The sequence below is a fragment of the Ceratotherium simum genome, chromosome 12 (assembly GCF_057802395.1).
Source record: "Ceratotherium simum simum isolate JZ-2026a chromosome 12, ASM5780239v1, whole genome shotgun sequence".
Lineage (NCBI taxonomy): Eukaryota > Metazoa > Chordata > Mammalia > Perissodactyla > Rhinocerotidae > Ceratotherium > Ceratotherium simum.
In genome coordinates, this window is record NC_141911.1 from 38132153 (window position 1) to 38254048 (window position 121896).

General features: G+C 37.9%; 1 long non-coding RNA gene across 1 annotated transcript; it reads left to right on the forward strand.

Moving 5' to 3' along the window:
* The first annotated feature begins 60827 nt into the window (after window positions 1-60827).
* Window positions 60828-104381, forward strand: LOC147915830 (uncharacterized). The gene is made up of 4 exons (XR_015553811.1): window positions 60828-60906; window positions 89636-89726; window positions 93996-94110; window positions 104276-104381. It is a non-coding gene; the product is annotated as an uncharacterized LOC147915830 (long non-coding RNA).
* Window positions 104382-121896: the final 17515 nt, after the last annotated feature.

Sequence of the window (121896 nt, forward strand, 5' to 3'; positions counted from 1 at the left end):
TTTTGAAGGATAGTTTTGCTGGGTATTGAATTCTTGGTTGACAGTCTTTCAGCACTTTTTTTTTCTTTTTTAATTTTTATTTATTTGTTTGTCCCCCCAAAGCCCCAGTAGATAGTTCTATGTCATAGCTGCACATCCTTCTAGTTGCTGTATGTGGGACGTGGCCTCAGCATAGCCGGAGAAGTGGTGTGTCGGTGCGCGCCCGGGATCCGAACCCGGGCTGCCAGCAGCAGAGCGTGTGCACTTAACCGCCAAGCCATGGGGCCGGCCCTCAGCACTTTTAATATGTCATTCCCACTGCCTTCTGGTCCCCAAGGTTTCTGATGAGAAATTGGCTGTTAATATTACTGGGCTCACTTGTACATGATGAATCACCATTCTCTTGCTGTTTTCAAGATTCTCTCTTTGTCTTTGTCTTTCAACAATTTGTCTAGGTATGGAATCATTTGAGTTTATCTTACTTGGATTTCATTGAGCTTCCTGTGTGTTCCTAATAATAGATTATTATTTTTTTCATCAAATTTGGGAGGATTTTTTGCCATTATTTTTTCAAACAATTTTTCTTCCCAATTCTGTTTCTTCTCTCCTTGGACGTCTACTAGGCATATGTTGGTACACTTGATATTGTCTCATAGGTCTCTGAGGCTCTGTTCATTTTTGCTTGTTCTTTTTCCTTCCTGTTCCTCATACTGAAAAATCTAGACCAACATATCTTCAAGTTTGCTGATTCTTTATTCCTCCTGGTCAAATTTGCTGCTGAGTCCTGTTGGTAAAATTTTTATTTCAGTTATTGTATTCTCAACTCCACACTTTTTCTTTGTGTGTGTTTAAAATAATTTCTACCTCTTTATGGATATTCTGTATTTGGTGAGTTATCATTCTTATACGTTCTTTTCATTCTTTGGGCATGGTTTCCTGTAGTTGTTTGAACATGTTTAATATAGCTTCTTTAAAGTCTTTGTCTAGTAAGTTCAATGTCTGGTCTTCCTTAGGGATACTTTTTGTTGATTGCTTCTTTTCCTGTATATGGGCCATACTTTCTTGTTTCCCTTCATGTCTAGTAATATTTTGTTGAAAACTGGATGTTTTAACTAATATAATGTGGCAACTCTAGAAATCAGATTCTCCTCCCTCCCCAGTGTTGTTGTTTGTTTGCTTAGTGTCTTCTTTGAACTAATTCTATAAAGTCTGTATTCTTTGTTATGTGTGTTCACTAAAGTTTCTGTTTGGTTAGCTTAGTAGTCAGCTAATGATTGGACAAAAATTTTCTTAAACAACTGCAATCAATGTCTCCCTGTCTTGCTGAAGGGCCCTGTGTGTGTGTTGGGGAAAACTCTCAACACTCAGTTAGGCAGTTAATAACTTTGCCTTCTTAATTGCTAAGAACCTCAAGGTCAGTCTACAGTGAGAACTTAGAACCTTCTCAGATCTTTCCTGAGCATGTGCACAGCCCTGAAAATGTACATAGCCCTATGCATCATGTGGGCATCTAGATTCCCAGAAATATGTTGGAACTTTTCAGTGCCCCTGTGGGCATCTCATTCCCAAGCCTTTCCTTTTAAGCATTTTGGTTAGCTTATTGTTTGCCCCAGCTGGTATCCACTGCCCCATACAGTCATGAAGTTAACTGATTGCCTCTAATTGTTTTTGACAAATGTTCCTGGGGAAATAGCTTTTGCACTAAGTGAGCTCTGAGTCAGATAAACACACCTTTGAGTGTGGGGTTTTCCTGGAACCATAAGACAGGACAAATAATGACAATGCTTTGGGAATGAGGCTTTGAAGGAGCTCCACTCCCTTTCTTCCCCCTCTGATGGCTATCAGGCTATTGGTTTACACTGTGATTGCAGGCTGTTGGTTTACGTCATGATTGTAGGCCATTGGTTTACAATGTTACAAGGCTATTGGTTTACACCTTGATTACAAGCTTTTGGTTTACACTGTGATTGAAGGCTATTGGTTTTCACCATGATTGCAGGCTTCGGTTTTTAAAACTATCTCAGAGCTATAGAGTGGAGGATCAGAATAGGACAAGTGAAAATGCCACAAAGATTGCTTTTTTAAATAAAAATTCAGCCTTTTTTCTTAAATAAGTGCTCCCTGGATTGCTACAAACCTTTGGTTAATTTCCAGAGTTATGAAAAAGTTTATTATGACAATTTTTGCTATTTTTATTATTGCTTTTATGGGAGAGAGAATTTTCTGAAGTCCAAACTCTGCCATTTTTGCTGACATTGTCTCTCCACAGATCTTATCATATAGACTATATAACACGCTCCACTTGGTGTTCATTTGAAAACATGTTTGTAATATGTTACATTCCATAAGATTAGATTTTTTTCAGCTGATTCTTTAAGTTAAAAAGTCAGAAAAACTTAGTTCTTGGGAAGTGCGTGCTATGTCTATAATAATCGATAAGATGTAGAAGACGACTGAGAGAAAATGGAACATTTTTATTTCGTTTTCAGAAATAAAGTGAATGAATGTCTGGACTATTTCATGCAGTTCTGGTTTCTATTGTTAAGAAATCATAATGACAGACAGATATGCATTAATGTAAACTTAGAGCTTTTCAGTTTTGAAAGATAAAGGCTACAGAACAGAAAATTTATCTTTGATTAATGAATTTATAGAAATCGTTTTCTCAAGGGTAATAGAGGCTAAAAACATGAAGAGAGGTGAAAAATGATGATATTAAAATTAGGTTTTTAAAATTATCACATTAAAATTTTGCTGCCTTTTGCTCTCATTGTTTTAGAAAAAACTGGGCAGAGTAGTAGAAATGAATTAAAATTTAGAAAATTCTTCTTACATGAATGTAAAACATGGCAAACTTTAGGTTTAGCAGGATTTGACCCCATTTAAACCCTTGTCCCTGATGCTGTAACAGATTTAGAGATTATACTTGGATACATCGTCTCATTCAAAGGAATCAAGATTTGACCAAGAGTATGATGAAATATCTGTTTAAAAACATATTTTTCCATTAGCAGGCCAAGATTTTATGGGCTATAAATTGAATAAAAATCTAGAAAGTACTTCATTGCTAATTGAAAAAAGATATCAAGTCCTAGGTCCAATATTTTAGCAATGATTCTAAGGCCCCTGCCACGATTTGAATTTCACTGTGTATTGTGGGAAATTGTGGTGTGCTAAGTCTGACTCTAAATAATCTAAATTGATTTTAGTGGTTGGAAATGAATTTTGGCCTTTTATTTAATTTTGGCCAGTTGACTCATGTTTTCTATTACTGCATGTATGTATGTATATATGCGTTTTGAGAGAAAAAATTGGAGAGATTTTTAAGTTTTTATTTTTTTGTCAAAAACGATTAGAACCTTCAACTTAGAGTTCTAAAATAAATTGATGTCAGCATAAAGGGTAAAAATGTAGTAGGGCAAATGCACTTAGTTAATTATATTATGCTCAGGATGTATACGGTTGAAATTCTCCATTAAAAAGGAAAACGTAAAGCAGACTACACTGTGCATGGTGCTTCCCACTTGGAGGGCTAGGGCACTATTCCAGGGAGATATACTGGTAGCATGAACAAGGCTGGTGCAGTGTGGACACAAAGAAGTGGATGGATGAGAGATGTTTAAGAAGGTGAAAACCCAACATTTATAATCTCTTTTTTCCCCACCTAATATAATTCACTTCACTTAGATTGTAAAATTTTATAGCTTTAAACACTCCTTTACATTCCAATAAAATGAACTTACTTTCATGTTGGTCTTCTTCAGAATAAATGTTGTGCTTTCTTCCTATATATTCTAAAATACTTCTAAAATGTCTGAGGAACAGACAACATGAAGACCTTCAGACTAAAACTAACACAAAATTATTTTCATTTGGCCTATACAGTGTTTAAAAAAATTGAATTAGTTGGCAACCTTTAAATATAGGGAGTTATTTCACATAAAAATACAGATTTTTAGGGGTTGGCCTGGTGTCATAGTGGTTAGGTTCACGGTCTCTGCTTTGGTGGCCCAGGGTTTGCAGGTTCGGATCCTGGGCGTGGACCTATGCACCACTTGTCAAGCCATGCTGTGGCAGGCATCCCACATATAAAGTAGAGGAAGATGGCATGGATATTAGCCCAGGGCCAATCTTCCTCAGCAAAAAGAGGAGGATTGGCAATGGATGTTAGCTCAGGACTAATCTTCTTCACCAAAAAAACCCCAAAAAACAAAAAAAAAAGAAAACAGATTTTTAGCTTTCCTTGAAAATGTGGGTGATCTGACCATATGGGCTCTCTTGGCATGAAGCAGCCAGTTGGGTCTGACTAGCTTCTGAGACCATGTGCTCTCCAGACTCCTCCAGTCTCCACCTGACTGTTTTCAGTCATTTATAGGATACCTTTCTGCTCCTCTGGAGGCACTTAAGTTTGCAACTTCTGCCCAAAGTTAAAAAAAAAAAAAAAATCCCCTCTTTAAGTTATAGGTGGTTTTGAGAATACTACTTGCCAGTTTGGGTCAAGAATGGATGAACAGAGCTTTATATGGGCTAATGTTTGTTCTATGAAGATGGTGAGGCTATAAAATGTTAACTTGACCTCTCTGGGCCACTTGAAGTACAGAAGCCCTGATATGTGACTCAGGAGAAGAGGAGAGAAGGAAAGAAGGAAGAGAAGTCATAATCAAAGAATATGTGCAAGCTTTTGGAGGCATAGGGAATTTGGAACTGACCTTAAGGGGCTCAGAGAGTGGCATTTAAAAGACATCTTGAAGATTAGAGATTAGAGGAGGAGGAGGTTTGGCAGAAGTTGTTGACTAGAAGCTTTGGGTCCATAAAAAAAAAAGAGAGACTGATAAAGGGAAATTTCTGTGACTGGGTGAGTGTTTCCTGATTGGAGATTTTCACAACTAGGGATAAAGCCATTTTACCTTTATTTGAGGGTAGACTTGGGGCCCAACAAGAAAGAAAGGTACCAGGAGAGAAATAATTCTAATTGGTATTTCTGAGATAGAAAAGATTCTTCCTTTCTTCTTTCCCTATCCCGCTCCCTCCCTCCCTCCCTTCCTTCCCTCCCTCCCTTCCCTCCCTCCTCCTTCCTTCCTTCTTTCCTTTCTAACTTCCTTCTTTCCTTCCTCTCTCTCTCTCTCTCTTCCTCTCTCCCCACCATCCCTCCCTCCCTCGTGTTTGTTCTCCCTGAGAGACTGACAGAGCATATGAAGTGCTGCAGTGAGATTAGCAGAGGAGATAGGAGAGGTTCATAAAAGGAAGACTGGTCATAGTCATTATGACCTGGCTTTGTAGAGACAACGCCTTCTCTCTTGTAAGGAATTTCCAGAATCACTAGTTACAGTAAAGACTCATGACTTTGAGAGCTGCTTTGGACACAGTTTATCAAAATTCCTTGAAGTGAAGGGAAGTTTCTGGCCCTAATTGCTTTCTCTGAGGTCACCTCAGGCCTAGTGTGTATAGATTTAATCTCAAAAGGGAAGATGAGCAATGGAGCAGGGAAGGTGGTGCCATGTTGATTGTGCCCTGCAACCGCACTGTGGTTCCTTTTAGGGCCCTCACTCTTTCTTTTGTCACAACAGCTGCACAGTCCAGGTGCGTTGTCAGAGTATCTGCCACTTAGCCAGATGGTGGAAGTTTTGCAGGATGCAGGAATTGAGGAGTGGGGCTCCGCTCTCAATTGCAACTTTGAGACAAAATTGCTAATACTTTTCTAAATTCAGGAAAGATCACCCTATAGTTAGTTTATAGAGAAAAATAGTTCTGGGAGAAACTGTTTTTCATTTGCTCAACAAATTAATTGCCTCTTTACACATGTAGTTCTGAATTGTTTACCAATATATGACATTCCTGAAATTTCACAAGCTCTCTTTAAATACTATACTTGATTTTCAGGCACAGTTAAAGAACTCAATGAAAATCAATTTTTGCTTATGCAAATAGATTCTATGTTATTTATCTGCTATAACTCAATGATTTGCTATATGTGAGGTTAGCTTAAATACAAGTTTAGTTGAATAAGACTTTATTGTCAACATGAACCCTAGTAAATAGTGACTTTTTCTAGTTTTATTTCAAGGAATAGTAAGTTAATACCATGTTTATGTGGAAATGAGTATAAATTATTTTTTAGAATACAAACTACTTAGTTTCTTTTTTTCTTTTTGTGAGAAAGATCAGCCCTGAGCTAACATCCATGCGAATCCTCCTTTTTTTTTGCTGACAAAGACTGGCCCTGGGCTAACATCTGTGCCCATCTTCCTCCACTTTATATGGGACGCTGGGACAGCATGGCCTGACAAGCAGTGCGTTGGTGCGTGCCCGGGATCCGAACCTGGGCCGCCAGCATTGGAGCGCACTCACTTAACCGCTACGCCACGGGGCCAGCCCCAAACTACTTAGTTTCTTTAAAGATATCTTTCACTAGAAAATTTGGAATCTTTAGAATGAAAGCTGCAGGAAAATGAATATATTTCCCCTTAATAGGGTGAAAGATGGCTTTTAGAATGGAAGTAGTGGGCTTCCTCTAAGTGAATTCTGGCCAAAAGATGAAGAAAATTTGCCAAAATGATGGTGGTTAAATACAAATATCACAGTCAACACAGCACACTCTTAAAATGGAATGAAGTTCTCAGATTAGCAGAAACATTTGAACGATGGAGCCGAGGATTGACAACCATTGTGGTGTGAGTTATTCTTTATTCTCTGAGGTTTAAACATCTGATTTCAATCAATAGACACTATTATTTAAAACAAACACTATTTCGCTAAGATCACTCCCTTAGCATTTAATCAAAAAGAGCTGGAAGGAGATTTGTTTTTGTGAAATATTCTGATGCAAGAGTCGCTTTAAAAGTGACTCTAATAAGCATCCTGTCTCATAGATAATTCATTTGGTGGGTTATAGGATTTGTAAACTGAAAAAAAAAAAATTCAATTGCTGGACTAAAGAGTGACCACTCGCTGTAAAATGTATTTGAATGGTAGTCCCCTTCAAGAATATACTTGGAGTGTAGCTGAATTTTGTGTTGAGAAACTTCTGTTAGGAAATTGCGCTCTTTGGAAAGATTGTAATTAAGGGCCAATCCTACATCCACAGACTGCTTCAAACATTTCCTTCAATTTTAAGCCCAATTTGAGTCTTGTGTAAGATTTGAGTTGTTGGGTTGAGTTTGAGTAAGGGCTTCCCTGCATGTATGTTTTTGCTGGTGGTTTAGTGTCTCCGGAAAATGGATGGATTTATATCCGGAAAGAAAGCATCAGCCTTGAGTTAGAGGATCAGGCACACTGAAAAGAGAGAGGGAAAAAGAAAGAGATTCAGACAGACAGATGCTGGTGCAAAGAGGTACCTGCTTCTCATTACTCATTGCCTGAATCCCAGGATGGGGCTATTCTATTGTTTTCTGTTTTAGACCACGATGATCTTTATAAATTTAAGACATGTGTAGTAACTCTTTGTAGTCTCTCAGAAATACCCAACTAAAAGGCTTTAATCAACTCCCAGAAGTTTTAGAAAAGTTCTTGTGTAGTTTTTACATTATTTGAGTCGTAAACAAGGCATTTCAATTTGGAGCATTTCTGTTGATGGCGAGGGGCCCGAAAACCAATTCGAATGTTCTGTTTAGCATTTGAATGCCTTTGATTCAGTCAGGACAATGTGTATCTATGCTCTGGATAAGAAAATCCTGAATTAGAAATACCCTCAAGTATTTGATCTTCAGAGGAACTGCAGGGTCCTTGTGCATTGCAGTTACACGTCTGTGATGCATCCGTTTAGCTTTGTAACTTAGAGAATGACCGAGATGTCACCTAGGGGCAGCACTGACCACCCAGATAGTGAGAGATAATACAAATGTGGTGAATCTAGAGGTCAATATTTAACCTTCTGGAGAGACTGAGTGGGGACAACAGCAGCATTTGCCACTCTTTCTCAGTAACCACAGCTCAACTGCACCCTAACACCTTCCTGATGGGTCCCAGGAACAAGAGCATCATTTGGAAGATATTTTGGATTAGGAACCTCACCCATGGAAAGCTCACCAATTCTTCCCAGCTCAGCAAAGCTGGGAAGTTGCCCTAATGAGACCTTGACTCTCTGCCTTTCCCTTCTTTTCATTGCTTCTTCCTTTGTTATTCTCTCCAAATTTCCTCTCCTATAAAATAAAATCTTACTGTCTTGGCACCCACTAATTCTCTGATGCTTTTTGACACACAGAAGCCTTGCTCTGAGGGACACAAGTGTCTGATAGCACCTGACTGGTGAGTCTGTCCTTTCACCCCTTTAAATCTTGCCTTTTCTAGGTTGGTTAAGTATATTCTATGTGTAGGATGCAACAAACAGAATTTGTTAATACCTCTACCTTGTTAGATCTCTTAAGTCATTCAGAATAGTGCAAATGATAGGGTTTTAAAACTCAAAAGGCCAGTGATGCAATAAGTTCAAAGTGTATTTCCTTGTGCTTCATTCAGATAGAAATAAGTGGATGTGTGCAGCCAGTGATATTTTTCTGCCTTGTATTATGCAGTCATGTGGGGTGAATATTGTCCTCACTATAAACATACGCGCTCTCTTTGAGTGTATGAGAAGGCATAAATAATTTCTAGACAGATGGAATGCTGTTTCAGCTTTTATTATAGCTTTCACCATAACTAACCTATTGTTTTAAGACAAAGAGAAGACTAGCAGGACTATCTTGAAAGACTGTTTTCACAAACATTCCTCTTGGGAGTGTAAATTGGGACAAAATTTATGGAGGGCCATTAGCAATATATTTTAAAAGCCTTAAAAAGCTTGTACTCTTTGAACTCGATAATTTCACTGTTTTGAATTTACTCTAAAGATAAGAAAAATCACAAATATGGGGAAAGATTTATGTTCCTAGACTTTTCACGTCAGAGTTAATAACAGTGAAACATTAGATACCCTCTGTGTCCAACAATTGAGAGGGATTAGATGAATTATGGCACATATATATGACGAAATACATTTATGCATTTTAAGTCCTATTTATACAGAAAAGGCTAAAAGGAAGAACTCACTCCTAATAATAGTTATTTCTTGGTAATATGTGAGAAAAATTTATCTCCTTCATTATATTTTTCTTTATTTTACAACGTTTTCTGCTTTGAGTATTTATTGATTTTTAAATGAGAAAAATAATATAAAAATTAAAATAAGGAAAAAATCTTTGTTCTAATTATTCTTAACGAGAACCATTAAGCATGTTAAGTTGAATTTTTCAGAGATTGATTTGTTAATCTTTTTTATTATATAAGAATTTTATTTATTTTCCTTTTTTTAACTCCTGAAGCTCAGCTTCTGTTGATTTCACTATTAATCCTATGATTCAAAGTGAATGAATAGGGAGAGAAAAAGCAGATTCATAGGACCTTCTTATGGGTTGGATTTGAATATAGCTTTTATTAAAAAGAAGTAAGGCACAGTCTTTATGTTAATAACAAATTATTTTTTAAATAAGTGGTTTTTGTAGACATTGCTTAAGTGTTGAGACTGCATGAGAACCAGAAGCAAAATTTCTGAATGGCTTCTGCTTCTTTGTCTTTTCTAAAAGATAATGTAGAAGCAGAATACACGAGGGCAGAATATCAAAATGGCTTCCTTGTGGGTAACCGTAGCTACCAGAGGGTTTCTTCCCTAGGACAGCCCAGAAGAGAAGGGCTGTTGACTTGACACAAAGGGCTCAGATCTTTTTTTACTGTTAGCCTCTTTTCCTCTAACCTAGTCTCTTCAAAAAATTTCTCAGCCGCATGCTTGATGTGCTTTATTTAAAACATTTCAACTAGAGAGTACTGAGCAAGAAATTACAACTGTCTGCTCCACACAATGATGACAATGACAGACTTGAAAATTTAAATCCATATGTTTGTTAAAAAGAATTCTGTTCTTATGCGTGCATGTTCTACTTGGTAGGCACATAGGCATTTCTGTTCTTATCATATTAACATAGTCAATAGCATGGGCCTTTTTATGTTTTGTTGTTGGCCCAGAACAATGGAAAATGCAATATAAGAGATTACACAAGGGCACATGCATCCCAGTCTTGGCTTTTTATTTTTTAAATGTCTGATGGTTAAAAACTTTTCTTTTAATGACCTTCATGAAGGCTGAAATGAGTTGATTTGTGTCTAGTTGATTAGCCCAAGAGTAGTTCTTAATTGCTGCAGTGCTCAAAGCTCAAAATTGTTTCATTAAAGTTGGAGAGTTTGAAATGAAAGTCTTGCAATTGCTATTGTTTTCCTCACCACTCTATTTAACTATGGTTGCATGCAATTTATGCTGGATGAACAAACTTCTAGGCACTTATAGTGAAATGAAATTATTCTAGGAAAGGCATTCTGGCCCATCAATATCCATTCAGTTACCATGTCTGAAAAATGCATTGGCCACTGTGTCAGATCCATAATGAGACAAAGTTCATACACCCAGGACAGGCACTGAGTGACTACGTTGCTGTGATACATTTTAGAAAGCATTTAGATTGCTTAATATTGAATAGTCTATGTTGAGATGATTTGCAAGAGACCTACAGAATGTTGGTACTTTTTCTTATGCATCCACTTAGGAACTTTAATGTTTTATTTTCTTTTTCTAGCTATAAAATTAAGTAATCCTCATTGTAGAACATTTGGAAAATTCATATAAATTTTCAAAAAGAAAATGAGAATTTCCCGCAAATCCCTAAACATAAAAAAACAGGTAAATATCATTAGCATTCTGTTGTATTTTTCCGAGTCCTTTTTTCTCTGCACATTTATATATTTAGCATGGTTGAGATCCTTAAGCATTGTTTTTCTTTGTTCATAAACATTATATCATGATTATTTCTCTCAGCATTAAAAAATTCTTCAGAAATATAATTTGGATTGATAATATTTAATCAAAGAATCTTAAGAATCCCCTATTTTTTGACATTTAAGTTGTTTGCAGTTGTTAATTATTATAAATAATGATGTATTGAACATCTTGTGCATAGATTTCTGCCCATACACTTAATTAATTCTTTGGGACAGATTCTTAGAAGTGGAATTTCCGAGTCAAATTACCTTTAAAAAATTTTAAATTCATCTTGTCTAAGGTCCTTTTAAAATCAGATTTATAGAAAATCAGATTTATTTACTGAGAAATGATAAAGCCGAAAGTGGGAAGATTGTAGAGGCCTATAACATAAAAATTTAGACTTTATTCTCAGCTCCTGATTAGCCATAATGGTCCAGACTCTTGGCAATGTCACTTCAACTCTTTGTGCCTTGATTTCCTCATTTTGTGAAATGGTTGAATACTACCACTCTCTTTCTTGCTGCCTTTTTAGAAAATTTTAAAGTAGCCCGATTAATGAGAGTTTTTAAAGTACTTTGAAGATTTAAAAAGTGCTGGGGAGGAATAAGTAATGACAATCTGGTTGTTTATTTTGTGTTGGTGAACCAAAATCAGATGTTTGGTCCTCCAGTTGTTAGAGGTTTGGCTGGGAAAGCAGGAGACAATGAGACTGGCCAAAGCAGCATTTACTGTTCAGTGTAATTTCAAAGGTATGCTAAGAGAAAGAAAGCTCAGCCAAGAATTTATGACTCGGGCAGAGGCAAAGTTGAGAGCTATCACCTGCTTCAAGGAGGACAGCTTTGGATGGGTTCGTATATATGCGCAGCACACTGCTGCAGTCTAACTTTATGACTTTTAATGACTCCGACCACCTAATCACTTGTGAAAGGATGTGCTCGGGTTTGCCTTCACTCAGCTTGACAAGGTGATGGGAGGCATATATCTTCCTTACATGAAAACACTTGTCAGTTGCATCATATTTGGTAAGACAAGCACCAATGTCACCTTGGGGGGAAAGAAAAGTAACTCAGCTGACACCCAATGCATATGAGTTTCCAATATGCTGCTACATAGCCTAATTTCAAGTGAAATATGCAAATACACCCTATTTTGTCTATAGTTTTTATTTTCCTGATGCTTTCTCTAAGTGCCACATCCGCTGCAGATGGAAACCTTGTGTAACTTTTTCTGAGCTGATGCATATTTAAATACGCAAGGCAAAGAATTTTCAGCCTTTGAGTAGAAGCAACATGGCAAACCAAATGCAAATCTCCTTAGTCACCTGTTCTTGTTTTTATTTTATTTTTGGGCTTGTGCTGCGCTTTTGTAACCAGTTCGCTTTAGTTCAAACTGCTGAATTTTAGACTTTTTATGGGTAGTAGGTCAGTGGAGTGAACTCTGGCTTATTAGGGTTCAGGACTAAGCTACGTGGGCAGCACAGGGATGCTGAATGTGTTGTGATAATGAAGAACAGATAAAGGAGTTAAATCACAAATTCATGTCTCTTTCCTGTTCCTTTCACTAAACTTTAAAGAAGAATATTAAAGCAAGTGTGTTTTGTAATCCCCATGGTGGATTTGTATATTTATTTGGTTTTGATTTCTATATGACTTCCGCATTTGGGCAGCATACCCAAAGAAGTCTAGGTATAAGTGCATTCAAGAGACAAATATTATGGATCAGGTGAATGTCCTAAATCAGAACAGTGGATCTGATGGCTTTCAGAGTGGTAGAGTCCTGTTTCCTAGGGAAAGGAAAAGGTTAAGTTGAAAATGGGGCTGCTATTGAAAAGGCTTCAGTGCAAGCTTTGTCCATAACAAAAGGAGAAAGCCATCAAGGTATTTTAGGGTGACTGCGTTGTTGATTGCTAGAATAGTGTCCCACGGAAAACTAAAAAGCCCTTTGTAGACCAGCAGGCTCTCCCTAATAAAACATCCTTGTTTTATAAGGAGATGGGTGGTCTCTGTGTACATTGGAGGACCTGATCTACAACAGAATTTGTTTTCCATGTTATTGATAAACATGCTAAGTCCAAGACCCTCTAGGGTGCTTTTTCTGTTTGTTTTGACCACAAATTACAGCTGGCATTCTCTTAGAACAAGCCAGTCAGCTGTTGCAAATACAGTGGTCAAAGGTTCCATTTTATTTCATATATATGGGTTTCCTTTAATTGCTGCTAGCCACATATCTTTGACCATTTCTGAGTGGCTAGAGCAGACCCTTTCTCCAACAGAATTGTGCAGTAGAATTCTGCCTATTTTGGAAGCAAAAATTGCTGAGGGTTTGCTCATGTGTATAGAGCAAACAAAGGTTTTGTTTTCAATTTTATATAACTGTATTTATATTTCACTGTTTCCCATCATGGAGGAATGAGGCCAGGGGATGTGCTGAGCCAAATTATTTCCCTACCCAAGAAACAAAGGAACCCTATCATCTGAGTCTGATCCTTCACTTGCTAAGTCTACCCTCTGCTAAAGAAAACAGTTGCTGGCTACTTTATATAGTTTTTAGGAGGTCAAGGAATAAAGAGCCAACTACCTATAATTGTCTCCATAGCAGCCTAAGGTAAGCACACAGACAGTGATGGGATGTAGTTCCATCTACAATGCTACACACTCAGACAAAGTGATTTTGCGTACACTCAGAAAAAAACACATTTAGAATTGGAAGGCCCATTGTGGAACACTGTCCTAGAAAATAGTAGGTAAAAATTACATTCCATTTTTCACTATAATTCACTAAAGGACAAAATATCAAGTTTGTAATTGTGGCCATCCACAGAAATACATTTTTCTTAAAATCACTAGTGAGAACATATAAGAGAAAGCCATAGAGTTGACCATGTTAATGAACACAGAACTCTTTGGGTCTAGTAGGCCGTGTTGAAAATTTTCATTTTAAGTTTCAAGCTCTGGTTTCTTCCCCAAACTCAACATTCGTGACTGTGTGATGTCATTTTTCCTTTAGTTAATATTTCTTTTTCAAACGTTGGTGAAAGTTGTATCTAGTGATCATCCAATTTTGTTTGATTTTTTTAAAAATTAGAAGTCATTTTTGAGTATGAAATAAGCAAATATCACTATTAATCTGAAATGAAATACATGTTAAGAAACAAACTTTCTGTCATCTTACAATTTTCTCTTACAAGATCGCTAGGAAAAATGATCTATAGTGTTTATTATTGTGCAGCTCCTTCCACATTTGGTCCGTTGGTTACAGGTTTCTTGCTTTTTCTGTTGTTCGGTGGTGAAGAGGCAAACAAAGGAACCGCACTGAATTGTCACATGACTGTTTGGGGTAGACATGAGCAACATTTCCTTCTTGTATGAAACAATAACATTTAGATTTTGTGGTTATGTATCATGAGTGTCTGACAGCAGAAACTATTGTGATTGGCAGGCAGTAGATTAAATTTATGGGTTTTAGGCTTTTTTTTTTTTCTTAATAAGGATACCTTGAGAAAGTCCAAGGGAAACGAAAGTCAGTTTTGTCATCTCACGCAGATTTCAAAGGCAGGGGGCTACACCAGGGCTTGAAAGGTCTATATTACAGTGCTGCTGTCTAGCCATACTTGACAATGAGACATACTGTATTTGCTCACAGTGCTGGAGTTTATCATGCAAGAAGAGTAATTATATTTGAATTGTGTCAGCCAGCCACCCTAAAATGAAGGAACGTCAACGAATGTTGCTCCAAGGAGAAGGAGATGATTAGCTATAATTATACTCAGTGTCCAAGAAAAATGTTTCATTCCCTCATTCTGTTGCAAAGGGAAGAGGGAAAAAAAAACCCAGTAAAATTTTTTCAGTACTTCTCAGTATTTTTTAAAACTTTTAAGGTGGCCATTTATTGTAGAAATTTCAGATAAGCTCTCTGGCGTGACCATTTAACTATCTGAGGACATGCTTGGTCTGTGCACAATTTTACAGTCTTAAAAAATAGGTAATGTGTAAGACATCTAGATTTTTCTTCCTCACCATTTGTGGACAATCTCCTAACAGGGAAGTGTTAGACAATAAGAAGCAAATTTCTTAATTCACTTAATTGTAGTTTTATCTACATAGTGCCGAGGCAAAAAATATGGCTTTCCAGCCACTTATGAATATGCTGATTTGATTTATAATTCTTGTCAAACAAACTGTTTGTTTGAGATGATGGGATGAATACCTTTGAGTGTTGCTACTTTTTTGTGTGTGTATGGTCAGTGGACGGTAAACTTAGCTTCCATTTCCTAAAAATACACAGTTTGAAGTTTATGTGTCTTGGAGACTTTTTAGTTGGTGCGTTTTGCTGTATATTCTTTTTTTTTTTTTAAAGATTTTATTTATTTATTTTCCCCCCAAAGCCCCAATAGATAGTTGTATATCATAGCTGCACATCCTTCTAGTTGCTGTATGTGGGACGCGGCCTCAGCATGGCCAGAGAAGCAGTGCATTGGTGCGTGCCCGGGATCCGAACCCCGGCCACCAGCAGCGGAGCGCGTGCACTTAACCGCTAAGCCATGGGGCTGGCCCTGTATACTCTTTTTTGTTTTGTAGCTTCCTATAACTACCTTAGAGTGAGAGTTTCAGGGGTATTAATTTGTTGGTCAACTCTCATAGTGGTTATTTCTATAAATTTTTATGTATAACTCTCTTTGGGTAAAATTCTCAGTTCAGCAATCTTTTATAATGTTGAGATGATGATGTGGTTGATAGCCTTGGATTATCCCTCAAATAATTTATTATTATCCTTATGTTATAAGGATTAGCTTCATTTTTAATTATTGACATTTGCATGGTTTGGAGTAACTTCCCAAGACTTTCTTGTGAAACCAAGGTTATTAGTAATGGTAAGGTGAGTAGAGATGATGGATTTAAAAAGGGGCAATGTTTCCAAGATGTATTTGCTGAAAAATCAAATTAGGACTAACCATTTTTATGTATTTAACTTCCTTAGCAATGAAGACATAGGTCAATACATTTTAAATATTACTTCTATTATCTAAGTAATATAGTGTATCAGTTTTGTAACTATAATTATATAATTAATATCTACATATTTTCATTGGAAATTGAAATAGTAGTAAAGTATTTTCAAAGATATTAGAGTGAAAAGAGTCATAGAGACGCTCTAGTTTCCATATTAGCCTCTGGTTGGATAATTATTATGGATCACTCAGAATGGCTTTGATTAGTTGTCTTTAACAAGATAGTTCACCTTTCACAGAATTTTGCAAACTCTTATTAGACAATGTGCAATGTAACTGTCTGGTCCATATAAAGTGAATTGGGGACATGACAGAGTCTTCATTTGGACAAACCCCACTGTTTCACCTCAAGCAGCTAGATCGAGGCAAAATTTCATATATATGTATCATTGCTTTTCTTCTCAGCTGCTCAATCCATACACACATGTCGCAAAGCACGAAATTGCTGCCTGATCTAACTGCCTGTTCCGGGTGGTGGTGGCTATCTCAGTGACAGCCCTGATACCATCAGTTAGATATACATGTACTGTGTGAGCACTGTTGCTGCAGGAACTGTTCAGCTGGTCTTTCCTTGCTGTGATTTCCTTTTTTTCATGTGTTTAAATGTAATAAGACCCATAAATAGATTTTATAAATGAAAAATTTCAGTGTATGATTTTTAAGATTTCCAAATTGTACTTAACTGTGAATGTTACAGCTCAAGGCTATCACCAATCTATAATTTTGTGCTATGTCTTTTACAATATCATTTTCTTTCCTTTCAAATGAATTTTATTTTTAGATATGGCTGGTTGTTTAGGTATGTTGATTTATCTTATTGTCAATAACTATGGCTCCCAAGTCCTTTATACTTTTTTTTCTTTGGTCAAGTATGCAGAATGGAGTCAATCATGGTCCTCATTCATAGCCCACTATGTCATAGATGGGTCTGCATGAGCTTTTCTTTCGTTTCATTTCGTTTTCTCACATGGTCCCCAATCTCCACTCCCATTCTCTTGCCCCACAGACATCTGCTTTAATGTATTTGATGTATGTTCTTGCAATTGTTGTCATATATACATATGTGTGTGTAGATACATACATAAAAATTATATAAATATAAAAAATTATATGTATGTAGAAAAATTTAAGTATACTCTTGAAAATATATAGTATTGTTTTGAGTATGTTTTAAAATTTATGTAAATGATATTATGCTATAAATTTCATTCAATTTCTTACTTTAAAAAATAGGCATTATGTTTTTGAGCTGTTTTTATGTTGCTAAATGTAAGTCTGGCTCATGAGTTGTGTCTCTGACTTTGTGCTCCATTGTGTGCACATTTGATATTTTCCCATTCCCTAGAGATGAATGCTTTGTTTCCTACTCTGTGCAACCATAAACAATGCTTCTGTGAACATCCCTATACACATTTCTTTGTGGATCTGTGAGAGTATATAATCAGAAGAAGGATTGCTGGGTTGGGGGGATGCATGTACATTTCCTTTCAATAAAGCCTTTTCCATCTAAATTTTGACTGATGAATGAATGAATGCTGGTTTATATTTTGAGATCACTTAGAATCTCCCCCCCCACCCCCCCACTTCCTTCGGCTTCAAAATCAGGTTAACAAATGTCTTGGAAGGAAAAATTTGCCCCTATTTTTCTCTTTTACATCAGCTAATCAGCTAGCAGTATAAATACACTTCGATGTGTCACTTTTTTAAAACTTAAGAATAAAATTGATGGGCTTTATATTAAATTGTGTAAAGAATTTATCCTAGCGTTGTAATCAGTGAGTCTATTTTTACAAGTAGACCGTTTATTTTTTCATGATTCTACATTTACTTAGCTGACTAATAAAATAACTTCAATTATATGTTGACCACTTGAACATATTTCTTTACTATATTGCCCACTTATATAGGAAACAATGAACAAAAGAATGTCCAGAGTGCACAGCTGTGCCTTGTGTGTGTATGCATGCATGCACATGTGTGTTTGTGTGTATGTGTATGTGTGTGAATACCTGCCTGAGCTCTTCATTTTCTGGTTAGCTTGTCTTTATCAGAATTTCTTCCCTATTTTACATATACTTTCTGTCACCCAAATTCAATAAGCAATCAAAAATAAGAGCTTTGGAAAGAAACTGAAAGTGATGTTTAATGAAGAATGTTATTTGCTGAATACTTTTGTCAACCAGCATTGCCTGAAGAGTCCTCATTTCAGCGAGTCCTAGGCTGTGAGGCAGAGCATCTTTTGTTTACTGGAAACACAGACCTCGCACAGGTTACCTTTCCATCCAGATGGAGGGGTCTGTTTACGTAGGCTAAGCAGTGATAAGAAAGCTAAACTCAAAATCTCTGATCAGTTTCTTATGGGGAATTGTATAAATTTGTGAAATTACTTAAGTGCTGTTTTATTTCCTGTCTTTCCTAGTATATTTGTATTCTGAATATCAAGAACTGCAATAAACATGATTATAAAGGAAAATATGTTATTTAAGTTGGTCATGAGAAAGCTATTACATGATTATTTAAATAAAACCTAAATGACCGTTTCTTAATTTAGGAGATTTGGTTATAATTTCAAACAACATAATTTGTTTTTTTCTCTAAGTAAGAGAAAAAAAAACACAAAGAACTCAGGCATTCTGCTGTACCAAATCTGTGTTGATAGTCCTCCACTCTACCGTTACGTATTGGAGAGAAACATGGATTTTTTTTCCCTTTTCCATTGTAAAATTTTATTAGTGTATTTTAAAAAATTAGCTGGCATTAACACTGATTTATGTAACAATGATTGAACTCCCTCTTTTTAAAAATTAAATATTTTAACAGATTTCACAGCACAAATAAAAACCAAAATCTTTAACTTTTAAAGTATATCTTTTAATGATTCCTAACACTCTGTTTGGAATCGAAAAGTCCTTTCCGGCTTGCGTTGGGGCTGGGCCTGGTTATTAATTCATTAGGGAATGGTGGATCCACTCTTAGGCTCTTCTGCCTTTCTTTGGTCCTGGGAGCCAAGGAGAGAAAGGAGGAGGGGTGGTGGGGGAAAGACAGTGAAGGGAAGAGGGAGACAGGGAGACAAAGCCTGAGAGGGAGACGATGACATTAGAGGTGACACATAGCTATCGTGAGCTTCCTCAGTCTGAGGGGAAGAATAATGAAGGGTGTTCCCTGCCTTCTACAGCCCGAGGACAACCCTATGGCCACAGCACCTTTTCTAATCTCATTTTCTGTGTGCTGCGTGTCATAATCTGTAAGGCACTGGTTCCAACTGAAAACACTGAATCCAAACAGGGACGGGGTCTTGTATTTATTTGCACTTTAAAACTATAGTGTATGGGAAAACTTACTCTTAAAAAATAAAAGAGGGGCAGCAGCAAAACAGTATGTTGACATTAAAGTGGAGTCCCTGGACCCCGCCAGCCTTCATATTTCAGTCCTCTGATTTATAGCAGCATTTTCCCAATGAGAGAAAAGCCTGTGGTCTCTTTAAAACTTTTTATAAAAATCTCCCCTCTTTGGACTATCCTTGTTTTGCAGTTTAGGCCCCTGTGTAACGGTAAGCAGTTGTCCAAAGTCTGGCTGACCCTAAGCACTCCAATGTCCACCGCACCATGGAAGGCTACAGCAACAAGATTCTGAGCGGGAATGAGACAGGACAATTTTCCTAGAGGCAGGGAGCTAGGAGGCAGCATGTGAAAAGCAGCAGGGTTACGTACTGCATGTTGTTTTGTACACAAAGATAAATAGTAATAACCAGTAAGGAGAACCTGTGCACAGCGCACCTTGAAATAGCCACTACCAGCTTTCCTCGACCAGCCTGGTGAGTAGAACAGTCAATGGATTAAATGATTTTATCATTCTGTGAGGAGAGAGCTGGTGGTTTAAAAGTGTGGAAAGTCTGCATGTGTATTTTGAAGGTATGAATAGTATTTGTAAACTTCTTGGGAGTTAGAGGCAAAGAGGGCCAGACAGGAACCAGAGTGAGGAGATGGTTCATTAGCGTGACAGTAGGGAGGGAGGTGGCAAAGCATGGATATTGGAACACAGGCAGATTTCTGTGGCTAGCATTCGTGTCTGCCTGTCTGCTAGGAGTATTCTAGCCGGATCTTAAGAAACAGAAACTATTGTAAAGAGCCTAATCTAGCCATGTTACAAATGCTGATTAATCATTATAGCAGCAAATATCTCACTGATATAGAAAAATGGTGTGATTGTGGTTGGAAAAAAATCATTATTTATTCCTTTAGTCATTATAATTCTATGGGTAATACGTTCACTATTTTATTCCTTCTTCAAAGTCTTGCTATTTGAGATGTGATTAAAATTTATTATAACATTTTATTATGAAATTGCATTTAATTTTTGCAAATATAAAGCAAAAATAATAACTCATTTTGAGCTTGTTTACCCTACTAGAAATAGATTGTGACAAAATATTAATCAACAATAACTGTTTTTTAAATAAAATAGTTAAAAATAATTTAAAAATAAAAAAATTGCTGGAGAAGAGGCTTTTAAATGAATATTAATTTAGCTTTTAAAATTCTTCCTATCCCATTGACCGTCTTTCATTTGCTTGTGGACAGTTTGGGTGTACCTCATTTCCTTGTTGGTTTGCTTTCTAGGGCTACAAGTTTATTCTGTGTAACTATGTAACAATTCCAAAAGAAAATACTTAGTTCGCTTTCGGTTTAACAGGATTTCTTAGCTGAAGATTAGAGTTGGTTTAAAAATCCACAAATGCATGTTAAATTTTTTATAGTAATTATGTCTATTGAAGCAGTAACAAGAGTCCTCCACTTTTAAAAACTATGGAATAAGGATATGGAGAAAAAATCTGCTGATCCAACCGGTGGATATCTAATAACTTGGTCAAAAAGGCTGTTTGATTGTTAGAATTCTATAAGTGTATTGTCTGGTTCTTGGAACTTAGTTATTATTAGATATGGTCTATCAACTCAGAGGAAGGGTGATGAGCTATCCTTATCCAAAAGAAAACCATTCTTTTAATCAGCACTTTTTCACTCAGAGTATATTTCAGCTTTCATATCTAATAGAATTTATCAGTTCCCATTAGAATATCATTATTTTTACCCTTTTCTGGTAGTTATTTATAAAGAAAACACAAAAGCATTACAAAGAGATCATTTCAGGTCATTTATCATTGTGTGTGTTTAATGGAATTTTGGCTCATTTAGTACATCCTCATTTCAGAAGAATTAATGGATAAACAAGCAGAATTACTTGTGTGCTTTTTAAGCAAATTTCCTATTTTTAAAATGATAATATTCTAGTAAGGTCTCCAGTCACTTCATTTCAGAATAAAGTGAATACTGTAATAGGTATAATTTTATAATATCTGGTAAATTATGGATGCAAACCTTGTTTTCATTCCAACATTGTCACTAACTAGCTGTATGATTTTAGACAATTCACTTAATATAGTCAGACTTTAGGTTCCTTATCTCTAAAATGAGGACACAGGAAGAGGCACTGTAAGGTCCTTTTTTTGTTCTAAAGTTTCATGATATGGAAAGAATTTACATGAATTTAATGAGTGTCTATGTAGAAAACCATGCATAGCTTGATAGTGTGATTGAATTAAATTGAGCGTTGGTTTTCTTTTCAGGCTCTTAGAAGTATTGTTGAAAAGAAAATTGAGTTATCCTTAATGATTCTGACCATTTCATTTGGTCTTGCTTCATATTATCTGATAGTTGCCTAAAAGTAAGAAGAGAAACTGCACAATAGCTTGCAGTGACTTAGAAAATAACAACACACTTTTATTAGTTAGGAATCTATTGATTGCAGGTGACAGAACTCCAACTCAAATTACCTTCAGCAAAGTAAGGGGAATTTTTTGGAATCTGTAGTCATCCATCCAAGGATGGATTGACTTCAGGGACAGGTTGATTCAGGATTTCAAGTAATGTCCTTAGGGCTTAGTTTCTCTGTCCCTTTGCCCTATTTTCCTGTGGGTTTATTTCTCAGTCAGGCACATTCTCAATATTGTGGGAAAGGAAGCCCAAGAATATATTCTTTTGAATTTTGATTAAAAGGAAGAAAGACTCTCTCACAACAAGATTATATCAAATCTGATCACATATTCTGACTGGCTTTCCTTAGGTCATATTCTCATCCAATCATTGTGGTTGGGATAGGGATGGAGTATTCTGATTGGCCAGCTGTGAGTCACGGGATCACCATGTGGCCATAGGCAGATTCATCCCATCTGAATCACAAGAAATGGGCTCTCCAAAGGACAGTAGGATTCTATTATTAAAAGTGCAGTGGACATGCTGAAAAGACACAATAAAATAACAAATCTAACCCAAGGTCTTAGAGTGAATACTTTTTTGACAGTTGAAAATTTTAGCCAAATGGATAACTTGTCAACACACTTGGAAAAAAGCAACCACCACCACCAGTGGTTGAAGGGCTTCAACTTTTTCTTTAAACCGTTCAATCAGGCAGATGTGAAGACCCTTCTTGAACTAATTTAAAATTGATCTGCCAAAGGATTCGGAAACTTTGCTTTATTCATGCATTTCTTTCATTCTTTTAATAATTTATAGTGGTGAAGTTTTTTGTTTCTCCAGGGTATTCAAGATGGGCAGCTCGATTTTCTTGCTTGTTAATGCTTACATTTCTATTATTGCTGTTCCGTTCCTATTTTACACAATAGAAAGTAGAATTGAAATTATTTTCAGCATGTTTAGGGTATTTTTCAAAAGCAAAGGACAAGATGTCATCTTTTCAGATTTCTGTCTACTGGTTTCTTGTGTGACAAAATGTGATCTAAACTTTCCATTTGGTACCCATTCAGTATTGATTGAACTTTACTCTGAATCACAGGAATATTTTAGTCATATGTTGCATGGAAGTCCAGGCAACATTTACTTTCATCATTTATCATAAAAACACAGAGACTTGGGGGCAAATGTCACACAATTATTATTAGTTGCTAATAATTAGAACTAAAGATCTTTTAATTGGCAAAAAGTTCTACTTAACAATCCATACAATTGGACTTAAAAAAAATTCACTCGTGCTATCGCATTAGGTAATGTTCAAGCCAGCACAACATACATAGTCCGGGTCCCAAACCCAGCTCTTCTAATTACTGGTTCTGTGGTTCTAGGCAAGTGACTTAATCTCTGTTCCTCATCCTTATTTGCAAAATAGGGACAGTCATAATCCTCCTTCACAGAATTCATATCAATATAAAAATGAGAGGTCTATGTGCCAATTCCTAGCATAATGCTCAAAATTTAATAAATATTATTTATTTTTCCTTCTTTTATTTCCTTCTCTTCTTCCCTTTCTTCCCCTCTTTTCTCCTCCCTTGCTTTTTCTTAAATCTAGCCAAACAGTCATGGATCCATTCTTTGCCACTATTTTAATTAAAGAAGTATACTTAGTCGAAGTAACGATTGATTAAATATCAATTTACTTAAGAGGAAAAAAAATACCCGATAACAAAAAATATGTAGATGTTTTCTTACGATGGATTAGGAATGATTTGGTTTAAACAATATGCTCGTAAGTGACTTCTGCCTATTTTTCCCTGGAAAGGAAAGTAGTCAAACAAAATGATTTCATTGCTAAACTTTTTCAAATTTATGATTAATTATATGTTTACAATCTAATCTAGCTAGAAGGAAAGTAAAAAAGAGTCTAGTCAAATGCTGGAACTGTTAAATAAATACATTCTAGCCTTGCTTTTTTTGAATTCTTTCTGTACAATTTGACCCTTGAAAAAGCCACAAAGAATGAGAGAGCAGAATGAACATGTGTATCTTGGCGTTGGAAGTGGAAATAATCTTTACATAGTGAGTGTCCTACTAACAGAATCAACCCTGGTATATAGCAAATACCAAGAGTATATTTAGTCCATACTATATAGCTTTGAGTTGAAAAGAATCCTTTTTGTTAATAATGTTTTTATTATTAAAGAAGGTAATGATTTTGTCCTGAACCTTTTTGGATACGAAAAAAAGATAAAAGCGATAGTTTTTTGGTCTTTCCTGAAAGACATTTTAAAGAATGAGATTTCAAATTATGCCACTGTATTTTTACAGATTATAAGAAGTTATTGAATTTTAAGCAATTAAACAGAGCAAAGGCAAATTCAAGGGAGTTGTCTCCTCTGCAACAATGGCAATAGCTTCCTAAATGGCATCAAAAGTCAGGCTTCCATTAAGGGGACTGAAACTCAACAATGGCTCGCTGCTGGGCAATGGGTAGGAGCTGTACACTGGGGTTTTAATTGCTATTTTGCTCTAGGTCATGCCTTACTGTTTCAATTAAATCTCTGCTGTAAAGAATCCCTTGTCCCCCTCTTCTTGCATTTGATCACCTAACGGAAAGAAGCCTATGTTCCTCAGGGAAATAACTTTGGGCAGCATGAATCAATCTCTCTCTCTCTCCCCACTCTAAAATCTAATTTTAGTGTTATTATAGAAAATCAAATGTAAAACAGGAGTAGAATTGGTGTGCATTTTTCTGCTCCTTATTATTACTTTTAATGCAAAATTTTTAACCAGCAAAGGGAAAAGAATTGTTAAAATCATAATAGTTTTAAATTTCTGTATCGGGAGAAAAAGTCAAGTGGAACTCTGAGTCTGAAAGGCACCAGGATATATTTGGCTCCAGCCTCTAATATTAAGTATAAACTATAATTTTGAAAAAATTCTAAATTTTCAAATTAGTAACCTATCTTATTTTAACCATATTATTTTAATTATGTAGACTCCCAGTGAGCAGGGGTACAAGATAGTTGTAGTCTGGCCCAGCAGGTGAGTGTATACATAAATAAATCTCATGTTAGGTAGAAGGTGATAAATTACTATAAAAGAGTTATATTGGCAAGTTTTGGGAGTTCAGAGAAAGGAGAGATTATTTTTATTGGAATGTGAAGCAGGGGCCAGTGAAGGATTAGAGAGGCAAAAAGAAGGACGTTCAAGAAGCTGATGATCTTTGAGCAAAACCTTGAAGGTTAACTAAGATTTAAAAAATACAGTAAAATTTCAAATGCAATGTATTATGTCAAAGATATTTAGATGTGAGAAAAGGCAATCCATCTTACTATAAGTATTATGAATTTAGTTAAACTAATGAAAATTATTTCCAAACATTTTCATAGAGGCTATATATGTTTTTACTGAGTAAAGTTAAAACTTTCTATGTGTAGGTAGATATGGGTTTTAGAAGCCAGTACATGAGTCTAATTATCAGAGTCTATTCCAGTTTTTATCTTCATGAGGAATTTTAATCTCTGCCTGTTCCAATCCTTTGCTAATTAAAACTGCAGCCATCATGGTCTCCTACTCTTTGAGGTTAAGTGAGCCCTGTTATGTAATGAGATGTGCCTAGGAAGGTGTAGACAGGGAGATATTTTCACCATGTGGCACATGAGCACTAATTTATTTAAGCTGGCATCATTGAAATAGCATTTGTAAGTGATTCATATCCAGAAAAAATTAGGGTCATCATAAAAACTTTAAACAGGATACAATTCTTCTCTCCATTTTGACCCCAAGAAATCACATTTTGCCCGAATAATATTTTGTGAGTCCTAAAAGGTTGGAATTTGGTTTAAAACTTGGAACGTATGGATTTTACAAAAATTTCAAATGAACTAAGAAAATAGGTTAATCACTTCTTAAGTGATGCCAGAAACAAACAAAGAAGGAATCCATCATAGTCCTGGAATAGTATCAAGGGAACTTAATTTGCTGGCTGCTTTTGAAAGAACAGGTAAGGTTTAGATTTGTGGTTAGAGAAAAAATGGTGTAGTTGAGTTTAATTAACTAGAGTTTAATTCATTATTTATGCCATTGAGATTTCATTTGAACAATGTGATAGTGAGCAGGTAATTCTGAAAAGGAATAATGAATAAAAAACGCACTGGTTTATAGCCTTATAGCTTTGAGCTAGCATGGCATAGATAGCTTGAGGTAGCTAAGATCGGGGAGACGTGGGTTTCAATCACGCCCACACTTCCCATTGAGGCTACACATACGGACAAGTTACTCTTTCGGATCCTCACTTTCCTTACAGGTGGAATGGGAAGAATAATACTTATGGTTTGCAGTTGTTTAAGGATAAATGAAATAGTGCATGTGAAGTGCCTGGCATATAATTCACACTCCATAATGCATAGGTTTTATTATTGCTGCTGTATATTATTTTCAGAAGGAATTTTGAGGCCATCTTAGATCCTTAATCATATTTATTGAGGTTAAACTAAAATAAGGAAAAATTCAGAGAAGCCATTGTTACCAAGAGTGTTATGAGACAAAATCTCATGCATTTCTGGTGACAGCGCAAATTGGAACATCTCTTTTGGAAATCATTTTAGCCAGTTGGTATCTATGGTAACCCTACTGTGGTAGAAGAATGCACTATTTAAAAAGTGTAGGTTAGGAGAACTGAGTGGGCAGAAAGAGCTTTCGATGATTCAGTGGGAAAAAGGGAGCCCAGTGGAATCAGGAAATATCTTTCTGGTAAACACTGGAAAAAGCTAGAGAAAAGAGTGCGGGGGAAAAAATGCCAACCTCCATTGAATTAAAACCTTACCTCCCACTTTCGGCCTGTGTTGACAGCATGATCTAACTACTTGCAGAAGCAGCAACCATAGCAGATGGTGGTTCAAGCACCTGGGATATCGGCAGGCGGAAACTGGGAGGGACTAATTCTGTGGTAAAGATTTTTCAGCGCAACTCTGGAATTTAGGGTCCTGTGAGCCAAGGGAAGGAGTGAAAACAAAACCCGAGGAAAGCCCTTCCAGAGGCAGCACAATCAAGGAGTTCCACTGAGGCCAGGACCAGTAAATAGCATTGACTTCAAGGAGTCACATGGGGGGATGTGACTGGGTTTTGTAGGCTGATGCTATCTTGTCTTCGAGTTTGTGTGCAATCCACACATCTATATGTGGCATACTCCATTTAGCCTTTTCTGTTACTTACATTTCTTATCATCACTTTTTGGTGTGAGGGCTTGTCCTTTATTTTAAACATTCCCAGGATATTAGGCAGAGCTAGTGTGAGGTGTATACCATCTACCAACACTCCACAAAACTAATTATCTGAGAGAATACAGAAAAACTTACATAGATAGAGGTATCAGAGGAATAGATCCAGAAGATGTTTACACATTTTTACTGCAAGTTGTCCTGGGATCACACTACTAGATCTGAAAAGTATCCAGAAAATATGTAAAGAGGTTTAAAGTTAAACATTTTAAGGTAATATACGTGCCCAAAATGCTTAAGTAAATTAGTAGACTGTTATGCTTCCAATAAAAATTATACATGTGAAAAATATCAATATCATGTAATGTTATGTGGGAAAAAGAATGTACAATATTTTATGTATTTGATAATTATAATATTAAACACATGCACTTATAAAAACAATGAGGGGAATATACAAAATGATAATACATTGTCTGTATGCTTATGGTGTGTTATTTTTATGTTAATTTAAAAATAAAACAAAAACTGATTTATGTAGAATTTCTTTTCTTTGTGGATAAACTCTTTAATATGGCTGTGTCTTTGAGAACTGGAAAGAGGAAGAGAAAAATTCAGTATTTTACTGTGAACATGCTAAACGCTTCAGCTCAAGTTGCCAAGTATGGGATTTATTTGCAAGTGAATTATAATTAAATAGGAAACTAAATATATTCCCATGATTTTAAGATTAAAAGTAGAGAAAAAAACCTCAGAATACATGAAAGTCAAAGATCTCACCATCACACCAACCAGATGTATTTATTTATGTCACAGAATAAACGCAAGTTGCAGATACGGGAAATGCACACTATGCCTCATCTAATGTCTCTTTGGGAATTTTGCATCTTTGCTTTCTTCTTGTGTTTCCCAAAATATAAAGTCTACCTAGGCATTGTTTTACTGTATTGGGCTTCTCCCCTCATTTATTAAAACAGAAAATGGTGGAAAAAAGTGTCAAAAGCTGATGTTTCCTAAGGAATATCTACCAGCTCTTAAGGAAAATATATTGTCTAAGTCAAAAGGTAGCAGATAATCAAAGAGAAAATCTGGAAGTTGATACCTGCTGGCACCAATCGCCAAGGAGGTGGAAGGGAACCATTTTATCCTTCTGACCAGATTTATTATACTCATTTTTCATTTGGAATAAACACACATGGAAAGTCCTCCTTTTTTCAAACTGCTCCTTCTCTGATACCTCTCCAACCAAATAACTATGAGAGCATTTTTCTCTTTTTTGTAAAGAGAGTGGAACAGGGACCTTTCCCTCTAATCCCATTGAAGGCACATTTCCAAGAAGCCTAAATAATTCGGCACAAGACCTGAGAATTTTCCTAATTAAGCTTTGCAAAGAATGAAAAGATCCCTCCACTTCCTTGACTCTACTTTCCTCTGTATATTGACCTATTTCCTAACAGGCTATAAACGCTGATATAGTTCATAAGGTACTTAGTACTGGAAGTTTCCTTTAATTGGAAGCGATGATCTGAAACCAAAAGACTCTTGAAATACAGTGAAGAATTAGAAATCTACTGTACAGCATAGAACCTATAGTTAACAATGCTGCATTATACACTTAGAAATTTGCTAAGAGGGTAGATCTTATGTTAAGTGTTCTTATCACACAAAATCATAATGAAGAGGGTGGGAAGAAACTTTTGGGGATGATGGATAAGTTTATGGCATAGATTGTGGTGATGGTGCATTGGTGTATACTTATCTCCAAACTCATCAAATTGTATAAGTTAAATATATACAGCTTTTTATAAGTCAATCATACCTCAACAAAATGGTTAAAAACACACAAGAATTAGGATATTGGGTTTATTCTTTTTTTTTTTTAAATTTGAGATTTGAATACGTCCACTGTATTGAGAATACACTGTATTGTGTTCTTCATTCCTGACTATCTCCTGACTTAATGGGGAAGTACACTCATAAATATTTAGAGATAGATGCATTCCATGCACACAAACTTTCAAAATGTTAACTTATAAATAAATGTATTCAAACTTGTAAAAGCATGCATACTTCATGGAAGACTATGTTAAGGCCATTTTCAATAATTCAGCTACTTCAAGGCAGCTGTCTAACAGAAATCAGGTCAAAATTTTTTATTTTAAAATGGAAAACATGTTGGTGGATTTCAATCCTAGTTTCAACTATGAAATTAAGCAGTATCCAAAAACAAATCATATGGTTCTTATGAAAAAATGTAATACACCCTTTTACACATTTTAGCATCAATATTTATTTTCTCTTTTAGAATCTGTGCTGTAGGGGTGAATGTTTGGATTATGTCTACTGCAACTAAGACTTTCATTGTCTTTATCATACGAAAAGCAATAGGCAGAGGCAGTGGCAATGCTGATGTGAGCTGAGTCAGTATATTCTATTAATCAGTTAGGTTAATTAACATTTATGTACATCAAACAATTTTGAAAACCATTTACTGGCTAAACTAGTAAGAAAGAATAAATAGGTTTTATTTCAATGGAAACAAACTACAACCCCAACCTTAGACTATTTCTTGGACTGTCTTCAAAGCATGTGAGGTTTGGCTGAAAGAAAGAGAAAAACAATTAGTTGACTCAATCAAAACTTAACTAGGATTGAGGAAATAGAATGGCTGCTATTGAGGACAAAGTTTCAGCAGACTAACTAATGTCTTAAATTCTGTGGTAAATATAGACCATACAGTCATAAATTTAGGGGTATCTATTCTATTGGATGGAAAAAATCAGTGTCCTATTTCCAAACTCCACAGCGTTTAAAACTTTCTTTTGGCTCAGACCTATCCCAGAGAAAAGAAGTTTTCAGCTTATTTTGAGTTTGGGGACAGATCCCAATAATCCAAATTTGTTTTTCATATTCATAGTATGTAAAAATTTGAGACCAGGTAAGTTAAGCCTCTAAGATCTCTGACTTAGAGTAGACTCTTTGTGCAGGACACAATTTCTCCTTCACCTGGTTGATAATGTTACCTCTTTATGCAAAGTATGAAACTCATAAACAATAAGAATTTTCTTCAAAGTTGTCTGAACTTATCTTCTTAGAATCAAGAAGGAGACAGTAGAAGTTTTCTCACTCACTCTATTGCTCTCTGTGGACATGAGACACACAGTCTGTCTTAATTTGAAGATTCAGCTCAGTTCAACCAAATTTGTCAAGAGGCTGTCCTTCTGTACTGTATGTGATGCTCTACCAGACACTCTTGATGGCTGCAAAGTCACAGGCAGGAACTCTTGGCAAAGACCTAAGAGCTCCACCGCAACCTTCCGAATTGACTTGAAATTCTTTGTTGTTGAATTTTGGCTGATGTGCAAAATATTTACTCAGGAGGTCTCTCTTGTGTAATTTTGTTTTCTCCTAGTTACCATATCATATGATCTTGTTGTTGCAGAACAACATGCCTTCAGTTCACGAGCTGAAGTTTTCTTCTGCACATCCAATATTCTTCTCCCTCAATGGTACAAGATGCTTCAAGAAATTTTTCCTAAGAATTTCTTGAGTTGCATTTCTAGTTGCTATAATTAGGTTATTTTTAATTGTTACAATAGAATCAGAGGAAAATCCACATGCTGAGTGAGCCAAAAGCAAAACTGGGGTATTTTATTTTATTTTTTAAAACTGAAGGCTCCCATCTCTATGGTTCTTTGGTGCTGGATTGCTGATTATCATGACTGAGTTGTAGGCCCAGCCTGATACTGCTACAGGGCTAAATTCTATGTTTAAACATTCTGCGAAGTGCATCAGAATTGTAATTGAATTTACCCATCAATGATACATATAAAGCTCTAAGAAGAAGAGGACTCAGTGCATAGTAAGTACCTAATACTTGTTACCTATTATTATTATTGAACCCCTTTCACTTTGTGATTATGGCCCTTGTGGGCATTTTCCTTATCATAAAATTTAGGGGCCATCAAATGTAGGCATCTTGGTTTTGTTCACTGATGTAGCCCAAACGTCTAGCAGAGTGTCTGGCAGAGAGTAAGTGCTCAATAATTTGTTAAATGAAAGAGTATTAGTCTGGTTTCAATCAGGCTGCTGGCCTACCACCCAGCCTTAGACTTCAACTTGACCATAGTTTGCAAGTTGCAAATACGATGGTGTAACCAAACACACTCCAGGAAGATGCTGTTGACTCTATTCTACATGTCCAGAGGAGCCATATGATAGAAGATGCTAATTTGTTTGACTGAAAGTCGTGGTCAGGAGAGTTCCTGGACCCTTGCTTTTTGTGCGAAGGGAGCATGAAAACTCTACAGCTGATAGGAATTTTAGTGAAGCCTTCCATTTTGACTTCTATTGGCTACATTTTAATAAAGCTGTTTGCTTCTGGGAACTTTGCATTATAGATTATCTTGGAGGGGAAATTATAAACAAAAGGAAACACATATTTTAAATTCATTGTTAAAATTTAAAATTTTTATAACAGATGGCTGAAATTTAGAGATGATGACAACACATTACAAGATTTAATATATTTGGAATCTATTCCAAAGCAATGCTAGGAGCTTTTGTCATTCTAATCATGGCAAATGAAGAGAAATTAAAAGTCATTACAGGGCCGGCCCTGTGGCTTAGCAGTTAAGTGCGCGCGCTCCACTGCTGGCGGCCCGGGTTCGGATCCCGGGTGCGCACCGTTTCTCCGGCCATGCTGAGGCTGCGTCCCACATACAACAACTAGAAGGATGTGCAGCTATGACATACAACTACCTACTGGGGCTTTGGGGGGAAAAAATAAATAAAATCTTTAAAAGTCATTACAGGGCAGGGGCTGGCCCGGTGGCGCAAGCGGTTAAGTGCGCGCGCTCCGCTGCGGCGGCCCGGGGTTCCCTGGTTCGGATCCCGGGCGCGCACCGACGCACTGCTTGGCAAGCCATGCTGTGGCAGCGTCCCATATAAAGTGGAGGAAGATGGGCACAGATGTTAGCCCAGGGCTGTCTTCCTCAGCAAAAAAAGAGGAGGATTGGCGGATGTTAGCACAGGGCTGATCTCCTCACAAAAAAAAAAAAAAAAAAAGTCATTACAGGACAGATTTGTTTTACAATTTAAGGTGAAAACACTTTTCTTGTTCATATAGTGTAGCTTTCACGTAGCCCCTCAGGAATTAACTTGAATATTGAGAGGATAGCACAATTTGGCTTGGCTTGTAAAAGTACAACTCTCCTATTTCCTTTTTGGTGCTTTTCTGCAGAACATGCTTCAGTTATATGATTTTTTTTAATTCCAGTTTTTTCAAAGGTTTCCAAATTCTAGTCACTTTTGAGATTTATGCTGCCTTTAAAGTCTAAGGATTTTTGGATTTGTTTAGCAATCTAAATAAATCCTGGATTTATTTCATTTGACTTCTTATAATCCCCTATGATTATTTCTACTGTTACACATTTACCAATTATTGTCTCTGTTTTAAAGTGTAGTTTTCATTTGTAACTCAATGGAATAATATTATTAGTTTGATACATTTATAATGTATTTTGTGCCTTGGCATCTATTTCCCGCTCCTTAAATAGTTTGTGTTAATCACTAATTTTGATGTGCTTTAACCAGAGTCACTAGGATTGGTAGATTTACCGTTTTAATCCTTATTCTTTCCTATCTCTTATTACTCCATGTTTCTATTGCTCTATTGTTCATATTGACTATGCCTCCTTATTAGCAATGATCACACTGTTATCTTAATGTATGTCTCACAAACAGAGATTGTAAATTTCTTGAAGATACGGACCATACCTTCTCAACATTTTATCTCCAGCATATGGCTTATAGTAGGCACTCAGTATATTTTTGTTGGATAAATAAATAAAAGTAAAATGTGGCAAGGCGGTATTTGTTATTTAAGCCACAGAATCTACAGAGAAGTATGGAGAAGAGTAGCTATTAGAAATACATATGAATAGTACTATGTTTTTATTTTTTTTATTTTAAAGTTTTCATTTTATTTTATTATTGTTATTTTTTTTTTTTGTGAGGAAGATCAGCCCTGAGCTAACATCCATGCTAATCCTCCTCTTTTTGCTGAGGAAGACCAGCTCTGAGCTAACATCTATTGCCAATCCTCCTCCCTTTTTTTTTTCCCCAAAGCCCCAGTAGATAGTTGTATGTCATAGTTGCACATCCTTCTAGTTGCTGTATGTGGGATGCGGCCTCAGCATGGCCAGAGTAGCAGTGCGACGGTGCGCGCCCGGGATCCGAACCCGGGCCACCAGTAGAAGAGCGCGTGCACTTAACCGCTAAGCCACAGGCCAGCCCAGTACTATGTTTTTAAATATAAGAAGTATACAAGTATGAAACTCACACCTTTGGTACCCTTGGAAATAGACTAGTCTTGTCCTGTGTTTGAGAAAAACAAACTTAACAAATCTGATTTGAAATCATATTATTGTGAACCCTCAGATTCTATATTATGGGACTATCTTATTGATGATACTAACTTAAACCAAGGTCCTTGTAAAATTATATTAAATATAATATTATATTAAATATGCCCTCTTTGTTTAACCTAAGCCACATTTTACTGAATATTGTATCTCTTATATATTAGCTAGTATTAAGATAAGGTAGAGTTCCATTCAACGGAAATGCATTCTATGCTCTTTCTTGATAAACGTTCTGAGGGTTAAGAAATATTCTTGGGGCTGACCTGGTGGCATTGTGGTTAAATGTGCTCACTCCACTCCAGCAGCCCAGGGTTCGCAGGTTCGGATCCTGGGCATGCACCACTGCACCGCTTGTCAAGCCATGCTATGGCGGCGTCCCATATAAAGTAGAGGAAGATGGGGCAGATGTTAGGCCTGAGCCAATCTTCCTCGGAGGAAAAAAAAAAAAGAGGAGGATTGGCATCAGATGTTAGCTCAGGGCTAATCTTCCTCACAAAAAAAAAAGAAAAGAAAAAAGAAACATTGTGACTATTTTTTGAAGGGTCATTAGGAAAGTGAGTTACTGGATTATGAACATCTGAACTTAAATGCTGTGATAAGAATTACTTTTTTCTGTGTAATGATGTAGGACACCTAAGATACTTAAATGCGTTTACAAAGTTATCTATAGTTTTTCATGGCCTAAAGAACTCAACAAGTGCCAAGTATTAAAAATAAAAGTAAATTAAGTTTCCGCTTTCACCAAGGATATAAAAAGCTGGAAAGAATGCCACTCCCACCTACCCTAACATGGAGAAAAAGTCATAAACACTCTAAAAGCACAACTTTTCTTGAGCCCATTAGAGAACTGAGGTCACACAGTAACCTAAATTCCAAAGAGTGACAAGTCCATGGAATATGAACTGTCTCAACCACTAGAGAAGAAATAAGTCCCATACAAGGAAGAGACATCAGAGTAAATCAGCTAAAATTTTAACCAATTGTTCAAGGCCAAATGTGGGCTGGCATGCCAGCCTGAAATAAATGGGTTCTCATTCACTAGCAAGATTGTTTCTACTCTCCTTTCCTGGGTGCTCATGAGGGCAGGACAGGAGACGGCAAAGACCACCCCTCCTTGGGGCACAGGCATGCAGCAGGTGATATGGAGCTTCTGGGGAAAAACTCAAAGCCTGTCCTCTCCTGGTCTTTTCTCTTCTATGAATAAAAAGCCTTAAGCCACTGAAGACAGGCAACAAACTGTTACTAACAGGGGACAAGAACGATTTTGGTTATGAAAAGAGTAGAAGGAAAAAACTTCTATCCCTAGGGGAGAACAGGAAAGCAACCTGGGTTCTGGATCCCACAGTGATACCAAGCACTGATCAGCTACCATAGGGGAGGGCAGGAAACTCCGGCCAACGATAAACCACAGATGCAATGCAGAGTTTGGCTGCCATGGGAAGGAAGGCAGAAATGCTGAAGAAGGTCCACTTCAAGTTCCAGGAACACAGGGCCTGCGTGAGACTGAGGCTGAACCTGGAAAAGAGAGAACCACCTTCACCACACCTAGCACTGAGTACCAAGCAATAGCCATCTACAGCTGGGGGGTGTGGGAAGAGTGTGGAGAGAGCCCTCCTCTGTGGGGTAGGCATGTAGCAATGGCTGGAAGCTGCGGGTAAAGCACAGACACTGAGAAAAACTGCCTGGCACTCCAGTCCCAAACTAAGCACAAGACAATTGCAGCTCCCTACTAGAGGAATTTGAAGCCTGTGGTGCACTGAAGTGAACCCAGACACAGCTCATCTTTTGACTACATTAACTCAACCTCTCATGCAAATGGCCTGACACAGGAGGGGCATAAATATTCGTTACCTCAGCCCCTATTGTCCTACCTAAAATGACAGACATTCATTAAAAAAAAATTACAAGACAATCAAAAAAGCAAGAAAATACAACCCATTGTTAGGAGTTAAGGGAATCAGAAGCTCAAGATGCAGAGATGACCAAGAGACCAAGATGTTAGAACAATCGGGCAAGGACTTGAAATAATTATGACAACTATGTTAAAGGATCTACTGGGAAAGGTGCACAACCTGCATGCACAGATGGGAAACTTAAAGAGAAAGATGAAACTATAAGAATGGGCCATTTATAAACAATTAAAAAAAATGGCTATTATGATTGAAGAATGCCTTTGAAAAATTTATCAATAGGCTTGAATATGGCTGAGGAAAGAATGAATGAACTTGAAGATAAGTCAAGAAAAATTATAGATATTATCAAAACTGAATAATAGAAATTATCCAAACTGAAACACAAAGTGGAAAAAAAAGTGTTTAAAATAAACAAAAACAAAAAGAATATCCAAAAGTTGTGAGACAATATTAAATTGTCTAAAATATGTATAATTAGAGTCCTAGCAGGGAATAAAGGCAAAAGAAATATTTGGAGAGATAAACGTTGAAAACTCTCCAAAAACAGTGAAAGATATCAAACCACAAATCCAAGAAGCTCAGAGAACTGCAAGCAGGATAAGTACCCACTCTATAAAATGAGTTAAAAAATCAAATAAGCAAATGTTGAAACATCATAGTAATCAAAGATAAAGAGAGAATCATGAAGACAGCCATAGAAAATGACATTTTACAACTTCAAATAAACAAAAAAAATTATAGTAAGTTTCTTGTTAGAAACTATGAAAGTCAGAAGGCAATGTAGTGACATCTTTAAAGTAGTGAAATAAAAAAACCATCAACTCGGAATTTGATGCCAGTGAGAATATCTTTCAAAAAATGAAGGTTAAATAGAGATTTTTTTCATGAAAGTTTCAAACAAAAAAATGAGCGAATTCATTGCCAGTAGAGCTGCCCTATAAGAAAGTTCTTTATGTAGAAGGAGTATGATAGCAGGTAGAAAGTTAGATTTACCAAAAAATAAAAAATAAAATAAAGTGCCAATAATGTTAAAAATAAAGGTAAATATAAGATACATTTTTACTTATTTTAAATCACTCCAAAAGGTAATTGACAGTTTAAATCAAAAATAGTGAAAATATACTGTAGGGTTTATAATATATGTAGAAGTAAAATGTAAGACAACAAAAATACAAATTATAGGATGGAGGAATTGGAAATATATTGTTGTAAGGTTCTTAAGCAATATGTGAAGTAACAATATTATTTTAAAACAGACTGTGGTAAGTTAAAGACAGATAGTGTCAACTTTAGGGCAACCACTAAAATTTTTAAGATGCGGGTATACCTAATAAGCCAACTGTGGACCAAAAAAATCAAATAATAATAAATGCATAATTAATCTAAATGATCACAGAAAAGGGAAAAAGAACATCTGGGAGAGAGAACACAACTAGGAAAGCAGCAGATTTAAACCCACTATGTCAATAATTACCTTAAAAATTATCTAAATATGCTGATGAAAAGGCAGAGATTGTCAGATAAGACAAATTGCATTAGATAATACTACAAGACCCAACTATATACTGTCTAAAATAAACTCCTTTACTATAAAGACATGGATCTGTTAAAAGTAAAAAGATGGGGAAAGATATACTATAAAAACCAAATCAAAAGAAAGTGGAGTAGTTACACTAAAAGCAGACAAAATAATCTTCACCCAAGAAATACCCAGAATTAGGGGGGACATTACATATTGATAAAGATGTCAGTTCACGAAGAAGACATAGTAGCTTTAAATGTGTATTCAAAGCACAGCAGGACTTCAAAATACATGAAGTAAAACTGATAGAAATAGAAAAATCCATAATTACAGTGGAGATGTCAACACTTCTCTCTTAGCAACCAATGAAACAAGTAGAGAGAAAATAACTAAGAATATAGAAGATATAAACAACACCGTTAACCAATTTGGCTTAATTGGCATTTAACATTCATTAAAGTAGACCACATTCTGGGCTGTAAAACAAATCTCAAGTTTTAAAGAATTGAAATCTTACAAAGTATGTTCTCTGACCACTCAAGAATTAAACTAGAAATCAATAATAGAAAGATATCTAGAAAATTACAAAATACGTGATTAAACAACATACTTCTAAATAACCCAAGAGTCAAAGAGGAAATCACAAGTGAAATTAGAAAATATCTGGAATAGAATGCATAAGAAAATATAACATTAAAAATTGGGGATGCACCTAAGTACGTAAACTAATAAAAGGAAATGAATAAAAGGAAATTTATAGTGTTAAGTTCTTAAATTTAAAACAAGGAGTTTTGTATCAACACTCAAAATTTTTGTCTTCAGAAACTAGAAAAAATAGCAAATTAAACTTAAAGCCTGCAGAATAAAGCCTAGTGTGAGAAAAAAATCAAAAATAGAGTAAGAGATAAGTTGATCTAAAATTCAGAGATAATCAAAATCCCAACTGAGTTGTGGTTTTTTTGGAAAGAGGTAGAGAGATGGGTACTTGAAAAGTTGACACAAAAATCTATATGGAAATTTATATGAAGTGCCTAGAATAGGATGATCTCTGAATAGCAAGCCTTATTATAAAAGCTATGTTAACCGAGCCTGTGTGAAATTGGTGCAAGAATTGATAAATAATCCAAAAAAAAAGAATTGCCAGCCTAAAAACCAACTCTGACATATATGATACCTTAATTTATGACAAAATGGGTGCTATATAACAATAGGGAAAGGACAGACATCAGTAGTGCCAGGAAAAATTATGTATCCATGCAAGAAAAGAATACATTGGGCTTCTACTTCATAGCACACACCTAACTAATTTTAGACCTACATGTGAAAGGCAAGACAATAAAGCTTTTAGTGGCTAACCTCTGAGATTCCTTCTTGACCTGTTGATAAGGAAGCAGTGTTGAAAAACATTTCCTTGAATTTGGATAAGGAAGAGATCACTTCAGCCTAGGTAATTTAAAAAGCTTTTTGAAGAAGATGTAAATTGAGCTGGACCTTGAAGAACAGGTAGGATTTGGACAGGTAGAAATTACACTCCAAGCACAAACAAAAGTTAGTCTTTGGGGAACAATGATTAGACTGGGTTGCTGGAACAGACTGTCTTCTGTATTGAGAGGGTGGGGAAGATGGTTAAGTGGAAAACAGTGAACGATGAATGCCAGATGCGGGAATTTGGTATTTATCCCACTGGGCAATGGAAGTGAGGATATAACGTGATGCAGGTGTTAACGTGGTGGCAGTGTTTAACGTGGATTGGAGTGAGGAAGCAGAAGAATGCAAGTGGGGTATTTAACCTTGAGAGGTGAGTGTAGGAGCCTTCCTTAAAAAGGTAGAGATGAATGTTCCCAATATGGTGAATAGATGATTCAATGTGGAGGTGGGTGAGGTGAGTCAAAGATAACTAAGATTTTAACTTGAAGTAACTGGAGGAATGGTGGGAGATCTTTAGTAGCAAGAGGAACATAAAGGAGAAGTTTTGGAGAAAATAATAAATTTGAAACATGTTAAACTTAAGGAATGAGTGGTATAGTCCAAGTAGAAATGTTCAAACAGCCATTGGAAATGGAGAGTTGGAACTCCTCCGGAGAAGAGATGTTTTTGTGTATATGAATGAATCTAGTGATGTTTGAAGCTGAAGTTACAGATGAGATCTTAGGCTAAGAACTTGAAGAAAATTATAGAGGGCTGGGGACTGAGTCTCCGGGAACACCCATATTTAGGAAGTGGAAGGAAAAGAGGAGTTAGCAAAAGAATCTGGGACAAAGTGATTAGAAACATGTGAAAAACCAGAGAAGGCTGGCTTTCAAGAAGAGGTGTTAATAGCTTGAGTTGCTACAAATTGGTAAAGAATGAATGTGAAGCAATTGCCTTTAGAGTTTGCGGTCAAGAGATCAGGGATAACACTGGGGACACAGCTTCAGTGGAGTTGGGGAGGAAGCCGAATCTTCAGGGCCCAATCAGAGTGTATGGATGTTCATTCCCAAACATTTTGAAAATAAGAAAGAATGGGTTATAGGTAGAGGAAATAAAATGTCATTTACTGAGTGATTAGGTTAAGTGATTAGGTTAAATTTATCTTCAAAGATAGAAGGGGACTTAGAAATTATTTAGTTCAAAGATAGTTATCTGATTATCTGGGGGACAAATGTGGTCTCCAGGCTGTACCATGCCAGGAGATATTTTTTGTCTAGGCAATAGATTGCTTAAAAAATTGAATTAGGTGTGAACACTTAAAAATGGAAAATTTTCCATAAAAATCCCTGATTTCTAGTTTCTCTAAAAAATTGGAAATTTGGCAGCACTGGGCCTGTATTCCTGCATACTATTAATCAGCTGGAGTAGAATAGCAGCTGTCCTTTGGAAGGGCATGCATTCTTCACTTAGCGCTGGCCCCCACCTGGCCTGGGTCAATCCATTAGACTACCTGCTGGATTCTTACAGGTATTTGAGTTGGCCATCCATAATTAAGCCCCACTCCCTCATTTGTAGAAGAGGAGACTAAAGTCCAAAATGAAAGTGTGACTTGTCCCCATCTGGTCAGTGGAAAAATCCATTCTAGAGCCCATATATCCTTATTCTTATTTCAGTAAGCCTCCTACTCTGTTAACTCATTAAGTTTTTCTCTGGCTTGGTAGTCTCTTGAGGACTAGCTCATGGCAATTTCCACCCCCTTCCCAGCTTCTAGCATTGCTAAATGGCACCTATATGATTTGTTTGGCTCCGCCGCTGACTAAGTTCTCCTTGCTTTTCATGTGGTCTAGATGATGACCAAGTATATTCCTCTTTGGACAAGAAGGAAACTCTACTGGTCACAGAGTCCAAGCTCACTCTTTTCAGAACTTTGGCATAATGTGAGGCACATAAATTCCCCATAAGGTTCCTTTTATGGAGATTTTTGAGGCCTAAGTGGAATGATGTTAAAAAATGACTATCATGTGTTGCCTCCCAAAGTAGAAAAATTAAGTTCAGCTCGCTGAAATGGATACCAGATCATTCTCTCTGAGTCCCTCCACCCCAGATCTATAGTTAGTCTTTCAAGGGAATTTGAATATTACGTTTGAATTTATATTCTTTCTGCTTTAAGAAGAAAGTTGTAAGATAATGGTCTTTTCTATTTTTCCTTCTAGATATGAAAATTCACTAACCTGTCAAAAGTATTCCTTTGCAATTTAGGAGAAGCCATAAAGCTATTAAAGAAAAGAGACTGTATTGTTATCTAGAGCATAAACAGTCCCTAACTCATTCACTCAGAAAGGATTTCTGAAAGCTTGGGAAAACGGCTGTATTGATTCTTTTCTTTCTCTCCACCTCCAGCTTTTGCCCCTCTACCACCCAAAATGAATGGGCCTCGCTTAAAAATGATATTTGGCTATTGGGGTTAAGGAAGACAGTGTTAATCCTTAATGTTAAAGATATAATGGCCCTTGGAAATTTGGAAATACTGTGATTTCACTGAAGTGTGACTTCTGAGATAAATAGTATTTTAGAGTGTTCCCAACTAGCCAATTCTTTCCTGGGCTTTTCTCTTTCATGAAATGCCTTGCCAAATGCAACCTGTATTAGCCAGATACACTAATGATATGATTGTTTTCCACCTTCTTTCTCTACAGCTTCTAACTTAGTAGGCTGCAGTCTGTCTATCAAGTCATCATTGATAACCATTTTACAACCTGTTTTCCCACTGCACAACTTAGATCACCACATTTCCAGCCTGTGATATCAGCTGCTTTGCTGCCTGCTGCGCTGCCGCATCTTACAAGTTTTACGGCAGTAGTCCCCACTGCCAGTACCACTTTCTCAACTGGTCAGTTGGATTAAGTTATGGAACAGTGGTAAACAAGCTTTGGAATCTCAGTGGCTTAGTAAATAAGGTTTTTTCTTTCTTAAATCACTGTCCAGTGCAGTTGAGGTTGTTTGCCTTCATCTTGTGATGCTGCCATCTTCAACGCATGGTCTCTGTGGTTGCCTTCATGGATGGTCATGCACTGGGTTTTATGAAACAAGCATGAAAATGGTGGTATATTGCTTCCCTCTCCATGTCATTGGCCAAAACCTGGTCACTTGTACCTAACCCAACTATAGGGAACATTGGGAGTTTTATTCTTCCTTTTTTTCTGAGAAAAAGAAAGTAGAATTTGTGAATATCCACCCAATCTTGCCGTAATATGGATCTGAATATATCATCATTTTAAACTGTGAATAGCTCTTTTGTTCTTTTAAACAAGTATCTTCTGACCTTCTGATATAGAGCTTTGGAGCTCTATAATTCAACTTTATGATTATACCAAGCACATTAGATCACCAAAGGAAAAATTTGTGTGCAGAGGGATCAGGATCTCAAATATCATTTGTGCTAGGAGCCTTCTAAACAGGAAAACAAAAGTATTTAAATGTGTATATAGACTTGTTCAAAATCTAAGTGTCTGTTCCAGCAAGGGAGTATCAACGTGTATGAATGTGTCTATCAATGTGGTTACTAACAAGTTATAATCTTTCTCAATCCCAGCCACATGTCTACTTTTCCAGTAGGTTTTTACACAAAATGAGGAATTTCTTTGAGTCATTCAAAAGTAAATAATTTGGCTACAGCATTAGATGGATATATTCAAATGATGGCCTACTAAAATCAACTGCTATATAGTCCTAATATTCACCTAGAAGTTTTATTGTTATTGAGGATACTAATGAAGTTTTATTAAAATTAAATATTTACGGTTGGCAGGTTAATTGTCTGGATCACTGACGTGGAGTGGTGTTGCAATATAATAATTATAGAATAATGGTCAATGAAACATAAGAAAATGCATCATCTTGAGCCAGACCTGATGGCCTGGTGGTTAAAGTTCGGCATTCACCCTTCCAGCAGCCCAGGTTTGCTTCCAGATTGTGGAACCACACCACCTGTCTGTCAGTTGCCATGCTGTGGCGGTGGCTCATATAGAAGAACTAGAAGGACTTACAAGTAGGATATACAACCTGGGGCTTTGTAGGGGAAGAAAAAAAAAAAGGGGGGGAAGATTGGCAACAGATGTTAGCTCAGGGTGAATCTTTCCCTGCAAAAAAAAAAAAGAAAATGCATCATCTTGCAAAAGCTTGCATGCTAGAATTTCTATGCATTTGGGGAGTGTAGATTCCATCAACTTGAATCAGGCAGGATGGAGGTTAATTTTAATCTTTAAGAATTTGAGTGTGTGGGTGCAGAATTTTATCAATTCTGAACAGTCAATGAAGAGTTGTAAATATTATCTCCAACTTTCTGAGACTTGATTTTTTCATGTGTAAAAATGGGAAAAATAACAGGATGTTGTTATACCCTTATGAAGGTGCTTGAAGAAGGAAGTCAAATCATCTACACAGTGTTTTAGTACAGTACAGGAACACAGAGAGAGTAAGTATCCTGCTGCTGCTGCTGCTGATGGTAATGATGACTACCAATGGTAGCAACAAGTCAGGCAGGTCAAGCAAATGCTTTTCTTTGGCTACGGAAAGGCATGATATGATGTGTTATGTGCAGAATGGACTCCCTTCCTCTGCTTCCCTCAGAAAACTTGTCTACTTTTGTCTTCCTCCATCCTTCTTCCAAGTCTCTTACTATTTCTACTTTGTTTATTTTTATTTTTATTTATTTTTTGTGAGGAAGATCAGCCCTGAGCTAACATCCGATGCCAATCCTCCTCTTTTTTTGCCAAGGAAGATTGGCCCTGGGCTAACATCCATGCCCATCTTCCTCTACTTTATATGGGACGCTGCCACAGCATGGCTTGACAAGCAGTGCGTCGGTGCGTGCCCAGGATCCGAACCTGCAAACCCCGGGCAGCCACAGCAGAGTGCATGCACTTAACTGCTGCGCCACCGGGCTGGCCCATATTTCTACTTTTTACAACATAAAACTAGCCAATATATTTTGTTTCAATACATTCCTCCTTCTCTAACCAATACTCTTTCCTTCAGTTCCTGCCCATTTTGCTGATAATTCTGGTGGGTGTTATTTAGTTAGGGCTTTGTCTTCTGTTGGCTCTTTGGTGAAGAGTATTAGGGATGATAGGAGCTTTTATTATTCTAATTGATCGAGGAAGCTAGAGGGACTAGGAAGTTCTAATGTCTGTCCTCTATTTCTATTTTGCATTCGCTCTCTCTCTTTCTCTCTCTCATTGTGGACTTTTGCTTTTCAAATTTATGGGTCAATAATTTTCATTTTAAACATATTTACTTTGTTTCCTAACACCTCCCAATGATCACACATTTTATAAGTGAAAATTTGCCTAGAAGGATATTTCTTCAATAATTCCTACTACCTCTCTTTCTCCTCTCTCCTTTCTACCTCTTTTCTTTTCATCTAGGGCCACCTTGCTGCCTCACTCCAGGGGGCACTTTTCGCATTGAATTCTATGTGAATGGAATCCCCTGTTGTGGTGCAACTAAGCAATCCTACCCCCATCCACACCTAGTCTTATTAAAACAATACTCTTCAGAATCATATTTAATCTTATTACTATAAAAAATATAAATGGATCAGAAATTTCTAATGTAGAGGTATTGAGAGATAATAATATAGATACTAACATAGAGATGTTAATATAACTTTATGAAGTGCACATATATGATTACTTTTTGCTTCCAAAATGACAATAAATCCACCTGATCTCATTTTTCTCAGCAAGAAAATAAAATTGGAGTCTTCGACAATATTATGCTTTTTGACTTGTGGGTCTTGTTACCACTATGTCTTCACAGAGTACCTCACATCTTATAGGCAAATTCATTGAAAGTTCATCAATACGGGTGGGGACCTCCCCCCAGCTCCTTCAGAAACCCCTTCCCCCATGGGACTTACCGCGTCTAGGATACTGTGAGTGATGGCATCACGGAGAATAACAACAGTAATTATCATTTTAAGAGCTACAAGTAGTGCCTTTGGACAAAGCTATTATTGAGATGACTATGAAATGACTCATGTTCTCCAACTTCTACACTGCTTTATGTCAGTGGCAGTTTCAGATGGTTAGTGTTATTGCCTTTCCAAACCATTTTGACATTTTTGTTTACAAGCTTGCTAAGATGGTATGCTGCCTGCTCTGTTCAACTAAGGTCATAGTATCTGAACTGCGAGAGTAAGCATTTCAGAAAGTGGTCGTAGATGTATCCCAGCCTGCAAATTCTTTGTAGAAGTCATCCAATTTTGGGAGTTTTATTAGTATGCCAATTCTTGCTGTCTCCACCACACTTTTATAGTCAACTTTTTCTTTTTACTTTTTTTGGTGATTAGGCTAGGAGAACTCAAAGAACATTTGCCCATTTTAAATACATTCTGTATTTTCCCTGTATCACAGATGATAATGAAACAAAAATATAAAAGAAAGGAGTTGTAAATATTTAATGTTTTTCTTTTAAGTTTATTTTAGGTTGACCTTGATTGTTTTTTTTTCAGGTCTGGAGCAATTGGTTTGTATCTGATTCGTGAATCCACAGCATAGCTCAATTTTGCATCCTCAGGCACTTGTATTGGTGGGTATTTAAAACGTTAATACAATAAGCAAATATTACTTGAGCACCTACCATCTGGTCCTCTTTCTCTTAATGAGACCCTATACTTCCATGAACTGTTCCTACTCATGGGTCTGTGTTGACTTTTTCTGGCATGGTGAAGTGGTGTGAAGGTTGAGAGCCACTGATCCAAAGGGTGGCTGTTGATGGGCCTGAGAGATTAAACAGCACAGAACTGGAACACAGAAATTTTCCCCATAAAAGATGATTTTTTTCTTTTTTATTATTACTTGAAATGATTTGGGCAGTAACTTACAAGAGCTGGGAGCTGAAATGAATTAAAAGACCACATTACCTGTTCCTTCCTACCCATGTCCCCTTTTCTCCCTCCTTGCCTCAGTTTTAAGAGAGGAGAAAGTAAAAGCATGATAAGGAGGAGGCAGCAGACAATATAGAAAGAGAAAACAAGGCAAGGAGGGAGAGGCCAGTGACAGAGGATAGCAGCATGCAGGAAAAACAAAAAAAAAAAAAAAGAAAAAAGGAGTAAAGTAAGATAACAGGTATGGGAATTTGCTGGTAATAGTAATTCTCTTCTATGGAGAGAAAGTGAGCTAATATTTAACAAGCGTCTATTTGTGCTAACGGCTTTTCAAATTTTTTTTAAATGCATAACTGTCTTTTGAAAGATAGATATCATTGTTCCCATTTAATGCGGGAGAACTGAGGCTCAGAAAGGGGCTGGGATCTGTCTGAGGCCATATGTGTGTGCAATCAGTATCTGCAAGGAGGTCTATTCCACTCTAAAGCCTGTGTGCTTACCCCTACATTCATGCCAAGTCCTTAGATAATTAAAAGATGAAAGTAAGGCTACAAGTGAATGGTTTGTTTATAAGATGTTTTCATAGCAGTCAAAATTATTTAAATAGTGGATAAAATATAATTAGCAATACAAGAGTATTACCTTTTAATAAATAATATTGACTCATGGTTCCTTATTTCATCACATAAATGCTAATGACACCATGAGGACCTTAGAATCTTACTTACGTTTCCAAGGAAATGATACCAAATCTCTTAGTCTCAAATTTGTGTGCCCAGTGCCCAGCAAGCCAAACACTGAAACATTGGTGCTTGGAGATGCAGAAAGATTTATTTGAATTGGCCAAAACAAGCAGGTGGGAACTTGGGTTCGCTCAAATCCATCTCCCCAAGAACAGAAAGTAGGGGGATTTTATGGAGCTAAGGGGCTTGGCAGGAGGAGCTTCGGGAAAACAAAGGGGTCACTCCTGATGAGCCCCTGGGCAATCTGACTTCCGGGCTTCAACAGCTGCTGAGGGCCGGCCATTGTCCAAGGTGATCGCAGCATCCCTGAAGGCATTCTCTTTCTTCTGCAAAACAAGCTCGCAAATCCTCTGGAAAACAAAACAAGCTCACAAGTCCTTGAGACCCCTGAGTCACCCTTCAAGTTGCACGGGAAAATAGCAAATTGGTTTAATATCTACAGTACCCCTCAGGTAGCCGGCTTCAGAAACACATGAGCCATCCACACCCTTGAAGGCAGCATCTCCATGACAGATGCTGTGCTGGGTTCTGGGCGTGTGTAGATACTGATGCGTGTAGTCCAGGCTTGTGGGGCATGACCTAGGATGTCTGAACGCCTTGTCCCTGCTTCCCTCTCCTGCCCTAGCTAGTTATTTCTGGGCACACACTGCCTTATCTGTTTACTGCAATGTATAAATACTATTATTTTCTCTAAGTGCCATGACTTTGGAAAAGTTGGGAAACACTGCATTAAATATTAATACCATCAGACCTAACTTTCTCTGGTAAGATAAATATGAAATTCTGCAGACTGTTGGTATATCCCAAATCTGACAGAGACACTGGGACAGGCAGAGAGGATGAAGGCAGGCTGCCAGTTGCCCTGGCTATCTGCAAACTAAGGCAAATATACTGCACTTCATTCAAGCATGACTGGTGGAGTGTAGCCCTGAGCAAGGTGGATGTGGAAATAATAGAAACCCTCACAGTTCCCTCAATAAAACATTTTCTGGGGACTTCTTTCTTAGCATTGAGGTGGGAGGAAATGTAAAGGTGTGTGGCTGGATGGACCCTAATGACAACTATTATCTACTACATTTTCTCTGAGTCCCCTGTTAAATATAATTTTTCTTCTAAAACTCATGCTACCTTAAGTAAAAGTTTAATCTAATGTCACCATATAATAATCCTCTGAAGGGCCACAAAAATGACAACTTGTGTAGTATTTTCCCTAAAGATGTTCTAGGATCATTTGCTCTCAGATGGCCGGGTGAAATCATTCAGTTTGGTAATAAGAAGCCATTAACTCCATCAGTGCATATTGTCTTCAGAAGTCGTAGCTATATGTGTAAGATGGCTGCAGAGCTGCTCAATGCCTTACCTGTCATCTCATGACTGTTGGTTGTTATTTTAGTCTCACATAATGAGATCTGTAAAGGTGCCTCATTCCAGTGAAACAATACAATCTTTATCTCATGTAAATCCTCCTTCAAGAAGTGATTTGTCCCTTCTCCTTTCATGACCCATTGTTTGTCTTGTAAGAAATTATTGGATGAGATCGTTATAATCTTCTGGCACAACACTTTCAGTAAAATTAGTGCTTAGGAAAAAGCCATGAGATGAATAAGTTCAGAGGTGTCCCATGTTTATACATTCTGATATGTTGGCCAGCAATGTGTCAGGTCTGATTGATAACACTTTTTTTTTGTTTTTTGGCTAAGCAAGATCCACCCCAAGCTAACATCTGTCGCCAATCTTCCTCTTTTTGCTTGATGAAGATTCACCCTGAGCTAACACCTGGGTCAATCCTCCTCTATTTTATATAGGGGTTGCTGCCACAGCATGGCCACCAGCGAGTGGTGTAGGTCTGCGCCCAGGAACTGAACCCAGGCCGCTGAAGCAGAGCGTGCTGAACTTAACCACTGGGCCACGGGGCTGGCTCCTGATAATAGTTTTTTTTGTTTGTTTTTTGTGAAGAAGATCAGACCTGAGCTAACATACATGCCAATCCTCCTCTTTTTTTTTTTTTTGGCCAAGGAAGACTGGCCCTGAGATAACATCCATGCCCATCTTCCTCCACTTTGTGTGGGATGCCGCCACAGCATGGCCTGATCAGCGGTGCATTGGTGCGTGCCTGGGATCCGAACTGGGGCCGCCAGCAGCAGAGCACACACACTTAACTGCTAAGCCATGGGGCCGGCCCCCCCAATAATACTTTTGATAGCATGTGTCTTTGTTCTCTTGTGCTCAGGAGAAATTGTTACATACCTAAGAAATTGCTATATATTTCAGATTCTAGATTATGAACCTATTATATTACTACAGTCCTACAACAAACAAAACAAAACCAACCAATTATTCACAGGTCGTTGTTATGATAGCCGCATTTGTTGGGAGGATCAACTTGCAAATATCGACAGTTTCAGAATCCCTAGTCGCAAAAACCCAGAGGTTGGTTTACTGTGAGAAAATAAATGTATCATCTGCCCCTTCCCAGTATCTTTATGACTGAGTATTTAGCTTTTAATTCTAAAGTGACAAGTTTAATGGGCTACTGGGCTAAAATATAACACAGTTCACTGCTCTATAATTTTCTCTGATTAAATCCAGGAGGCTGGTGTTCCTCTTTAAAAATGCACACACTTCACCATTAAACAAGCAGTCAATTCTATTATGGCTGGAAAGGATTAAGTTATTGCTCCAGATGCAATTGACTAAAAAAGGGCTCTCTCCAAGGAGTGCCAGATAGCACAGCCTGGAGACATGCCCGCTGAGCCTAGAAGGGATGGGACCTGAACTTCAGCAGCAAAATATTCTGAAGCACGTTGTGTAATATATGGCTTATAGAATAAGTGCTTATTTCCTCACAAGAGGGCTATTTTTCATTGGGATTTGTTTTTTGGCCTTTGTCCCCTGTGTGTACATTTCTGATGTGGAGTGTTTTGGCTATTTGTTTAAATTAGTCTGTGCTTAAAGGGATGTGATAGAGAATGTGAAAGCATTTCTGGAATTCTTTGGAATGCTCTGGCTATTTGCAAGAACTTTCCTGCTTCCAGCTTGATTGTTTTGGCTGACAGGTGCTGACTTTCCCCAAGTTAATTATCAGTGTAATAAAGAGATGTGCAATTGCCATCTATCTTTAATGTTAGGAAAACCTGGGTATGTTAGCCTCACTGAATGATAACAGATGACATTTGCTCAGCATTACTTTCTGCCACACACAATGGGTCTAATCCTTGTGACAAATGTTTGATGTAAGTACTATATGATCATTTCACAGATGAGAAGACTGAGGCTCTGAGAAACGATGCAGTGTCCCAGGTGACACAGCTAATCAATGTTGGAGGATTCAGTGCCCAGGCCTCTGAGACCAGAACTTAAGCCTACACATTTTCAAGCGTTATAAACATGTGGTATATTAGAGGATGCCATGTATAAGCTTATCATTTATTAGTCCTTCGGAGAGGCTGGTGATTCTTCTCTTTCTAGCAGTGGCTTGTTTTCGTTAGTTTCTTTGTTCTTTGTACACCAGCACAGCATATGTGACTCTGTTCTTTAGAGTGACTTTATTGCTCTACTTACATAAATTAACCTGAAATTTTCCCCATGGGGATGCTGTTTCCTTCCTCTGCCCAGCATCCTTCCTCTCATTCTTTCACGCCCAGTTTAGCTATTACTTTATTATGACATAGTTTCTGAATTCTCCAGGTGGAATCAATCTCTCTCCCTACTGTGTTCTGAGGAGCCTTTGCTCTAACTCCTTTAGAGCAGTTATCAAGTTATTGCATAATTATTAGTGTTCATATCTTCTTCCCCTCATAAGGCTCAAATCTACTTGAGACAGAGGTATTATCTATCTATCATATTTTCTCAGCATGTAGCACAGTTGTGAGTATACTCATAGACAGAGCAGTGGTAGGGGGCCCAGGAAGATAGGAGAAATGGGAGGAATTACTGTCATTTAACAAGATATTAATAATGATACCATTTTCATTATCCAGAAAATCACTTGAGTTAATAGTCTGTATTCCTATGATAGAAGAGCTAGTGTATAATTAGAAGGATACAGGTTTGGGTGGACCTGAAGCTTATACAATGTGAGATACTCTCCTTAAAATTCTTTTTACAAAATCACAAATACAAAAGTATATAAAAAGTAAATATTTATTACAAACAAGAAATCACACAAAGTCATAAATTAATGAAGTCTGAGCAATACCACACATATCATAAATTCAGAAAAATAGCATATTGTTTTTATTAATACACTGCTCTGCACACTTCCTTTTTCCCGTACATTTTTTGGCTACATGGTTTTTTTATCACCTCTGCATAAGACAGTAATTTTGTAATATTTTCCATAGAGAGAATGAAAAGGTCAATCTTTTCTCTAATGTGTTTGATTGAAATTTATTTTTTATTAATAATGTAGAAAAATTTGTTTCAGCTTTATAACTTGTTCCCGGCAATGTCATGTAAGTTGTTAGGATTGTTGTCAAATTTGGGACAACCTCTATCAAGTTTCTTTTATATATGAGCTGTATGATTTGGATGAAATTTCCAAAGTCTAGCTGTACCTTCACATTACAATGCCATGTGAGTTGGCAAAGCAGGTGGTTAAAATATATTCCTTTTATAACTTAAAAAGAGGCCACTGGACAAATTGATTCATATCATCTGCCTTTGAGTAGGAGTCATCTTACTGGAAACTCTTGCCTAGGTTACCCTGAAAATGTCAAATGCAGTCAGGAGAGCCAGGAGAGTGAGAAAGGTGACATGGCCACTGCATTTCTCAACAGAGAGGTTTTGGTGGATTTATAAGCAGCCACTTCACTGTAGCGTTGGAGAGAGTCCAGATTTCAAGGTGAGAAGGAGGAACTAGGTGTTGAGGAAAAAATGGAGAGTGTGGGTATAGAATATACATTTGAGACTTTTGTAAAGTAAGAAAGTCAGATGGTAAGAGAAAGACCAGTAGGACTGAATAATAAACTGGGAGGGAGGGGGCTGTTTGCATTTTCAAGAGAGAGTTGCTTGAAGTCAGACTTGGAAATTTGTCCAACCAGCTCTACATTGGCTCAGACGTAATTGCCAAGGCATGGTTTGTGGGAGAGTCTACAGTCACCATTGTGTAGAAATGCTCCCTCTAATTACTCATCGTACATGTGTCAACCGTAAGTTTAGATAAGTCAGAGTTTTGAGTTATGCAGCTTGTACCATCTTTCAAGTGAATATTAATGATACCTTCTATTAACGAATCACTTCATTTTTATGAGGTGCTTTCACATTGATCATCTCACTGGAACATCATAGTTGTTAAATTATTTATTTTACACTTAAGAAAGAAGTGAGATCTTAAAGATCTTATCTTAAAGATGCCCAGGTGAAAATTCAGAAAGAAGATAGTTATCAATGCTGGGAACTGAAAGAAGGAAATGGCATGGAAAGTGGCTTCCCCCACTTGGCAGTGTGGAGCTACGGGATCAGTAGGGGTATTTACAGGGAATTTTTAAGTAGTTTTCTCTGCAGTATGCAATGTATTTCCCCTCCTTCCTCTATGTCCCCTACAAAATGTCCAGAAAAACCAAATTTATTGTTCCAATGTTTTTATACCAAAGGATTCTCTAGGGGAATAATTATCACACTTTGTGAATAAAAATCACTTGGGTAGTGAGTGAAAATGCAGATTCAAACTCAGTAGAAACAGGGTGGGCTGGGGAACTCTAAGGAGTGCTGAGCTCTGCATCCAGGTGGGTGTGGGTCACAGGTTGGAGAGGGAGGATAAGGACAGAGCTCATATCTGGAGTTCACCTATTTTAGGAACCCGAGGCTTAGGGAAATCAAACACTCTTTGGGGCTGCTAACAGGAGGTGGCCCTGGGATTTGAACTTGACTCCTTAGGCCTTCAGTCCTATTCTGTCTCTGTGACTGTGCCCTAAGAGATGGCAAACCGATGTGGCCAAGAGCATGGATTTGTAGAGCCAGGCTCCCTGGATTTGAATCTTAGTTCTTCCACTTATTAGCTATATTATCTTGGGCAAAATATTTAATCTTTGAAAGCCTCAGTTTCCCCATTGGAGAGCGGGGATAATTTGTCATAAGATTAAATGAGTTACTATTGGGAAAGCTGTAGTAAGCACCAGGCAACTGTTTGTAAGATAATTAAGAGACTCCTCTCTCATGGCCTCCGATGTAGAAGACAGTACTTTATTCATCAGTTTGCTCCAACTGTGAACTGCACTTCCGCCTCCTCCCAACCTGCATCCTCACCCACGGTGTACACACGTCCAGGGTCTCCGCAGCTCTGACTTCCCTGGATCTTGTCTTTCTGCTTCGTGGGCTCCAGGAGAGGCTAAAGCAGCCAGTTAGATGCAGGCAGTAGCTCCCTTCGGTGCAAAGCCAGCAGCCTGAGGAAGAGGTGTTGAATCTCGTTCTGTTGCTTTGCCTCTGCTTACAGCCACTGAGACATTCAAGTTTTAGTTTTTAAATCTTCAAGTAGGAAGTGATTGAAAATATTACCAAGGCACAAGAGAAAGATTTTTTTTTTAACTTTTGCCCTTTGGGCATTCTAGTATTCTACTCTAACTGGCCCGGAAATTTGTAGCAGATTTTGCAAATCTGTAAGGTTCTCTTTCCTCTCTTTTTTTCTATTTTTCTCAGAGGAAAAAGCATTCTTACTTGCCAAATGTGGCCAGGCCTTTTTTTCTGTCCCATATGTTAAGGCAAAACAGATATGCATTTAACAATTAGAACTTTTCTCTCTGATAGTGCCTAGCAATTCTCAGTTGTTTGCTATTTTGGGATGATGTTTTCCTTTGATAGCTTATAATGTCACACTACACATGGGCGTTGTCAGCAGCTGTTAGCCAGCCAGTGGGGCAGGAAGTCCTCACAGCAGCTGTGTGTTGTCTCTCGTCCTTTCCTTGTGTGACAAAGGTAGCACCCATGAGAGGATCTTCATAGACTTTTTCTGTTGGAAGCCATGACCACCCAGGCAAGTTGCTGGCTCACTAAGCTGTAAATGGCAGTGAGGCAGGATCGATTATATCTGCTGCTGGGAGTGCAAACCAGTGCACTGGTTCTGTAGATAAATGTGGCAATATTTATGCATACATATTAGAAATACATGCATAGTACTAATTACAAAGTATGTATTAAGAAGCCTTAAAAATATGCAGTCTCTGATTTGGCAATCCTATTTCTAGGAACTTTATTATGTCTGAGGAAATACTTAGGCAAGTATGCTAAGGTGTACAAACAAGGATGTTTATAAAAATGAGTTGTTCGTAACAGCAAGAAAATTTTAAACAACCCAACTATCCATGAACAGTGGAATGACTAGTAACTTATGGTGCATTGACAAAATGGAGTGTCAGGCAACTACTTAAAACCATGATATGGAATATAATTATTATATGTAATATATATGGGAAACATTTATGATATTTTGCTATACAAAAAGGGATTATAGTTTAATACGTTAAACATTTTTGTGCATATTTACATATGTATGAATTTATATTTGCTTAGAAAAAGTCAGAAAGTATAGACAACAAAGTATGACCAACAGTTATCTCAGATTGTGGATTATGGATGATTTTCATTTTCTTATTTTAATTTATTTATTTTTCTAATTTTTCACACTAATAGTGTATGTTACTTGTGTAATAAAAAATGACCGTGTGGAATGGTTTGTGTATGACAAAGAGAGTGTTGCAAACTGTTCTTCCACGTACTCCCATTTAGAAACGTTTACACATATGAACATATGTTAATAACATTTCACTATGTCAAATGGAGGAGAAGAGAGAGGCAAGGTGGCCTCTTGCAATGCTGTGTCAGTAATCACAGAGCTGAAGTTGCATCATGTTTGTCATTTTGTTGACTTTTACAGAAACATGTCACCATAAAATTAGACCTTTTTAGCTTACCTTGTGGATGTCTGTTATTACACTCTCAAATCTATGCTACAAAATCCAGAAGGATTGATTGTTTTCCATGTGTTCGCAGTGCACATACAGGAGCCAAAAGAAATAAAGAATGAAACAAAAACCAATGTATGTATTTGTTCTATATTTTACTTGGAAAATGTTCTAAAGAAACATTAGTGCCCAAGATTCCATGGCATTGAATTCGCTTTTTTGTGCTCTATGCCGTTTACATTTTTGTACACTCTTATCTGCAACTTTGTGGCCACATTATAAATCACCTGTGGGATGCCAAAGGTCTTTATTAAATGCTTTCTCAGGTTGGATTTTAATGTTGTTTCTATAATAAGGAAGAAAATATGTCACGATGGTAAGTTAGACAACTAGATTTTAAGCCTGCTTCTGCAATTGACCGCTGTATGATCTGGCATGATGATGATGATGATGTAATAGTAGTAGTAGGCAGTAGTAGTAGTAACTACTAGTTAGCTATACCACTACTAGTAGTAATAGTAGTAGTAGTAACTACTAGTTACTACTAGTAACAGTAGTAGTAACAGCCATGGTAGTAACTACTAGTTAGAGTAGTACTATATACTTGTATACTGTATACTAGTATACTACTAGTAGTAGGCTGCCATAGTAGTATAACTAGTTACTACCACTACTACTATTGCTACTAAATCTAATAACATGCCTTACTATATGCAAGGAGCTCTACTAAATGCTTTACATGCATTGTCTTGTTTAATCCTAAAATCTCCCCAATAAGTAGATATTATTATCCTCCTTTTCGAGAGGGAATTGAGCTTTAGAGAGATTAAGTAATCTGCACAAATGACTCAGGTAATAGGTGGCAGAGGTAGGGATCAAACCCAGCTGTTTGTCTCTAAATCCTATGTTCTTTCTGATATATAAACTATCTTCCCAAATCTCTTATAATCTCTAGGTTTTTGATTGACTATTAATAAAATGAGGAGATTAGGCTAACTAAACAGTCTTTATGGTTTCCTGTAACTTTAACATTCTTGCAGTCTGTATGCATTACAGTAGAGAACTGAGATAGTTAAATGGATAAAGCCAAATCGCCTAGGTTTACATCTTGGCTTTATAACTTGCTACTCTTAGGATCTTTTTTTTTTTTTTTTTTTTTAAATTTTTTGTTTATTGCAGTAACATTGGTTTATAACATTGTAAAAATTTCAGGTGTACATCATTGTACTTCTATTTCTGCATAGATTACATCATGTTCACCACCAAAATACTAATTACAACCCATCACCACACACATGTACCGAATTATCCCTTTCACCCTCCTCCCTCCCCCCTTCCCCTCTGGTAACCACCAATCCAATCTCTGTCCCTATGTGTTTGTTTATTGTTGTTATTATCTACTACTTAATGAAGGAAATCATACGGTATTTGACCTTCTCCCTCTGACTTATTTCACTTTGCATTATACCCTCAATGTCCATCCATGATGTCACAAATGGCTGGATTTCATCATTTCTTATGGCTGAGTAGTATTCCATTGTGTATATATACCACAGCTTCTTTATCCATTCATCCCTTGATGGGCACTTAGGTTGCTTCCAAGTCTTGGCTATTGTGAATAACGCTGCAATGAACACAGGGGTGCATGTACCTTTACAAATTGGTGTTTTCAAGTTCTTTGGGTAAATACCCAGCAGTGGGATGGCTGGATCATATGGTAGTTCTATCCTTGATTTTTTGAGGAATCTCCATACTGTTTTCCATAGTGGCTGCACCAGTTTGCACTCCCACCAGCAGTGTATGAGAGTTCCCTTCTCTCCACATCCTCTCCAACACATGTTGTTTCCTGTCTTGTTAATTATAGCCATTCTGACGGGCGTGAGGTGATATCTCATTGTAGTTTTGATTTGTATTTCCCTGATAGTTAATGATTTTGAACATCTTTTCATGTGTCTGTTGGCCATCTGTATATCTTCTTTGGAGAAATGTCTGTTCAGGTCCTTTGCCGATTTTTTAATTGGGTTGGTAGTTTTTTTGTTGGTAAGATGCATGAGTTCTTTATATATTTTGGAGATTAAGCCCTTATCAGAGGTATGGTTTGCAAATTTCTTCTCCCAATTGTTAGGTTGTCTTTTCGTTTTGTTGATGGTGTCCTTTGCTGTGCAGAAGCTTTTTAGTTTGATGTAGTCCCATTTGTTTATTTTTTCTATTGTTTCTCTTGCCCGGTCAGACGTGGTGTTTGAGAAGATGTTGCTAAGACTGATGTCGAAGAGCGTACTGCCTATGTTTTCTTCTAGAAGTTTCACACTTTCAGGTCTTACATTCAAGTCTTTAATCCATTTGGAGTTAATTTTTGTGTATGGTGTAAGGTAAGGGTCTACTTTCATTTTTTTGCATATGGCTATCCAGTTTTCCCAACACCATTTGTTGAAGAGACTTTCTTTTCCCCATTGTATGTGCTTGACTCCTTTGTCAAAGATTAGCTGTCCATAGATGTGTGGGTTTATTTCTGGGCTTTCGATTCTATTCCATTGATCTGTGTGTCTGTTTTTGTGCCGGTACCATGCTGTTTTGGTTACTACAGCTTTGTAGTATATTTTGAAATCAGGGAGTGTGATATCTCCAGCTTTGTTCTTTTTTCTTAGGATTCCTTTAGCTATTCGAGGTCTTTTGTTGTTCCATATAAATTTTAGGATTCTTTGTTCTATTTCTGTGAAAATGTTGTTGGAACTTTGATAGGGATTGCATTGAATCTATAGATGGCTTTAGGAAGTATGGACATCTTAACTATGTTAATTCTTCCAATCCAAGAGCACGGAATATCTTTCCATTTCTTTGTGTCTTCTTCAATTTCTTTCAGCAATGTTTTATAGTTTTCGGTGTACAGATCTTTCACCTCTTTGGTTAAGTTTATTCCTAGGTATTTTATTCTTTTTGTTGCAATTGTAAATGCGATGGTATTCTTAATTTCTCTTTCTGCTACTTCGTTGTTAGTGTACAGAAATGCAACTGATTTTTGTATGTTGATTTTGTATCCTGCAACTTTACCATATTCGTTTATTACTTCTAAAAGTTTTCTGGTGGATTCTTTGGGGTTTTCTATATATAAAATCATGTCATCTGCAAATAGTGACAGTTTCACTTCTTCTTTTCCAATTTGGATCCCTTTTATTTCTTTCTCTTGCCTGATTGCTCTGGCTAGGACTTCTAGTACTATGTTAAATAGGAGTGGTGAGAGTGGGCATCCTTGTCTGGTTCCTGTTCTTAGAGGGATGGCTTTCAGTTTTTCACCATTGAGGATGATATTAGCTGTGGGTTTCTCATATATGGTTTTATTAAGTTGAGGTACTTTCCTTCTATACCCGTTTTATTCAGAGTTTTTATCATAAATGGATGCTGTATCTTGTCAAATGCTTTCTCTGCATCTATTGAGATGATCATGTGATTTTTATTCTTCATTTTATTAATGTGGTGTATTACGTTGATTGATTTGCGAATGTTAAACCATCCCTGCATCCCTGGAATAAATCCCACTTGATCATGGTGTATAATCTTTTTAACGTATTGTTGTATGCGATTTGCTAGTATTTTATTGAGGATTTTTGCATCGATGTTCATCAGTGATATTTGCCTGTAATTTTCTTTTTTTGTGTTGTCCTTGTCTGGTTTTGGTATCAGGGTAATGTCAGCTTCGTAGAATGAGTTAGGGAGCTTCCCCCCCTCCTCAATCTTTTGGAAGAGTTTGAGAAGGATACATATTAAGTCTTCTTTGAATGTTTGGTAGAATTCACCAGGGAAGCCATCTGGTCCCGTACTTTTATTTTTGGGGAGGTTTGTGATTACTGTTTCGATCTCCTTACTGGTGATTGGTCTATTCAAATTCTCTACTTCTTCTTGATCCAGTTTTGGAAGGTTGTATGATTCTAAGAATTTATCCATTTCTTTCAGATTGTCGAATTGGTTGGCATATAGCTTTTCATAGTATTCTCTTATAATCTTTTGTATTTCTGAGGTGTCTGTTGTAACCTCTCCTCTTTCATTTCTGATTTTACTTATTTATGCCTTCTCTCTTTTTTTCTTGGTGAGTCTAGCTAAAGGTTTGTCAATTTTGTTGATCTTTTCAAAGAACCAGCTCTTGGTTTTATTAATTTTTTCTATTGTTTTTTTGGTCTCGATTTCATTTATTTCTGCTCTGATTTTTATTATTTCCCTTCTTCTACTGATTTTGGGCTTTGTTTGTTCTTCTTTTTCCGGTTCCTTCAGGTGCATTGTTAGATTGTTTATTTGAGATTTTTCTTGTTTGTTGAGATAGGCCTGTATTGCTATAAACTTCCCTCTTAGAACTGCTTTTGCTGTATCCCATAAATTCTGGCATGTTGTATCTTCATTTTCATTTGTCTCCAGGTATTTTTTGATTTCTTCATTAACCCAGTCGTTGTTCAGTAGCATTTTGTTTAATCTCCACGTATTTGTGGCTTTTCTGATTTTCTTCCTATAGTTGATTTCTAGTTTCATACTGTTGTGGTCAGAAAAGATGCTTGGTATTATTTCAATCTTCTTAAATTTATGGAGACTTGTTTTGTGGCCTAATATGTGATCAATCCTGGAGAATGTTCCATGTGCCTTTGAAAAGAACGTGTATTCTTCGGTTTTTGGATGGAATGCTCTGTATATATCTACTAGGTCCATCTGTCGTAGTGTGTTGTTTAAGGCCAATGTTTCCTTATTGATCTTCTGTTTGGATGATCTATCCGTTGGTGTAAGTGGAGTGTTAAAGTCCCCTACTATTATTGTGTTACTGTCTATTTCTGTTTTTATGTCTGTTAATAATTGCTTTATATATTTAGGTGCACCTACATTGGGTGCGTAGATATTTACAAGTGTTATATCCTCTTGTTGGATTGTTCCCTTGATCATTTTGTAATGCCCTTCTTTGTCTCTTTTTACAGTTTTTGTTTTAAAGTCTGTTTTGTCTGATATGAGTACTGCTACCCCAGCTTTCTTTTCATTGCCATTTGCATGGAGTATCTTTTTCCATCCCTTCACTTTCAGTTTGTGAGTGTCTTTAGGTCTGAAGTGTGTCTCTTGTATGCAGCATATATATGGGTCTTGTTTTTTTATCCAGTCAGCCACCCTATGCCTTTTAATTGGAGCATTTAGTCCATTGATGTTTAAAGTAGCTATTGATAAGTATGTACTTACTGCCATTTTTTAACTTTTTTTTTTTACTCAGTGTTTTAGTAGTCCTTCTCTGTTCCTTTCTTCTTCTATACAGAATTGATGGTCACTTTAGTTTGACCTCTGTCTGAAAGCTGTACTCTTTAACTCCCCTCCTCCCTCATGTTTTTGATATCATATCTAACCTCTTTGTTGTGCATTTGTATCCATTACGTTCTAATCATGGAAATAGATAATTTTTCCTATTTGTGGTCTTTTCTTTTCCCCTTAAATCAGTCCCTTTAACATTTCTTGTAGCACTGGTTTCTTGGTGACAAACTCCTTTAATTTTTGCTTATCTGGGAAAATTTTGATCTCTCCTTCCATTTTGAATGATAACCTTGCTGGGTAGAATATTCTTGGCTGTAAGTTTTTTCCTTTTAGCACTTTAAATATATCATGCCATTCTCTTCTAGCCTGTAAGGTTTATGCAGAGAAGTCAGCTGATAGCCTTATGGGGTTTCCTTTGTATGTAACTTGACATTCTCTTGCGGCTTTTAGGATCCTCTCTTTATCTTTAATTCTGGACATTTTGATTATGATGTGTCTTGGTGTGGGCCTCTTTGGGTTTATCTTGTTTGGGGCTCTCTGTGCTTCCTGTACCTGGATGTCTGTTTCCTTCCTTAGGTTAGGGAAGTTTTCATCTATTATTTCTTGAAATAGATTCTCTGCCCCCTTGTCTCGCTCTTCTCCTTCCGGGACACCTGTAACACGGATGTTAGTGCGCTTGATGTTGTCCCAGAGGTCCCTTAGACTGTCCTCAGTCTTTTTAATTCTTTTCTCTTTTACCTGTTCACCTCGGGTAATTTCTTCTAGTCTTTCGTCCAGCTCACAGATCCGTTCTTCTGTATCCTCTACTCTGCTTTTGAGTCCCTCTAATGAATTTTTCATTTCCAGTATTGTATTCTTCATTTCTGATTGGTTCTTTTTTATATCTTCCATTTCTTTGTTGACATTCTCACTGAGTTCATCTATTGTTCTCCCCAGATCAGTGAGCATCCTTAACACTCTTAGTTTGAACTCTCTGTTGGGTAGGTTGCTCATTTCTGTTTCACTTAGTTCCTTTTCTGGGCTTTTGTCCTGTTCCCTTACTTGGAATGTATTCTTTTGCCTCTTCATTTTGCCTCTTTCCCTGTGCTTGTGTCTACGTATTAGGTAGGTCAGCTAAGTCTCCTGCTCTTGGATAGGTGACTTTATGTAACTGATGGCTTAGGAGGCTTCCAGTGTGCTTCCCTCACTTCTCAAAGTTCCAGGGGTGACCCCTATGTGGGCTACGTGTATCCTTCTGTTGTGGCCTGTTTGCTCTCCCTGTAGGCGCCCAGGGAGGCTGAGTTATGCTCCTGGCCAGCTGTTGTAATGCTCAGCTGCTTGTAGTTGTTGTGGGCCCTTCAGTCTCTTTATCAGGTGTGGGGATCCCCAGCACAGTTGGCTGCAAGTTCTAATACTACATTTGTGTTGCAGTATTTCTTTTAAGTGAGTAGGCCCCCAGCGTGGCAGGTTGTTAGGCTCAGGGCCTTACAATTGCTGTAAGCCTCTAGCCTATTAGGTCTCTTGTCAGCTCTCTGAGGATTGCAGCTGGGTGGGGCTGGCCTCAGGTACAGGAGCACCCAATTGTTTCAGGTTTTGGAAGGTGGAGCAAACCTCCTATGTGGGTCTTTGAGAAGTACAAGTCTTCTGCGGCTGAGAAGCCCTGCCGCCCACAGGTCCACACACACAGTCAACACAGTCCTGCCCCGTGTGAGTGCCCCGACCTCCCCAAGCGGACCCAGTCTCTCCCCGGCGGGAGCCCCACACACTCTGCCACGACCCCACACTCTCCACCTGCTCCTTGTGCACACCCTGCCCTGCTCAAGTCGGCTCAGTTGCCAGGCTGCAGAGAATCCAGTCACCAATCTATGCAGGCCCACAAGTTGCCTGAGGGCTTGTTGTTGGGTGGGGCCAGTCTCTAGGGTGGGCTGCCTGCCCTGGCTGAGCTGGATTAAATCGGTGCTCTAGCGGGTGGGGCAGACCCTGGGCTAGCAGGCCTCAGGGAGAACTCCAATGGTGTCTGTGTCAGCACGCCCACACCAGGCCACAACAATGGCCGCCGCCAATGTCCCAGTCCCTGGAGAGGTCTCACCCCTCACCGAGATGCACTCAGGGCCTATTAGGTGAGTTCTTGTCACCAAAGCACTGTACCCCTTTCTTTCTGGTGATTTTAGGGTGCTTCCTGAAACGGGTGAGTTTGCGCACGGGCCCTTTAAGAGCCAGTTTTAGTTTCTTTGTGAACCGGGTTTTCTGGGGGTGCTCCCCAGTGTTTTAGTAGCAGGCAAAGTCAGATATTCTGCCGCTGGTCTCGATTGTGCTGGCTCCACAATATGCCCACAGCGGGGGCGCTCCCCGGCTCAGGGCCCCGTGTCTCCAGGGAGGCTGCATACCTGTGAGCTGCTCCCGGCGGCCGTGAAGCTGGCGGCTTGTGAAGGCGGCGTTTTTCCTCTCCAGAAGGGAGTCTCTGCCTCTTCCACCTCAGTTAGGATTGTCCGTTGTTGCAGGAGTTCCTCTCATCCAGTTTTCAGTTCTGTCTCAGGGGTAATTTTTCCACGAGTAGTTGTAAATTGGCTGTGTCCACGGGAGGAGGTGAGTTCCGAGTCTGCTTACGCCGCCATCTTGACTCCTCTCTACTCTTAGGATCTTGCCTAGTCACTTACCTCTCTGTGCTTCTGTTTCCAAGACTCAGAGGCTCATTCCTGAAGATTCTGATCCAGTAGATTTGTGGTTGGTCCCAGGAACCTGCATTGTTAGCATGCCCCCACCCCATCAAATATTCCCCTAGTGTTGGTGCATTTGAGAGTCAATGCACTAGAGGATCCAGGGGTGCCAACTGCAGAGGCAGGAATTGAGGCAAAGCTTGGTAGCCCCACATATGTCCATGAGAACCTGAGGCCTAGAGCCGGGACCAGATCCCCAGTCTCCTGGTTTTGATTTGGCTGCTCTTTTGAGATTCCATGTCATGCTTAAACAATATCTTTTGTTTCCCACGTGTCTTAAATATCTGCTAAGGCAATATGCCTCTATGTAGGGCACTTTCTCTGTCTCTGTGGATCTTCAGATTTTGATTTATTCCTAATAAGGAAGTTTCCTATAACTCTGACTTTGGGCCGCCATAAATGACGCGAACACTATCTTTCAACAAATTTTGCTTTACATCCAGCTGGAAATCTCCCAATCATTCTGTTCTGATAGCCTAAACTGAAGCCAGATCTCCCCTGGAAATATAGGTTGGAGTCTTCATAAGATTGGTTTGCTGACAGAGTGTTGCTAATCCAGCTGAACCAAAGTCAGGATGACTTGGCAAATATGTGTATTGCTCATTTTTTCTTTTAATATTCCTAAATGTGTGCTCTGAATTCATAGGTTCTCTATTTGAAACTTGGAGATTAAGGAATAAAGAGAGCCAAGTATAGTTTTAATGAATGGCTTGAAGAAATCCAGGGTGTTCTGCAGATTACAGTTAAGAACAGTTCCAGTTTCTGAGAGATAAGTCAGACACACATGTTCTTAATTTGGTTATAAAAATGAGCAATGACTGGGGTTCGAAAGCTAGGGAGGAATGCGGCGATATAGATGAAGATGTCAGATTCACATCTTAAATAATTTAATCTTAATGAAAAGGCAACATGATTAGATTGAGTGGGCAATTAGCTTGTCCCTTGTGAGGGAAACAGAAGGAAACATAGTTCTTGAGACCTCCCAGCCTTTCTAGAATGTAAAGAATTTTGGAGCAATACGGTAAAGATTCCTAAGCTAAGTATTTCCAGTAAGAGTAAATATCATTCAAGATGTACAGCTTTGAAAACAAGCTATAGGCTCTAAAATTGTTGTATGGTTTCTGCATAGGTTGAAAGACAAGATAAGCAATTCTATTAAAAGCTACTCTACTATTAATAACTTCCAAAACCTACATCTACAAATTTCCCAAGCACGTAATGGGGATGAAGTATGTTAATCCTTTAATGTGCCGAGGACACTTTTTTCCGCTTTCCTATTATTCTCTCCTTTTTATTTAGCAGGTAATTTTCAGAGAAGATGAGCATTGCTTTTGGAACAAGCTGCTAAGTCGACTGAGACTGAGGCCTTGAGAAAGCCATAGTCAGTAGCTCAGCTCCCTTTAATGACACAGAAAGCTACAAACAGCACTATCTCTTAAATACATAGTGAGATACACACATACACACACACACTTTATAGCCTAGGAAATCAAAGGTTTCTTACTGATCAAAAAGGATCTCTAGTTCTTTTCCAGAAGGATACAATTGTATATACATATATAAATAAGCAATTATGCTTTAATGGCTATTCAATCTGATCAGAGGGGTTTATAAGTATTTCCTATAGAAGAGCCTCTTTATTAGAGAGCAATCAGAAAATCTTGTATTTAAATTCTACTCCTTAATTTGCTCCATGCTGTTCAAATGAAAAGCATATTTTTTGTTTTGTTTTTTATTTATTTATTTTTTCCCCCAAAGCCCCAGTAGATAGTTGTATGTTATAGCTGCACATCCTTCTAGTTGCAGTATGTGGGACGCGGCCTCAGCACGGCCAGAGAAGTGGTGCGTCGGTGCGCACCCGGGATCCGAACCCGGGCCGCCAGCAGCGGAGCGCGCGCACTTAACCGCTAAGCCACGGGGCCGGCCCTGAAAAGCATATTTATTGAACGTGTCCTAAGCAAAGCATGGAGTAGCTGCTAAAGATACAAGAGGCTTTTGCTCTTAATGGGTACAGAAACTAATAGGAGAAATAGACATATAAAGAGTTAAAAGTAAGTTCTCTACTTGGAATATTAATAAAATGTTCATGGCTACTAGGGACTCATTTTGCTGGGAATTCATTAAAGAATGAGTAAAGTTTCACTAGTTAGGATTTATTGATCCAGCAGATAAATGCACGGTGTCCAGGCAAATTTAGGTGGCTACAGGTATGACACACAGGTTGGAGGTGATAAAGAATCAACTTGGTTCTTCGGGGGGGTGGTTGGAGGAGAGCTGGGCGGGTCTGGGTGTCCTGAGTGTGGAGTTGGGACAGCTGTGGCAGTTAAAGGAAAGGCAAATCTTGGGCACTGTAGACCCCGGGTGGGAGATAGAGTCTTGTGGAGTTGTCCTGCAGCTCTGGCTCTACCAGAATCCTTTAGTATCTTTACAGAGTTTAATTCAACAAAATTTAATTAAATGCCTACTCTGCTGGGCCTGGGACTCAGAGTACAAGTAATCCACAAATGAGTAAGGGAGGCAAACACATAAAGAAATAAATGTCATTCTATAAAGAAGGTATTAAATGGAGTAGAGGGAAAAGTTCTGGTTTTAGGATATGGGGAACCACTGTAAAAAAGAACTCTAAATCCTGCTGATTTAATACAAAGAAAATTTATTTCTTGTGCATGAAAATCCAATCCTAATGACCTCGAATGAGCAGCTCTCCCGGCTGCTTTCCTCTAAGCAATGACTCAGAGACTGGGACTGCTTCTACCTTGTAACTCCACTATCTTGTACTTTTAAGGTTACGCTGGGGTCACCCAGCAGGTACGTAGGGGGAGGAATTCATGGAGGATCCTACCCCTGATACTCAGATTTCTTCCTGGAAATGAGACACGTCACTTATATCCACATTCCCTTGGCTAGAACCAGTTACGTGCCTCTACCTTGATGAAAGGTAGCTGGAAAATTGGCAGCTTCTTCTAAGAAAATCAATGCAATCTTCACAAGGAAGTGGAGCAGCAATCTCTGGTGGCCTCTGGCAGTCTCTGCAACAGTGCAGGGAGGGCCAAAAGGGAGATCTCTTCGCAGAGACAGTGATGTGTATCATGAGTCTTGACGGAAAAATACTTCAGCTGTCAGATTAGGGGGTGTAGGCAGAGTCAAGCATTCAAAGCAGCTACATGACTATAAGGATGGAAATATGAAAACTTCCAGTAGTAGCAGGGAAGTGGCCTACTTTGTTAAGTCTGGGAAATACAGAGCAAGGATAAAAGTGAGGGGAGAGGAAGCAGGAGAGTTTTGTAGTCATCATTCTGTGAGGATACTTTGCAATCTCTGAAGAGGAGCTTGGAGCTATTAAGACTATTTAGCTAAACCCGGTGATTTTAAAATTTGCCTTCACATTAAAATGGTAAGGGAAGTTTTTTTCTTGATGCTCAGTCCCAGGCACCCCTCAAACCACTTAGATCAGAATCTGAAGATAAGTCTTGAGAATCTGTAATTTTTTTTTTTGGTGAGGAAGATTAGCTCTGAGCTAACGCCTGTACCAATCTTCCTCTATTTTGTATGTGGGTTGCTGCCATAACATGGCTTGATGAGTGGTGTAGATCTGCGCCCAGGATCCGAACCTGCGAACCCAGGCCGCCGAAGCAGAGTGCACCACGCTTAACCACTACGCCACAGGGCCAGCCCCAAGAATCTGTAATTTTAGAAGCTCCGTAGAGGAAAAGAATGTGTAACCTAGGTTGAGAAAAACTGATCTAAAGTTATTGTTAAAATGCAAACAAATATTTGATAGACTTTATTCTAGAAGCTATTGAGAGAAGAAACATATAAATACTGAAAATGAGTTTCTTAAAATCCTATTTTAGCACAGGAAGCCATTGTCTAAAAATAAAATTTTAATCATCATTAAGAACATTTATGAGATAACTATTTGGGGCTAGGCAGTTTGAGAGAACAAAATTTCTGCTCAAAATTATTCAAAGGCTTGTAATTTTCTATTCAAAGAGGGAGGTTGCCTGATATAAAAGGGAAAGATAAGGGGACGTGGAGTCAGACCTGGATTTGAATTCTAGTTTAGCATTTTCCAGCTAAGCTACTTTCTAGGGAAGTTACTGAACTTTCTAGGAAAGTCACCTAACTTCTCTGAGACTTTGTTTCATTACTTGTAGAACAAGATAATCATGTGTGCATGACGCTGCTGGTTGCCTCCCTAATATTCATTCCTCTCCTCCCTACTTTGTTGGGGTGGCAATGTGCCCAGTTAAAAAGCTTGATTTCCCAGGCTCCCTTAGAGTGAGCAGTAGGCAAGTGACACATTTCTGATGAATGAGTGAGCAAAGGAGAGAGCAGCAGGCCATGAGGTCGGAGGAGCAGTGGACATAGGAAGATCCTGAGGCGCCTCCAGGCTGTTTAAGGCTTTGGATTTTGTTCTGAAAGAAATGGAAGCCATGAAGACTCCTGAGAGACAGATAATTGCCCTGGATGCTGTCTTGAGAGTAGGCTGCAGAAGGGCAGGGATAGAGAAAGGGAGACCTGGGAGGAAAGTGTTGCAGCAATTTAGGTGAAAGATGATGGCGGCTTAGACTAGGATGGTGAGCTGTGGAGATAAGCTATCAGATTCTGGATACATGTTGGAAGGAGAGCCAACAGGATTCGAAGATGGAAAGGATGTGAGCTGTGTGATTAAGATAATTAAGAAAGAATCCGAGATTTTTCGGCTTGAATAACTGTAAGGATGAAATTGCCCTTAACTGAGACAAAGAAAGCTACAGACGAAGTGTTTGACGGGAAAGATCAGAAGTTGAGTCCTGTACATGTTGAATTTGATATGTCTATTAGAAATCCAAGTGGAGATGTGTATGAGTTTTGTGTATGAATCTGCAGTTAAAGAGGGAAATCTGTGCTGAAGATATAAATGTAGGGATTCCAGCATGTGTTTACAACCATAAGGTTTGATTAAATCACCAGAGTAAGTGTAAATAAAGGAGAGATGTGTGTGCCATGGATCAATCCACCATAAGAAGTCAAAATGAAGAGAAGAAACCAGAAAGGAGACTGAGAAGGAAGATCCAGCGAGTCAGAAGGAAAAGCAAGAGAGTCTATTGTCCTGGAAGCCAAGAGAAAAAGAGGAACAACTGTGTCAAATGCTGCTGATCCATCACTCAGTAAGACGGGGACTGAGAATTTACCATTGGATTTAGAACTATGGAGGTCATGGGTGTTCTCAGGGAAAGCATTTTGCTGGTGGGGTAGGAGATAGTGCCTGCTAGATGTGCCTTGGATGAAATGGGAGGAGAGCAATTGGAAACAGGAGTAGAGATGACTCTTTCAAGAAGTTTTAAAACAAAGATACAAGGTAGTTCCTAGGGGGAAAGTGTAAAAAGGGGTAAGAGAAGGTATATGTGCATGTGTCTAAAGATTTGAGAAATAATGTCATGATAGTATGCTGATGGAAATAATCCAGGGAGAGCGTGAAGATTTGATGATGTTGGAAAGAGGAGAAATTGCTGGAGTGATAGCTTTAAATAGGATAGAGGGGATATAATCTAAGGCACATTTAGAGGAGCCTGGCATTCTTTACCTATGCCCTCTACAGTGTAGGGCACCAAGGAGGATATGAGAGAAATAAAATGTCTATGACCTCAAAGTACTTATAGTCTTGCTAGGGAAACAAAGACATTTTGGACCCTGATGGCCCCTTAGAGAGTGTCCCACCCAATCTTCTCTGCGTCATGCTTTGTAAAGATTCTTTAAGACTCTAAGATTTAAAGATTTTTTTAAGTCACATCCAGATGGACACACTATTGCACTTCTTGATTATCTCAACTAGAGAATTGCACATGAGGTATGCATTCTCCAATTCAATTCACCAAACCAGAAGACTACCAGAATCAACCTATATTTTATGGTTGGTTCAAGATAGCCTCATCATGGTCTTTCAAACTTCCAAAATTTTCTGACTCCCTCTCTTGTTCCGGGTCCTTTGCTAAGTGCCAGGATTGGAGAAATGAGAACTGAACTCTCTGGGCTGAAGCAGGTGATGAGAGCCTGATATAAAGCAGTGCTCTCGACAGCAGGTGGGAGGGAGAGTCATATGAGACAGAGATTTAGAAAGTTGGAAATGGAAGATTAGTGAGATTGAAGAGTTTACATTAATTCTAGAATGTTCAAAATACTAATCTCAATTTCTATAATGGCTAGATTGATAGCCATATATTACTACTCATTTTATTTGAATTTTTCTTGTTAGTTTTATTTGTATTTTCTTAGAAATTAATCAAATTCATTTAAATTTCTCATCTTTTTACAATAAAATTTTATATAATATTCTATTTACATTTTAAATCTTTTGTGAATTTGTGTATTTGCATGCCTAGGATTTTATATCTGTGCTTTCTTAGCTTTTCTAAAAATTTGCACATATTTAAAAATAACTTGCTTCATATTATTTATCAATTATATTGTTTCAATTGAAGAAAAATCTGCATAATTCCTAATGTAATTCTCTCCTGAGTTAGAGCTCCCATTTCCGGGCTCTTTGGTGTTCTCAAAATAAGAATGCTTAAACAACAGCATCAATAACTGTATAACTAATTATAACCACGAGTGCTAAGGCTTTTTGTCGTTGTGCTCAACTGTAGCATTTATGAGTATTATTACATTTCCTTTAGTGCAATATGTCACTGACAATACACAACTCTTACTTTCTTCCCAGCGTTTTCTGAGAGCAGTAGCTCCTGCTACGATATGAACGAGGAGGTGATTACAGTATAAGGCAGGGGGAAGGCCTGCTGTATAAAGCCTTTCCAAAGTGACAGAAAAACAGCGTTCTGTTTGGCATGGACCTTGAATTCTTAAACAGGAGGTGGGCAGAGAGAAAGAGAAAGATTGAGAAAGGGTATTCTTATTGACTTTCAGGTGGGCAACACATAGGTAGGCCATTGATTGTACTATTTAATATGGTTTTATTGGCCTTCTAGTTAATAGAAAATCATCTCAGATTCTGACTCTTAGGTTTCAATGTTACTGTGAGTTTTTCTTTCCTTTTCTGTTTCATAAAGAGTAAGTGAGAGGTTAGTAGGTCTGCCTTGTAGTCTCCCTTGTAGCTGGGTGCTTTAAAGAAATCACTTACGAAATTAACACATGATTGATCTTGAAAATTTTTAAAAGACAAAGAGTAAAGAAAATTTAAATCTATAACTTTATCACCCAGAGATAATTATCAGCATTTGTTTATACATCATAAAGATGCTTGGTTGTGTAGAGAACAATAATAATGAAGGTACCTTTTTAAAAATGTGATCATTCAGTAAAGATCGTGTGTAATTTCAAAAGTTCACCCAACGATATATTGTGTATGTTTTCCCATATTACTAAATATTCTTCTATTACATGTTTTTAATGGATGCCATCCTATGATACCAGTATTTATATATAGACTCATTTGATGACATATGTATAAATAACCTTTAATATATTATTAAATCCTTAATATGTATATAAAACCTTTAATATAGTATATATATTATATGCATAAACTTTTTGTTACTATGACCTTCTTTATGCATAGATTTTCTGTATATCCCTATGGTTTTCTTAGGATGAATGTCCTCAGTGGCATTTCTGGAGAAAAGAATATCAGCCCTAGGAAGATTTGCTGTATGTTGTGGACTGCCCTTCAGAACAGAAGTACCAACTTATATGCTCACCAGCAGTGCACTTAGGCTCTGTGGAAATGACCATTTGTAGTTTCCTTTTGTATTAGTTTGCTAGGGCTGCCATAATAAAATACCACAGATTGGGTGGTTTAAACAAAAGAAATTAATTTTCTCACAATTCTGGAGGATAGAAGTCTGAGATCAAGGCATCAGCAGGTTAGTTCCCTTGCATCAGCTAAACTGTATGTGTTAAATAAGAGAGAGAAGGGAGAGAGACTGCTATTTCTAAGAGCTTCAAGGAAGCCAGGATGATTGGAGTGGGCTGGAGGAGGAGTGCATGAGGTCAGAGCACTTCCACGAGTGAGGCTAATTTAGTTGTATGCATCTTTCAATGCCTTTGTACATGGATGACTGATCATACAAATTGGCTGATTATAAAATCATAACACCCAAACTTTTTCCTAAAATCTCTGTAGAGTAGACATTGCCCCATTGTCATTTGGTTTTTAAGGTTGAGGAAAAGAAATTTGAGGTTAACTCTTTCCCTCTGCTTGGATTCTGATTGTATCCTCTCTTTATTCTTGTTATTTAGTTTTATTCCTCTGGAATATATCTAAAGGCTTGTCTTTCTTCAGTAACATCACCTCATCTATGGTAAATCCATTTGTTTTGCACATTAATATCTTTTTTAGTTCAGGAATATAACTGATTACATCTTAAGTACTTTTTTTCTATCTGTTTTAGACTCTTAAAATAATACTCATTCTTATGTTGGCTCTCTGTTTTCTGTCCTCTGTCTCATTCATTTGGTTAACTTTCTGTTTCATTTTCCTCTAATGAATATTTTGATGTCTCCAACAACTTTTGTTTCCTTGGAGGAATATTTTATCTACTGCTATTTAATAGTTCATTTTTCATTTTACTCTGTTGTTTCTTCATCTCATATTTTATTTTACATTCTGCATTTTGAAAGCATAGGGTATCTTTCTGACCATTATTTCTCTTTTTCTGTAATGTCTTTATCAATATTATTCTCTTCTTCTGTATCTTGTGTGGTAGCTACTTCCTTTTTTATGCAGGAAAATCTTTTTCTCTCTATTCCTGAATGAAGAATAGGCTATCCAAACCCATAAACAGTATGGGAGCCGTGCCTTGCCATCTCTTGCCATCTCCTTTCATATATCCAGTGTCTGGTTGATATAAGTCTACATTACTTGTTCAGTAGTTGGGCTGCCAGAGAAGGGGTGTGGGAAGGGAGCATCACTTTTGGGTGATTCCAGTAGGGGAACATTTTGTTTCTGTTTTGGAGGAGCAGTTTCCCGTATCCATTTTTCTGTTGGGTCATTCCACACCAGCTACATGGTATGTCTGTGCCTAGTCTCCTTTGTAATGTGACCAACCATATTCAGGTATTAATTTCCACCCCCAACCCCCCACCCCCCCTACTGCCAAAGCTTAGAGAATCCTTACCACACTCTTGGCTTTCTTTGACGTATTCATTTTATGAGCCCTTGAGCCTTTTGTCACAATTGTTTTGAACGCTGCTGATTCTAGTGGCAAAGGGTCTTTCCAAGTGGTATGCTTCTTCTTCTCCAAGACCCTGTCTGGTTATCAGGTCTCGCTCCTCTAAGTTAGGAGCTATTGAAAGGATCTCTATCTCTTCTATTGTTTTCAGGCTTTTTTCTATCCATTTCTACACTACTTTCTTAAGAGGCCTCTGTCTTAGTTTTCCATTGCTGACAAAAACAAGTTACCACAAACTTAGTGACTTAAACAACACAATTGTATTATCTTACAGTTCTGGAGGTCAGAAGTCTAACATACGGCTCACCAGGCTAAAATCAGGCATTGGCAGGGCCGCGTTTCTTCCTGTAGGCTCTCGATAGGGGACGTTTCCTGGCCTTTTCCAGCTTCTTCAGGCCTCCCGCATTACTTAGCTTGTGGCCCCCTTCCTTCATCTTCAAAGCCAGCAAGGACGAGTCAAGCACTTCTTACTCTTTGTCGCTCTGACCTCCTCTTCTGTTTCTCTCTGCCATTTGAAGGACTCTTGTGATTACATTGGGCCAACCTGGATAATTTCACTGCTTAAAGATCAGCTGATTAGCAACCTTAATTTCACCTGCAAATTTAATTCTCCTTTTTTATGTAATGTAACATATTCACAGGTTCCAGGGAATAGAACATAGACTTTGGGAGGACCATTACCCTGCCTGCCACAGCATATCTTTAACTGTGTTCTATTTATGTGACATCTAGTAATACTTCATTAACATTTCCAGTGTGGTCTTGATATTCTTCCCTGCTTTCTATCACTGATGCCACTTTTTCTCTATTTTACGTTCAATGAGAGAGTTACCTACATATATTTAGGTCACCATTTTTCCTGGAAGTGCAGAAAGTATTTCTAATATGACTTTCCTAGAGAGATTCTCCGATGATTATATTTACATATTGATTATTAAATTCATAGTTATTCAAGTTATATTGTCATTATTTCCCTCGTTTCATGGCTTTCTCTTGCTCTTTCAGGAATTTCTCCTAAAGTTTCATTTTCCAGGAAATCCCTTTCTGATTGGATTTCCGGCACATGATGGACAAGAATAAGTAAAGGAACTAAGTTTAGTCAGCTTTGAGTCTCGTATTTAAAAATAATGGATTGGGGAATAGGTCCAAAGCTTCTTTTCTCACAGTCAAGCATAGTCAAGGCAAATTTGTTATATTTCTCTTTTATTGAGTACTAAAATCTATTTATCAAATGCTTTTCACACATGTTTTCCATTACCCTTGAACTCTGATGAATATTTGGAAGATATCATGGCTTTTGATGGTCCCTAAAGAAAACTATTAAATTTTTTTCCAGTTCATTTTACATCCATTTTATTGTGTGAAAACCATGTTTTATTCTACTTTACACTGTGTTTGATAAATGTCAAGGGTTTAAATTTCTATGAACAACTTCTTTGAATTTTTTCTCAAGAATTAGGATTTCCCTGGCCATCTTATTTTCTTTCACAGTTTTACATTTTCAAGATTGTAAAGCATTGTAATGTTTAGTTATTCTCTAGGGATGGACTCTCCAGAGAAATCAGAGAGGTTTTTTTTGTTTTTATATTAAAAAATCCCTAGTTGGTTCCTGGTAATACTCCAGATCCCTCCCAATATGCTTTAGTTCAAATAGCCTGAAGAATAAGCTGCCCCAAACGGCACTAAAATAATGTATATAAAACAGTATATGAGTCACTATTTCTTTATTACCAATAGACTGCAAGATTAATTTCTTTGGTTCCCTCAAAACAGCATTTTATTTAGATTGGAGTCATTGTAACCTTTTCTTTTATGCCCTTAATGACCTAGATTTTTGTTTGGCTCCACAATCTAGACTCGATTTAGATCTACTAATGGTGTAAGCCTTCTGTGCTGACAGAACACCCCATGTGCTAACTTTCAGCTTGGGTCCCCTGATATAAAGTCTGCTGATAAAAGTTGCTCAGCACTGTCAGGCTTATCAAGGACTTTAGTGAGGAGTGTGGCATTTCAGTGACACCAAGCCAGGGACCAAGCTGTTCAGACATACCATTCATCACCTCCATTCACAGGGCCTGAGCAGGCATTCCTGCTTTTATTCAGTACATATATGGTCTTGGGAACAAAATAAAAGGTGTCTGCTGCACGAAAGGAGGGCAGTCATTATATCCAGTGGTTGTTGGATTGGTCATGTTTTAACTGCTTTCATCGAGATATATTGCTCAAGAAAAATCAGGAATGAATAGTGGCCAAGACAGTCATGCATGGGTAAGGCCTCACATACCCGTAGGTTTGAGGTTTCAGAGGAACCAACTGTTGGAGGGGATGGCAGCCCAGCAGTAAAGAATTTGAAAATAGGCTCTGTAAGTATCTGCCTTAATATGCTAAATAAACATGTCAACTACGGCATTCTATGCAGAATATTAGACTACTGAACTAGAGGGGCCACCTCCATCAAAATATGACCTGATCAGACCTTATCATGTTCTAAACCTGCTGGGGATGAGGGAGGATGCAGGGCTGTGACTCTGTCCCTGACTGGCACAAGGTGGGTGGGTGGTGTCATGCATGGCAGAGGCCTTATTCCTATTAGAGGTTGTTATAGCTCTCTGAAAAAGAGAGTCCCTTAAACATTCAACATTAGGAATTGATGAAATAAAATGTTTTCTAATTAAGGATATTATGAAACAGTCATTAAATATCATATTCTCTAAGAATATCTAACAACATGGTAAAATATTCATTAATACTAAAAAAGGAGAGGCAATAGGGTACAAAAATTATTAAAATGTAGTACCAAAATATTTTCAGTGTTTATCTCTAGATGTTAGTATTATAGTAAATTTAAAATGTTGTCTTTTATGCTTTTTTTCTATTTCCTGAATATTCTACAATAACCATACACTCTTATTATAATGGGGGAAATGTTATTTTTAACAAAGAAAAAAGAAAAATGCTTAAAGCAAATATTTTATGTCCAAATCTACCAATTCTAAATTCTGTTGAATAAGATTTAGAGTTATATAGAGAATATTTAATACAGAGATTTGCACTACATTGGGCAGATAAAATGTTGGTTGAATATATATACATTTTTTTCCTGAGGAAGATTCGCCCTGAGCAAACATCTTTGCCAATCTTCCTCTATTTTGTATTGTAGGTCACTGTGACACATTGGCCGCTGACCAGTGGCATAGGTCCGTGCCCAGGAACTGAACTTGAGCCACCAAAGAGGAGCATGCTGAACTTAACCACTAGGCCTCAGGGCCGGCCCCTGTTGAATATATTTTTAGTAGAATTTAATTCTCATTTTATCATTTCAAAGGGCCATCTTAAAGATGAATATGAAAATAACATTTCCAATATGCAAAATCATATAAAAAGTGTTAAATTTTATATTTTTTAGTGGGAAAATGTAAAAGTTAAGCTAGTGCAATAATATTATAGACTAGCCACTTTTTATTTGCATAATTTGAGCTATACTTGTAGAGGTTTTGTGACTCATGGTTAAGTTTTATTTGGAATAAGTGATTATGGAAATCTGGTTATTTCACATACATGTCACCTTTTAAGTACTCAATAGGTGTTTTTTTGATGAATGGTGAATGTGTTTTCAGTCAATTCACGGTAGCACCACTATTGTAAGTGGTACAAAGAAACTCATTGTTCATTTCCCCTTGGATTAAGATAAACAAATGGACAGAAAGCTGAACTCACCAGTATGGGATTTTGAGCTGTGAGTATGTGCATTCCACGCACTATGATAGCCGTGAAAATATCTTTTAGTGTTGTTTCCAGGACCTACAAATATTCAGGAGGTAAGCTTTTTGAAATTCAGCTCTTTATTTATTTATTTATTGCATAGAAGAGGGGGACAGGAGAAGTTGGGGAGAATATATCATAATTTAATGACAATAATCTCCTAAGCTAGTAAAGGCAAGATGAGGCAATGCTATAAAACACTGAATTAGGAATCAGATCATTTGTTTTCTCTCTCTGTTTTGTAATTAACTTGTGTCTGTGGGTCATTCTGTGGGCCTCAGGTTTTTCCTGCATCAACTCAAAGGATTGGTCTAAAATTAGTGGTTGTCAAGTTGCAGACCCAGGAGAGCTACAGAATTTGCAATGGCAATAGAAGGTAGGCTGAGGGGAGAATGTGGGGGTGCCTCTGAACCATTCTCATCTTTCTGATCAGATTGTCACCTTATCTGTTTTTGCAAGCTGTTTAGTTTTTTGATAGCTTCCAAAGCAAAACAAACACTGACGTCGACTCATTTAGGAGGGAGAGGCATGGAACCACTTGTTAAAATGGGTAGGGCTAATCCAAACTTTTTTAATACATATGATGATGTTTGAGAATGATTTTTAAAGGCTTGCTTACTCTACAGGATTGCAATTAGTGTTTGCAATATGCTTTGTTCTGGAGGTATGGTGTTACACTCACATGTTATTACTTTATGTGGTTACTTCAGTGTTGAGACGAAATCAGTCATCAAGTTGTGAGTGTTGAGTATCCCTATAGTTGAATGGGATCTGGTGGCTGAAAAAATGGTCCCTGATGGAGAACCAAAAAACATGCCTTCTGTTCTCATCACTCATTGGGTAGAGGAAGGGGACAATATAATAGGATTTTGTGCATTTTGCTTTCCCATCAGCAAAATGGAGTAAACACATGTCAACCGTCAATCTCCACTGGGGTTATCTTGGGAATTAACCAAAATGTCCTCTCAGATGTTCTGTGAGGATGACATCTCTATCAGTTTGTATTTAAAGGACTGATGGTCATCTTGAGGAACAGCTTCACTTGCATTCTAGTGAATGAGACCAGAAAATTTTAGGATCACCTTTCCTTATTCATAACTTAACTACTAATAACAGTTAATTTTCTCCAAAGGATTATTACCTTTGTGAGCTTGAGTGGGGGAGAAAAAAAGAAAGTATGGCCACGTTTACATGACAGGCCTACCTGAGTGTTTAAATACAGTAAAATATGATGATTTTGCTTCTAACTTCAGGTGACTAGTTGTTATGAGATCTCGAAAGCCTATCAAGACCTGCATCCACGATAGTGAGAATTATTGACCATATTCCCATGTGTCCTTGGCCTCATGGGTCACCTGAGGTTTCCTTGTGACCACAGGAAGATAACTACAGTCTTCCCCTGGTATCTGAGGGGGATTGGTTCCAGCCTCCCTCCCCCGTACCAAAATCTCTGGATACTCAGGTCCCTTATATAAAATAGCGTAGTATTTGCATATAACATACACACATCCTCCCGTATACTTTAAATCATCTATAGATTACTTATAATACCTAATATAATGTAAATGCCACATAAGTAGTTGTTATACTGTACTGTTTGGGGAATAATGACAAGAAAAATGTCTGTACATGTTCAGTACAGATGCAACCATCGTAAGCCTTTCCATCTGCAGTTGGTTGAATCCATGAATGTGGAACCCACAGATATGGAGGGCTGACTGTATTACCTTTTCTATGCAGAAACGTTTATGTTCTCTTAAATTTCAGGAGGTTCCAGAACTTGTAAAATGTAAGGCCAATATTTTATAAATATTCAACAGCTTTTTTAGGAGAGTTAAATTTGCAGTGCATAGAAATGCGTCTGCTCTCATCAGATAATCAAAGGCTTTCTAATTAGTAGAATGTAGATTGTAAACAAGCCACATTTAAACCAACAGTAATAGAGAAACCAATTGCAGTAATAGATTCTCACACTGCAAAAAAATGCCCCAATAGTACACCTCTGTACCCCAAGTCAGGGTTATTGATTCATTGAGTGAGGTATGCTATGCTCCTTTATGTACTCAGGAGTATAAATTCCCTTTCATTAATTGTGTGGAAGTTAAAAACCTATATTTGTCTTAAGCTATACATTGGCTTATAAAGAAAATGCAGTAGGTAATAAAGGACCACCTACAGACAGTTGATGGAAGTGGTTAAATCTTTTGCTGTGAGAGTAGAATTTTCCCTTTTTGAACAGGATCAGACCATTTCTAGGCTGTGTTTGACTAAAGTTATGTTGAGTGTGTTCATTTTCTTCTACATAGATTTTCTCATGCTGCTCTTTTGAAATCCTATGCATCATTCCAGGTCTGGCTCAAATCCCATCCCTTACAGGAAGGCTTTCTCCCACAGTCTTCTCTCCCTTCTATGAACTCTGTCTGTTAGAATGTAGTTAAGAATTTCCTTGATCTTTATTTTTGGAAGTTATTCTATCTTCTATTTCTTTGGTAACTCTCACAACATCTAGCTCAGTGCTAGTGTATGGTGCCAAGTAACAAGTAAGTGTTCATTAAATGCTTGTTGATAAATATTCTAAAATGAATGAATAAACAGGTCCTCAACTAGCACAAAATTATTTTTACTGGTTTTGGCCGTGTTTTCATGAGCTCTTAGCGAAGTGTTCTGGGAATAATCATAGGGAGTCTAGAACATAGTTGTAATATTATAAGCAAAAATCTAATTTCTATTATTTTGAAGTAGACTGGGTGAACAGGAGGAAGATATTAGCTTAGAACACAGAAGATTAACCCACAGAGTTGGCAGTCAGTGTGCAGGGGTTGGGACGGCGCTGTCTCAACTTTTAGACATAGGCACTTGGGTCTATGTTGTTGGTATGTATCTTCTGCTAACTAATCTCTAATTCACTCCATTAGGTTTGTCACTTACTCAACAATTTCCCGATTATAATCTGACATCTGGGTGTCTTCCCTAAAGAGAGAGAAAGTGCTAGTTGATGATTCAAGCATTTCTACTGGATTGACATTATTTTGTTCACTGTTGGTGAATGAGTTGGCATTCTGGTTTATCAGTCTCAATGTACTTGGTTAATACAAGTCTACACCTAGGATGATGTTAATTCTCAGGTTTCTAAGCCAGCAAGGCTGAGGACCTCACTCTTGACTCAGTGCTCAGGAGGTCCTACAAGAAACTTCTACATTTCTTGTACCATATACCTTAATATTAAAAGCACTAAAAAGAGCTAAAAAGAGACAAAGCCATTTTCTAAAAAATTGTTAATCATATTTTAAGCATATAGAGTGCTGCAACATACTTTTAAGTGCAGAACACAACAGTTTCCTCTCTTCAAAGTTTCACACACATTTTCGACAGGGAGTGTGGTTGACCTTCTGAATGCAGTTCTGAGGGGTGGCACTTAGTTTCTTGTTTTAAGTATTTAAAGAGACATATAAAGAGGAAAATAAAAAAGTTCAGAAAAAGTCAGAAGGAACAAAAAGATTCCACATTTTTTCCAAATGCAGTAAGTCTCAGAAACACTAACCAAATAATTTGAATCTTTAAAAATTGTTTCATTTGCCCATGTGGTGTGCTTAAAGAGACACCGTACATTTATGTGAAAGCGAGAGCCAGAGAAGGAAGAAGGAGATAATTGTGGTGACCTGAGATGGTTAAGATTTAGGATTTTTCTTTGTTTAATTTTGTTTCATTACCTGCATACCTGAGGGACTTAGATCAATTGGCTATTGCAATCACAATTTATTTATCAAGTTTCCACTGGGTTGGAGGAGTGTTGTGGGACCTTTTAGCTCTCCAATGAAATTTGGGGTCTGTAGGAGGAACCATAGACAAGATTTAAAGCTGTAAGAAAAAGAAGCTGGGGTAGAGTTGGGAAGGCTTTTTGCTCCACCATATAGCCACGGCAAGCACATAACCATGCCTTTAATTTAACCTTTTGTGTATTTAGAAGTGGCAAAGTCTGTTCATTTAAAGTTAGGTAAGGGCAGTTATGGTTTCAAATTTGAAAGGCTTGAGGAGGGTTGAAATGGACACTGTTTTAAAATTTCTTCTCAGAATGTTGAGAAGTGACAACATTGGTGGAAGAACTATATTAATATCTCACATTTCCCTGTTTTCTAAGAGAAATTGTCTGTGGAGCTGAAACTTTGAAGTTTGTTCTCTGTCTAGATATAAGGACATTTTTTTTTCATGGACATTTTCTTATTTTTTGGAGAAAGATTTTCCTTTGGAAAACAACATTTAAAGACATTTACTTTCTCCAGATTCTTCAGGATGCTGCACATTACAATGACAATAACCAATATTTTCAAATGCTTATTGTGTTTTTAGGGGCTTTATACATAGTCCCCCATTCGATCTTCATTTTGACTCTGTGTGAATTGCACTATTGCCTCCCCTATTTAACTAAGGTGCTTAAAGGAGGTAAGTGAATTGTCCAAGGGTATGCAGCGTACATGGTGGGCCCATGAACTTGAATCTGGGTCTGTCTGATTTCAAAGCACGTCCTCTCAACTACGACTCCCTGTTGCTTCTTGAATGAAGTTATCACACCTCCAGCAAAGGATTTGAAAACATTAGGGCCTAAAATTAACAATCACACAGCAGTGCATTAGAAAAGGCTCCAAGTAGATGATTAGAAACTTTTTTGTGTCTTTTCAAGGAGCAACACTCAAATCACTGGTTCACCAGTGTAAGTATTATGCAAACTGATGGTCCTGGAAGGCAGAAGGGATGCTTGGGTGTTAGGATTTGAGTCAATTTGTGTCTGTTTTCCTTTATCCTTTTCTCAGCATCAAGGATACCAGGGCATATGGGGATGAAATATTGATTTGGCCCCTTAATTCCCATCATTTAAGTATCATCTTAAATGACATCTAAAGGTATGCTCAGTATTAAATGTTCATGCAACTCTTCTTTTTAAAATATGAAAGAACATCTTCACTCCAAAGTACAGTCAATCCTCAGTATTCGCCAATTCCATTTTTTGCAAATTAGCCTACTCACTACAAAATTTATTTGTAAACCCCAAATCAATACACATGGTGCTTTTGTGATCATTTGTGGATATGGGAAGAGTGGTGGAAATTTTGAGTCACTCAATGCACACGTATCCACCTGAGGTCAAGGTGACACTCTGCCTTCTCATTTCAGCTCTCCTACTGTAAATAAGTGTCTTCCATCTATTTAGTGTCACATTTTTTGCTTCTTTGTGCTTTTTGTTGGTGATTTTGCTCTTTAAAATGGCTCCCAAGAATCATGCTGAAGTGCTGTCCAGTGTTCCTAGTACAGGAAGGCTGCAGTGTGACTTGTGGAGGAAGCACACTTGTTAGATAAGCTTCATTTAGGGATGAGTTATAGTGCTGTTGGCTGTGAGTTCAATGTAAATGAATCAACAATATGATATATCCTGAAAAAGGAATAGGAAATTCGCTCATCTATACATGAGGCTGCTCCACAAGGTGCTAAAGTAACATCTGTAGTGTGTGATGAAACTACAGAAAAGTGGCTAAATTTGTGGATTCATGAGATGATGATTGATAAAAAAGCGTAGTAGATGGCACTGTGAGGTTGAAAGGCAAAGAAATTTACAGTCTCCTCACCTAGGGTGAGGAAAGTGTTAAACTCTTCTTGTCTAGTTCTGGCTAGCTCGCATGTTTCAAAAGGTGATACAGCAAGAAAAATGTTAGACTAGTAGGCAAGGCAGGTTCTGCAGATCAGGAGGCTTTGGAAGAATTTAAAAAACACCTGCTAAGTGTTATATAGGAAAAAGGTCATGTGGGAGAGCAGGTTTTCAATGCTGATGAGACTGGCTTGTTTAACAAACCTGTATAATACAAATGGCATTTTGGTTGAAGAAAATGTGAGCAGAGGCTTGCAGGAACCTAACCCTGTACTTCTCCTAGGAGCAGTAGGTCAGCATTCACTAATTCAGTGATTGTGGCGACTTTATAGAACATTAAGTGCCCCACATAAAAAGAATGGACTGTATTTTCACCAGAGGTAATGGAGAGGACTCTAAACACTACGCAAGTCCTCTGGGACTGAGGACTCTTGGTCTTGCAACACATCTTTGGACTTGTTTTCTTTCTCCTTATGATGGTGTCTTCATTTTCAAGATGTTCCCAAATCAATTCCATACAAAGTAAGAGCTTTTCCTATTAAAGCCAACAATCTGGGAATCAAAGGACCTTGACCTCATGTGCCAATATCACGTTACTGTGGAATAAAACAGTCATCTTCTTCAGTCAGTGGTTTTGCAAGGCTGAATATAGTGTTTGACCAATTAGAGGAGGAGAAACAGCAGTGGCACAAGCCCTATTTTGGATTATTTTTTTGACGTAGGAATCACAGAACATCATTTTCTCATTCAGCAGATATATGAGTATGTATTAATGCACAGGGTACGGTAAGTATTATATGTCATACCCTCAGAAAAAAAGGAGCTTCAATAAAAAGTATAAAACTTTGGTAAAAAAGAAACTTCCACAAAGAAGTATTCTTTAGGAGCACACTTTTGGGTTTTTGTCCTAAGGACCAGAATCTTGATTTTAATAGTTGGGAAGGTTGTATCCAGGTGAGGTATCTATATGTCATAATCCCTGAAGGGGTAATTTAACTAAGTATTTTATAAAGAGAGCAAAAGTTCATAATCTAGCCAGGGCTGGGAAAATTGTAGACACTCACATATTTCCAAAATGCATAAATAAATGAATGATTGATAGTTAATCAACACTGTGGGATGGTAATTATACATATGTGTACATACACATACACACACACACACACGCAAGGAATGTACAAATGTGCTGTGGAGGCTTGATATGACTTCCAATTATTTCTTCCTATGGGACTGGCCTCAAGAGTGGCTGAGAGAATATATTCCATCCTGATCTAGTTTGTGACGTCCAAGTTCCTGCTGGAATGTGAACCCCACAAGGACAGGCGTCATGTCTGTTTTGTTCAATGATGTATCCCAAGTGCCTAGAACAGTGCCAGGCATATAGAAGATGCTCAGTAATATTTGTTGGGTAAATGAATGAGCACTTAGCCTCTTCTCTGTGTGCTAGACTGTTGTGGCCGTGTGCTGTCTGTACTGGAGTGTTTTTCTTGTATATCAGCACTCTTGTGGGTAATGTTACTTCTTTTTATAAATTAAATTTTTTTCAGCTTTATTGAGAAGTAGTTGAATTATAACATTGTGTAAGTTTGTGGTGTACAATGTGATGATTTGATACACTTACATATTGCTAAGTGATTACCACATAGGGTTAGTTGACACCTCCATCACCTCACATAATTACCTTTTTTTTTTTTTGTAATGAGAACACTTAAGATCTACTCTCTTAGTAACTTCCAAGTATATAATACAATATGGTTAACTATAGTCATCATGCTATACATTGAGCCCCAGAACTTACTCCTCTTATAACTGGAAGTTTGTACCCTTTGACCAACATCTACCCATTTCCCCTACTCCTCAGCCCCTGGCAACCACCATTCTACTATCTCTTTCTATGAGTTCAGTTTCTTTGGATTCCACATACAAGTGAGATCATACAGTATTTGTCTTTCTCTGTCTGACTTATTTCACTTAGCATAATGCCTTCAAGATCCATTTATGTTGTTGCAAACCGCAGGATTTCCTTCTTTCTCATGGCTGAATAATATTCCATTGTACATTTATATACCATATCTTTTTTATCCATCTATTTGTTGATGTACATTTAGGTTGTTTCCGTATCTTGGCTATTATGAATAATGTTGCAATAACCTGGGGTGCAGATATCTCTTCAAGATCCTGCTTTCATTTCCTTTGGATGTATACCCAGAAGTGGAATTGATGGGTCAAATAGTAATTCTATTTTTAATTTTTTGAGGAACCTCCAAACTGTTTTCCATAGTGACTGTACTAATTTACATTTCCACCAATGGTGTACAGGGTTCCCTTTTTTCCACATCCTCTCCAATACTTATCTCTTGTCTTTTTGATAGTAGCCATTCTAACAGGTGTAAGGTGATATCTCATTGTGGTTTTGATTTGCATTTCCCTGCTAATTAGTGATGGTGAGCATCTTTTCACGTACCTGTTGGCCATTTGTATGTCTTCTTTGGAAAAATGTCTATTTAGTTTCCTCTGCCCATTTTTTAACTGGATTTTTTGTTTTTTGGCTATTGAGCTCCTTATATATCTTGGATATTAGTCTTTTATCAGATATATGGTTTGTAAATACTTCTCCCATTCTGTAGGTGGCCTTTCCTTTTTGTTGATTGTTTCTTTTGCTGTGCAGAAGCTTTTTAGTTTGATGTAGTCCCACTTGTTGATTTTTGTTTTCGTTGCTTGTACTTTTTGTGTCATATCCAAAAAATTGTTGACAAGACTAATGTCAAGGAGATTTTCCCCCATGTTTTCATCTAGGAATTTTATGATTTCAAGTCTCATGTTTGAGGCTTTAAACGTTTTGAGTTAATTTTTGTGAGTGGTGTAAGAGAAGGGTGCAATTTCATTCTTTTTGCCTGTGGATATCCAGTTTTTCCAGCACCATTTATTGAAGATATTATCCTTTCCCCATTGAGTATTTTTGGCTCCTTTGTCAAATATTAGTTGACTGGATGCACTAGGGTTTACTTCTGGGCTCTAGATTCTGTTCCATTGGTCTATGTATCTGTTTTTATACCAGTACCATACTGTTTTGATTACTATGTCTTTGTAAGACAGTTTGAACTCAAGACATGTGATGCCTCCAGCTTTGCTCTTCCTTCTCAGGACTGCTTTGGCTATTCAGGGTCTATTGTGGTTCCATACAAAATTTAATATTGTTTTTCCTATTTCTATGAAAATTGCCACTGGATATTTAATAGGGATTGCACTGAATCTATAGATGGCTTTGGGTAGTATGGACATTTTAACAGTATTAATTTTTCCCATCCATGAACATGGGATATCTTTCCAATTATTTGTGTCTTCTTCAATTTCTTTCATTGAAGTGTTATAGTTTTCAGTGTACAGATCTTGCACTTCCTTGGTTAAATCTATTCCTAGGTATTTTGTTGTTTTTGATGCTACTGTAAATGGGATTGTTTTCTTTATTTCTTTTTCAGATAGTTGTTATTGTATAGAAATGCAACTGATTTCTGTAAGTTGATTTTGTATCCTGCAACTTTACTGAATTTGTGTATTAATTTTAACAGTTTTTTGGTGGAGTCTTTAGGGTTTTTCTCTATATAAGATCATATCATCTGTACGCAGAGACAATTTTACTTCTTCCTTTCTAATTTGGATGCCTTCTATCTGTTTTTTTTTTTTGCCTGATTATTGTGGTTAAGACCTCCAGTACTGGTACTTTAAATAGGAGTAGTGAGAGTGGGCACCCTTGTCTTGTTCCTGATCTTAGAGGGAAAGCTTTCAACCCTTCACCATTGAGTATGATGTTAGCTGTGGGCTTGTCATATATGGCCTTTATTATGTTGAGGTATTTCCTTCTATACCCAATTTGTTGTAATTCTTTATCATGAAAGGATGTTGAATTTTTTCAAATGCTGTTTCTGCATCTATTGAGATGATTATATGATTTTTATCTTTCGTTCTATTAATGTGGTTTGCATGTTAATTGCTTTGTGTATGTTGAAACATCCTTGCTTCTCAGAGATAAATCCTACTTGATCATGGTGTATGATCCTTGTAATGTGCTGCAGAATTTGGTTTGCTAGTATTTGTTGAGAATTTTTGCATCTGTATTTATCAGGGATATTGGCCTGTACTCCTTTCTAAGCTCAGAGTTTTTATCACTCTTTTGTTAGTGTTCTCTGCTCCTCCAAATCTGCTCTGAACAAAACCAGCTACCTGCTTTAGTGACCACATGGGAACATCTCTTGCTGCATTTTATGCCTCTTCTCTGATGGTAGTGCTGTGACTGCATTTCCGGATTTATTCTCTGCCATAATGCAGTAAAGAAGGAGGCATTTTAGATTCTCTTTGACTTGCATGTGTCCTATGTGGACAGTGTGTGGGAAGGTATGAAGAAGAGCAGCTGTGGGTTTTGACCAACAGCTGGAGGTTGTGTGGATTAAGTAGGCTTCTTATTTTCTAGCTGGTAGGTGATTCCTTAAAAAGAATGCTCCTGTCCAGGGAAGAACCTATCTAGGCCTGAGCTAAAGGGTAAAACTTTAAAGGCTGGGTACAGTTTTCTACCCCTTTGGCTTTGCTCTCTAAAAAAGATATTGCTTTGACTTTTAAAAGCTGGGGAAACTTCCAGAAAATACAATTTTTCAGACACTGGGCTTACTCAGTTGGTCTGGGGTGATTGCGATGATAAAGAGCTTTAGAAACCACAAACAGCAGTTGTTTTGGGGAGGGAGTGGGGGAGGAAAAGGAATTCAGAGAGAAAGGGGATATCCATTATTTCTTGAGAAAGCCTTCTGTCCTTTGTAAGAATGCTCCTATGAGATGGTTCATATTTCCAGTGTGTTATATCTTTGTGACTTCAGGGTGCATTGGGGTTTGTTGGAAGGCTAGGTGAGGCTGTGCCCTGTTTATTATACAAGTTGCTTCTCTGTTGTCCAAAGTGCATCCATATCATCTGAATTTCTCTCATGCTCTCTTCTGGGATATCATTCTGCTGAGATCACCATAGGAATCTAAGTGGCAATGTTTGTTCATAACGAATTGGACTTAAGCTAAACAAAAACACTTTTCAAAACTGTGAAGCTCTATACACTTTTGGTGTGTTATTATTACTACTAACAAAAAACAGTAACTATTATTGCTGAATCTTGTGGGTGCTTTGAAGGATGTAGTAGGCCAACCTGGACATGGTTAGTAGAAAGGCCTGGATGTGGCTGGTGGACTAACCTTGGGAGAGTTCCAGCTCTGTGAAATAAATTGAGTTTGCTTACGCTCGAAGGTCCCATGAGGCAAATTTTTCACATTGTATCCTTTGGCAATATTTTTAAAATGTTTTCCAGGATTTTTACTTTAAAAATGTGTATATAATCCCTATAGTCCTACATCCTAACACATAACATTGTTTTTCTATCAGATTTCTTTATTCTTTTCCATAAATGCACATATCTTACAGAGTTTTATTTATGGTACAGACACAATTTCCTCAATTGCTTTTTTCTTTTCACCCAACATTTTTTTTCATTGCTTCTAACTTTCATAATTATAATTGTAATGACTACATAATATTTACTACTTTATTTTGTTATTCTACTATTATTAGAGAGTTTGGTTGTTTCCAAATTCTACTATTATAAATAACCCTGGAATTAATATGATATCTTCATGTCAACAAAGGGAAACTGTTGGCTTCCCCCCTATTTGAATTCTTTACTTTGTCCAAATTCTCAAATGTGAGATTATATTGCAAAAGATAGGAACATTTGCCAGGCTCCTGATAACTGTTAGAAAATGCTCCGTGCCTGGTTTTCTCAACCCTAAAATGAGGTTATAATAATAAGTCAAGTGTTTAGAACAGTACATTCAATAGATGTTGGCTAGCACTGTGCCTCCACCAGCACCAACACCACCACCACTACCATTCTGAATACAATTGTGAACTTCAAATTGCTCATATAGATTTTTTGCATTCTCCTTGTCTTTTCAAAATGATTTGTAGGCTGTTTGGTTTTCACCCTTCCTTCTTAGTACCAGAACTGTCTCCTGAGAAGAACTGTCTTCTTAATTTCCACCATTTCCTTCTCTTTTTCTCATGAAGCCGTTTCCACCTGGGAAAGTAAAATATATGTTTCTTATATTTATATATAATCTTCTTATATTATAATTAGTGGTGAGAAAGCTAAATTGAAGAAGAGAATGGTGTGTTGGGAAAAGAGACACCATAGTCTCAGACTCAAGTTTAGCATCTACTAGGGACCGATGTAAAAGTCTGACCCCTGGTGGCTGTGAGCTGCAGCTGTAGGTCTGACGGACCACATCTGAACCCGGGATCACAAACGTATCCTCCAGCAGTAGCTGAACTGGTGTAGGATTGATTGGCTTTTAAAGATCTTTTGTATTCATTGGTTGCTCCTTATGTCAGTTAAGACAAGCTTGCTGTCTTCTAATAAAGAAATTATCTTTAACTCCTTTCCCCACAATAGAGGGCTTTAAATAAGCGTTCTAAGAATTGTAGTCTCCAAAAAAATATTTTCTTAAAACCACCAACTACAGCTACCATCAGCACCACAATTTGAAGATATTTGTAGAAATTTCAGAGGAAGAATGAATTGCTAAGTCTTAGCAAAAAAGAACATCAGAGGGAGTAAAATTCTATTTTTTGTCTTGAAATACCTTTAAATGGAGATACACCTTAAATCCTAATCAAATATTTTCAACTTTTTTACCTTCTAAGATTTACTTTTTTAAAAAAAGTAGACCGAAAGTCGCAAAAATGATTTTCAGATATCATTATTTACCATTTAATTAAAAGAGAATAATACGAAGAAAATAGGGTTTAAGAAGTCACAAAGAATTTGTGAGAATACACGGGGGTATCTTTATGTTTTTAATGGTTTAAAATGGTATGGGAATGGTTCCCCTTTGCTTATGCTTGAGAATAAATGTTTATATTAAATTTTATTAATTTGGTTTTATAAAAATCTCAGTTTTTAAAGTGATTGAATGAATTGACAGGGCACAACTAATAGTTAATAATTTGGTATTGTGTGTTTGTATGTATTTGTGCACAAAAACTAGTTGAAAAATGAAAGGATTTACTTAATCCTAGCTACTTGTTTGGTTCACACAAAAATATAGAATTTGAGGCAGATGACATTGAAAATAAAGATTCTTCTATAGTTTCTAGAAGGATGACACATTTTTCTTTGGTCCCAACAGTGAGGAGGTACCAGCCTCTACGTTATTATCTGCAGTCAGGAAAAGGACTATTAGTAATGGCATGTTCTTAGCAAATTCATTCAATCTTCCTTACTATTTGTACTATTGACCTTGATTTCAAATGAACAGGATTAATGCCTTCCTGCTGAAACAGGCTCTACATTTGAGTGCTTCTCTCTATCTCTTCAATAGCAAAATTTTAAAGCCTGATTCATTTTCCAAAAGCTTACTTTGATTTCTTTTATTTGGATGCATTTATTCTAATTATATATTATGGTAATAGATCTTTTTTTTTTTTTACTGAGGAAAATTAGTCCTGAGCTAACATCTGTTGCCAATTTTTCTCTTTTTTTTGCTTAAGGAAGATTAGCCTTGAGCTAACATCTGTGCCAATCTTCCTCTACTTTTTATATCTGGGTTCCCACCACAACATGGCTGATGAATGGTGTAGATACGACCCTGGGTTCTGCACCCGTGAATCAGGGCCACCAAAGCAGAGTGTGCTGAACTTAACCACTAGGCCATAGGGGTGTCCCCTGGTTATAAATCATTTTTATATTTGTGTGCTCATTGCAAAAAGTTCAGAAAATACCAAAATATATAAAGAGGACAATAATATCCCATTTTAAGTATTTTGACATTATAGTTGATTTGAAATGGTCCTTGGTTTTGTTATCATTTGAGCAGAATTAATTGGCAAAAGTAAATAGCTAATATTTGTGTGACTCTGTGCCAGGCACAGTCTTTGCATGTACTAACCTTATGTAATGCTCACAACAATCCCACGAGGTCCCCAATTTTACAGATGAACAAAACTACAAGGAAGGTTGCCCAAGATAACACAATCAGTGGCTGAGTGAGACTTTGAACCCAGGTCACCTGACTGCAAAGCTTGTCTCTTACAACACAAGGCAAATTTAAAGTTATAAAATCTGCATATGGACTAGTAAAGTGCCCGTGGGCCATGCCTTAAAACACTCACAACCCAGACATGTAGAACAGCTTAGTTAAAATCAGTTGAGACAATTGGAAGATATTCAGTACTAGTAATGAATTTTACTAGTATACAATTTATTTAAAACAAATCAGAAATATATACATATTTTGACAACATATGGTCAGCATCGTTTCTTTTATACTGTAACCTAACCTGGGTATTTTGAGCAATGAGGAATTGATTTAAAGAAGGAATTTCTTCTTTACTTACACCTTTTTCTAGTTCTAATCTTTTTAGTTCACTGAATTAAAAAAAAAAAAATCACCATCAGTAAGTTTCTTCTTGCTAGGAATTAATTGCCCTTCTGGAAAGTGGTTTCACTGTCTTCTCCTTCCTGCTTGCCTTTTTCCTAGTGGAATTCACACCCAAACTCCCATCCCCATCCAACCAGTCTTGTGTGATAAGCAAGAGGAAACAATAGCCACAGCAGGAACACGTGGACATTCCAGGCAAGGGTACCATAGGGATGGGAGGAGGTGAGGAGCGTGCCTTGCTCCCACTGATCTGGTGTACCGTCAGAGGTGGTTTATCCCCTAGGGTCAGGAGGCTGTCACTGAGCCCAGATCACTCTTCCTGAGTGACAGGCCCAGGGAGCCCCGACTCCCCACTGACACGGCTCCACTCTGCGCCTGCCTCTAGAGTAGCAGGAGCGCCCCCGACAGCCAGCGGCTGTGCAGAGCTCTGGGACTCAGGGCCTGCAGCTCCAAGAGCCCCTCAGAGAAGGAAAGGGACGCGGAGGCAGGGGAGGGAGGAGATGTGCTTCATGGGTCTCAGCTTGTGGACATTCATGGTGATGGATGAGGCAAAGATGGTACTAGCAATGCAGCTGCTCCTCTTCGATGACACAAATCTCGCCCCTGGTGGGCAACAGAGCAGAGCAGAGCCCTGTTTCTGTTCGCGAACTAGAATCTGCAACGCCTGGTCTCAAGCATGACATAAAGCCGTCCATCGTGATCGGCTGTCAGGCAGTAACTATGATTATTTCACTGATTTAGCAAACACTTACTTGATGCTTCCTGTGTGCCATATACTGTTCTAGATACTGGGGATATCATACTGTTTAGGAACTATTCTAGATGCTAGGGGTATAATACCGTTCAATACTGTTCTTCTAGATCCTAGAGCTGACAGAGCTGACAGTTTATAGAGCCAGGTCTTTTTCATCTTGTTCCCCTCTCCCCGCAAAGCACACAATTAGCATGGGGCCTAGTACCTATAATAGGTATCCTTGGTCACGTCCATGGAAATAAATCAAAGCAGTGAAAAGTGCCAGGGCAGAGAGGAGTCCCAAGGGATAAGGGGATACTGACTAGATGTCAAGTGATCGTGTCTTCTCACTGTTTCCAGGTTTGTGAGCAGTGCTGAAATGGATTTCGCCCCCCACATAGCTGCTCCTTCAACCTTCCAGTGACGTCTTTTCCTCAGTCATGTGTTTTAGGTAAGCTTCTACTTTCAGCTGCTTAGAACTGTCTTCAAACTTGTTGGGTTGCTGGTAGCCAGCTCTGAGAAGTAAGAGAGGTCTCTGGTGAAGTGGAGAAGGAGTTGTATTTAAAATGCCCGGGAAGGAGAGAGCTCGTGTGAATAGAGGCGAGTGCAGCGAGTGCAGACAGTGGCAGGAGACACTGATGGATTAGGAAAGGCCTAGTCACTGTACTCAGATGGCTGGCTGTGCTGCGTTCCGTCCCAGGGAATGTGGACAGAAACAGGATTCCAGAATTTATCAGCAGAGGTGTGCGAATGATTCGGGCTGGGTAGGTCTAATTTCCACACAAACTGCTTCATTTTGCTATTTGCCTATTTTAAAAAATGTGAACCACTCTGTCCCTTAAAAAGCATCACACAAGTGTTTCTGTTGCAGAGCCAGTTTCAAAGGTAGATCATTGTACCCCAAGGAAGACCTCTGGCCTCCCGCCCACCCCTGGCCCTTTCCTAACGTGAGCGGATGGTGACTCCTTCCCATACAGCTCGCTCTTTCAGCCCATTTGGGTCGGCTGGAATCGCTACTCCTGCCGGCGCAGTTGTGCAGGTTAGGGTCACTTAGATAATTCATTAATCACATTTCCTGGTATGGAGAGGTCATAGGAAATTGCTGTCGCTGAAACCATGAAAATGAGAACTGTGGATCATTTTTTGTTTTGTTTTGTTTTGCCAAGGGAAATGTGAGGACTAGATTCCTCCAGACCAAGAGGCTGTTCCTGGTTGTTTGAAAGCAGTGTCAGGGATCATGAGGACCTTGCCTACTGAAACAAAACAGCATAGCGCCTTGTATGGTGGACCTTCCCCCTCTCAGTACCTGCTGTGTTGCTACGGCCTCTGTTCTCCCTGCCTGAATGGCCAAGTTCTAGCATGGCTGGAGCATCTAGGGCCACAAAGATAACGTCCAAGACCTGGGCGTGTGGCATGCATGGGTCTTTTCTCAGACACCAAAAGCAGTTCCCACTTTGAATTTATGGATCACAAGAGACTCTCAGGCTAGTGAGCTTGTCTTGCATGTTTGGGTCTTAGTGCTTTCATCTGTAATTGTTATTTCAGAACTGTTGGCTATATGAGCACACTAAGAATGATAAGAAGTTCGGGCCCATTTTTCTTGACAAGTAACAAAACTGTGTGAGGATATTTAAATTTTGATTGTTATTCTTTCCTCTGAATAGTAGGAGGCTCCTCATTCTGGGCCCTACGTGGCCCAGCTGATTAGGTCTAATGAAGTCTAAAGAGCCTGTGCTGTTGGAAAGCCACTCAAACATGTTGAGCAAATGACCTTTCATAGCTGGTGACATGGTAAGCTATGTGAGCAGATTAAATAAAAGGCATTCATGATTCCGCACTAAGGTGGATCTACTGAACTATGGGGATAGAGGAGTGCGACTTTTTAAAAAATCAGATTTATGTAGGCTGGGTCTGGGCAAAATTAGGAAAGAGGTAAAGTTTATCTTTTCTCCTTTTGTGTGTCTTTCACTTGTGTTGCCTAAGTAAAGTTTAGGGGTGTGTGTGCATATCTGTGTGAATGTATGTGTGAGTCTGTGTGTGTGTCTGCCAGGGGTCCAGTCCTAGTCTTCCAAAAATGATAATAATTCAGCTTTTACCTTCAGTGTATCATTTGTTAAGCATGTTACGGTCCTTAGCTAAGAATGGTTCTATATGTCATGAGCAGTGTAGTTTTGTATAGGAAATGTGTCCATGTTTTCCCTCATTTAGGTCACGTCTTTTTAAGAATCCTCAACTCTGATATGTCATAGTTTATTTTAGTTAGTCTTCATTCAGAATTTCTTTCCTAAATGGCAGTCAACAGCACTACTAACTCTTTCTAAAAAGAGAATATTCAAGTATGCCTAAGGGAAAATACTGACCAGGGCACAAGGTCAAAGGGGAAATAACTCTGTTTATGTTGAACCCTCAAGAAGATCTGTTAACTGACCAGAGGTGACCATTATATAACTCGCAACCATGGGGAACAAGGAAATTCAGTCAAGAAAGCACAGTGTTTTCTTAAACTATAAGAAAAGTTTAAATCCAGACAAATTATGATTAATTTAAAAATATTGCTAAAACTCGTAGGCAAATTATAGCAATTTCAAAAATTGCTCTATAATTTTTTTATAATTACCTGTATGTCTGTACCTACCTACCTACCTGTCTGTTTGTTTCCGTATGATGGGTAAGATATGAATTGGCACTCCTCAAAGTATATTCCATCTGCAAGATGCTCGGGGCAAAAGAGTTCCACAGCAAATAAGTTTGGGAACCACTCTCTGCTTACTATATGTCTCTCTTATTGAGAGATTCAAAGGACTCTCTTAGAGAATTCTGAGAAGTTCTGCAGTAAGCAAACCTATTAAACTTTATTCAGTCCAATATTTCCCAAATTTACTTGACTCCAATCCTTCATTTTTCAACAATATCTGCTTTGCATTCTTCTTTTTGACAAATGCAAGAGAATAGATAAATCTGTTTCAATGAGGAGTTAAATTTTACTAAAATTGACACATAAAAAGAAATTTTAACCATAAATTTTTAAAAGAAGCCTTAACAGATCAACAATTATGGAATAAAATTTTTAACTTACCAAAAAGATCTTGTAGTTTTCTACAAGGTTACATATTTTTGTGGTTAATTTGTAGGAATCTTTAAGGAGCTCATATTTCTTATACTATATATTAAAATAATAAATCATTTTGGAGCATATAAAATGATGGATAATATCCTTGCTACAAATACCTGGAAAAAATCTTTTCCCTGTCCTCCCCTCTCCCCAGCCAAAGAAAATCTCAGAACAGTTGTTAGGAATGTATATGCAAAAAATCTTAAATAGTAATAGTAAATCGTATTCCTTGGAATATTTAAGAAAAATCCAACATAATTAACTAGTGTTAGCCAGGAATGTAAAAGTTGTTTATTTATTAGGATATTTATTAATATAATTAACATAATTATTTCAAAAGGTTAATAAAGATAAACCATATGATCATTGAGAAAGATTTTGAAAGCCCATGATAAAATGAAACCTCTGTTTCTGTATAAAACGATCTGTGTTCTAGGACTTGAAGAATAATTCTTTAACAAGATAATTAGTCCTCACCTTGGATCAATTGCCAACATTTTATTTAATGGTGAAAAACTATAGTCATTCCCTTTAACATCAAAAATGGGATAAGGATGTCTGTTATTACACCTAATATTTACATTTCAGACCAATATAAGGTACAAAGCAGAAACAGGAGGTCTAGCAATAAAAAAGATAATAGAAGCACAAAATTATTTTCAGATAGTACAAATTAATCTAGAAAATCAAAGGAAATCATCCAAAAAAATTCCAATAGTTCAGATAACTGGTTAGTATAGAATAAATGTGGGAAAAAAAAATCAATAGAGTTTTTCTACTAAATACCTAAATACTCTATTAGCTGAGACTAAAGTTCTCACTAACAATAACAACAACAACAAAAATTAGGTAAATCCTATATAAAGAAAACTTTAAACATTTACTGAGTAATTTTCCCTTCCATAAATAGTGACGTGAACAATTGAAGACATGATCTGTTCTTCTTCTTTTTTTGTGTGTGAGGAAGATCAGCCCTGAGCTAACATCCGATGCCAATCCTCCTCTTTTTGCTGAGGAAGACTGGCCCTGGGCTAACATCCGTTCCCATCTTCCTCTACTTTATATGGGACGCTGCCACGGCATGGCTTTGACACGTGACCCCGGGATCTGAACCCCCGAACCCCCGGGCCGCTGAAGCGTGCACACATTTAGCCACTATGCCACGCCGTAAACCTATCAGTTCTTCCCTGTTAAAGTATTAATGAATTCTAATTAAAAACTGCAAGTGCTGTTTTAATTTGAAAAAAATATAACAATAATTTAGAAAACTAAACAGATGAAGAAGAGCTAAAATATTTAGAAGAAAAGTAACGGCTGAGAGGATTTTACTCTACCAGAATGGATAAGCAGATGAATGGAAAAATATATCAGTTTAAAAAAATTGTATATTGCAGAACAGTGCTGTTGTTATAGGAAGTTATTAGGTTAAATACAGGAAGTTATTAGGGTCAGATAAATAAAACTATTTTAAACAGGTTTTCAAAAGCTGTATAACATTGTATAACCTTTATTTTGCTCACAGATATTATGAATCTCCAAGAGGGGGGTTTAATATGCCACATGCTCACACTCATTTAACCATGAAACTTTTTTTTTTTTTTTAACCAGAGTGTTTTTGGAACCATTATTCCTGAAACATCCTTTGAAGAAGGCTTGGAAAAATAATCTAGAAACAGAAAATATTTGCTAAATAAGAAAACCTCTCTTCCCCGCTGCACATTCTGTAAGTTTATCTCCTTTCTGAGTGCTCCCTGCTAACCTCTATCTATATTCCTCTCCATCTAAAATGACAATCTTCCCTATATCTCACAAATTCTGCTGTTATCAGAATGCCCAACTTCCCCCTGATGCTACTGTTTGGTCACACTGGGAGGTATTCTATGGTAGCATTTACTATTTAAATCTTATTATTTTTGATTATTAGCTGTACTCACATAACATATGTAAATAGCATCGGAATGTAATTACACAAGAGATAATCGTAACCTACATATATATATGCAAGGCAAGTTTACAAGCTGGGCCTGAGGAGAAGGTTAATTCATTCTAAATAGGCATGCATAGTTTATGAGGAGGGTCCTGAGAACATGGGTTATTAGGAGAGTCTGATAAGGCTGTGAGTTTTGGGATCCTCTAACTGTGGGCCCGTGCCTACAGACTCCTGGAGATTATAAAATTAATATGAAGGTTTGGCCAGAATTATTAGTTTACTTATTTGTTATTGTTTTCCAAATTTAATTTAGACTACAAAATAATACCAAAGGCCAATGAAGTCAATTTTTCTAATTTAGGTGCAATATTGGGCTATTCTTAGTAGAAGTAAAAAGACCCTGGCTGACCCCGTTTCCCACCCGCCCCCACCTTATCCCCATGTATGTAGCTTTTTGACAACTGGTAAATATCTTTTTCTTCTCTGATACATCATCTATGTTCACTGTTGAAATTTAATCCTTTCCTGCTTTTTTACAACTCCTTTTCTCTCCCCTCTTTCCTCCTTTCATCTCATCCCTATGACCAAATCTTCAGAGGTTGGCTTCTTTCTGACACGCACTATTTCTCTATCCAACAAGCAGGGTCGTTGCTGAGGAGCACAGCCGTCCCTTTCCCTTGGTCCTCCCCCAGGCTGCCTCAGAGTCGCACATCTTTGCTTTAGCATATCTCTGAGCTGAAAGGAGTGGTCTGGGAGAATTTCTTGCATATTTTATGGATTTAAAAGCCCTACCATACAGTGAAGTTTACCGCCTATACTGCAAGTTGATTATCACGTCCAATAAGTGTCGAGCAGCTGACTAAATGGTTCTCATTAGCATAACTCGACCTTTCCCCATTTGTGCGGAGGCTTACTCTATCTTTAAAAGATGGAGTTAAGTCAGCAGTTCAACCAACTGGACGCGTGTATTACGAGAATTTAAAAAATTGGTTCCAGCTCCTAGAGAGCATACTTCCTCTGCAAACCTTACACAACTTACAGTAACAATGGGGGGAAAAGTCCAATCCGCACCAAACTACAAGTGTTGATCTAATCAGGACCTTAATTGTAGACAAGAGACATTTTTCCCCATGGGAAATTTATTCATTTGAGTTCAGAGAATAAAGTTTCAGAAGAAATAGGAGGACATATAATAGATGTTCTTTTGGTAACAATACTCTATTTCATCTGCTTTATGCCAAATATTACAAAACATTTTCCAGACTTAAAAATTGGATAACATTTGTTTTAAATTATTCCTTTTCATAGACTATCACAGGCTACGTAAGCCTTTTATTACAAAAACTGTAGGCATAATTTAGTTATATTCTATTTTAGGATGTGAAAATGTTTGTACATTTTGCATTGTAAATGAAAGGCCGAATTTCAGGGCAATTCTTTAACAACAAATATATATTCAGCGATTAGATTGGTAAAAGTGTTAAAGCACTCTAAGTGGAAATATAAATTTTTATGAGTTAGTCAAAGAATAAGCTTCAGTGGAATGAAAAACTATATGGCAAAAATTTTGCATATCTTCTTGCACCTGATGTGGTACTTAAAGGCAGACTGCTTACGAGATTTGCTGTTTATTCCTGATACCCACATGACATGAGGCGTCTCTGAGATTGGTCAAAATGTGCTTGCAGAGGTAAGAATACCGACAAGACCAGGAGCTGTGGCATTATTAAATCATAAACCACTCTCAGGGAGGAGCACACATTCATTTCCATTTTGTAATGCAAGCAGAAAAGAAAAAATTACTCCTGAATCCCATATATTTATTAATAGAAAAGTGTTGTTTCAAGAAAAGAAGAAGAAAAGGTAGCATGAAAAAAGGATCAGAAGAATTTCTAACAAGATTGGAAATTGATCAACACACATAGTCAGCGTCTTTTATACAACCAACTACATCGTTTAAAGGTGAACTCATTAGTAAAACTAATAAATTATAAAGCACCCACAGTATTGTAGCCTTTATTGAAATCTGTTGTGTACATTATATTGCAAAATCTTTAACTGGGGTGTATTGTCATATATTTTTTAAAATAACAGACTTCTGAAAAATAAATATAAGCAAAACATGCTGGTAAAATTCCTGCAGTTTCTGCATTCTTGGAAAAAGGAAAAGCCTATGAAACTTACATAGGTTAATATCAGAGAAAAAGAATGAATTTTTTTCCATTCCCATTTGGGAAGAGAAATTAACCTGTCCCTATTCCAGAAGGAAAATGACATTGTAGTTTGGCCACTGCTGAATTTCAAAATAGCTTGTTTTAAATTGAGCTTCATGCAGAAATAGGGCTAGAAATTATGTTAGTTTTAAGAAATGACTACACATATATTTTAAAAAGGAAAAGAAAACCTTCAATGGAAAAAATTAAATTCAGTAATGCCCAACTCATTCTTTTTTGAGCTACACAAAAGTAAGTAATCAAATCAACAGTTTCACTTTTTAATTGGTTATTATTTAAACATGTTTATGATATCGTAAAGAAAAGCTAAAATATAGAAATTGGTAGTGCATCTGTGGTTAAATGGTGAATGTTTTAAAATAACAAGAATAAATACATTTCCACAAGTGTAAAACACTAATCAGGGGTTTAACACGAAATGTACTAAAATAAAACTATATAGAGAAAACTTGAATACAAGTGCTGATACACACATATACACACCAAATTTCTAAACAAAATCTGACAGTGAACACAATGAAAAGAATGAGTTCTTATTTAAAGTTAATGTTTTGTAAATCAATTTTCCAATCTCATTAAAAGTAATAAAAATATTATTCATATTCTTAGTCACATCAGTACCCAACAATGTGCATAAAAATTAAAAGAATTGAAAAAAATGGCATTTTCCAGACAGTAAATGTAGTCCAAAGGGCTGGTTCTGTCATGACTAAAGCCAGACTTTCCTTGGAACCATGGTGATTACAAAGTGGGTTGCTGGAATTTCGCAGGGTTTGGTATTAATTATGAAGCAGTTGCTATAGACCTGCAATTCTCAAAATGTTTTCAGACTGTGGTCTTCTTCAAAATGGCAAAGACACTGCGGGTGGCCCATTTCATCTGCTCCTGGGAGATAGATATCAGATAAAATAAATCTTTCCTCAGAATTATTGAAAAGGCTAGTTTTATACCTTATGAGATACCAGTGAGCTTACTGAATTTTATTCATCTCTGATAAATCAGTTATTCATAACAGTGATACAAAACAGACAGTTGTAAACATTAAGATTAAAAAATGACAAATCATGAGTTTGTAGACATCTTGAAGCCCTTCATTGTCTATGTTAAAAGTATTTCAGAGCCATTTTCTTCCTTCTCTGAAAAATTCAGTCCTAAACCCATTAGATGGGGCAGAGCCAAAGCAGGCATCCTAGATATGTGTGTGTCAGGGAGGGGCAGCAGTGGCTGAGAGCTTCAGCAAGGTGAAGATGGTCCACACTAGAGCATCGGGTGTCTGAGCCCTAGCGGGGTGAGGATGGCATCCCTGCAAAGGGAAGGAGTGACTTGGGTGGGGAGTCAGAGCCTGTTCAGAGTAAGGAGGGCATCCAATGCAGAGAAGAAACAGGAAGCTGGCATAGAGTGTCAAAAGTTGAGCTGGGTAAGGTGTGAGTCCACGTGTAGGGTGGCCCAGTAGGGGGAGTTGGAGCCTGAGTAGGATAAAAAGAGCATCTCCAAGGAGCACTTGCCTGGTGCTGGGTGGCAGAGCTCAGGCAGGGAGAAGAGAGTGTCCATGTTGGGGGTGGCCTGGTGTGGGATGTTGGAGACCAAGTGGGATGGAGAAGGAGGACATGGTGAGGGGTATCAGAGCCCAAGTAAGATGAGGAGGGCCTCTCTGCAGAGGAGTGATGTGAGGTGTCAGAGCCCCAGTGGGGTGAGGGGCTGTCCACATGGAGGTGCAGCTCAGAATGTGGAATCAGAGCTGTGGCAGAAAGAAAAGGCAGCCACACAGGGGGAGACAATGAGGCAGGTTACATCCAGTGAGATTGATCAATTAAGTAAATATATTGGAGACAACTTTCTCACTTTTGAAGAAGAGAGTTACAAATAAAAAAGGAAGAAAACTAGAATAAACCCTGTTGTGTTGGATTGCACTTGGAAGTATCCATGTGAACTCATGGTCCATGATAGATAGATAGATAGATAGATAGATAGATAGATAGATAGATAGATAGATAGACAGACAGATAGACAGATAGATGTAGAAATAATTAAAGGTGTAAACGTATAGATAGGGAAGTGATTTGGATATATATCTACAGACGTATATTTCTTAGCCCTTTCCACTAAGAGGGGCTTGGAGCAGTCACACCCCAATAGCAATGAGCATATCTAGTACTCAGATCTTGGCTCTTAAATATGATTTTCTACGCAAAGGAACCAGGGCTCCTTGAAGAAATGGTGAATTCTAGGGATGGGGCAGGGAAAATACAAGTCAGGACATCTTGTGCCAGAAAGGAAGGAAGTGCTAAAAGGATTTTGGGAACATGTCAAAAGGAAACAGAAGCCAGCCTGAATGGGCTCCTTCTGGCCAAGTTTGGAACAACTTGAGCATAAAAATAATGATGATAATAGTTTAAAATCCATTGAATGAAATTGGAAATCCTCTTAGATATAAATAAATTGAAATTTTGAAGAGGATCAGGATATTCATATAGTTTCAAAGTATCTCCCTACAAAATAATTATTAATTTCTAAGGGGAAAGGAGGAACTTTACAGTGGAGAAGCCTTGCAGACCACTTCATGCAACAGATCAAAGTAAACATCATCAGTAATGGACGAATAGAAATCACTTGCCATCTGATAGGATTAAGTGAGAAGAACATGTTGTCACTTCTGAAATATTCTTGCCAGAAACGGACAATCTGAATCTAATCAAAAGGAAACATTAAACGAAGCCAAACTGAGGGACATACTACAAAGTACCTGGCCTGTAAAGCATCAGGACAGTCAGGAAAGACTGAGAATCTCTTCCGGACTGAAGGAGACTAAGGGACACAACAACCAAATTTCTGATTCTGGACTGAATTTTTTTGTTATAAATGATATTGTTGGGAAAATGTGCAAAACTTAAATGGCATCTGAGAATTAGGTGGTAGTATCACTGTTAATTTCTTGATTTGATGGATTTATTGTGATTATATAGGAGAATGTTCTGGTTTGTAGGAAATATATGCTAAAGAATCCATGGGTAATGGGGCATCCATTCAGCACCTTACTCTCAAATGGCTAAGGAAAATAAAATGTTCTGTGTACTGAACATCCAATTTTTCTGTTTGTGATCATTTAAAAAAATATATAGAATTTTCTAAAAATTGAAGAAAGTTTCAGAGTCCCCCAGCCACCAGAAGCTGCAGCTGTTCCTCAGCTCTGTTGGTTCTTCTAGGAACTACCGTTCTCATCGGCAGCCTCTCCGCAAGGAGCTGAGGAGCCTTTTTGCAAGAGCCAGCCTCTCTGTACTCTTGGCTCTTAGAGACACTTAGAGAAAGTCCAAAGAAGGCAGAGTTTCTCCATCCTTCAGAGACCAGGACTTGCTCAAAAGTCCAGATCTTGACTGACAGCTGCAGCCCTGGTGACTCCTGTCCTTCCTAACAGGTGAGGCTTGGGGATCAAATAATCCTTTTTCTAGACTACTCACTTTGACTGGGCTGTCTAGTAAGTAAAACTGAATCTAGTCTGTCACTAAATCCTTCTAAGCAGCCTAAAGTGTCTACAATTCCAAGAAGAAAACTGTGATTCATTTTTTGGAAACCCTGAGGCCAGCTGAACCCACCATGCCTCACATCTCTGATGTCCTTGATCAACACTCAAAACATAAGACCTTCCCATTATTTCTTTTCTCAGGTATTCTTCTTCCTCGAGTCAATCTCAAACTATCCCACACCATCTCAGGCTTTCATCTGTGATTTGTGGAACCCTCCTCTGTAGTTAACCAATATCATTCCATCCTCAACCCATCTCTGTTGATTCTGTCCACCTCCAGGCTCAGATACCTGGCTGCTCCTGAGGAAATCACTTTCCTTGAAGCTCTCTCAGGTAGAGTCAGGTTATTTGTCCACAGTTCACTTTCCTCGGGGTAGGAAGTGGGCTCAGCGTGGCCCTCTTTGGCTTCTTCTAAACCACTACTTATCTACCTTCACATAAAACCACTGCCTCTTTGGGGCTCAGGCCATCTGACTGTATCATCTTTTTTTTTTTTTTTTAATAATTTTATTTATTTATTTATTTATTTTTCCCCCAAAGCCCCAGTAGATAGTTGTATGTCATAGCTGCACATCTTTCTAGTTGCTATATGTGGGACGCGGCCTCAGCATGGCTGGAGAAGCGGTGTGTCGGTGGGGGCCTGGGATCCGAACCCGGGCCGCCGGTAGTGGAGTGCCCGCACTTAACCACTAAGCCACGGGGCCGGCCCTGACTGTATCATCTTTTATCCCTCTTCACTGACCTTACTTGCCAATGTAATTATGCCCTGTTTACTCGAGACATCAGCAGCTACTTGTGGTCTTTCTCTCAACCCTGAGTTCTGCCACTCCCGCATGTCCATGTAGACGACCTGCCAACACCTAACAATCTCAACTCCAATGACCTTCTCCTCCATGGCCTCTTCAGCTGCTCAGTCTCATGTTGACAATTCGATCTTGTCATCGTCTGGAACTTCTCTCCACCTCCAAATATTTAAAATAACTTACACCACTCTTCCACATCAACTCCTTCAGTCGTTCATAAATAATGTCTCCCACTATACTTGACTTTCTACTTCATAGAGATATTTAGTTTCTTGCCTTTTTTGTTATATCCATTGGTCTTCCCCATCCCAATTTTATTTTTTTCCAGCTTTGCTTCCATGCTTTATCCCTTTGGACCCTACCTTTGTCAGTATCCTCAGACTATTTTGCCCTTTTGTTCTTCCTCCACACCTGCCTGGCCAAACTTTAAAGCTAAGTCATTCTAAATGTCTGGTCTCTAGACACCTATACGTGGGCTATTGAGCTCTGCTGAAGTATTCACACAATTGGCCAGACTCATGCTACTAAAAATGTATGGTTTCGATCTCAACCAAATACTTAACATTTACCAGAGACACTTTCTTGTGTACTCAGTCATCCAGTGTGGCTATTTCAGATTCCCTACTCTGTTCAAACTCCTTACCCTAGCTCCTCTCCTATCACTCTTAGCAAAAAAATCTTGCAAGCGGATCTTAGATAAAACAGAAGCAAGAAGAGAATTTACTCAATTCCTGCCACCAAATTTAAAACTTGACCTTCATCCACATCCACCATTTCCTATTTCCTCCTGTTCTAATGGAAGATGTGTCTCTCTTTCAACGCTGCTTCCTCACTGTGCATTCCGGGTCACATCCCTTCTTATGTTCTCAGAGACTGCTTTACTGATCATCCCCTCTCTTCTGTATCTCCAATCTTCTATGTAGATTTGTTAACAGAAATATTTAACATGCTCAGTTTTCTCCCTTCCTGCCAAAAAGTCCTTCCCTTGGCCTATGACACCACTGTTCTGACCACCTTCAACTTATATGTGGGCTACTATAATCCATGTTTTCCTAAGATCTATTTTTTATTCTGTAGTCAGTGTTAGTGTTCTAAAATAGAAGTCTATTTTCATGTCTCCCCTGCTTAAAAACATCCAAAGGCTCCTGTTGCCCTCAGGATAAAATTAAAAATATTTAGTATGGCTTATGAGATCTTTTACAACTTTTCTTTTTCTTCTCTCCTTGGAAACCTGAGCACCGTCCACATCTTCTACCCTTCCATCACACCTCCACTCCACTCTCCCCCGCAACTCCCCACCAATATACATAGTCACATACTTGTAATTTCTGGAATGTATCTCTCATCTCTGGGATTTTGAAAATACGTCTAGTTCTGATTAGAACATTCTTCCCTCTGTTCTTTACTTGGATAAATTCTTCTCATTTTTTTATGTTTCGGTTTTGATGTTGTTTCCCTTGAAAAATTTTCCTGAAACCCTAAGACTTTGTTCGATAATGTGCTCCCATAGTTCCTAGAGCTGATCCTTTATCTTAGTCCTCAGCACACTCTTGGGATTCCCTGTTCACTTGCTCTCACTAGGACCTCAAGGCCTCAGGGCAGGGTCAGTTGTGCCTTGCTTGTCTCTCTTCCCATTGCCTAGTTCAGTCGCTCGCACAGAGTGGATGCACTCAGTAAACATTTGTTGAATGAATGAATGGATCCTTGTCAAAAAAAATTATATAATACTGGCAAAGAAATTTTAAAGTTAAAAAAGATTTTCAAGTTAAAAAAATTTAGCATATGTTCAGGAAACTGAATGATTCAAATGTAGCTAAAATGTGTCGAAGTTGGTAGGCAGGGGCTTCCTTTTTAATACAATAATAATAGTAATTAAGGTAAACCATCTCGTTTTGGGCAGGGATATTGTGAAGACAGTGAGGATGGAGAATTGAGAGAAGACATCGCTTAGATACTATTTTAAAGTCCTGTCTAGAAGTTTCTTTTCTAGTCTTTAGGGACTAAAACACCTGTTCGAAAAAGGGATAAAATAAGTTCTACTTTAGCAGCATTCACTGAACTGTGATGGAGTGATAAATGGAAAGAAACAGAAATATTTAATCAATCTTTTCAGAAAGGATTTAGGGCTTTAACATGCTCCTGTTTCTCCCATCTTAGCAAATAGTCCCTCCCTTGACCTGCCACCACTGCTCCAACTACTATCTACTTGTATACGGGTTACGCTAGTCCACATTTTCCTGAAATCTATTTTCAAGATGTACAACTTATTTACCTTTATGTCCACCTTATTTACCTTTATGTCCACAGTGCCTGATGCAGTACCTGGCACAAAGTATTGTCCAATAAATACTTGTTAAATAAACAAATGAGAGACTGAGTAATGTTCTCTTTGATCCAGGTCTATAATTTTTCTTTTCATATTGTTCTTCAAAAGGAATTGCAATCCTTTTCTTTATCATATACTTCTGCTTGTGAGATTTTGGGATGCTTATCATTATTATCACCTTGTATTTTTACACATTTCTATTGTATGGTCAATGGTAATACAACATTTTTATGAGAAGCTCTCTGCTGGGTACTAATATTATCAGGTTCAGTTTCTACTTTTTCTGCTTACGTGGAAGCATGAATCTCAGAAAAACAGTGCCTCCTATAAGCTCTGTTATTTATGAAATTGGGACCAGTTGACTTCCTTGCTTCTTCCCTTATCAATAAATTTGCCGTTATCTGCATTCTCCCAGAAGTGCCCTTACTGTGATCTTTACCTTTTCTTTTCACAAAACATATGTTGGTGTGTTTTCTTACCCAGCATCCTTGCCGCTTGTCTCCCTATCCCATTGACTGGTCATGAGTGCAAAACTGCATAAGATTGAAACAAGCCCAGCTCCCAGGGCTGCTGCCCAAAAGCAGGTCACAGCCCTGGGGACATCTTCTCTGCAATGCTCAAACCTCACATTCCATTCTGGTCATGCTTTCCCTTGTTAATCCTGGCTCCACATGAAACCCGACGTAGAAGCCAAAGATTTGTTAAGCACTTTTCCAGCGACCAACTTTGGCTCCAATCTTTGATTGCAGATATAATTTTCACCCTATGTATGTGAGTCATCTAAGTTGGCTGTTTGCTGAGAAGTGAGGACACTATGTCACTTTACTTAACAGTATTCGTACACTCCTTATAAAGTCATGACTATCTGGCAGAAAACCCCCAGTAATTTACTTTAGAACATTAAGTGAAAATTACTTATTCTCTGCTTAAGGAAATTTCTTCTCAGGAGATTGCCTTGGGAAGTAGTAGCTTAAACTACACTGATGTTGTCAAAGACACAAACAGCCGCCTAGAGAATTTCGTTTCCCCACTAGTGAAGACAGACATAGCTCTCTTTGTATTTTCTCTTGTTTAGTTCGTGAAGGTTCCTGGCACGCCCCAAGATGTCCAACCTCTGACATATTCTTACCTGAAAGTACCTGCTAACTGGTCTTGTTACATCTTCTCATGGCGGGATCACAGGAGCTGAGGTAAGCACCCGGTTTTCAGTTCTCTTCCTGCTCATGTATTGATTCAATACATATTTATTTTGTTCTTCCTATGTCCCAAACACTGTTACAGGTGCTGAAGATACAGCAGTAAACTAGTAAATTCCTGCTCATGACCACTGAAGGGAATCAGAAGACAGATAGGTGATTAATAGATAGATGGAGAAAATATCAGATAGAGAAAGTGCCATGTAGTGTATTTAAAAAGGGGATCTGATAGAGACTCACTGAGGGTGTGGGGAGGAGAGTTTTTAGACTGTGTGGTTGCAGAAGTCTATTCTAGGCAGACAGACGACGCTTATGCTGAGAACTAATGACAGGGAGGAGTCAGCCATACGAAGATGGGGGAGGGCATGCCCCCAATGAACCTAAGGCAATATAAGCATGGTATGTTTGCAGGAAAGAAAGAAGGCCCCTGAGTGGCAGGAATGTGGCGGGAAAGGAGGAGATGGTTTAAGATGAGAAGAGTTTTTTAGAAGGTCCTTATAAAGCAGGAAAAGATTGTGTTTTGTTTTTAGAGCTTCAGTGCATGGTTGTGTATCCTAGTTGTTGGTTTTAATTCTATATGTGAACCGCCTGGTTCCATGACCAGGAACCGAACCCAGGCCGTGGTGGCCAAATCTTAACCACTAGACCACCAGGGCTGGCTCAGAAGATTGTGTTTTGATTCTAAGGCTCTGGAGACTCAATGGCCTGGCTGCTCTGAGGAGAATGGAGGCAGAGAGGAAGAAGGGAGGCCAAATAAGAGACCACTGTGGGAGTCCAGGTGGGAGGGTGGTGGCTAGGTCTGGAGTGGTGGTAGTGGGGGTGCAGACAATATGCGAACTTGGGAAACATTTTAGCAGAAATGCTGACAGTGCTTACTCTCAGATGGGGTGTGGGGAACTGAGCGATTCAAGGATGATTCCTTGATTTTTTACTTCCTTTCCCCTCAACATCTGTGTTTTATACTTCCTTTCCCCTAAATATCCTATAATCAACGTAGGCTTGAGAACCTCAGAAGCCTCCTACCCAAGAGTAAACAGGCATCCAGGGTTCCAGGAGATAACCACAAGGAGGCTTTCAAAACTAGAGGCCTAGGAGCCAGTATTTTCCTCCAGACTGGGGAGGTTGTGATTTATTTTTATTCATTGACTTTCATTTTAGGAAATTTTTTGTTAACATAGAAATTATTATAAGCAATTAATAAGAGCCCTCATTTTAAACGTTAGATTTTATGGAAAGCTTCTAGCATTTCATCTTAAAACAGACTAAATTGGCTCTATGCTCTAAGCTCTTTTTGATTAAGGAGAAAAGTGTGATTAACATTTGTTTAGCACTACTGTGGTTAGAGTGATGGTTGAAAATGTTCTATCCAGCACATTATTAGTTATTCCACTTCTTGATAAAACAGACATTTAAGAACAAGGCAGAGTCTGAGAGTGCAGTGGGGGTGGGGAACCCAAACTCTGTGAAATGTTTAACCTTTTAACATAGTTCAACAAAGTTTAGATTTCTGGCACAACGCCTAGACTTTCTAAGGCTGTTCATGGTTGCAAAACCCGACAAGACTTTAGTACTTAAATTATTCTGGCTCAAAAGTTGAGACAATGTGAAGAGAGCAAAGGAGAAAAAAGCCCACACCCGGATAGCTACAGCGGGGCTCATGGCACAGAGTAATTTGCTGGGGCTGGTGATTACAATCTACAATTCCTTGGATGTACATCAAATGCCTCTGCTGAGACAACAGGCCATCGCCAAAAGGAAAACAAGTTCAGCATTAAAGGTAAAGAAGGATCTTAAGATCATGTGAGAAAACAAATCTGTCATAGATCAGCAAGAATTGTTCCTTTCACAGAATCACAGCAAATGTCCCTACAGAGAGCAATGGCAAAGACTAATTAAGGTATCGTGTCTCAAGCATTGAGTCTGGAAAGAGTTGTCTCTTTCCAAAAATGCACATGCAGTTTACCATGTTACCAGTTACCAGTATCTGGGGCAGCATCTTCTAACCAAAGAAAATGGGGAAATTGTCACTAGCCAGAAGTAATCACGAATTTCATTGCTACTTGCCTTTGTTTGGTATGCGTCAACCTATCTGTTGACCTGAATTCCCTGGGAGTCTCTCTAAAATTTGTCAGAACATATGGGTCATTTGCAAATAAGAAAATATAAAATGATAATTATTGAAATAATTATGGATGAATGTAGTACAGTATTTCCCACATGTGGCCTAAGATCCCTAATTTTGAGAGGTAGATAGTAAGTAGGTAAAGGCATTGCTGGAAAAATCAGTTCAGTGGTCAATAAGTTTGGAAAGCATCTGAATGTTATTCCAGTTTCTCTATATTTGTCCTTTTCAAAGTCTGCAATAGTTTTATGTGGATTGTGAAGCTCTATAAGAAGAACAGAGTATCCAATGTTTTCCAAGTATTTTGGATCACAAAATCTCCCTATTCTCTGCCCCCATCCTCTTTTTCTAGTGGAGTATATCATCAAACACATATTCTGATCACAGGAGCCAGTAAACACAGGTTTAATAGAACATATATGTCTGCAAAATGCACATATTTTCACATATGGGACTAAGAATAATAGAGAGACAATCAGACAAAGAGAAAAACAAATGAAGGAATAGACCACACTAACTGAAGTTTGTGATAAATGGATTATAAGAGATAAGAATGCTGTTACCTACAAAAAATCCTACCATATTGACTTAAACAAATAGGAAGAAAACTAAAGGTAAGTGGTTTCTGGTTTTATTTCAGCACCTTAACAATGTTAGATCCAAGATTTCTGCATTTCTTTTGGCTATTCCCTTATACTTGCAATATAGCTGCTGTGACTCTGACTCTCACATCAGCATCCTAGGCAGGAAAAAGTAGGAGAAAGGGAAAGGGTTTGGGAAAGGCTATTCTTTTAATCATGAAGATGAAAGCAATTTCAGGAACACTGTAGCACAGTTGTGAATATATCTAATTACATGAGACTGTGTCACAAAGCCAAAAGTTGTGGGAGAGATTAAATTGGAATTTTATATTGATCATTTGGGCATTTTTTTGGTGACTTAGACAGTAACAGAATTGACATAAGAAAAGGAATTTGGAATGATTTGTGTGTATTTCAAGCTGTAAAAATATGGAGGTGGAATGTGTTATTTTAGACACATTCCTTTAGGCAAGTCTTTTGAAGTATCCAGGTCCTTCTGGAAAAAAAAAAAAAAGATAAAATATCCCACCTTCTTTTGCTGTCTTGGGAATAGAATACTTTCTTAAACACACACACACACACACACCCCACACACCTACATGTAAAGCTGGGTTGGGAGCAGAAGTGCCCCTCCATCCCTGGAAACAGTCTAGTGGCTTGTCATCCAGATCTAGGTCAGTCACTTGCCAGAGGACAAATGTTCTGGGGCTTTTCCTCAGTTTACTAGTAGACTGTGTTGCTTTTACTAGATTGGATCTTTCAGGACCTAATCCAACCTATGGCTTAAAACATGAAACCATTTAGAGACCTCTAAGATAATTACCACATTTCTTCACTCTCTGGGCTTTTAACGCGGATAAATACAAACCAGGAAACAAATTGGTTCAGTTTGCTTACAAAATTTTCTTTGGTGGCGAGACACAGGCGTGTTGGTGCAACACTGTTCTCCATGGAATGGAATTTGTTAAAAGAAGGACTTGTGATGAAACCCACAGAAAGGGCTATCAACTTTTATTGTGGGAACTACCACAAAGGCACATTTGCTATAAAATGATTTCTTCTAAAAAATGGCAATTATATGGACCTCAAATTCATGTTATAACAAAGTCCCAGTGATATTCCTTTGGCATGGAAACTCAAAGCATGTTTCTTATTATTTTTTTCATTATAAAAGTAATATAAGCCTCATTATCAATGTTTTGAAAACATATAGAAAAATACTACTATGAATCCAATAATCCTAAACATTATTGTGAAATCTTTTCTTCTCTTAATATTTTTCTTTAAATATATCATTGAACTTATAGCATTACACAACCTCTTCCTTTCTTCACTCCTTGCTGTATTGTAAGCATTGTTTTTATGATACAACCTAGTCTCATACCACTTTATGAACAATTAGGCCGTTTTCATTTTTTTTCTCAAAGTGCTTTTGAATCCATATTATCATTTCTCATATAATAGTAGTGTTCTTCCCCAGAGATACAAAGTTATTCAGTTAATATATCAAATCCTTCACCTGATGTATTGATTCCCTATTTACGTATGTACAAGAAACCATGGGAGGTACAAAAGAACAATAGTTGTCCCTCAATTCAGGAGTACGTGGGTAAAAGTCAGACATTTGTATGTCCAAGTGGACTTCACAAAACTAGCCATTTGTAGACGGTACTTGTAAAAGATAAGATGTGCTACGGGGCTTGGGAGGAGGGGGAGAATGCAAAAATTGGAAATGGAATCACCATTCAGCCTGTGAATGACATGATTTAGAGAGGTACAGATGAACAGGCTGGAGGGCATTCCATGCACAGGCAGAAAAGGGTGGGAAATCATTGAGTGTGTTTAGGAGTAGTCAGATTTATGCCTGGTCTGCATAGTGGAGTTTATTTTAACTTCAATTTCCTGTATTTCCAGAAGAAAATGGTTTGGAGCCTTTATATGCTGAAATGTCCTCAGTTCTCCCCCTCACTTTTATGGACAACTCAGAGAGTGCGTGTTCCACAGTGAATAGGCTCAAGGTCTCCTTGTTCCTAACGTGAACTACTTTTCCCAGACTCCTACTCTTCCCTGTCATCTCTTGCAAAATCTGAAAAAAGAAAGCTTCATTTTGAAGAGAAAAATCAAAGACATTTGTACCTTTGCATACTCAGCCTTATCAGAATTTTTGTGTCGACTCATATTTTGGGTAAAAGCTGAAGCTATTATTTAATCTGAAAATGTCTCTGCATTTTACTTTGTGAAGATGGTATTGAAATGTACATGCAAGTTGAGGAAGTTTTATAATCAAAGTGTTAGACCTCGGGAGGTCTCGATGCAAATCACTTAGGTCACCTAGCCAGTGTGGTTCAAACACTGCAGGTTTTATTTGTATGTTTATTTTTGTTTAGGTGTTGTATTTTCCTATTAAATGGAAGCCTTACCTTTAAGACCAAATGCAAATCATAAAAACCAGATCCTCCTCCTTAAGCACAGTATCTGAGTCCCTAAAGTTTCTCAGAATACAGATTGAAAAACATCTGTTTAATCTGCTCATTCATTTTACAGATGGGAAAATTGAGTCCTAGAAAATCAAGTACCCATGGAGGATCTCATGCATTGAATTCCATTATGAGAGCAGGTATATTTAAAGATTCAGCATCTTGTCTGACTCCCATCCTTTAAACCAGAGATGAATGCATTGGGCTGAGCCGTGTTGGAGTCTCTCCTCTTTATTCTCCTGTCTCTCTTCTACAAGAAAAAAAAGCGCCATCTTTCCTAGGCCTGGGAAGCAGGGACAATGTGAAGGGCATTCCCAAGTAGTCAGCCACATCCTCTATATCCAGCTCCTCTGGGTCCCCATGCCTGGGTTTTCCCCTCACACAGCCCCAAGAGAGCAGGGAGGCTCCAGACAGCAAGTCCACTGGTTCAGCGAGGCGCTGCAGTTCAAGGGGCACCAAGCGAAACGGGGACCCAGAGCAGTAATTCTTGTTCCTAAAGAAATACTTGGGGCCAAAAAAACAATCAATTTTTACTTTCTGAAAAACTACTTGTTCCCAGTTCCAAGCCTTGAAATCCATCTAGTGAGTTGGTTCTATTACACATAGACAATTCTAAGAAAAATATTCAAAATGAACTATTAAAAAATCAGAAGATTGGGGCAATACTGTGTCCAAAGTCTTAAGGATTTCTGACAAGGTAACATTTGACCTGAGCTGTGTGACACCTGCCCCCTTTAGATAGGACATGAGTTCTTCAGTTTGCTACCATTCCTATTTGTATAGCCTGGTGCTTTCCTTATAGTGTACAATATTCCTTTGTATCCACATCTCTATTAAAAATGAGACAGGAAATATTTGACATAGAGGGCACATGTTTCTTACATAGAGCTGGATTTGATGTAAGTAATTTAATTGGCCCTATGGGCATTTGAGTTTGCCACCCCTATACAGTGTGTGACTGGATAGTATTGTGTTCTGCTAATACTAAGATGGACAATTTTTTCTCATATTTTAGCATCTCTGAAATTGAGAAACATCGTAGAATTGCTGTCAGCCAGGCAGTAGTCATGGTGAAGTGGCCATTGCCTGCAAACTTGGTCATAACTGTTCGTGTTGTTGTTATGTTGATTGAGTTTATGTATAATGTTGGAAAGGTGCATGTTGAATGTAACTGCTATTTCAAAAGTCTTTAACAAGAAGCCCATTATTCAGCCTTGACATGAAAAGTTACTGTATATGCAGAAAGACAGCAGCTGGCCAAGAATTTGATGCTAGCAAGCAAATGTTCTTTGTTGGAGAGATGACTACAATTCCTTCTTTTCTTGGAAAGAGCAACCAAGTGCTTTAGGAGACCTAAGAAGGGAAAATCATACAGGTCTATGAGGCTTTGTTACATTTTGTTACTGAGATAAGTGCAAAAGAATGCCTATTACAGGCCAAGCAGTGCAATAGAAGGCAAGAGAAAATGCCAAATAATTTAGAATAGATAAAAGAAGTTTCCAGGCAAAGAAGGCTATGTGGCCCACCCAAGCTTCAAGCAGGACTATCATTAAGGTGTTATATCATAGATTGATTAGAAGTGTATATATTTTTTTCATATTGATGCATAAAATGGCAAATCTCACAATCAATGATGTCTTAGATTCAATAAAATATGGTAAAACAAAGCCAGAAAAAAGGAAGGACTTATTGCCTTTGACAATGGGCTAGCCATCAACACAACGCCTTCAGCTACCAACTATCTGCCTCTTTCAAATTTGCTTCCTATCTCTTTCTGACTATTGAGAGAAAGAGAAATGGAGACAAAATGCATAAATGGCATAACTCTTAGGAAACAGAAATGCTGCCAAAGTAGAAAATAGAAGCTGAAATTTGTGCTTACTCATGTTAAATAACACAACCACCCAAGCTGCCTCTAAAACTTTAAAGGAAGACCAACTGTGACCAAAATACCAGAGAATTCTCCTCCCAAGTATTTCCTAGTTTAAAAAGGGCATTTTTAACCTCAACAGTTTCATAGGAAGCCACAACTGAAGGGCTAGGTGAAGTTGGCCTACTGCCTTACAGGCACCAAAACCTGCTGTTCTAGGACCATGAACATCCCCTGTCATGTGTTATTACTTATGGTCATAGGATGAATGTTTGTTATTAGCAGAAGTTCATTGGACAAGTTTTATCATTCGTTTTCTGGTCCACTCCAATTTAACAACAATTTTATATTTTGCCTGCAGGGTAGAAAACTGAATCTATGCCAAAGATATTTCTATTTTAGCTGTCATGGCCCCAAATGAACATTTTGTTTTTAAAACGAACTGGAAAAATACATGCAAGAAGGAAAATGTAGTTTATTTTTTGATGTTTTCTAAAATAAAGTCATTCCAACCAACAAATAGCTGTTTGGTTCGGTTGTCCTTCCAGAAAGTAAGATAGTGGCTTTGGTTTGATGAGAAACGATCTTTACTCTGCAAATGTCCATCTTGTTAATGCGCATGTCTAGGGGGAATGGGAGTGGATTAGCCTTATCTCTGTTCTCAAAGATATTGTGAAGTGGCCTTGGAAGGTACGATTAACTTGGGTATTTTCTCTTTCTCACATTTTTAAGCTGTGATATCAACCAAATAAATTGCTAATTGGGAACGGCCTCATCATACCCTTTTTGGTAAAATCCTTGACTTCTAGGCTTAATTAGCACATCTTTTATTTGTAAAACAAAATGGAAATGACCTTTCATAAAAATTAACCACACATACTTCTCTCTTCAGAAGGAAAACAAGAGCTCAAGGTAAAAGATTACTTTCCCTAGCAAATTTCTGCTTTCACTTTTAAATTGAGGAATGATTTTGCCTTTGGGCTGACATTTTTCATTTCTTTTACAGTTTTCTAAGGGGGAGATTTTGGTGAATGAGTTTTAAAGAGTGTCATTATAACATATTGAAAGCCAATGGAAGCTAGTCACTGTTCATTGCTAGAAATTTTGCACGTAAATAGAATTAGAGATGGAAGGTGTCAGAAGCTTAGTTGGGGTGGGACACATCAATATAATTTTAATGTTTTAAATTCAGGGAGTTTCTAGGGTTCTCATGGCAGTAAGGCAAACTTAATAGATCAATAATAGTTTATATAGTGTCTGATACAGAATAGGCATTTAATAAGTATTTGTTGAATAAACTCTATGGCATATATGTGCACAAATGCCTACATATGAGCTATACATACTACCTTTCAATAAAATTCAAAATTAGGTCATGTCCTACAAGTAAAATATTTATGATTACTCAACAGATGAACTCAATAATGATAGCCATAATAATAAGGGCAATTTTTATTATAAGTAAGTTACAAATAATAATACATATTTATAATTAATTTTTAATAATATTTAATTTAATAATAATTATTTTAGCTATCAAGTTCATTTTCCTCTTCGGCCCTCATCTCCAACTCAAATAGTGCCCCCAAGACTTCAGTAAATTGTAGAGAGATGAGAAGTCTCTAGAGCAATCCTCAGGCCCAAACTATGTCATGTCACAGAGAGCTGCATCTTCATCCTCTAAGAGAACAGGGACCAAGAAGGATCTTTTCACTGGTTATACCCAGGTGGGAGCAGAACAAGAACACAGACCATTCATTTATTCATGGATGTATTCCAGATATTTATGCAGAAGAGGCACATTATATAAAATTGCAGGTGATGGAAGAAAGCCATTTATACAGGTACCAGAGCATCCTATTTCAGCTATACCTAGATATCCTCAAGAACTTCTCAGTGAATTAAAATTAATTTGATTTTGGAGGAATTTGGAAAAGTTTAAGAGTCTAAATCATATTGGTAGGGAGACTCAATATGTGGCAAATCAGCTACAGTAGTGGGGCAGTCAGCCAGGAGGGGCTGATACCAAGATTGCTAAGCTTATTTGTTTAGATGTAAATGTTATCATAACTTTTTATAGACTGTAATTTAAATTGCTAAATTATTAATTCTATGTTAAATTCCAAGTCAATCTGGGTATATTACAGATGGTACTCTACAGTAGTTAATAATATGAATAGTTAAGACCTCTATTTGCAGATTTAAATTTCAGAGAATGGAAAATTCTGTATTGACCCATGGAAAGTCAAAAATAATAATAATTTATTTCCTTTGTAATTCTATGTGTTTTATTTTATGCATTTATCCATTGGTTTCACCAAATTGTTGAAGAGGTCCATGGCAAAAAAGTGATTTAAAAAACTGAAACCCTGAATTCAGTCTACTAAAATAAAATAAATCAGGAAGCTTGTTTTCTATATGCCTTAGCCTAGTAGAAATTTAAACTAATGGACAGACAGATCAGTGACTCTTCCTTTCAAGACAGCATTGAAACACATAAGTTGAAGATCTGAGGGCAATATGAAACAACAAGTTGGCAGGATTTAAATCTGGATGGGGAATTTTGGGTTTGCTGTCCAGGACTCTACTAAGTGCAGTTCTACAGTAAACCATAACTGAATTAATTTAGGAAGGAAATTTGAAGAAATCTCAAATTTGGAAATTAAAGGAAAATTGCAAAAGCTATTAAATTTGGCTCCTAGGAAATAAATGTCTCAACCATGCATTGTAGTACAATGCCATGGGCCCTGTTAATTAACTGGGAAAAAATGGTGTGTTTGTTTCGGGCATTAAAGATCTAACTATATCTATAGTTAGGTATAAAGGAGAGAAAGGAGACAATGTGAGCTCTATATTTTGACTTTGGTGGCTGACTGGCTGTTGGGTTGTTCCCATTCATTGAGCATCTATTTGGCCAGGCACTGTGCTAGCTTCTGAGGAGGCTACAAAGAAAAATGAGACAATTTCTTTAAATGAGTACATCATTTGGGCACAGAGAAGGATCATTTCTTTAGAATGTGAATGTTTTATTAAACGTCATTGTTATGACTTTAAATAATTAATTCTACTTCTACTAAAGTTTCTTATCATCAGGAAACAATTAGATTAACTAGTTTTCCTTTCCTCTAGAATTTCCCAAACTGTTAATATTCCCTGTCATACCAAGCACCAAATGTGAACTCCTTGAGGAGGCAACCATAGAAAAGGGGCCTTGTTGAGTTGGCAAAGTCATTATTTATCTATCAGGCCTGGCCTAGGGGACCTGGAAGGCTCTCTTGACCTGACAGATCTCTCTCAGATTGCCTGAGAGAGTTGTCTATATTAGTTGTCTACATTAGATTCTCTAATGACTCATTGAGCCCACCTTCCCTGAGAAAGTGGAAGTTTTGAAAATTTTGGGGATGAGATGAATAAGAGACACTACAGTGTTACTGAACCAGGCTTATTTTGCCTGTTGCACAGTATGCCAATCACTGACATGACAAGTTTGCAGCAGAGAAAGAGTTTATTCACAAGGCAGCCAAGCGAGGAGACAGGAGAACAAGTCTCAAATCTGCCTCCTTGAAAATGGGGATTAGGGACATTTATGGGATAGAGGGGCAAGGTGGTCTGAAGTGTGGGAATAGATGATTGGAGGTATGGAGAAGGGAGGTAATTGATGATCTGAACAAGTGTATTCAGCCTTCATGGCTCTTCATAGGATGCATGTTCACAAAATGGTGGCATTAACATGATCTGAGAGTGGAGTTTTTGGCCCCTTGATGTCAAAGAGTCACCTATCAGGCATTCACGCAGGCCCAGTTGATAAGTTGGTGGTCTTTTTCGGCTTGAACTGAACAAGGAGTCGAATAAAAACAACTTAAGCACCCATCACCAAGCACCCATCACCATGGTGACCCAAGCGTCAGAGATGTTTTCTATAGGGTGGGCTTTAGTAATGCATTATCTAACTACTTTTGCAAACAGACAACCAACTGAATATAGTTAAAGCAAATCAGTCCCCAGCTTCAATAGAGGATGCAGTCTCCCTGGGTTAAAGCAGATGGAGACGGGTGTCACTGCCTGTAGCATACAGCATGAAGGCCATAGGGAAGCCTACCAGCAACCTGAGGAAAATCTGATCCATTCCTAAGAGTCGCCTCAGAGAGAGACTGCCACAGGAGTGAGGGTGAGGCAGCTGCCCTCTGACCTGACCCTGTCCCCTGGAGAGTCTTCTTGCCCTATGACCACTCCACAACCAAGCTGGTCTCCCAGAGTGCTGCCTCCTCATTGGAATTGGCCTCAGATGAGGACATGTAACTTCTGATAAATCTTCAGAGCACAGCTAAATGCAAGCAGGAACATTTCAATAAAATTTTATTAACAACTTATGGATACCTGGAGGAAAATAGAAACAGGAACATAAAACTAAGTGATCTGCATTATAAGGAATAACTCCTGGAGACATCACCAAGATGGCAACATAGGAGGCTCCTGAATTCAGGCAAAGACCTGAATAGACATTTTTCTAAAGAAGACATACAAACGGCCAACAGGTATATGGAAAGGTGCTCAACATCACTAATCATCAGAGAAATGAAAATTAAAATCACAATGAGATATCACCTCACACATGTTAGAATGGCTATTATCAAAAATATAAGCCTTAACGAGTATTGGAGAGGATGTAGAGAAAAGGGAACCCTTGTGCACTGTTGGTGGGAATGTGAATTGGTGCAGCCATTATGGAAAACAGTATGGAGGTTCCTCAAAAAATTAAAAATAGAAGTACCGTATGATGCAGCAATCCCACTTCTGGGTATATATCCAAAGGAAATGAGATCATTATCTTGAAGAGATATCTGCACTCCCATGTTCATTGTAGCATTATTCACAATAGCCAAGATATAGAAACAACGTTAAGTGTCCACAGTCGGTGCTTATTAATCCGATGATTCTCTAATGTAGAGAAATGTGGTGTGTGTTTGTATATAGACATATATACATATATATATTATTCAGCCATAGAAAGAAGGAAATTCTGCCATTTGTGAAAACATGGCTGGACCTTGAGGGCATTATGCTAAGTAAAATAAACCAGACAGAGAAAGACAAATCCTGCATGGTATCAGTTATGTGTGGAAGCTGAAAAGAAAAAAAAAAAAATGTTGAACTCATAGAAACGGAGAGAAGGATAGTGATTGCCAGGAGCTGGTGGGGGCGGGGAATAGGCAGAAGCTGGTGAAAGGGTACAAACTTTCAGTTGTAAGTTAACATCTGAGGATCTAATGTGTAACATCGTGACTATGGTTGATAATACTATATTGTATAATCGAAATTTGTTAAGAGAGTAGAACTTAAGTGTTCTCACCACAAAAAAAACCCAAAAAAAACAAAAAGGTAAATGTGTGAGGCTGAGGCAATGGATGTGTTAATTAACTCAATGGAAGGACCCTTTCAAATCATCACATTACACACTTTAAATATATTGCAATTTTATTTGTCAGATATACTTCAACAAGGCTGAGGGAAAAAAGGAATAACTCCCTTCTCTTCAGGTTGTGGCCCAGCAGCTCCAGTTTAGCTACATGTGGCAGAGGCCATTCTTTCTCTTTCATCTGGGGACATCCTCTGGCACCCTCAGGCCCATCTGGACTCATCGAGGTCCCAACCACAAAAGGAAGCCTAGAAAGACAAGAGTTGTCACTCTCATGGACTGGAACTTTCTTGACGGGAGAGATCACACCTGTTTCGCTCACATTCCTTCACTGAACAATTGTTCATTGAGCACCCACCGTACGCCAGATGCTTGGGATATATTGGGAAACGAAAGAGACAAAAACAAAACACTGTCATTCAGCAACAAACAGATAATAACAAAACATAATAAATAAGCTTGATTAGATTGAAATAAGTGCCATGGAAAAAATACAACAGGTTAAGGGAGATTGGAAATGCCAGCAGGGAGTGTGTGTTTGGGGTGGGCTGTCTTTGCAATAGTGTGGAAAGGCCTCATAGAGAAGGTGAAATGAGACAAGATTTGAAAGAGATATGACAATTAGCCATGTGAATATATGACTGGGGGGCGGTGGGGGGAGTTTTCCAGGCAGAGGAAAGAACCAGCACCTCGAGCTTAAGTTGGTATCATGCCCAGCTAATTAAAGGAAGAGTGCAGAGACCAGTGTGGCTGGAGGAGAGTGAGCTAGGATGAGAGGACATGGGATGATGTCAGAGAGGTAACGGGGAGCAAGTGGTCATGGGAGCCTTAGAGGCCATAGTAAGGACTTTGTCTTTTCTTGAGTGACATGCAGAGTCACTGGAGGGTTTTGAGCAGAGGTGTGGCATGATTTGAACTTAAATTTTATCAGAATCATTTGGACTGTTGTGCTGAGAATAGACTATAGGGAAGCGAGGTGAAAGCTGAGAAACTGGTACAGAGGGTGTTGCAATATTCCAGTCACGATGGTTGTGGGTCCTACCAGGGTGTTAGCAGTGGGGGTGGTAGAAGGAGCCAGACTCCGGATATATTTTGAAGGTAGATCCAACAGGATTTCCTGAGGGATTGAATATGGAGTGTGAAAGAAAGAGAGGAATCAGGTCTTTTGGTTTGAGCAACTGGAAACGTAGAGTTGCCACCATCTGACACGGGAGGAGGTGGTGGTTGCCACCATCTGACATGGGGGAGCAGTGAGTGGTGCATGTTAGGGAGTCAGAATGTGAGGCGTTTAGTTAAGGACACATTGAGTTGGAGATGCCTTTTAGATACCCACATGGAAACGCTGAGTGGGTGTTAGATATATGACCTTAAAGGAGTTCAGAACATGTCATTCCAAAATATACCACTCTGGCATATTGACTATTTTGAGTTAAAGGCACTTGAAAAACAGCAAATACACTGACCTTTCTTTTTCTTAAAAGCAGGACATGAAATTCCCATATGAAAGATGTCCTCCCTATACCAGAAGGAAAATAACATTCTTATCATCAAGGATGAGAACTTGAGACCAAGACAATTCTATACAAACAGACCTTGGTAAAAGAATTCTTATCTTCCTTTAGCCTCCCCACATAATTTAGTCACTTTTTCCACAATTGCCTCTCTTTGTTCAACCTAATGTAAAAAAGCAAATAGGTTTTTCCGTTTCTTTGAGTCTTCATTCCTCATGAAGTCTCTGTGTCACGTAAAACTTGTATTAAATACGTTTGTTTGCTTTTCTCCTGTTGATCTATCTTATGTAGATTTAATTTCAGGCCCAGCCAAAAGAACTCTAAGAGATTAAAGGTAAAAGTTTGCCTCCCCTATAGTTTCTAGTTTGAGCAATGGTTCAGGCTGGAGAACACTGCTGGGTGTGTAGTAAGCACTCAATAAATATTCATCAAAGGAAAGAATGAATGAATTTAAGGTTTGTTTTCCAAGGTCCAGTTTTCTGTCTAAGGACTTTCCTCTTCCCCAGATAGTTATCATAGAAATATTCACTCTCTGTAGTGGAGACGTCAATCTGTATGACATCACAAAACAACACTGTCAAAATATAGCAGAGTAAGTCTAGCTTATGTACAAAAGTACAAATTTATGTTTATATATAAATTGGTTGGGTATGGGTGGATGTGTTGGTTGGATGGGTTGCTGTTATAATTTCTACAAGGTCATTGAACAAATGAAGATTAGGATGGAGCCAAGGAAGGTGACATGGGTAGTCTAAAACACACACGGCATATTCCTAAATTTTGCTTAGAATTACCTTGGAGCAGATTGAGAGACTTAAAGCCCATATAGTGAAATCAAAGACCTCTAGGAGGGCCCAGAAATTACAATTTGACCTGAAAGTGTTCCCAGTAATTCAGAAAAGGCAGAGGTGAACATCTACATTTTAGATAATATGATCTAAACTTCCTTCTTTCCCCATTTGCTCCATTTATTTTTCTAGAAAATTTGTCCCTGTAGAAGGTAGCTTAGCTATTGGAAGAATTGGTCTCAATAAATTGTGGTTACACTGTAACACATCTTTACTTTTTAAAAATGAAACTTCCCTATCCAGTCAAAAATCATGCAGGTCTTTCATACACAATACATTTCTACAAAAGTAATTAAAACAACATGAAAGAACCACTAATTTGGTGGAGAGTCTTTTTAAACAGCCCATCTAGTTTGTTTATATATGCGGTTTTCTAGAGACATGCTTAGAATTCTTTGCAAATAAATATTTGCACGATATTTTTGTACAAAGATTAATTTCTTCTGGGATAAAATGAGTTTTTAGAAATATTCTTGTGCTTAGCTTCATACTGCCTTTCAGTGATATTATGAATTTTAGAAATATTTCTATTAAATGGAAATTGATACATTGAACACATGATTTTGGTGAATTTAATGTAAAATGTGGGCCATATTCAAACTGTGGAGTACGCTGTTTTACATAATTCACAATAGAGATAGAGGAAGACAAAAATACATTTGGACAACAGTAGTTAAGCTGGCCATTTTAAGAAATCAGTCTCTCTGGTGGCTAAGTCACTCCCTTTCTGAGATCATAATTTCTAACCACAAATATTGAGTTATACTACATGTGTCTGGGGGGTGAATTTACATCTGTGGAACTTTTTTTTTTTTTCACTGAGGAAGATATGCACAGAGCTAACATCCGCTGCCAATCCTCTTCTTTTTTTTGCTTGAGGAAGATTTGCCTTGAGCTAATATCTATGCCAATCCTCCTCTATTTTTTTGTATGTGGGACACCTCCACAGCGTGGCTGGTGAGTGGAGTAAGTCTGTGCCCGGGATCTGAATTTGTGAACCCAGGCCGCCAAAGCAGAGCGCATGGAACTTTAACCACTTGGCCACAGGCTGGGCCCTGTGAAACATTTTTAAAAAGATAATTCATCTTTTTCCAAAAAGAAACACAAAATTAGTTGCTGGACAAGGCTATTTGTACCCAAAATATTTTTTCACCTAAGCAGAAAAAAAGATTTGAAAATTTTGCATCAGAACCTCCTTGTTTTCCTTCTGTCCTAACCTTTTTTTCATCATAATTACCATTAATAAATGTTATTTACTTGGTCTGATGCTTTATATTATTTTAATTCCCAGACATTCCATTTATTTTTTACATCAGTTTTCTTATGAAAGGACTAGAATGCATGCTTGATCTTGGCCACAAGAACTCTTACAGGTTTACTGCTGTTGAATTGAAAGTTATGAGAGAAATAAACAAAACCGGAACACTAAGTATCAGACCTATATTTATCAAAGTACAGCAACTGGGACAAAGTGTTCAGGTAGCAGGTGACTAGATTTGAACTTTAACATCATTTAAAATGTTTATGATTGTGGCTTTAGCCTACAAAAGTTTTAATTCCTAAAATATATAAATTTGTAAATAAGATCTGGCATCCTAAATAGGAAGATGGTATTGCCACACACATACACTCTGGCGGAGTTTGGTTGAACCTGAACAATATTAATATTATAAAGCTCATCTTAGCTTTAAAAGTGAGCTCAAGGTGCTGGCCCGGTGGCATAGTGGTTAAATTCACATGCTCCACTTCGGTGGCCTGCAGTTCGCAGGTTCGGATCCTGGGCGTGGACTGGTGCACCACTCATCAAGCCATGCTGTGGAGGTGTCCCATATACAAAGTAGAGGAAGATGGGCACAGATGCTAGCTCAGGGCCAATCTTCCTCAGCAAAAGAGGAAGATTGGCAAAGGATGTTAGCTCATGGCCAAGCTCCCTCACACACACACAAAAAAGTGAGCTCAAGAGAGTATGTTTTTAAAACAAAACCAGGTCTAAGGAATGATTTCTCACCTTGAATTAAGCTTAATTCAACTTGGCTTTATTCCTAGAACTAGATGGAGGGTTCCTAAAAACATCCTGAATCCTTTTGGGGGCCAGACTTCTTCAGGCTTACCCTTCACTCACTTCAGGCTAATTTGGCATCGAGCATCCTTACAGGCTCCCATAGCTATCAGTTCATGGTAACAGAGTAGGATTTGTCTGATAAATCCAATTGCTCAATTAGTAATTGCTCTATCATAATGCATCTTTCCAGATTGTTCTTCTCTCAACTAGAATAAAGGAAAACTGCCGTGAGGAAGAAAAAGTTGTGTCCCTGTCTCTCTACCTTCTCTTCTCTTTTCCTGCTTTGTTCTACTTCAGGGAAGGCACAAAAAGCACCTACACTAGGGTACTAGAGGAAAGGAGGATACAAACCTAAAGCAACATCTGGAGACGCTTCCTGTCCCTTAAACAACAGGCTACCTGCAAGCTCCATATCCTTGAAGTGTCTTACTGTAGTGGCAGGTCTCAGCTCCTGCTCTGTTTCTATCTTATAACAGAGCACATAATGTTTGAATAGTGTGTTTAAACAGAAAATCTAACGTTTGAAGCTGTTTAACAAAGGCGTTTTTACTTGTTTGTTTGAGGGCAGTTTAGAAGAAATCATTTATCTTACACGTTTCTTTGGTGTTAAGGG